At 37.4% G+C, this 144179-nt stretch overlaps 1 protein-coding gene across 1 annotated transcript; it reads left to right on the top strand.

Moving 5' to 3' along the window:
- Nucleotides 1–136139: 136139 nt before the first annotated feature.
- Nucleotides 136140–136744, top strand: LOC143559557 (pathogenesis-related protein PR-1-like). The gene has a single exon (XM_077048093.1). It carries the CDS (start codon nucleotides 136229–136231, stop codon nucleotides 136742–136744), a length of 516 nt encoding a protein of 171 aa, XP_076904208.1. The 5' UTR covers nucleotides 136140–136228.
- Nucleotides 136745–144179: the final 7435 nt, after the last annotated feature.

The raw sequence follows: 144179 nt of genomic DNA, 5'->3' as shown, positions 1-144179 counted from the left end.
TAACAAATCAAACTCGCTCGCATGTAGCGGCGTACGAAACAGAAAACAGAAACATAAGAAATAAACATATTTTTGTGTTTTTGAATTATTTTTTTTTTATTTTTTATTAAATATTTATTTTTTTTTGTATTTTTATGTTTTTATAAAAATAAAAAAAATAATAACAGATAATAAAAAGAATCATAATACAAACTCTACAACTCGGGCTGTCTCCCGAGTGATGCATCCATCACGCCTATTTCTCGGTGAATGTTCAAGGTAGAACACCTCGACTGTCTGATCAGTTATCGGCTCTCCTATGTAGTGCTTCAATCTATGGCCGTTCACTTTAAACTTCCCGCTTCGATCTTGTATCTCAATCGTGCCATACGGGAAAACTTCAGTAACCGTGAACGGTCCCGACCATCGGGATTTCAACTTTCCCGGGAATAACCTCAATCGTGAGTTATACAGTAAAACCTTATCCCCACACTTGAACTGCTTATTACCCTTCAATTTCCTGTCATGCAGTTCCTTCGTATGCTCCTTATACCGAAATGATTGTGCATATGCGAGATCCCGGAGCTCCTCTAATTCATGTAATTGATGGAAACGATTACCCTCTGCGGCGGGTAAATCAAGATTAACCCTTTGAAGGGCCCATGAAGCGCGGTGTTCCAATTCAACAGGAAGATGACAGGCCTTCCCATAAATCATCCGAAATGGTGTGGAACCAGCCGGAGTCTTGTAGGCTGTACGGAAGGCCCACAGAGCGTCATCTAATTTGTCGGACCAATCCCGACGATTTGAACCAACCGTTTTCTCGAGAATACGTTTGATTCCCCGATTACTCACTTCCACTTGCCCACTAGTCTGTGGGTGGTAGGCGGTCGCAAGCCGATGGGTGACCCCATAACGCTTCAACGCCTTATCCATCTGCGAGTTGCAAAAGTGAGTACCTCGATCACTGATCAAGGCTTTCGGGACTCCAAAACGAGCAAATAGACTTTTCAGAAAACGGACTACCACTCGGGCATCATTGGTGGGTAGAGCTTTGGCCTCAACCCACTTAGATACGTAATCGACGGCCATGAGTATGTATTTGTTTCCACGCGAAGATGGAAACGGTCCCATGAAATCAATACCCCAAATATCAAAAACCTCACAAACGAATGGCATTCTGGTGCATTTCGTTTCGCGAAGAAATGTTGCCGACACGCTGGCAACGATCGTAACTCTTAACGAACAGGTGAGCATCCTTAAAGATAGACGGCCAGTAAAAACCAGAATCAAAGACTTTCTTTGCCGTAGAACTCACACCGTGGTGACCTCCAGTCGGTCCCACATGACAATGGCTCAGAATTTGCCATCCTTCCTTGACATCCACACACCTTCTAATAAGCTGATCAGCACCAATACGGAAAAGATATGGATCGTCCCAAAGGTAAAATTTGATGTCAGCAAAGAATTTTTCTTTTGCTGGTAAGGCATCTTTGGGAGGTATCCGTCAGCGAGATAATTCGCGAAATCAGCAAACCATGGAAAACCTTCCTCTTGTGCAGTAACGAACATCAGACTCTCCGTTGGAAAACGATCGTCGATCCTAACTCCCGAATCTCCTGAATCAACTCCCTCTAGTCGTGAAAGATGATCAGCCGCCACATTCTCGGCCCCCTTTTTATCACGGATCTCTATTTCGAACTCTTGCAGCAACAGGATCCATCGGATAAGACGAGGCTTAGCATCCTGCTTACTGAAAAGATATCTAATAGCGGCATGATCCGTATAAACAATTGTTTTGGACAAAACTAGATAAGACCTAAATTTGTCGAAAGCGAATACCACAGCTAAAAGCTCTTTTTCGGTGGTGGTATAGCTTTCCTGTGCGCCATTAAAGGTCCGGCTTGGATAGTAGATCGGATGGAAATGCTTATCCTTCCATTTTCCAAGAACCGCTCCGACTGCGAAGTTGCTCGCGTCACACATCAACTCGAATGGTAACGACCAGTCGGGAGCAACCATGATTGGGGCGTTAACTAGTTTGTCTTTTAGAAGATCAAACGCCTCGATACACTGCTCAGAAAAAACAAATGGAGCATCCTTCTCCAAAAGTTTGGTCATGGGTCTCGCGATTTTAGAAAAATCTTTGATGAACTGGCGGTAGAACCCAACATGACCTAGAAAGCTACGAATTGATCTCATAGAAGTAGGCGGGGGAAGATTAGAAATGGTCTCGACCTTTGCCCGGTCAACCTCTATCCCCGCACTTGAGATTCGATGACCTAGAACAATGCCCTCGCGAACCATGAAATGACATTTTTCCCAGTTAAGGACTAGGTTGGTGTCAACGCAGCGGGACATCATCCTCTCGAGATTTGATAAACAATGATCGAAGGAACTCACAAATACGGAAAAATCGTCCATGAACACCTCCATGGAGTCCTCGATCATATCATGGAAAATGGCCACCATACACCTCTGGAATGTGGCCGGAGCGTTACAAAGTCTGAACGGCATCCGTTTGTAAGCAAATGTTCCGTAAGGGCAGGTTAAAGTTGTTTTCTCCTGGTCGTTGGGAGCTATCGGAACCTGGAAGTACCCGGAGAAACCATCTAGGAAGCAGTAGTACTGCTGACCTGCTAAACGCTCTAACATCTGATCAATGAATGGGAGAGGAAAGTGGTCTTTCCTGGTGGCATCATTCAGTCGGCGATAGTCGATGCAGACTCGCCACCTGTCACAGTCCTCGTGGGAATAAGCTCGTTCCTCTCGTTGGTGACGACAGTCATGCCACCCTTTTTAGGAACCACTAGGACTGGACTCACCCAAGCACTATCAGAAATGGGGAAAATGCTCCCCGCATCAAGGAGTTTAATGATCTCCTTCTTTACGACCTCTTGCATTTTCGGATTAAGCCGCCGTTGCGGCTGGACGACAGTTTTGAAATTTTCCTCCATGAGGATTTTATGAGTGCAGAACGAAGGGTTGATACCCTTGATGTCGATAATCTTCCAAGCAATAGCCTCCTTGTGCTCTCGTAGCACCCTCAACAACTTCTCCTTCTCGGCCTCGGTCAACGCAGATGCAATGATAACTGGAAGCTTCCTCTCTTCATCTAAAAAAGCATACTCAAGGTGGGAAGGTAAATCCTTAAGCTCTAAGGAAAGAGGAGGACTCTCGACTGAAAGTCAGTCCATCGGATCGTCTCGTACGATCTCAGCAGACACGCCAGATTCAGGGGTATGCGACTCGGTGTCGTCATTTAAGGACTGATTGGTTACGGCAACCATTTCAATCTCCGGGATCTCCCTATCGAGAATCTGGGTGTCGGAGGCAGATCCTCCACAAATTTCACTGAAAAACTCCCCGACATGCTCCATGATGGTATCAATGAAGTATAAGGAGTCATCAGCAGACTTGGGGTGTTTCAGTGACTGTCGAACGTCAAAGGTGACGTTCTCATCCCCAACTCTTAATATTAATTTACCCTCGCAGACATCGATCAATGCCTGTGCAGTGGCAAGGAATGGTCGGCCCAAGATGAGTGGAACACTATCGTCATCGTTCATGTCCAGGATGACAAAGTCCACCGGGAAGATGAACTTGTCGACACGAACAAGGATGTTCTCGACCACCCCTCGGGGTTATTTCACAGAACGATCAGCATACTCATACGGGTAGGCCTCGGTTCGCCTAGTCCCAACTTGCGATACACGGAATACGGCATGAGATTAATACTGGCACCAAGATCTACCAGCGCATGGACGATCGTATTATCACTCAAGATGCAGGGAATTGTGAAACTCCCAGGATCGAACATCTTTTCTGGTAACTTTCTCTGCAAGACAGCAGAGCAACCAGCACTCAGGGGAATGTAAGAGACATCGGTTAACTTCTCTTTGTTCGAAAGAATATCCTTAAGAAACTTTGCGTATTTGGGCATTTGCGTAAGTGCCTCAAGGAAAGAAATATTAATATGAAGTTGCTTTAGAAGATCAAGAAATTTGGAGTTCTGCTCCTCGTCTCTATCCCTACGGACTCTCCCGGGAAATGGGATTCTAGGTTTGTAGACTCTCGGTGGTGTGCTGGGTGATGGCTGGTTCTCGGCCAGTGCTGAACCTCCTGGGCTGTGCCTTTGATGCACCCTGGCCGGTGGAGACTCCAACTGAATCTCCTCGTCTACCTGCTCCTCTACATCTACCGCAGGCTCGTTAACGACTCCTCTCGTCGCCTCTTGAATCACGGGCTCGCTACGTGCCCCCGCACCGCTCCTTGTCGTCACAGCCTTCGCGAACGCCTTCGGATTTTGTTCAGTGTTACTTGGAAGTGTACCTGGCGACCTTTCATTTATACGACTTGCTATCTCTCCCATCTGACGCTCATGATTTTGAATTGACGCTCCTTGATTTCTCATGAATGACTCGTGCTCCCGGAATTTCTCTTGAGTTTCTTTGTGACGGGAGTCCTCTCGAGTCATGAGTTGCGACAGCATCTGTGTCTGCTGTGCCATCATCTCCTCTAACGTGGGCTTCTTCTCCCCATTACTCGGTCCCTCACCGGAATCCTGGAATAGGCTCTGACGTTGCTGGAAGCCGGACTGATTTCCGTTCCTCCAGTTGGAATTTTGGTTACCTCTCCACCCCGAATTATAAGAATTGAAAGAATGTTGATTTCGGTTTGGATTATTAACGAAGTCGACTGCCTCCTCCTGGAAACCTACGGGGCATTGAACGGTATCGTGTCCCCCTCTACAGATCTCGCATAACTTACTTTTCACCTGCAAGTCCTTCACGATCTTTGTTAACGCTTCAACTTGTGCCGCAAGTGCGGTGCTCGTGTCAACCGAATGCATGCCGCGTGATAGGGAATCAACAGTTTTGGTACTCTTAACTGGTGGTCGCTGTTATCCACTCATGGCTAAACCGTTAAACAAGGCAATGCACTCATCCGTATCCTTCGTTGTCAGTAGGTTACCTCCGGCGGCTGTGTCGAGCATACTCTGAGTTGCGTACGTCACTCTGTTGTAGAACTTCTCAACAACCACCCAGTCTTGTAGGCCGTGGTTCGGACATAAAGCAAGTAGATTTTTGAACCTTTCCCACGCCTCGTAGAAGCTCTCGGTGTCCTTCATCTGGAAAGAATGAATTTGATTACGCAAACGAGCGGCCTTAGCCGGAGGATCGTATTTTTTAAGAAATTGGGTCTGCATGGCAGCCCAAGTAGCAATGGACCCCTGTGGGAGGGGCTCAAGCCACAGACTCGCATGATCAACGAGTGAGAATGGAAAGATTCGGAGTTTTATGGCGTCTTCGGATACGCCGGCAAGATGAAACATGTCGCAGATACGTGTAATACGAGTGAGATGAGAATGCGGGTTCTCGTGGAGCAACCCGTGAAATTGAGCAGAATGAGCAATCGTGTTCAGAACATTAGATGGAATCTGCCAAGTTATTTGAACTCCTATAGCTGGTGGAGCAATGCTGGATCTTGCGCCAGCATCGACCGGACGGGCCCGGTCTGCAACTGTCCTCCTCGGTGGTGGATTCGCGTCGCCCATAATCCTATCCCTAATGACGGGTTCAGAAAAAGTAGGAGAAGAGAACGTATTACCGACGGATGTAGATGAACTGGAAGACGGTTTTGTACGACGTCTCTCAAGAAGCTCTCTCTCTGGTTCGGGAAATCCTTCAAATTCTGGTGGTCCTAGAGATCGAGTACGTCGCATACAACTATTAAAATAAATAAAAGAAATTATAATTAGCCAAACTATTTTAAACTAACAAACAAAACAAATAAGAAAGACAAGTAGTAAACAAGGCAAGTCCTAACTCGAGTCGTTCTTAATACGCCTCAAACCGTATCCCCGGCAACGGCGCCAAAAACTTGATGTGCGAAAATATATATATATAAAACACAAGTCGCAACTAAGCTTTAAAAACCAAACAATCTATCCTAGTTCACACAAACGGCAAGTGTACCGATCCCGTATAGCACAGATAAGGAAAGTCCAGATATCGAACTCGAAGACACGTGAAAACGTTTTTAATTACGAAACTCTAACCAAGACTCACCAAAATATTTAATTGATTTATTTTAAATGTAATTTAACTACTTAACTTAACTGAATGAAAACTTTTAACAAAACTTTGACTGCAGTGATAAAAACGTCTACCTAGGAATGAATCATGTTGATAGAAATAACAAGACAACGGATTGAAAATATTCACGACACCGGTTATAAAAGATGACACAACTAAAACTTGTTTTAGAAAGTCAAATTACCTCTCAGTCTCTCTAACAAACTTTAACTTATTTTAGTTGATTTTAAAGAATAAACCGGAAAAACAATTATTAACGTGTTCAAATGTCGACTCTCCTCTCGGTCTCATCGACACACTATCCTAATGGAGACAAATACTATGTCACCAAGGATAGAGGAACAATTTAACTTAACCCAAATTAAACCAACTAATTGCACATAAACACTCAAACTTGACAAGACAAAAACCCGCTCTCGCGCGGTCTTAATTCTAACAAGTAAAAGCAACGAGACAATATTACTTCTTATCACCTCTCGGTCTCAAAGAAGGTGTATTTTAACTGATTTAAGATGATATATATTACCCACTTATCCCTACGGTTGTACACCCCGCAAATAAACCCGAAACACCAAGTCAAGAGTCTAACAAGCAATCAATTAATCAAAACCAGTTCAATTAACTAATGCAAGAGGATTATAAGTAATAACAAATAAAACACAGCCCATCACACACAATCTAATTTATGGTTTAGTTAAACTTTACATCAATAATTCAAGTCTTGAACATTAACAATCCATTAAACAAGTCTAAACTACTCAACAATCATCTATCCTAGGTAGAACAAACAAGTTTAGCCTAACATTGATTTTGGACAGCCATGCATACTAAGAAAAACATCACAAACATCATCATAAACATAATCAAACTCATTCAAGATCCAAACAATATCAATAACAAGTCAAACTATCAATCAATTGCAAAACAATTCAAAGCAAAAGACCAAATCAACAAAGTTAGGGTTCTTGAACGAAAAGTAAAGTTTATAGATGAATTACTATCAAGTATGGCTGAGATCTATGATGTATAAAGTTCCTAGCAGCTGCACAAGATCCTCTATGATGTTCCTCTTCCTCTCCAGCCGCCAAAGACACCTCAGCCGCCGCCTTTCTTTCTTTTTTTCTTTCTTCTTTTTCCGGCTGCTGGTTCCGATCGGACTAGCTGTTAAGGTTTTAGGTTTTTTTTTGATTTCGGATTTCTCTTGTGGATAATGGCTGAATTCTTTTGTTATTAACTTAATATAATATTATAAAAGGCTTTTAAGATATGGGCTTGGGTCGGGCCTTGACTTGTAAGTTTGAAAGATGAACAATTAAGCCCCTAAACTCTTCCAATTAAACTCTTTTTTCCACCAAACCTCATAACCTACAAATAAACAATCATCTTTGTAACATTAAGCATAAACAAACCATAAAACTTAATAATTAAACTAAAAAGTAATTAAAACATGATAAAAATGATATGGAAAGTAAATGTGTTTTACAACACATCAACAAACTCCTCCCAGTAGACTCAAGGATAGTCTTTAAAGCAAATTTCCAAACCATCTTAACATGATGAGGCTCGGATGGTTCAACAAAATTTACTTCATCATCAACTTCATCCATGTATACTGGCATAGGAGTTTTGGGAAACAGTTTATCCAAGATCAATTGTACAAATCTTGGATACATCATTCGTTTATTCTTGGCAAGTGCATCAAGTTGCGTGTACTTGAAGAACAACCTTGAGTAGTTGTACTTCCTATTGTGTGTCAAGAATAACATTACCCCCACCCAGTCAGCATTCAACTTGTCAAAACCATCTTTCTGTGATGATAAACTGTTTGCAATGATGTGAAAGAGAAGCTTCCAGTAAATGGGAATATGCTTTTCTTCACAAGTGCTCCATTTCACATCATAGCCAATCTCGCGAAAATATCCTGCAATGTCCTCCTTTGAAAATGTTGTAAACGGATCAGCCGCATCATCCTTGATCTTCAATGCTCTATGGATGACATCCTAATTCACCACAATATCTTGTCCATCCACCTTTGAAGTAATCTCCTTACCCATCTTTACAGTCTTAGCTTTGGCCCAAAACCGCTAAATCCAAGAAATAAACAACTTGTACTTTCTTTTCTTTGGAATCTCCAAGGGACATGTGTTGTTGTGATTCTAGAAGCCATACAATAGAAACATAAGTTTTGATAATTGAGTATTAAGAGATATAAAATTTAATACCAAGTAGATTAAATAACTAAATATAAAAGAAAATGTAAAATTAAAGAAAAAAATTAAACTTTACAAAGAAAATTATGTTTGAAGATAGATTATTAAAATTGTTTAATTCTAAAGTAATCTAATTGAATGCCATAAAAAATTCAACTTGGTATAATAAGGCATCTAAAATTTTTCTTAAGGCACATGTAATCGAATCGAATAAGTTAGCTGTGAGATGCTTAAAGATTTTACAAATAAAAGCTAATCTAATCGAGTTTTAATGAAAACGAATCTAGTTATAATTTAATCTAATCGAATATTCATTCGATTAGGATGATATATAGCTTAGATTAGATTAGGTTAAATTTCAATCAGTTTAATTTTTACAAGTCTCATTTGGTCTAATCGAATGCAAGTTTTAATCTAATCGAATCGAATGGTCATTTGATTAGATTAGATATTCTATTCGATTCGATTAGAATTTTCTTGTCATTTTTTCTGCCTCATGATTCTTTTAATCGAATGATGATTTGATTACTTATGAAGTAACATTTCTTGTGAATCTTTCTTCTCTAATCGAATGAGCATTCGATTACTAGTCACATGAAATTTTTTTATGAATAACTGTTTTCTAATCGAATGGGCATTCGATCACTTTATACTTTTCAATATTTCATAGTAGGCTAATCGAATGGACATTCGATTACTTAGCACATGATACATTTTAAGTCCAAAACCTTTCTAATCGAATATTCATTCGATTACATGACCTTTTAAACCAACTTTTGTAATCGAATCAATACTCGATTACACTTTCAATCGATTTCATAACCCTTTAACCAATCATTTCATCCAACTCATATTCATATCGAATCCACATTCGCTTACCCGACCATTCGATCATACCATACTTAAGTCAATTTTATTTCCCATCAAGTTCTAATCAAATGTTTATTCGATTATCAACCTGAAAATTTTCAAACTTTTCACATTCAAATCCTTTTTCCTTTTCTAGGTTCAAAACTACTCGTTCAGACTTTTTGGGTAAATATAACCCATATTCAAACACCTTTTCCGGGTTAAATAACCCCAATTAGGTCCTATAAACCCTAAAAATTTAAAAACTTTACAAAACCTAATAAAAACTCAATTAAATTAACAGATAAGCTTCGAATGATGTCGCTAGTAGAGACATAACATTAAAAGAATCAAATAACAATGATTATAACTTCATGAGACATGAACAGTTCTGACGGGAACTGTTTACAAACCCAGAAAGAAGAAACGAGATGATGAACATCATAAAGATGATTTACCACAGGAGGAGGATTCATTTTGATGATGTTCAAGTATAATTAGAGGAGCAGATTTGCAGTTTGTTGTGTTTGGATCTAAGGTTTTGATAAACGCGGCGGTAGAAAGAAAAACGTAGAGAGAGAGAGTGAAAATGTAAATGGATAATTTTGAAAGTGAAGGATATTTTGGTTTGACCTATCTATAGGGTCAGCCTATCTCGCGATAGGGTCAAAACATCTCGAGTTTTAAACAATTTTACACTATCGACACCCGAACTCTGAAAAATATTTACAAATTTAAACCCGCAAAAAAATATTTACCTACTGAATCCGAACACTTTAAGTATATGTAAGACATATTTTGTTGGGCCGATACTTAACAAACTTTGCAATAAGGACCTTGTTATAAAAACATTAACCCTTACACTAATTAAAAGATAAAATAAGTAAACAAAATTAAAAATAAAAATTAAATTAAAATAAAATTAAAACTAGAGAAAATAAAATTAAAAGTTAATACACACTAAAAAATAGTTTTAAGGAATAAGCAAAACAAAAGAAACTAAAAGTAAAATTGTTAGTGCAAAGTGTCTAATGCTAGCTCTTGTATTGATAAACAAGCTGAGAATGTTAGATCTGATGTCACACCCCAGACCGCGGCCTAGGCGTATGACACATATGTTGGTACCACAATTGTAATTAAATCAGAGTTACGTTTTAATAGTGGAAGACTTGTAAACAAGTGGATTAAAAATGTAATATTTACATACACATAAGACGGGAATTAAAAGTTTCTCGTTTGATGTTTAAGGATTACTTGTTTTACTTTACAAAACCACCATTAACATTATATTAAGTTTTAAACAAAAGATCCGAGCCATCGCATATCTATAGCACTTTGCCACTCCAAGCGCTAACCTTGATCACTTGCAAAATGTAAGAAAATACGTCAACAACGAATGCCGATAAATATGCTGACGCTAAAAATATTTTTTTTTACTTAATCACCCCTCGAGACTACGTAGGTCTCGGCCCAACGTGGCTTAGGAATAATCAAGTTAAAGCAACACAATTCATAAACTCACGTCTCTATACTCGGTTCCCCCAGCAAAACACCGCAGCGTTCGACTAGTTGAGTGCCTATACGTATACACAAGGTCATACTCCCCGCAGGCGAGCATAATTGTGACTAGGTGTGATGTGCCCACCACATATGAAAGGATCCAGACAAACGTTCACGATAGCCTGAGGCCAGTATTTATACTCTTGTTTATAAATGTTTTAGAGACACATAGTCTCATGTAAAGTTTTTCATATAACACGTTGACTCGTTTTAAAAAAAGTTTGTAAAAGTTGGGGCGTATTCACCTTTTGATTTGGATCGGATTCAAACACCGTCTGAGGGTCTTTCCCGTTGCTATCTCACACCTAATGTACGAGTATATCCAATTGTTAGTCGGATATACAATCCGGCTTAAGACCTTTAGTCTTATTTTATAAACTTTACCTCGATAAACCTTTAGTTCAAAATATCTTTTTACTTTAAAACCTTTAGTTAAAAAGTGAAATTATAAACCTTTAGTTTATTTATAAAACCCATCGTATCTTCTTCTCTAAGAAACGTATTCTTTTTTTTCTTTATTATTTAAGAATAGTTAACATTACTTAATAATATTTTCATAACAAAGAATATATATACTTAAACACACATATATATATGTATATATCTATAAATATTCACAATCTTATCTTTTATTCTGTCTTTTTTATGTTTTCTTTTATTTTATCGAGGTATCGAGTATAACCTCGACTTAAGGTTTAAGCCTTTTATAATATTTTATTATTATTTTCATTGGCGTTACGCCTACCTTTGTTGGCTTATGGAAACCCTAATTCTCGTTAGGGGTGCAAACGAGCCGAGCCGAGCCCGAGCTCGACTAGGCTCGAGCTCGGCTCGTTTAACTTGCACAGAGCTCGAGCTCGGCTCGTTTAACTTGCACAGAGCTCGAGCTCGAGCTCGGCTCGTTTCGAGCTCTATTTTCATAGCTCGAGCTCGGCTCGTGAATGGATTTTGAAGCTCGAGCTCGGCTCGTTTACTATTTATTAATTTTTTTATATAGTTATAATTATTTTATATATTTTTTCTATTATAATTTTATGTATAAAAGAATATATATTATTCAGTTATTTTTATTTATTTTTTCATCCCGTTATATTTCTCGTTCAACCCTTTCTCTCGTTATCCTTTCCTTGGTACGCCAAACGACAAACACCAATCTTTCACCACTTGTCGGCACTCCTTACGAGACTCACCATCTTGACGTCGAGATATAATAAACACCTTCTTGGTTAATCCGTCAGTGGATAATGGCACGAACTTCGATGAAACGATCACGGAAAACGGGGAATCGGGGCACACATTTCGAGGTGGATTGATAATATGGATTTGAGATTCTAGTGAGATGTTAGAGAGAGATTGGATGGCTGGATTTGGGATGAGAAAATGTGAACCCCGGACTTGCTATTTATAGGTCAAACCTGGAAGCCCTTCGCGATACGTGAAGGCCTTCTGGTCACCCGTCGCGTATCGCGATGTAGCCCAGGCTAGTCACCATATAGGTTTGCCACGTGTCGCCACGTGGCAGACGGTATGCCACATGTTGACACGTGGCGGACGACGTGCTACGTGTGGCCACGTGGCAAACGGTATGCCACGTGTGGACATGTGACAGAACTTGTGTTAGAAGTGCCAGGCCACGTCACTGCGATATGCGATGACGTAGCTGCCACAACGATCGCGTATCGCCGTTGACTTGTTTCTAAAAGGTTTGAGTAAGCCCTTCGCGAGTATCGCTATGGGACAGAAAATCATAATTTTATTTTTAAACCATAAGGTTTTGAATTTTGACATTTTTGGTCCCTAGACTTTGGAAAGTTGACATTTTGAACTCGAAATTTTCACGATGTTACATCCTCCCACCTTGAAATAAATATCATCCTCGAGATTGCATTCTTTAGAATAAATGGGGGTATTTCTTTCTCATTTCGGATTCGAGTTCCCATGTATTCTCGGGCCCTGTTCGTTAGTCCCATTTGACTTTCACAATTTTCAATGTTCGTCTTTTCAATTTCTTTGATTTCGAATCTTCTATTTGAATTGGTTTTTCAACAAATTTTAAATTTTCGTTTATTTCGACATCTTTTAAAGGCATGGATAGAGATTCGTCGGCCAAACATTTCGAAGATTTGAGACATGGAATACGTCGTGTATCCCTTGCATTTCCTCAGGCAATCGCAAACGGTATGCAACAGTACCAATTCGTTCAAGTACCTCGAAGGGTCCAACGAATCGAGGACTTAGATTTCCTTTCTAACCGAAGCGAACGACGCCTCTCCATGGCGAGTCTTTCAAAAGGACTTTGTCACCAACATTAAATTCCAGCGGCTTACGACGGACATCGGCATAACTCTTTTGGTGATTACGTGCCGTCTTAAGTCGTTCTCGGATTTGAAGAATTTTCTCAGTGGTTTCTTGGACTATCTGGGGTCCAGATAATTGATTGTCTCCGGTTTCAGACCAACACACGAGCGTTCTACATTTACGTCCATATAACGCCTCGAATGGTGCGGCTTGAATACGTGTGTGATAGCTATTGTTATACGAGAATTCCATTAGGGGTAAGTGGTCATCCCAACTTCCACCTAAGTCAATCACACAAGTGTAGAGCATATCTTACAATGTTTGAATTGTCCTTTCGCTTTGCCCATCAGTTTGTGGATGATAGGCGGTGCTAAGGTTTAGCTTTGTGCCTAACGCTTGTTGGAAACTATTCCAGTAGTGAGATGTAAAACGACTGTCTCGATCAGAGATTATAGATAGCGGTACTCCATGCAAAGCAATGATGTTGTCTACATAAATACGCGCTAGTCTATCCATTGAGTATGATTCATTGATGGGTATGAAATGTGCAGATTTTGTTAATCGATCCACAATAATCCATATAGAATTATGTTGTCGAGTCGTTTTCGGGAGTTTAGTAATGAAATACATAGTGATCAATTCGGGAAGTTCGGGTTGCTGGAGCAATCCCGAAGGCTTTTGGTGTTCAGCCTTGACCTTCAAACATGTTAGACATTTCTACACATGCGAAGCGATGTCATTTTTCATCCCATTCCACCAGTAGTTTGATCTAAGATTTTGGTACATTTTGTCATTACCGGGGTGCATTATGCACTTGGACTTATGAGCTTCATTCATAATTTTCTCACGCAAGTCTCCAATGATTGGTACCCAAATCCTATTACCGAGTCTAAGGATACCATCGTCACCCTTGACTAGCGAGTCAATGGTGCCGTTGCGTTTTTCGTTGGAGATCTTGATTTCATTGATCGCTTGAGTTTGGGCAGATTTGATTTGTTCGAAAAGATCGACTTGAAGTTCTAGCCACAACGTTGGCTTTGCCTTCATGGTAAACGATCTCGCAGTCGTAGTCGTTAAGAGTTTCCATCCAGCGTCGTTGGCGCATATTAAGCTCTTTTTGATCGAAGATATGTTTTAAACTTTTATGAACAGTGTACACGGTAAATCTTACTCCATAGAGATAGTGCCTCCATATCTTAAGTGCAAAGATTATGGCGCCTAACTCTAGATCGTGAGTTGTATAGTTCTTTTCGTGCACCTTGAGTTGACGATAGGCATAAGCGATCACTTTCTTTCGTTGCATTAGTACGCATCCCAAACCGGAATGAGACGCGTCACTAAATACAACAAAGTCCTCAGTACCTTCTGGCAAGGCCAATATAGGTGCTTGGGTAATCTTTTGTTTGAGTATATCGAACGCCTCTTGTTGTTTTGTTTCCCATTGGTACTTGATGTTTTTACGAGTTAAAGAAGTTAGGGGGACGGTTATACGAGAAAAATTTTCAATGAACCTTCAATAATAGCCAGCCAATCCCAAGAAACTTCGGATCTCAGTTGGCGACTTTGGAACTTCCCACTTCAAGATGGCTTCGATTTTTGCGGGATCAACTTGAATGCCATTCACATTTATCACATGCCCAAGAAATTGCACTTCGTGCAACCAGAACTCGCATTTTGAGAACTTGGCGTACAGTTTCTCGGTTCTAAATAATTCAAGTAAGCTTCAAAGATGGATTTCATGATCGGCCTTAGACTTAGAATAAATAAGTATGTCGTCAATGAATACGATAACAAATTTATCCAAGTAAGGCTTGCAAATTCGATTCATCATATCCATGAACGAGCTGGCGCATTAGTAAGTCCAAACGGCATAACGGTGAACTCATAATGTCCATACCTTGTTCGGAAGGTGGTTTTCGGAATATCTTCGGATTGAACTGTAACACCCTTGGCAAACACAACATCGTCCCACTCTTAAGCAAATCCCACATCGACCGTGGACAAGAGAGATCCTTGGTTCATAGGTAAATGTCCTGCCTCTTCAATCACCAACGCGTTTTAAGCTTAGTTGGCTGTGGAGCACGTGAAAACTCCATGGTTAAGCGTGCTTAGGTGGAAGTAGTACTAGGATGGGTGACCTCCTGGAAAGTCTCCATCTGGGCAACCAAAAACAAATCCGTGAGCTCTTCGTGGGCAGAGCGGACAATATTGGTGGTGCGAGGGCCCGGATGTTACGTGAACTTTGAGTTGGTGATAACCACAACGAAGATCAATTTTGGAAAAAAAACTAGCACCTTGAAGTTGGTCAAAAAAATCATCGATTCGAGTAAGTGGATATCGGTTTTTTATTGTGACTTTGTTTAACGCATGATAATCGATACACATACGCATAGATCCATCCTTCTTCTTGACGAATAAGATTGGCGCTCCCCATGGGGATGAACTTGGTCGAATGAAGCCTTTCTCAAGAAGCTCATTGAGTTGTTTCTTCAGCTCTTTCATTTCAGTTGGAGCGAGACGGTATGGTGTCTTTGCAATTGGAGCAGTACCGGGAATAAGATTGATCCTATACTCTACTTCGCGATCGGGAGGGATTCCAGGAAGTTCGTCGGGAAAGACATCAGAAAATTTGGAGACTATATGTACGTCTTTTATCTCCTTCGGTTTGGATTCTTCAGTGACATAGGCCATGAATGCTAAGCATCCTTGATTCAAACATTTGTTAGCCCTAATCATGGAAATTATGCTAACTTGGCTAGGGTCTTTGTCCCCTTCGATTCGAATGGTTCGTTTATCGGGGGCTTGAAGTCGACGGTTTTGCTATTGCAAATGACACGAGCATGGTTGCCGGATAACCAATCCATACCAAGTACAATATCAAAACCAGTAAGAGTTATCAGCAACAATTGAATAGGCAGAATATAACCAGCTAAGAGAATTTTTCCGTTTTCAAGGGCTTCGGAGATTTTAACGATTTCGCCACTAGCAGTCTCGACGCTTAGAGTTTTATTTAACTTTGTTAACGGTTCGTTTAATAGACTACAAAAGCTATAATCTATAAAACTTAAATTGACACCCGAATCTAATAAAACTATAGCATAGGTGTCGTTGACTAAAAATGTACCGGTAATGGTTTCCGGCATGTCAGCGGCCTTTTTCGTGTCGAGTAAAAAGACTCTTGCGTTTCCTTTCTTGTTTTGGTCACTTCCACCTGCACCACCAGTCGCGGGTTTTTTCTTTGGGCACTCGAAACTTAGATGCCCCATCTCCTTGCATTCATAACATGTCATCTTCTTCTTCCAACAGTCAGCAGCAGCATGGCCCGGTCTTTGGCATGATTCACACACGGTTGTTGAGGCATGTCTGCATTGCCCTCGGTGGCGCTTTCGACGAATCTTACAAAATGGAGCGTTTGAGTTGAACCCAGATCGTCTTTGGTTTGCGCCTTTGCCCTTGTAGTTGGTGCTTTCTCCTGTTCTCCCTTGAGTGTTTGTTGTTGACATCTTCTTATCTTCTTCTTTGTTTCGGATCATTCCGCCCATCAGGTAACTAGCCAACTCCATTGCGGAATTAGTAGTTTGAGGTAGATGAGACCTCACCATCTCGCGGATTTCCCGCGGCAATCCCTATATGTATCTTGTGACTTTGCTGGATTCCGGACTAACCAGCTAGGGAACCAGGCGACAGTACTCATGAAACTTTGTGTTGTACTCTCGGAGGTTTGTCCCAATAACCTTATGATTAAGAAACTTAGTTTGATCTGATCGGTTTTGTGCATTGGACAGAATTTCGCCATCAGCATCGCCTTGAATTCCTCCCAAGAAAGATTGTATAAAACTTGACGTCCCTTGCTCAAAATCAGCGTGTTCCACCACTCTAACGCCTCGCCTTTGAACATCTGGGCAGAGTGTTGTATCATTTCTTGATCTGAACCTTTGCTTATGATGACGATCGATTCCATTTCCTCAAGCCATCTAACGGTTGTGATAGCTCCTTTATCTCCATAAAATTCCTTTGGGCTGAAATACTTGAAATCTTTGAAAGAACATCCTCCAATATTCAACTTCTTGAACTCTTGACGAATTCCACCATCTGCATTCGATTCATGAACACTCTCCTCAACATGGGAGGGTTTCGAACGGGACTTAACAGACTTATGGGAGAGATTAACAGATTGGGAATGTTTAGAGTGTTTTGATTGAGATCTAGCCATAGATTCTTCTCTAACCACATCCTTTATCATTCTTTGTATTTGAATCATATATTTTTCGGGAATTGGTTCATCTTGTTTATTTTCAAGGTTTTTCCCTTTTTCTTTTCTTATTTATTCTTCTTTTCAAGCATTCTCTATCTTGTTACTTTGTTGAGACATTATCTTTATCTTTTCAATATTTCTTTATATTTAAAATTTTACAAATTTCTTTTCTTAATATAACAATTTATTTCATAAAGATATGTATACCATGAAATGATATACATATTTATTTTACAACATGTATATATATATATATATCATTTAATTGATATGTATATATATATATATATATTGATAAACCTATTCTCACCTAAGAACGTCTCAACGTTCTTTATTTCACTTTTTACACATCACACATAAGATTACATTACACACACAACTACCGCTTCCCATCCTTCATCAACGTCTCTTCAATCTCTCATAAATTTTCTCACCACCTTGGTTAGCTTGTTACATTTGCGAAGAAGCATCTCTCCTATCTTCTTCTTTTTCTTCCCATCAACAGCAATCTTCTTCCGCAAATCGTCCGTCTCATGCAAGGCGCGGTCCACGTGTTCCTCCTGTGACTGCGGGACTTCGTTGGGGTATACGTATCTTGGAGGTAGGTCGCGGTAACCCATCATCACCATGTCATAATGATTCTTCGGTTCTGGATACGGAGATGTGGTCACGTCGGATGAGTAGTGGAAGAAAGCTTCAGCAGCTTCGTTTTGTTCTCTAATTTCATTGTCTTGCTCTTCTTCCGTCGGAATCATGCCTTGAAAAGGTGGAAAACTTGATGTAGCTTGGTTCTTGAGTTTCTCGAGATATTTCACATAAGGATCCATAGAACCATAGCTTGGAAATTGAGGAGAAATTGATTCTTCCATTAGAATTGACATCTCGTTGGGATTATCAGGGTACTCTTCTTCCGGGACTTCCTCATATTCTTCCTCCGGATCTTCTTCCTCTTCTTCAGGTTCTTCTTCCTATTCTTGAATGGTCTCCTTCAAAACTAAGGGCATTCTGAAACTTTCATACGGCATCATTATTCTCATCTTGGGTTTGCGGGATGGTTCTACACCATTGTTGGGATGAGAATCAACAGAATTGAAGGCAGAACTTTCGATATGCCATATTCGTTGGTCAGAGTGGCATTACATCCAGTCAGATGAGGGAGATCTTGGTTCTTCCTTGATTGGTCGATTGGAGAGGAAAGGATAGGATGGGTGAGGATTTGGTGGTAGGTAAGTTGGAACTCCAGTTAAGTAATAAGGTGGTATCTCTGATAGTTGATATGTGGGGATCTCTGATGGGTGATATGTGGGAACCTCATATGGGTGGTACATGGGTATTGTTGGTGGGTGCTAGCTTGAGTGCCTTGGAGGTTCATTTCTTGTCATGGGCGGACTATCGGGTAGGTTAATTGGATAGTGTTCAGTGTCGGGGAAATGAAATGGTTTGGTTAGGTCATGCTCCACGTCTTGATCGAAGAATGCTTCATAATAATCTTCACTCATATTATCCTTGAGTATTGTTTCGGCAATTCCAGCCTCCTTAGCCTTGCGTACATAGATCTCCATCATGCTCTTGAATGACATCTAACATTTTGGGTGGTTCAGAATGAGGTGGGAAAGAAGATGTTTACCAGCCTATCTTATCCCTATTTCAAATAAACAAGTAATTCCTATACTTGGATCTAAGCTTAGGTATTATCTTGTAATACCTAATTCGCTAAGATCGATGGCTCTGATACCAACACTTGTCACACCCCAGACTGCGGCCTAGGCGTATGACACATATGTTGGTACCACAATTGTAATTAAATCAGAGTTAGGTTTTAATAACGGAAGACTTGTAAACATGTGGATTAAATATGTAATATTTACATATACTAAAGACGGGATTTAAAACATTCTCGTTTGATGTTTAAGGATTACTTGTTTTACTTTAAAAAACCACCATTAACACTATATTAAGTTTTAAACAAAAGATCCGAGCCATCGGATATCTATAACACATCGCCACTCTAAGCGCTAACCTTGATCACCTGCAAAATGTAAGAAAATACGTCAGCAACGAATGCTTGTGAATATGCTGACGCTAAAAATATTTTCTTTACTTAATCACCCCTTGAGACTACGTAGGTCTCGGCCCAACGTGGCTTAGGAATAGTTAAGTAAAAACAACACAATTCATAAACTCAGGTCTCTATACTCGGTTCCCCTAGAGAAACATCGCAGCGTTCGACTAGTTGAGTGCCTATACGTATACACAAGGTCATACTCTCCGCAGGCGAGCGTAATTGTGACCAGGTGTGATGTGCCCACCACATATGAAAGGATCCAGAAAAACGTACACGATAGCCTGAGGCCATTATTTATACCCTTGTTTATAAATGTTTTAGAAACACATAGTTTCATGTAAAGTTTTTCATATAACACGTTGACTCGTTTTGAAAACAAGTTTATAAAATTTGGGGCGTATTCACCTTTTGATTTGGATCGGCTTCAAACACCGTCCGATGGTCTTTCCCGTTGCTATCTCGCACCTATAGTACTAGTATAACCAATTGTTAGTCTTATTTTATAAACTTTACCTCGATGAACCTTTAGTTCAAAATCTCTTTTTTACTTTAAAACCTTTAGTTAAAAAGTAAAATTATAAACCTTTAGTTTATTTATAAAACCCACCGTTTCTTCTTCTCTAAGAAACGTATTCTTTTCTTTTCTTTATTATTTTAGAATAGTTATTATTACTTAAATAATATTTTCATAACAAAGAATATATATACTTACACACATATATATGTATATATCTATCAATATTCACAATCTTATCTTTTATTCTTTTTTTGTTATGTTTTCTTTTATTTTATCGAGGTATCGAGTATAACCTCGACTTAAGGTTTAAGCCTTTTATAATATTTTATTATTATTTTCATTGGTGTTACGCCTACCTTTGTTGGCTTATGGAAACCCTAATTACTCGAGCAGCACTCCAACGCCGCTTCACCTTCTTCTCGTTCAACCCTTTCTCTCGTTATCCTTTCCTTGGTACGCCAAACGACAAACACCAATCTTTCACCACTTATCGGCATGCCTTACGAGACTCACCATCTTGACGTCGAGATATAATAAAAACCTTCTCGGTTGATACGTCGGTGGATAGTGGCATGAACTTCGAGGAAACGATCACGGAGAACGGGGAATCGTGGCACGCTTTTCGAGGTGGATTGATAATATGGATATGAGATTCTAGTGAGATGTTAGAGAGAGATTGGATGGCTGGATTTGGGATGAGAAAATGTGAATCCCGGACATGCTATTTATAGGCAAAACCTGGAAGCCCTTCGCGATACGCGATGGCCTTCTAGTCACCCGTTGCGTATAGCGACGTAGCCCAGGCCAGTCACCATATAGGTCTGCCACGTGTCGCCACGTGGCAGACGGTGTGCCACGTGTTGACACGTGGCGGATGACGTGCCACGTGTGGCCACATGTCCAGACACGAGGCAAACGGTATGACACGTGTGGACACGTGGCAGAACTTGTACCAGAAGTGTCAGGCCATGTCATCGTGATACGCGATGACGAAGCTGCCACAACGATCGCGTATCGCCGTTGACTTGCTTCTAGAAGGTTTGACTAAGCCCTTCGCGATACGCGATGGGCCTGTCCTTTGTCCCGTCACGTATCGCTATGGGACAGAAAATCAGAATTTTCGTTTTAAACCCTAAGGTTTGTAATTTTGACATTTTTGGTCCCTAGACTTTGGAAAGTTGACATTTTGAACTCGAAATTTTCATGATGTTACATCTGATTTTAAGAGCGTATAAGTGTTAGCAAAGTATAAGACTTGTACGTGGCCTATAAGTCTTGTACGCCATACAACTTATACGGCTAATAGGAATGTGTATAAATAGCTTGTTAATTGTCATATTTTATAACAGTTTTGTAATCTTTGGAAATCACTTGTACTAAATTTGTCATATGTATATAGTGATTGTTATAGTGAGTTATCATGTGTCTAGTTCCTTTGTTATGTGTTTCCGTAATTTAACATAGTATAGTAAATGCAACGTTATCGATCTGTATCATATAGTATCTACACGTATATGATGACATATTATGATCGGGCATCAGGGCTTTCAAGTGGTATCAGAGCATATGGCTCGTGTTTACTACTGAATTGAACACATCAACTCACTTCAATTTGAAGATTTGAATATTTGCAAAGTCAAAGTTTATCAACGATAGTTATTCTTCAATCACACACTCATTTAAGATCAAATTCATCTAAGAATCATGTTCGTAATCACTTGTTAATCGTTTCTGCAAGAGTTATTTCATCAAATTCTATCAGATTGTTCAAATTTTAGATCATGATCAAGTTCACATTTCCTTACAGCGTATAAGTGTTCTAATGACCGTATAAGTTGCTTCTATGTATAAGTAGGTGATACGTATAAGTGTTGCTGCCGTATAAGTCACATTACCATATAAGTATGATTGTGCTACGTATAAGTGTTGGTTTAAGGGTACAAGTTTGAAACGTATAAGTCACTTATTCTCCATATAAAACTTACACAGTTAGCATACTTATACGCTGTGATTGCTGATTTTCTTGATTTTCGTGCAACGATGGAGGAAATGGATGCTTTCGTGTCACAACCATCGACAATACTTCAAAACATCAATATTGAAAATGAGATGGACACGTCTACTAAGCCACTGAAGCTTTTGAGAATGGAAGACTATCCGAGTTGGGCGGATAACTTTGAGACATATGTGCAAGCTGTTAATTACAATGCATGAGAAGCGGTTGAAGTGGAATACATCATTCCACGTAATGAAAATGGAAAAAGCTATTGTTTATCCCAAATTCCTGAGGGTGATAGAGAAATATTTCTTCGAGAGAAGAAAATGATGAATCTTTTCCAACAAGCTATTAGATATTTTCCAACTATTACAGCACAACGGTTCATGTCACTTGATCTGGGAAGCTTTACTTAACAATGATAAAGGGAATCCATATATGAGGAAGTCAAAAATAGCTCTGTTGAATAAGTAATTTGATATCTTCACCATGGTCAAAGGAGAACCAATGGCACAATTAATCTAGAGGTACTGTCATCTGGTGAATGAAATGAAGAGATTGGGAATTTATAAGCAAGAGTATGAGTATATTAACAAAGTTGCTGATTCTCTACCTGACGAATGGGAGACATTCATAATGATTCAACAGTCAAAACCGATTGCATACGCTAGATTGACTTTAGCTCGATTCATTGAAAAATCGGAAGCACGAGAGCTCGAAGTTCGCAAGAATCATAAAATGAAGAGTACCGCGGTAACTCAAGACATTGGGTTATACTTCAATTAATCACAATATGTGGTGGAACCTAGACCGAAAATCCAAACTACTTTTGTCACTAATAGTAGCCGTGGTGGGAGTTCACAACCAAGTTCATTTCAACCAACTAACATACCACACTACACAAGCACCTATACTGGAACCAACTCTGCTCCTGATCAATCCTCAAAACACACGAGTCCATCATCTATTGTTATGCAATGCAATATAGCGGGTAACATCAAGAACATCAATGCACTTACTGTTGAGAATGTTCAAGAACATATGGCTTTTATAGGATCTGTCCTCGAGTCATATGAATGTTTAATAGCAGGACAAATTGGGAACTATAACATGACTAAGGAGGATTATGATCAATTCGATCCAAAGGAGATGGAGACGTTGGATATTCGTTGGTGCATGGAAAGTGTTGTCAGAAGAGCTCAAAGATTTAGAGAAATTACTGGAAAGAATTGTCTTGATGGGACGACTTCAAATCTAGGATTTGATAAATCAAAGGTTTGATGTTTTTGATGCAAAGAGAAAGGACATTTCAAGAGGGAATGCACGAATCCAGAAGTTGGAGATAATAGTCCTAATATGTTTAGTAGGGACTACAATAGGCGGGACTTTTATCATCAAAGCTCTCCTGCACTAGATGAACCATAAAAGAAGCCCGAGGCCTCGTCATCAAAAGCTTGTCACGCACAACTGGATGAAGGTTTCAACTGGAACTCTATCGTTCATAGGTAAAATGTGGTTGAGGTAATGGGTGAAGATCAACAAGCTGGAGAACAGGTAAATTTTGTGAATGTAGGCAAAGTTGTGGAAGATGTGGAAAATGATGATGTTGTAAAGGATGAGATCAAAGCAGCTAATTTCACTGATGCTGAAAAGACTGATTTTGATGATCAAGAGGAGAACAACACTGAGGTAATGTCAAGTGATCCTGAGGAGACAGAATCTCCAAAGAGTTTTGATTCAATTCCAAATGAATTTTTAAATCATTTTTGCCACCTGATGTGTTTGAAAGTTTTGCAGGTTGTTTTAATGGAGAGGAAGTGCCTCATTGAAAGATTGATTTTGGAGTTGATGAAGAAGATGAGATTGAGACAGCTGATGCAATTTCAGCAGCAGTAAAGATTGAAGAAATGAGTGATGCAATTGTGCCAGCTGATGAAGTTCTAGCGATAGTTGATGAAGTGAGTAATGAAAATGTTGAAGAAGAGTCCATTCATAATGCTTACATGGTTGGGCAGGTAACATTTTCTACTCAAAAAGGTAAAACATGTTTGTGAGTCGTGTGTTGAAAAAGATTTTATAATTGATTCATTAAAAACTGACTACAATTATGTGTTTCTTTATTATAAGAGTATTAAAGAAGCTTATTGCAAGCTTCAAACGTGTGAGAAAAACTAGTGGGTGAATATCCTACAAGATGAGAAAACAATTTCTATTCTTAAACACACGGTTGAGGATAAACAGATTGCATTAATACCGGAACTTAAAAAGGAGCTTTAACTGATTAAAATTGAAACTAAAAGATTTGACACTAAACTTAAAATCCATTCCGCCTCATTATATGTCTTTGATCATATTGTCTCAAAATCATCTGTTGATATTTCAAGGGACAGAAAGGAAGATCCAAAATATCATGTTGTACCACCTCCTATTTGGAGCTCCTATGTTCCAAAATAACCAGAAGGGTTCTTCAAGGAGATGAATGTGGTGACTGGTTAACCACATAATTATATTACATCATCTCTTTTGTATGGAGAGCAACCTGTTAAGTCCTTCAACAGCTCTGAGTGTGAGAGCGAGGTGGGTAAGTAAGCTGCAGAACATGTGTTGTCTGAAGTTAAAATGAAAACTCAATCAAGTGATAAAACTGGTAATAAAAAATTTAAATATGCTAAAACTAGTTTTTATCGCAAAAGACAAAGTATTGGTTTAAAAGAGGTTAAAACAAATGGTTTTAACAAAGAGTCTGTAAAACCGAAAAATGGTTTTCAAAAAGTTGTTTTTGTTAAAGGTGAGACCCCTGAGAAAGAGAAAGAGGACATCGTTAGAAAACAATCTAATGATGAGTTTTATAGACTTAAGGCTGAGAGAGATAATGAAGAGAATCAAGTTCTTCCAGTTAACAAGTTTGTTGACCGGACGAAATGTTTATGTTGTAATAAGGAAGGACATGTGTTTTAGTCATATCCAAAATGATTCTCTCATTCCCAAGAGAAAAAGCATGTGGCAAACAAGAAACCACATGTGAAAGTTTCATTTGTGAGACCTACTTCTCCACCCATAAAGATTTTAAAACGGGTTGTGGAGAAGGAATTGTTCAAAGACCATTTTGAATTCGGTGATTCTTCAAAGATAAAGGAGACTAATGATGGTTTTTATAAGAAAAGAATTTCTGTTGGGCAGAACTGGGTGGTAAAGGAAAAAAAATAGATAAACCTATTAATTCAACCATTGAGAAAGATAAACATGTTAATTCAATAAATGAAAAAGATGTTGTGTCTAAATTTGAGCCTTGTAATTCTAGTTCGTTTAAATCATGCTCATCAGTTGAATCGTTGTTTGATTGTGAACATGATAACTTTGAGGATTGTTTTTATGATAAACTAAAACAACCCAAGACCAAGAAGGCCTGGGTTTCCTTGTTTCACTAACCTCATACTTTTGTAGGAGCTTTCAAGATCCAATGACTCACGTTGGATTCTGGATAGTGGAGCCTCTCAACACATAGTTGGAACTCTCCATTTACTGAAGAATGTTAAATCTATTCGGGGAGGTTATGTGGGATTTGAGGGAAATCAAGGAGGTCAAATTGTTGGTGAGGGTACTTTATCAAATGGGAAGGTGATGTTTGATAATGTGAACTACATCACTGAGTTGGATAATATTTCGCAAATATGTGACAAAGGCTTTTCTACTCACTTTACTAGTCAAGAATGTTTGATTCCGAAGCCAAGATTCAAGATATCGGATGAATGGGAATTGATGAAGGCACCACAAGAGAATGATCTATATATTCTAAAATATGGTTGTAGCATCATCTACTCAAGGCATTGTTCAGTGCTTTGTCCCCAAGGCATCAGAAAAGAAATCTATGTTATGGCATTGACGGATGGGTCACATCAACATTCGTAAGATGAACTATCTTGTTCAAAACCAACTTGTTGAAGGGGTAAACTTCAAAGGTTTTCATTTGAGTACTGATTGTTTGAGTTGTAAGAAGGGAAAACAAAAGAAGAAGTCTCACCTTACGAAGTCTATCAACTCCATCAGCTTACCTTTCAAGAGGCTACACATGGATTTATTTAGTCACGTGAATGTCAAAAGTATCATTGGGGAACTCTACTGTTTGGTGGTTACTGATGATTACCCACGCTTCTCGTGGGTGATGTTTCTTGAGTCAAAAGATGAGACCTTCGACAACTTAATGATCTTGTTCAAGAAACTTGAGATGTTATATAATCTGCAGATCAGAAGAATCAGAAGCGACAATGGTGCCGAGTTCAGGAACAACTGAATGCTTCAATACTGTGATGAGCGTGGTTTTCTTCATGAATTCAGTGCTCCTTATACTCCACAAAAGAATGGAGCCGCTGAACGAAAGATTCGAACTTTGATTGAGACAGCAAGGGCTATGTTGGCTGATTCTAAACTTCTGGTTAGCTTTTAGTCAGTAGTTGTCTCGACTTGTTAAACTCTGAACCACGTTTTAACAGAAAAGAAGTACGACAAAACTTGTTTCGAGTTGCTTAATCATCGAAAGCCGAATTTGAAGTGGCTTGAACCGCTTGGATCACAATGTACCGTTCTTGATTCTAATGGTAAATTTGGTGCTAAGTCAGTTGAAGGATTCTTTGTTGGTTATGCTATTCCATTATGACGAGTATTCTACCTAGAATTAACCGGATTGTGCACGTGAAACATGTTGACTGTCAACGTTATGCTACTCCAATTCAACGAAAGGGCGATTCGTGGATGTTTGATTATGAAAGCTTGTGGAGTTGTTTCTCATTTCCTGAAGAGAAAATCACTGATGAAATGGCTGCACTGTTATTTCAATAACATTTGGGTGATGGAATTAGTGAAGAAAATGCAACACAAGAAGTTCCAATTTTTACTAGATGACCCGACACCAAATGTTGATGATCCATTTGAAGATGCACCAGCTACACCACCCTTTGATGATGATAGTGAAGATCATGATGATGTGATTGAATCTTTGGTTCAACCAACACCTGTTTCTAATGAAGCGGTTGGAGAAGAAAATGTCACTAATCTTCCAACTAACGTGGTGGTTCCCGTTGAAGTTACTCCTTGAACACTGTCTTATCATCCTGAGGAGAACATAATTGGTGAAATTAATACTTGAGTACAAACTGGGAGTCAAATTGACCAGAGCCTTCGTTGTTATTGTACTCAATTTTCTCCTCTTTAAAATCGGTTCCCGTTCAAGTGTTTTTTCTTCACAAATCGAATAGAGGACATATAGACAAGCGTTGACAAAAGAAAGTTGGGTTAATGTGATGCAAGAGGAGTTATTACAATTTGAAAAGTTGGGTGTATAGAAACTTGTTGATCTACCTGAAAAAAAAAGTGTATAAATACCATGTGGGTTTTCAAGTGTAAAAGGAACGAAAATGGAATCATTGTCAGAAACAAAGCTCGATTGGTGGCTCTTGGTTTTAATCAAAGGGAAAGAATAGACTACAATGAAGTCTATGCTTCTATGGCTAGACTTGAAACAATTAGAATTTTCTTGGCCTTTGCATCTTGGAAAGGATTCAAGGTTTATCAGCTAGATGTAAAGTTTGCTTTCCTCAATGGAAAATTGGGTGAAGAAGTTTATGTGGGACAACCACCGGGAGTATGTCGATCCAATCCACAAAGACAAGGTGTACTTGCTTGACAAAGCTCTTTACGGATTACATCAAGCCCCGAGAGCTTGGTATGAAACATTGTCTCAACACCTGTTAGACAATAGCTTTGTTCTTGGCACCGTCGATTGTACATTCTTCACAAGGGAAGTAGATGGTCATTTAGTGATAGTCCAGGTATACGTTGACGATATCATCTTTGGGTCGACAAATGATGTTCTGTACAAGGAATTTGAGGAAGTAATGAAATCGAAGTTTGAGATGAGCACAATGAGAGAAATGAATTTTTTCTTGGGTTTGCAAGTCGAACAGATGTGTGATGGTATCTTTATACACCAGATAAAGTATGTCAAAGATATCATAGAGAAGTTCAATATGGCTGACTCAACACCGATCAGCACTCCTATACCTCTTAATCATGGAATCGGTCCTGATCCCACCGGGAAGAAGGTTGACAAGACGCTTTACCATTCTATGATTAGTTCTATCATCTATCTCACAACATCAAAGCCAGACATCATGTATCCTACCTGTTTATGCACCCGATATCAATCAAATCCAAAAGTCTCTCACTTAACGTTAGTGAAGCGGATACTTAAGTATCAAAAGAGATGTCTAGGGGTCAGTCTTTGATATCCAAGAGACGATGTTTTTGAGCTGGGTGCTTATTCTGATTCTGATTATGGAAGCTGCAAGCTGAATGCTAAGTCTACCACCGCTGGTTGGCAATTTTTTGGTAGCAGGTTGGTGACATGGCAGTGTAAGAAGTAGACGACTGTATCGCTCTCTACCTGTGGAACTGAGTACGTGGCTGCATGCAGTTGTTGTTCTCAGGTTTTATGGATACAACAGCAGATGCGCGATTACGGTTTGAAATTTCTTACTACTCCTATTTTTGTAGATAACACTGTTGCTATCTCCATAACAAAAAATCTGGTAAATCACTCTAAAACTAAACATATTGAAATACGGTACCACTTCATTCATGATTACTACGAAAAGAAGTTGATAACCGTAGACAAAGTCACACCGACGAACAAAATGTTGTTCTTTTTACTAAATCTTAGATAAAACGGATTTTCGTATTGTTGGGGGTTAATGTTATTAATAATTTGGGATGTGGGAGAGTGATTGATCCCGAGGTTATGGATTCCGACCTAGAATAGCCATTCATCGAGGTCATATTTCTTTGTAAATATTCTTTCTTTAAATAGTTTTTTATTTTAAGGGGATAAATGGTTTGGGAAAATCCAAAAACATTAAACTATCTTAAAATACAAAAACATTTGAAAAAGTATAAAATCCAAAAACATTGAAAAAGCATGAAAAATACATAAACAATAGAAAATGATCATCTAAATGAGTTTTGAAGCATAAAAGGAAAATGATAGTACATTGATCATTTTGTTCCAAGTACCAGTAAAATGAAGTATAAAAGTCTATTGCTTAATGTTCAGTGAATTGGTAGGCTTTTAAACAAACAAGTAAGGGAATAAGTGATATAAACTTAACTAATCAAATTGAAAGATGAGTTAGAATTCTAGCAAAAGTCTTGGTAATGAAGGCAGGAATGTAGTAGCCTGTCATACTCAAGACTTATGTTTCAGTAGATCACCAAAAAATAAAGTGTTAATAAAAGTGTTTTAAGCATCTAGTATATAATCTACACTTCGAAAGTGTATGGTTTTATGGGCTTAAATCCTGTATTGATGGGATGCTTTAGGTTTCTGGAATCATTGGGTCTTATGCGGTTAATCATCTGGGTATTCATTTTGGTGAATATTTAAAAACTTTTTCAAAGAGTGAACCCTGAAAAGTCATTAGACTTGATCACTTTGTACTTTATACAACTTTCACTACTGACTTGATCAAACACACTGTTAGTCATACATTGTTCCTCCCTTGCGCGCGTCTTAATACCAATAAGAAACGGACCCTAGTGGATACAATGCCTGCAAGCCGACATATGAAATCGTGCATACTCATCCTTGGTAAAGGAAACTTAGGGTATTGCTTGATAACGGGGGTATGCCTTGTTGTGGAAAATTGTTGCTATGATTGCCAAATTAAAATTTTTAAACGTTTTAATCTGATGGTTCTAAGGTTTAAGTAAAGTTGGGGTGACATGGTAAAAATCAAATTAAGCCTGAATGAATATTAGAATCTGATCATTTTCTGATATTGTGTGCTTAATTGAACCTTAATCGTATCACTGATGTCTCTGAATCTTTTGTTTAAGAGTTTAAGTGGATAACAATACCCATGACTAACTTAACTTCAGACATAATAAAGCTGAAATATAAAACCATGATGGAAGAACAGATCAATCAATATGATTTCTTGCTCAACTCACAAAAATATGTTTCTTTCTGTTCATATATTAGTGCTTGTAAATAGTTAATTTTGAAAAAAAATATTGTTTTAATTACAACTTTCGTTTATAAACTAGAAACATTTTACATTTTTGTAGTATTTTCGATTTTGGTAAATGGTTAATCGGGTTTGGATATCCGAGAATCTGAATCGAGTGGTTGTTTTGGTCAAACATTTTCAAAATTGGGTTTAAATTTCAAGTGAATTTATCAAGGTCATTAATTTGGACTTGATTGGGGTCGAAAGTGTGAAATTTGTCGTTTAAACGTTGTTTGAGATGTTCAAACGTATAAGTTTTCAAATTATACGGCGTATATGTCTCATTGACTTATACGGCGTATAAGTCCAAAACTTATACGAATGTATAAGTGTATGGTATTTATATTGATGTTATACGCTTGATTGTTCATTTTCAACTTATACGTGCTTTCATATACATACACGCCATTCATTATCACTTGATCTTTTTTCCTTATATCTTGTTCTTTACTTCGTGTAATTGAGATATTTATTCTTGTGATTGATTTGCACACCACTTGAGTTATTGAAGGTATTAATCGCTCTAACTTGTTGGATTTGATTAATTTTATATATGATGTCGGTCCCCTCGATTTCAGCTGGATCTTAATTAATCATGTCATAACTCACATAGATTAACGTGTTGACAAGAGAGTTAATGACGGGTTGCTGTATTTAGAAAGATATCCGTTTGTTAAAGGCGGAATCAATAACAAACATACGGTTGCAATGAGTATTCAAAGATCAAAGGCACACACAGAATTCACTCAAAAGATTTCCATTTATATAACGTTAATCATACAAAAGGAGTAATCGATTTAGGGTTTATAAGGAATCCTCGGACAGCTGTTACACATACAAAATATTCTCAATTAATGTGTCGTGTGTTATCCGTATTGTGTCCCCTGGCGGCGTGCCCTAAACATTCTATTTATAGGCCTGCCAACCTAGGACAGCTGTCATTCCTTCTAGAAACCCTATCCGATAGTACATATTCAAATTACATATTCAAAAATAAAACTAAGTGTAAAACAAGTCTTCCGGGTAGGCTTTTCATTAAACTTCACTCTCCGAGTACGCAGTGTACTCGGCTTTCCTTCAGACTTGGTAAACATAGAAGTGTACTCGGGATCAGTTTCCGGGTAGACTTTACTTAAAGAATATTTTACCAAGTAAAATATTCACCGAGTAGACTTCAATCTTCTTGGACTTATCAAACTTTGCTCGACAAATCCTTACGAGCAACCTTGTTCTTCTATGGTCCTGTTCGGCTCATTGTCAGTTGAACAACTTATTGATAAGGCGTACTCGAGAGTACATACCTTACTTGAGCAGAACCTTACTCGAAATAACTTAGAGATATTCTATTAACTCATCAAGTATACTCGGACCATAATTATTAAAGAATACCTTGCCCGGTCTTCCAATCACTTGGCTTCATGGACTTGGTTGACCAAACCTTACTCGGAAGAGTAAAATACTTGGTCTTGAAGAACAACCCTGCTTGACAAAGTGAACCTTACTCGGATATGCTAAATTAATGATCCTTACTCGGAAATCACTAAAAAGCATACCTTGCTCGGATATCCACTTAAGAAGACTATTTGAAGTAAACCTTGCTCGGGAGGCAAAATCTCGTACTCGGCTAAGTAAAAGCTTACTCGAAGGTCCAAGGTGTGCTCGGATTCAATACTTAGCAGTTTCTGAGGAGGTTGAGAAGATTCCAATCTTCTATATTCTTCGTTTAGGTCAAATCTCCTCATTTGGGTCAAATTCTTGACCCAACATATGACGAATAGTGCCGGACATATTTGAACATAATTGGACTTGTTTATGAACTTTTGACATAGAGTTTTTTTTTCTAAAAATGACATTGATGTTTAAACAAAATTTATTGTCCTTGTTTGATAGTGTGTTGTAGCCTGATTTTGTCCAAATCAATTATAACCTAAGTCAGGTTGTTGAAACGTATAAGTTGTTAGGGGTTTATACGGCATATAAGTCTCATTGACTTATACATCGTATAAGTTTCTAAAACTTATAAGTTTCAAATCTTATATGTTGTTATCGGAATTATCCATTAATAAACTTACACATTGATAATTAGTCTTACACGTTGTAATAGACTTACACGTTTAAAGGGCTTATCCGTTGTGAAGAACTTACACGTTTTAGTGGACTTACACGTTGACTTACACTTACACAGACCTTGTGGCTTATACGTTAATCAATGCATATACGGTCCTTATACTTAGAAAATTTTTAAAATTGTTAAATTTTTATAAAAATTTCTAACATGTTGATTATTTGTTTGTATGTGCAGTTAATCATAACATTTGTGCATTTTTGAATGGAACAAATGGCATGATGGAATCCTTTAGACCTATGTTGTCATTCTTTCAACGTTCGAGAATTTTAAAGGCAACTACGGCTAACACGGTTGTTATAGAGTAGGTCGTAGAGGAATTTTGGAAGAATGCAAAGCTGGAAAAGGAATGTATCAAGTCTGTGGTGCAAAAGAAAGAGATTACCGTGTCAGAACAAGTGGTACATGATGTGTTGGAGATAGGTGATGAGTCGACTGATCCGACTGCTTTGGACGAAAGGATGGTCAAGGTATGCTTAGTGAGGATGGGTTACCAGAATGATATGAACAAGGTTTCTAATCTAAATACTGGATTATCAAGGCCATTAAAGTTCTTAGTCAATGTGATTGTACATTTCTTGGGACATCACAAAGGAGGGTACGAGGAGATACTAGATTACCATATGTGTATGATGACCGCTCTGTGCTTAAACTTAAAATATAACTTTTCTAAAGTTATATTTGAGCATATGAAGATGTATTTCGAGAGCAAATGGTTGATGTATTCGCGTTTCATCCAGCTTATTATAGAGCATCAATTCCTAGAGGTAGTTAAGGTAGGAGAAAAAATGAAGCTGGCTCATATGTCTTTGAATGGGTGTGCCAAGTTGAAGTCGTATAGGAAAACGTCAGAGGAGGATATTCATGTTTTTAGAGCTATATTTGTATATCTACGTGATCCAGATTATATTGCACCGACTGATAACAAGTGGAGAAAAAATCGAAGTGACTCTCATAGGGAGAATGAGCTTATTCATTTACAGAAATTTGTGTCAATTGGGTGAAGTACATGGTTTGTTAATACTGAGGCCGAACTAGCTGATGAAGCTGAGGGATCTCAGAAATCAATGAAGAAGCATAAGCGTATGGTTAAAGTTGAACATGTGACACTTCCTGCGCCTGTTGCACACAAACCTGTTGTTGGTGCTAAACAGACTGTTGATCCAGATGGAGAGGAAACAAAATTTAACCCTGAGATTTAAAGAAATATTTGGCTGATCCTCGTGCACTTCATTATTTGAAAAAAGAGAGCCGTAAAAAGAAGAAGTTTGATAAAGATGAAACTTATGTGCCTGAGTCTAGCCAACCAAAGAAGAGATGTTAAATAATATGGCTAAAAAGCCTAAATCTGGTTTAAGTTTGGTTGATGAACCAGAGGATTTGAATGTGAGAGTTGCTCACGATCAGGAAATGAACATTGAAAAGACTCCTGAACCATCTAAGTCTAATGTTGAATTTGAAAAGACGCATGTATTTAAATTGTGTTTGAAAAGACTCCAACTGCTCAAAAGTTTCGATCTACACCAGCAGTTCAAGAACCAGTACACAAAGAGAATCCTAAAACTGATCCTAATATTTCACAACAATCTGTTGGTAGTTTTTCTGATGCTTATGTGTTATTGGATGGACCTTCAAGAATGGAATTCAATATGTTGAAAGACAAGGTTGATAATCAAAAGGTTTGGATTACAATTCTGGCTGAAGAGAACGACAGATTGAGAAATGAGAATGTGGAAATTAAGAAGAGGTTGGACGGAAGTGATAGAAAGAGAAATCTATCTAATGATTTGTTGAATGAACATATGAAATATTTTGTGATCATCGAGAAGAAGTTGGGTATTAGACTTAATTCTGAGGTAGATCGTGTTGAAGCTAGTGACACGGTATTTGAAAGAGTATATGAAGGTGATATTGGTGTTGCTGAAGGATTATTTCGTTTTGAGTATGATGTTGAGAAAGCTGCTAATAAAGGAAAGTCTAAAATTGAATATTCTATCTTTGTAGATGATTACGTTAATGAACATTCCTCTGTGCATGTTGGGGGATCTAGTGATATGGTTATGCAGGTGGATGAACTTGTGGTCGATATTGCTCCAACTATGATTTTACCTGTTGAACAGAATGTTGAAAAATCCAAGGTTGTTTATGAAGAGAATGAAGAAGAAGAGGAAAAGGAGGATGAGAAAAAGTTGTATTTTGGTGATTATGATGATAATTATGATGATCTAGATAATGGTGATGATACACAAGGTGGAACTGGTGCTGTGTCTGGAAAGGCTGAGAAGAAGTTTGACACTGTTGGTGGTAATGTTCAAATTGATAAACCACAACAGGAGTTTGAAACTAAAGATACTTCTAATGGGAAACCATTAGAGGAATTAGAATATCTTGATGCTTCGAAATTCAGAATATCAAAATATGGTGGAAGAGTTGGAAGAAGGGGAGATACCATTGGATAGAACTGAGATAGCAAAGATGTTAGACGTAAATCGTGGATGATCTAACGTTTGATTTTGAAAAGGATATCTCCGAGGAAAGTATTCATGAATACTGGTTGAATCAAGATTTTATATTTGATGAGAGACTAGAGTCGATTAAATGTGGGTGAATTGGAAGAGTTTGATGCTTTTGATGAACTTTTTGACGAAGAGATTATAATGGAGCCGGATCCTTCTAAAAAAGGCTAAAAATTCAAAGGAGGAGATGAAGGTTGGTATTCTGATCGAATTGTTGAGCCTAAAAAAGTTTATTTGAATCTGGTGAAGTATTATAAGAAAACTCAAAAGGATGTGGCATTGGGAAAGTGTATAAGCATAGCTTACTTACATAAGATTAGGAAGATTGTTATTCGAAGACTATTTGTAGTTCAATACTTCAATAGTTTGATGGATCTTAAATCGTTGCCATGGTTCGATGTGTATGACATCTGTACACATTATGATCTATTATACAAGCCGAAGAGTGGTCATGTTAAAGATATTTGGGAGTTCATTGTGAATGAAGAAAAAAATGGGATTCAATAAGTGGACACCTCAGGTTCCTCGAGTGTTTATGTCAAGGAACGGAAAGAATCCAGAAGGTGAGCTGATTCGTACTTGAGATATATTCGACCAGATTCGCTATGTGTTATACCGTTTATACCCAATGGAACAGGATTTTTATTCTTATAATTTCTTTTGCTTGTCATACTTGGTGTTAACTGGTAAAGCGAGTAATTATTTGGATCGTGGTGAGAAGTATAATGTGATAAGGGTGTATGATCCTATGTGGTTGGTAAATTGCTCTCAGAAGACATAGAAGTGTTACAAACTAGAAAGATACAATGTTCAGATGACAAAGTGAAGACTCAAGCTAACTAGTTCCAGAAAGTCGTTGACTTATGTTTTGAAAAGAATATTCATTCTGGACGTGTTTGGGAAACTAATTGGAGAGAAGTTAGTGCTGAGCAAGAACGAATTGAGGCAGATTTTGAGGCAAAACGTCAGGAGAGGATTACTCAGGCTTCATGGAATCAGTTTCAATATATGCCAAGCCGAGTACATCGTCCAAATTCACAACAAAGATTAACGAAGCCGTCATTTGAAGAGGCCATGAAAGCTTATCGTAAGAAGCATTTTGGGATTGATTGAAGGTATGAGTACCTAGCACTATCCAAGGGGGAGTTTGTTAGTGCAAAATGTCTAATTCTAGGTCTTGTATAGATAAACGAGCTGAGATTGTTAAAGGTGATGTTAAGAGCGTATAAGTGTTAGCAACGTATAAGTCTTATACGCCATACAACTTTTACGGCTCATAGGAATGTGTATAAATAGCTTGCTTATTGTCATATTTTGTAACAGTTTTGTAGTCTTTGGAAATCACTTGTACTGGATTTATCATATGAATATGGTGATTGCTACAGCGAGTTATCATGTGTTTAGTTCATTTGCTACGTGTTTCCGCCATTCAGCATAGTATATTAAACGCAACCTTATCGATCCGTATCATATAGTATCTACATGTATATGATGACGTATTATGATCGGGCATCAGGTCTTCAAAAATTAAAATAAATTTGAAGTAAAGATGAAATAATACTATATTAATTACATTAATTTTAAAAACAAATATTTTACATATTACAGGAAATGCATATTTTTGCTGACAAAGATCTTGACATTGAATCACATTGTCGATAACGTCCTAGATCACACTTTTATTTGGATATTATTATGACAAGAACTCAAAGTCAGTTGTAGATATATTTGTCCACTTTAAACTTAACAAGTATTTTGATGTCAATGTGATACGTTAAGGTATGAATTAGACATTGTACTTATGTGGTACCCTATTAATCCGACAAATTGTAAACTCCATCATACCTCAGGCGTAATTTGTGTTTATCAGTATCACCCCGAATTGACTCCGACCCCCTAATGATTGATCAAAACATTTTGAGTTTAATTTAAAACTTTGTGCAAATTTTCTTTTCAAACAATTTTAAAGGTTGAACGAAGGACTTACTTGTTATACTGAATTACATGCGTTCATATAAAGTGTTTAGGACTTACTTGTTTGCCCCACGTTACGTGGTTCTAAAATTCCCAATTTTGTTTGGCAATTTTTCAACGTTTTTTATGTTTATTTTAAATCCTTTTGAGCATTTTGCAGCTAGTCTGCTTTAATAATTTTAATTTTGAATGTCTGTATCTAAAGCAAGTTATGGTGATCAATTACTAACGGGCTCATGTATGAATGACTAATAACATTTTTTCCTTCATCGATATGACTTATACTAGAGTCGGCAACCTCTTCATGAGAGTGTAACCACTAGTATAGGCTGGTATTTAAGTTTATATCATTATGACACTTACTTGTTTGTCAAGCCAATCTACACATCAAGCAATGATCTTATTGACTTTTGATCTATTCTTTTCATTTGCTAGGATCATTAGAAATAATTTCTTATCATTTTCCAAAAGTCAGATCAATTTCTCAAAATTTTGGAATTTTTAGTTATCCGACTCCCTCAAAGCAGGAGCTCCCTCTAAATGAGAGGATACTTCTTTGAAGCTTACTATGGTTTTCTAGACAAAATATAATATAAAATATTTTTAACGAGTCAAGTGACTCAACTTTTGTTTTTCTTGAATGAAATAAAATATAAAAATCTTTTTGGTGAGTTAAGTAACTCATTTTCTAATATAAAAATATAAAATATTGGTGAGTTAAGTAACTCATTTTCTAGTATAAAAATCTTTTTGATGAGTTAAGTAACTCATTTCTCCCCTCTAAAATTGTGACATATTTGAAAAATATTTATAGAGTTATATACAAAAAGATAAAATTAATTTAAAATTAATTTTGAACAAACGAGATCATGCCCAATGACTCAACAAGTCACAAAAATCGAGCACGATCAAAGGCTTTGGTAAACAGGTCTGGAAAGTTGTAATCCATGTCGACTCGATCAATAGTGACAAGTTTCCGGTCATAACAATCACGAATGAAATGCATTCGGATATCAATGTGTTTTGTCTTTTAGTGTTGGACAGGGTTTTTAACAATACATATTGATGCCTCATTATCACACTTAATGGGAGTGTTAAAAAAATTGAAACCATAATCCAGTAGTTGATGCTGGATCCATATAACTTGTGAACAACAAGCAGAGCCGAGAATGTATTATGCTTCAGCAGTGGAGGTGGACATGGTGACTTGCTTCTTACATTGCCAAGAGATCAATCTATCACCCAGGAAGTGAAATCCACCTGATGTTGACTTTCGATCAAGATTTCATCCCCCATAATCACTATCGGTGTAAGCAAGCAATACCATAGGGGAGTCTTTGGGATACCAAAGACCTAAGAAAGGCTTTCCCTTTAGATATCGAAAATACGCTTTACAACAATCAAGTGGGATTCTATTGGATTACATTGATATCTGGCACACTGACTTACAGGGAACATGATGTCCAGTCTTCTGGCAGAGAGATACATCAAGGATCCAATCATTAATCGATAAAGATGTTAATCGACTGGAATTCCCGATGGATCTGGAGCTAGCACCGGTCTGGTAGCAATCGGAGTACGAAATGGAGAAGAGTCTTTGAATCTAAATTTCTGGACAATGTCACGAATATATTCTCTTGATGTATTAAAATTGCATTCGTCTTTTGTTTAGCTTGGAAACCCAGGAAAAAGTCATCTGCCCCAATGAGCTCATCTCAAACCGGCTTTGCATGACCTTGGCGAACTCTCTACACAGTTTATCGGATGTAGATCCAAATATAATGTCGTCAGCATACATTTGAACCAGAATCTGATCATCCTTCACCTTCTTGATAAGAGCGTTTGATCGATAACTCCTCTTCTATAGCAATTCTTTAAAAGATGTTCTTCTAGTGTAGCATACCAAGCACGAGGTGGCTGAAGGCAATAAAGAGTTGTATCAAGACGGTAAACATAATTCGGACGATCAAGATCCTCAAAATCTGGCGGTTACTTGACATAAAACTCTTCTTTCACTTTTCCATACAAGAAAGCGATATTCACCTCCATTTGATGTACTTTAAATTCATGTATGAAGCACGGGCCAGAAAGTGACGAAGTGCCTCAAGCCTAGCGACAGTTGCATAAGTTTAATCATAATCAAGACCTTCACGTTGAGAGAAACCTTGAATGACCAATCTTGCTTTGTTTCTAATAATCACCCCCTTATAATCTTTCTTGTTTCGTAATACCCACTTCGTCCCAATAGGTCTCTTGTTCTCTGGCATCTTGACTAGCCTCCAAACATGAAGCTTCTTGAACTGCAACAACTCATCTTGCATAGCTTCAACCCACGAGTTTTCCTTCAAGGCCACTCTGCAGTCCTTCGATTCAACCTATGAAATGAAACAAGCAAAAGACATCTATTAATGGTACCGGACTTGCTCTTTGTTTGAATGCCAGCAGATGGAGAACCAACGATGTTCTCTGTGGGATGACTTCGATGGATAGGCAATTGAGGAATATCATCAATAATGGCGACATTTAGGCCCCTTATATCTTAGCTATCCATAGCATATTGAAGGAATATACGCTGCGTATAGGTCTATACGCGGTGTATAGGTTTTTTATTTATTTTAATTTTTTTAGTATAAACATGACTATGGGTATCTCTCTCTCTCTTAATACACACACACACACACACACACAAATACGATCATCGGGTTAAATCAATATGAGAGTGTAACATGCCAAGTTTCACTTACTCTAATATATTCGCTTATACGATCTTCTAACATAACCCTCCATTGTTGTGCCACTGGATTTGCGTATCTTTCAAAGGATATACATTGGTCAACATTTGGTATTTCAATTATAAAGTGAGCCAATATATATCGTTAATATTAACAATGGCTATAACTGGATACTAAGAAAATGACTCAGGACTCTCTCTCTCTCTCTCTCTCTCTCTATTTCTCAATGGCACTGGGTAATTTCCTTTCAATTATACAGAACTAACTGATATGTCTGAACAACTACGAGTCCATGGGTGGGTAATGAAAAACAACGTTTCATGGGTGCTCGTTCAATCGTGTCAAACCAGTCTAAACGGTCACGAACCAAATCAAAATATCTTGGAAAATGTGTACTCAGCCTTGTCTGCCACCGGCCTTCGTTTGTGTCCATCTCAATCAGCATTCTTCGCCTAAGCCCCATTTCCTCCCCCCGCGCCATTTTTTGATTCATGCCTAGACCCCCACAGCGAAGTCTGAAACCCCCAGTTACCTTATGGCTTTACATATGTGATTCTTATTATGTACAGGTGCCACCAGGAGGGATTGTAAGACTTGAACCTTTTTATTGGGGGCGCCCTTTTCATCTAACATTAACAGAAAACCGATTTCAACCCCGCCTTTTTTTCTTAGAAGAACGTTTGATGGTTTAGGAAATGTTGGGCATCTTAATCTATGAGTGCGACTATGAAAAGAAACGTGACAAGATAGGGGTTTCACGTGTGTTCACTGACGAATTATACGAGTTGCGTCTCAGAGACTTGGGTTTATATGGTTGCTAATTTAGATTTGGACGGCCCCGATGGTCCTAATGTTTCTCATGCTTTTTTTCTTTGATTTTTTTATGGAAAAACCGACTCTTGCTTCGATAACAAACTTATTATTTATTTTCGGTTGGATCGTGATAAAAATGTTTGTTTAATCTGGTCTAGTTATGCTTCAAATTCGCTTTCTTCATTCTAAGAGAACACCCGATTGAAATCAAGATTCCTCCAGCAGGGTTGTATCGCTTCTAATGGAATAGTTTTGACTATATATATGTAATTCTCAAGCCGACAAGCACACGACAAGCCCATGGATGTTAATAATTGGCGTCTGCATGAATCTCATGTTTCAACCGTCTTTTCTTGCGTACCAGTTAATTATCATGAATGTCAAGAGCCTCAACTGACACCTTATAACTTAGTTGGGTAAAACGTTGCAACATATGGGCTTTCTTTATCTTAATATGGGAGGATTCAAAAGCTCTGTTGATTTCAACTTCCTAGGATTTTACAACTTCTATCGCATAGTCTGTAATTATGTCTAGCATATTGTTCGTCCCATCAAGGTGTCTTTTGAAGTTGGTATGCTGCCTCTTGACTCTGATTGTTGTATGTTTGGCAAAAGTTTAGTCGATCGTCACTTCAACAAGTAATAAACTATTTTTGTAGGGCACCAACCAATTGTCACACATATACTCCCAAACCCTTGAAAAAATAATAAATTTATGAAACGTAGAATTAAACTATTATTACATATATATTTATGCAAAACTTACTATGCTTCCCGTGTTTAGTTAGTTTTTCTTCAATTTTGTATAGATTGATTGTGGGGGACTGGCACAGTACTTCCACCGGTATGAGAAATCCTTCCTGATATCTTTGTGAAACAGACTTTTCTACTCTCTTTATATTCTCGCGGATGTGCCACGTACATAGGTTTTTTATCGCATGAGGGAAGACTATGTAAGGCAACTTCATCAGAGCCAGGTCCATGTTTGTGATGATCATACGTGGCTTCATACAATCCTGGAGCATTCCCTTGACTTTGTTTAAGGCCCATGTGTAAATTTATTTTCGCTCCCTATATATAACCGTGTGAGCAATACATAACAACTTATATGTTGACGTCACACCAATACACTGAACAAACGACCACATGTTGTAAGATTCGACGTTTTTAAAAATAATAATAGAATAATAAAAAATGATGGTGGGATTAAAATAGATGGACTTGGAATAAAAATCATGGACTTAGTGAGATTATGGGCCTAAGGTCTATGTGCTTAGGGTATAAATACCCTTAAAACAATATAACTCCTTCATTTCCATTAATTCTTCAGCATAGTCTACACACTCAAAAACACACACTTAAGCCAAACGCTCAGTCTTCCGAACTGAGATCAACCCAATGTAGAATATTATTTATCTCAGCTATCCTAGTTCCATAGAACCCGACACCGCAGCCCTGGGGCGTCGCTTGAGCCATTTGAATCTAGATTTAGAACGAATCGGTTGATTAAACAAGCTTAAGGGTAACCTTAGCTTGGATATAGATCAATCAACTCTACGTGGATCAAATTTAATCAAATTCCGGCCAAAAGCGGCTGACGGCACCAGAAACGCAGAAAACCCTAAAAACGCACTAAAGATTACAAATTTTGCAGTTGGAATGTATATGCATATGCGGCGCATATGTTTGAAACATATACGACGCATATGTTGGACAACATATATGACGCATATGTCGCATATATGTGGTGTATATGTTATACAACATATACGGAGCATATGTAGACTTATATGTTGGAAACATATACGAGGATTTGAATTTCAGTTTTCTGATGAGGTTTTAGTAAGGAATCATTAATTAAAATACAATTTTTCCAAGCTGACTTGGAAACTTAACCCCAGCAAGGGGCCCTGCCCTTGGACACTTCTAGGGGTTTCTCCAGAACTCGATTCAAACATGGTTTTCCGTGTCTTTTATTCCTAATCACGTCGGTACATACTGTTATACCCGTTTTAATGATAAAACGTGTTTTGGGCCATAACGACTTCATTTACTCGTTCTAACATGGTCCAAACATCACCCATTCTTCCCGTCTCATCCCAAAAATCTTTTTAATGTTCAAGTTTACATTTTTTTTACATAATAAGACCCTCCTAGGGCAAACCGACCAAAGAAACTTAACCTTTACATCTAAACGTACCCTTTAGCTTTCATTTTACTTCAGCTTGGATTCAACACGTGAATGTGGACGTGTTTCTTTTGTTGTTTGATGATATTGAACACGAAACCCAACCTTTCTTCAGTACGGATCTAGGTCTGAAATGATAATAGTGTTTGTGTGTGTGTGTTTAGTGTTATGGAGGTTGGAAGATGGAGATTGTAAGGCCCCGTTCACAGTGCCCTACTTTGGCGTTGGATTTACTCATAAATACAGTTCTAAATATCAGAGTTAAATTAAACTTTCGTGGAATAAATAAAACTTCAAACAATCATTACAAAACATTCATAACTTGTCTTTAAAACATAATTTAAATATCCTATTTAAACATCATGACATATCTTCAGATGTCAGTCTCTTCAATTCATGCTATGTCTCTCCCTCATGCTAGCTACTTCAGTCTGTTTACCTGCGTGCATACTAAAAGTCAGCTACGCTGAGTGAGTTATAGTTAAAGAAGGTAACATACAATACATACTTACATATACGTATCCGAAAATAAATATTACTTACTTAACCAGTTTATCGTTCTTTTATACATACATTCCTTCATACTTTCTTTATTTAACATACACATTACGTTTATAACGATTCTTACATTATAAAGAGCATTTCGCCCTACATACATCGGATATTATTAGGGTCCGGCACCCATCATCCACGGATATTATTAGGGTCCGGTTCCCTTCGTCCTCGGATATTATTAGGGTCTGGTTCCCTTCATCCTCGGATATTATTAGGGCCCGGTGCCCTTCATTCCATGAAACCATACCATCATGCTTTCCTTTCATATTTACGTAATTTCATCCATACTCATACATTTGTATATCATTCATACATTATATCATACTATGCATACTACACATTACCTTCCCTGCCGATACGTGCAATATCTGAATATCGTTCACGCACCGACAAGCATTCATTCGTAACATCAATATAATATCTATCACATCAATCATATATGGCATACACTTACCACTTAAGGTAAGTGTATTAAGTATCACATCGAGTATGCACACAACCCCGAAAACATAACAAGGAAATGGGGCTAGAAACTCACCTGGATCCTGTTACGTTCTCCGTTAACTGTTATTCCTTTCTTTAACTGAGCTCTGCTAACTGTATATTAATTACATGTGTCAATACTCATCCTAATCACATTATTCAAGTTCAGCCAAAATGCCTAAGTCTAGTATATTCTAATGGTCTTGTTTTAGAATATAATGTACTTAAAATATACTTTTACCCTCAAACCTAATGTACATGAATATACTGTTTTCAATTACTTTAATATTTCTCTTTCTTCTGTAGTCATGTGCTTGGTTTGAATTACATCTTACTTTGAATCCAGTTTGTATTCAATCCACATACATTGGTGTATTTGAATGTGTATGCATGTATTCGATTCTTGTTGCATTCGCATCCATTTTGAAATCAAGATACTCATTGTATTAGAGTTCTATGATATATGCAAATTCTCAACTTCTATCCAGGTTTAGTATTGTAATCGATTTATATAATTGTGTTCGAGTCACATTTTAATTGATTATCTTAATGTATGAGTGTGGCCTCATGTAGTTGAATTGTATGTATGTATGCGACCCTTGTAAGGTATTCAGCCATATATAAGTATGCGAGTGCAAGCATTGTATTCGAAGGTATGTATTGTAATCGAATCACTAGTTGTATTCGAAGTAGGTCGATGTATGCGAGTCCTCAGTGTAATCGAATGCAAGTAATGTATTCGAACGTGTTGATGTAATCGAATCTATCAATGTATTCGATTAGCATGATGTATTCGAATAGCTGCTACTGTATTCAAGTTCTATCCATGTATTCGATTAGGTCCATGTATTCAATTATGAGTATGTACTCGAACCATGCTTTGTAAGAGACTATAAGCATGTATTCGAGTTTCTCCCATGTAATCGAATGACTTCAAGGTAATCGAACGAGCCGCATGTTTATGGCCATTTTATCACTGTTTACATCACAACCCGTAACCTTAACACCCTATTATTGTCCAATATCATCCCAAAAATGTTTCTCTAACTATTTTCGACCAAAACTTAACTCGTGCAACCATAAAGTTTGGACCTTTATGAGGTAAAACGTTCAAGGGCTAGATCTAGGGTTTCTTTATGAGCCGTAAATATCCATAAGTTCGTTAAGTCAATTATAAACATCAATTTTGCAACTTTATTACATAATAAGGTCTGATTTACTATCCTACAAAGTTTCAGGCAAAACCGACTTCGTTTACCCATTCTTTTCTCAAACCGAACGCTACTCGTTTTACCCGAAACGAACCAAATAACCCGTTTACTATCAATTTCATTACTTTATCAATAATCATGACCCGATCTATCATCCTACCAAGTTTCATGCAAATCCGTGCACAAAAAGTAAGCTTTTTTGGCAAAAAACGTACCATTGAGGTTTTTGTCTGAAATCACCCGAGAAGCCCAAAACCATATGAAACGAACTTTGATTTGAGTGATTCAAGCGGCCATGGAACCATCTTGCCACGATCTACAAACTCATCAGCTCTTGCCGGAAACCACCGCTACAGTCGCCGGAATCTTCACTTTGAGCTCCTATGGTTTTGCTGATAAAAACTGGACTTCCCGACCTCTGATCGAATATCTAATTTGTGGAAATCTTCATTTATATACCATGAACACCCAGTTCAAATTTGAGACCGATCCGACGGTTAGATCTCCGGAAATCTTTGTGTCTTTGTGGGTGGTTATCTCAAAAACGGGAATTGGAGAAGTGTGTGTTTTTGATGGTGTAGGCTATGGTGTAGAGATGTATGAAAATGAAAAGGATTAGGGTTCTAAGGGGTATTTATACTCTCTTAAGCCCATGGACCTTAGGCTCATCTTTATTTGTTGGTCCATAATTAATTACATCTAATTAGCCTACTTATCCTTCCATCTTTATTATTTTATTATTTCTCTACTAACTCAAGTAAACTTTTTCACCAAAATTAAATATTATATAAAATATTATTCTTAGATATTCGGGATGTTACAAGTCTACTCACCTTATAAGAGGTTTCATCCTCGAAACCTGCTTAGTCCTTGTAAAAGGAATACTTCCTGTATTTACATCCTTTCTTGAACCGGCTTAGCTTCCTAACTTACCGGTTTATCATTTGTCTCACAATCATTGAGTGATGTTCATTAGTTTTAGCTGTCCTGGGTAGCTTGTCCATGAAGTCCTCGATGACACGTTTCCTTATCCAGACTTTGCAATTGCATATCACTCCCACAAGCATGCTTCATTTTTTTGTCCTTTAAATAGAAAACATTGTTGTCTATCATGAAGTCCATGCTGATACTTCTTTCTTCCCTTGACTTAATCAAATCATGTCTTGTCCTCTGAATATCGTTGTCTATCGCTCCATATCAGGTTGCCCTATATATCATAACTATTTATCCTGATCAACTTTTCTTCAAGGCATGTTTTGACCTTCATATGGACATTTATAATACCATTATGTCTTTATCGTTCTAGAGGACTTCCCATCCATGATCACATGATTATCAGTTATACACTAATCATTCATGTCAAGACTCAATACAAGTAGACATAAGTCTAAACCATATATACGCTTTCCTTGCATGTCTATCCATCTTTTGTCCTTGGTTTCTAGCATCCTCTTGCGGTGTGACTTTAGGCTCTACATTCACAACACTTGTGATTGTTCTTATCCGTGTAGGCAAAGTATCATGTCTATCCACAGCTGTCACATACCATGAACTCATCTTCGTTTGACTTCTATATAATGGTTTCACTTTAATCAGTATCTACCTTCATTATAATCAACTTGTTTCCTTTCAAAACCTTGATGTAAACCGAGAATCTAGTCTTATGAGCATCATCTAGGAATTGGTCTCGAAGATCTCCATGACGTGGAATCCTTAGGAGACCAAATCTGATTTTTACATCATAAGTATTCTCTTTCAAATCTCGGTGTAACCCAAAAAATTTATTCCTTTTTCATCTTGCTATGATCCTTTATAACTCCTACTGCGCCTCGCAGATCTCGCTCAAGAAATCCGAAGTGCTATCTACTTAATACGACTTAACTGTCGAGATAACCTCTTCACATTTACGGCCTGGTGTGTCAGCGACCACATTATCCTCACTAGGATAATACTCGATTTCACAATCATAATCCTTTATCATTCTTAACCATCTTCTTGTCTCATATTCCGTTCTTTCTGCTCGAAGATATATCCAAGCTCTTATGACATGTATCAATGGTACACCTTGAAAACCTATCATACAGTTACTCTTTCTTCAGAGTTTCCAACACTTCTCTTAAGTGTTCAGTGTGGTTGGACTTATCCCTTGAATAAATCAAAACTATCATCAATAAAGGCAATAACATATTTATCCAACATCCGATGACATGCCCTATTCATCATAACCATAAATGCTGCAGGAGCATTCTTCAATCCAAACGATATCACGAGAACTCTTAGTGTTCATATCGTGTCTGAAATGTTGTCTTAGGGATGTCTGCCTCTTTCACTTTCAACTAATGATATCCTGCTCTGAGGTGTATTCGCGAGAACCAACTAGCACCTTTCCGATTGAAAAAATCATCAATTCGTTGAATATATATCTATCCTTCACCGTAAGCTCGTTCAACTTTTGGTAATCTATACACATTCTCATACTTTCATCTTTCTTCTTCATGAACAACACTGGTACACCCCATAGGAAAACACTCGGCATTAATACACCTTTGTCGAGGAGTTCTTGCAGTTTAGACATTAACTAATTCATCTCGGACGACGCCATGCAGTAATGTGCTTTCGTGACGGGTTGTGCTCCTGGTATTAACTCTATATGGAATTCTACCTCTCGTTCCAGTAGTAACCTCGGAAGATCCTCTAGGAACACTTATGGATAGTTACACACCATAGGAACATCTTTCACTTCTTTCGTCTCGGACGTAGCTTTAACAGCATACGTCGGGTTGGCACTACACCCTCGTCTTAACAAACCTTTAGCTTTTATCATCGGAATGACTTTAAGCCCTGAAATTTCCTTAATACTATAAATCATCATTGTACCGCCATCCAAATACATAAACCTTATCAACTTGATCTTACATGTTATATGATCCTTAGGCTCAAACAACAAATCCATTCACAAACGACATCGAACTCTCTTAAGTTTGAACATAAAGAGTATCAAGGAACTCACGTCCCTCTAGTTCTACCTTACAATTCTTAACCAGTCTCATACTTTAACGAAAGTATCACTAGTGGTCTCTTCCATAAAGGATCAGGTACACACTATATTCTTCTTAGCGTCTTCTTTCATATTCGCTACACTATGTAGTCTCGTCCTTTCATTCATTTTCAATTAGGATGCCTCGACATTCACCCGTCCCTCTCGATCATCTATGCTTTTGTCATCATTCGCTTTGTTACTCACGATCCCAGCAAGTTCCTTTATGGAGTTAACCATTGTAGGCATACTACATCCTAGACTCATTCTAGTTGGCTTATCTCCGTTTCTTTCATGTTACTTCCACTTGGACTTCCCAGTTCGGGCTGCCTTTGATGCTTCAGCGAACATTGTTGGCATTGTAGTGCGAAACAATTTAGCAATTCAATTAATATTTTACTACAAGCTCCAAGTGTGGTCCTTCTTCATTACTTCCTAAAGTTGGAGTCCTGCTTCTTTCGTATATCGCTTTGTCACCTTTTCCAAAAAGGGTGTCTGGTTGGAACGTGTCTTACCACAGCGTCCAGTACGACCTCCTTTGTATCGGTCATCTATCTTATCTCTAAGGAAACAAAAATGTTATCAATCTAGGAATTATTTAGCACATGATTCGTAAGGTAAGTAGTTAATTACAGTGGCCAAGTGTAATTAACTCTTTACATTACTCCTCAGGTTCTACATACTTCCCTTTATGATTTCACTTTTGCTAGTTCCTACTTCTCACACAATCACGTAAACATACATATAACCTACATTCTTATCCCTAGCAATTAAGCTAGTATACACACATTATTTCTTTAGCAATTAAGCTAACATTAATATATTCTTCCACTTTCATTTAACATGCATGTACATATATATCTTTACATGAACTTAATCAAGCAACTTACTGTTACCGAGCTTGCTTGAGAGACACATGGATTTCTTAAACTGGCATCTTCTTTCTTTTCTTACTTAAGTCTCATTCTTTGTTCGAGTCTAAGCATGTAGGATGCTTAATTCTCTCGAACTTATGCTCTGATACAAACTTGTAAGGCCCCGTTCACGGTGCCCTACTTTGGCGTTGGATTTAATCATAAACACAGTTCTAAATATCAGAGTTAAATTAAACTTTCGCGGAATATATAAAACTTCAAACAATCATTACAAAACATTCATAACTTGTCTTTAAAACATTATTTATAATATCCTATTTAAACATCATGACAGATCTTCAGATGGAAGTCTCTTCAATTCCTGCCATGTGTCTCCCTCAAGCTAGCTACTTCAGTCTATTTACCTGCGTACATACTAAAAGTCAGCTACGCTAAGTGAGTTCTAGTTAAAGAAGGTAACATACAATACATACTTAGATATATGTATCCGAAGATATATGTTACTTACTTAACCTGTTTATCGTTCTTTCATACCTACATTCCTTCATACTTTATTTCTTTAACATACACATTACGTTCATAACTATTCTTACATTATAAAGAGCATTTCTCCCTACATACCTCGGATATTATTAGGGTCCGGCACCCATCATCCTCGGATATTATTAGGGTCCCGTTCCCTTTATCCTCAAATATTATTAGGGTCCGGTGCCCTTCATCCTCGGATATTATTAGGGTCCGGTTCCCTTCATCCTCAGATATTATTAGGGTCCGGTGCCCTTCATTCCATGAAACCATACCATCATGCTTTCCTTTCATAGTTACATAATTTCGTACATACTCATACATTCGTATGTCATTCATACATTATATCATACTATGCATCATTACCTTCCCTCCCGATACGTTCAATATCCGAAGATCGTTCACGCACCGACAAGCATTCATTCATAACATCAATATAATATCTATCACATCAATCATATATGGCATACACTTACCACTTAAGGTAAGTGTATTAAGTATCACATCGAGTAAGCACACAACCCCGAAAACATAACAAAGAAATGGGGCTAGAAACTCACCTGGATCATGTTACGTTCTTCTTTCACTATTATTCCTTTCTTTAACTGAGCTCTGCTAACTGTATATTAATTACATGTGTCAATACGCGTCCTAATCACATTATTCAAGTTCAGCCAAAATGGCTAAGTCTGGTATATTCTAATGGTCTTGTATTAGAATACAGTACTTAGAATATACTTTTACTCTCAACCCTAATGTACTTAATATAGGGGTTTTCAATTACTTTAATATTTCTCTTTCTTGTGTATTCATATGCATGGTTTGAATTACATTTTACTTAGAATCCAGTTTGTATTCAATCCACATACATTGGTGTATTCGAGTGTGCACACATGTATTCGATTCTTGTTGCATTCGAATCCATTTTGAAATCAAGATATTCCTTGTATTAGAGTTCTATGATATTTGCAAATTCTCAACTTGTATTCGGATTTAGTATTGTAATCGATTTATATAATTTTGTTCGAGTCACATTGTAATTGATTATCATAATGTATGCGAGTGGCCTCATGTAATCGAATTGTATACATGTATGAGACCCTTGTAATGTATTCGACCATCTATAAGTATGCGAGTACAAGCAATGTATTCGAAGGTCTGTATTGTAATCGAATCACTAGTTGTATTCGAACTGGGTCGATGTATGCGAGTCCTCAGTGTAATTGAATGCAAGTAATGTATTCAAACGTGTTGATGTAATTGAATCTATCAATGTATTCGATTAGCACGATGTATGCGAATAGCTGCTACTGTATTCGAGTTCTTTCCATGTATTCGATTAGGTCCATGTATTCGATTATGAGTAAGTACTCGAACCATGCTTTGTAAGCGACTATAAGCATTTATTCAAGTTTCTCCCATGTAATCGAATTACTGCAAGGTAATCGAACGAGCTGCATGTTTATGGCCCTTTTATCACCATTTTACATCACAACTCGTACCCTTAACACCCTATTATGGCCCAATATCATCCCATAAATGTTTCCTAACTGTTTTCGACCAAAACTTAACCCGTGCAACCATAAAGTTTGGACCTTTACGAGTTAAAACGTTCAAGGGCTTGATCTAGGGTTTCTTTATGAGCAGTATTTATCCATGAGTTCGTTAAGTCCATTTTTTAAACACAAAGTTTGCAACTTTATTACATAATAAGGTCCGATTTACTATCCTACTAAGTATCACGCAAAACCGACTTCGTTTACCCGTTCTTTTCTCAAACCGAACGTTACTCGTTTTACCCAAAACGAACCAAATAACCCGTTTACTATCAAGTTCATTACTTTATCAATAATCATGACCCGATCTATCATCCTACCAAGTTTCATGCAAATTCGTGCACAAAAAGTAAGCTTTTTTGGCAAAAACGTACCTTTGAGGTTTTTGTCTGAAATCAATTGAAAAGCCCAAAACCATAACAAACGAACTCCGATTTGAGTGATTCAAGCGGCCACGGAACTGTCTCGGCCCTATCTACAAACCCATCAGCTCGCATTCGCCAGAAACCACCGCTACAGTCGCCCGAATCTTCACTTTTGAGCTGCTGTGGTTTTGCTGATAAAAACCGGACTTCCCGACCTCTGATCGAATATCTAATAGGTTGAAATCTTCATTTATATAACATGAACACTCAGTTAAATTTTGAGACCGATCCAACGGTTAAATCTCCGGAAATCTTTGCGTCTTTGTGGGTGGTTTCTCAAAAACGGGAATTGGAGAAATGTTTGTTTTTTATGGTGTAGGCTATGGTGTAGAGATGTATGAAAATAGAAATGATTAGGGTTTTAAGAGGCATTTACACTCCCTTAAACCCATGGACCTTATGCCCATCTTTCCTTTTTTGTCCATAATTAATTACATCTGATTAGCCTACGTAGCCTTCCATCTTTATTATTTTATTATTTCTCTACTAACTCAAGTAAACTTATCCACCAAAATTAAATAATATATTAAATATTATTCTTAGAAATTTCAGGATGTTACAGAGATAAGGGTTTTATGGTTTTAGCAAGGTTTAGGGGTGTTTATATACCCTTAAGCTCATGGACCTAAGGCCCATCATCATCCTTTATTACATATTTTTTTTGTCTAATTCCACACTCTATCAATTTTATTTAGCTTAATTAAATAATAACACACCATAAAGTAAACGAAATTATTTTATTTATTATTATCAAAAGTAGGTTGTTACACACCGTTGGTACTTTCTGGTCACCACGTGTATATTGACCTCACCATGCAGTTAGACAGATACCCCACTTTCAATGCATGCAACATGTATTCCCGATCATGTCGGGTAAACCATATTCCCTTTCATGCACCGAGTAAATCCGTTGTAGGTGGTGCCAAGTGGATCTTCTAAGATAACGTTCACCGTATATTTGTATTATGCCTGTATTAGAATTATTAAATAAAAAATATTAAAAATAAACGCAATGTAATGTTTTTAAAAGTTTAATATACGCAATATAAAGTTTAATAAATACCTTGGCAAAAATACTCCAAGGTGTCTCGTTTCCTTTTTTCCACCATTTTAAGTACTCGTCGTTGATGTCGGTCGTGGTTCCGTAGGCGAGCACGCGTAACGCTGACGTATACTTCTGGATATTGGTGAATCTTAACAACCTCGTGCGTCCTGTTTTTGCTTAAAGTAATCATACTCGCGTTCCAAATCATTGGAAATGCGCAAAAATAAATGTTTAGACATCCGAAAGCGATGTCTAAAAGTCTTCTGGTTCTTGTTTGTCGGCGAGTCAACAAAATAGTTGTCCATCAAACGCTTGTTGGCGCCCTCACAGTCTCGTTCAACATATTCTCTTCTCAAAACCGGTTGAGGAGGAGAATAAATAGGTTGAATATACCTTGCCGCAAGCGTAACTGCACTTATAGCTGTCACCTCTATGCCTCGTCTTCGGCCGTGTGCTCGTTATTTTGCAAATATTGATCAATGTCAGGCGAGGATGGAGAATTCATTTTGTTGGTGTTTTGAATAGAAAGTTTGTAGAGAGAGTATAAAAATGTAAGGAATTTATAAATATTGTTTTAGAAAGTTTAGAATGTTTGTTTATATATATAGAAATATAATTGAATTTTTTTTATATATAATTGAGCCGTTGAACAACGGCTAGATTTGACCCAAGGTGGAATTCAAGACAAAAAAACAAAGGGTCACCAGCGCTATGTGGAGACCGCCACCCCCCCCCCCCCCCTCAAAGCGTCCAAGGCGCCCGAGGGCGGTGATTCTGGGCGCTTTGAGAGTGGGAAGCGCCTCACTACGGCAGGTCTTAAGCCGTAATCTCTTTATCCCGCCAACCTCTAAACTTGTGAAGTTTTTGTGAGTTTGTGAGTTCAAATTGTTTTATTTCTTCGAAATAAGTTCTAGCTTTTGTGTGTTAACTAGTTAGCTTTGTAGTTGTTTGTTTATCAGTTTACGTTAATATTATTTGTATTATTTGTTTATTTACATTAAATTATATTCAACGGTTTAATGTTATTATATGATAATTTTATTTTTACCCGGCACAATTTTGTTTGACTCGTATTGTTTCTAGTAAATAATTTATATAAATTATAGTACTATGTAAGAGAAAACTTTTTCTAATTTTTGACAAGTTAATGGTATTACGATTGAGATATACATATTTATGTTATTTTATTCAACTGTTACATTTAAAATGTTATAAAATTAAAAACAAATGTAATGTAAAAGCCATTAAACACAAAATGTATAATGTAAAAGTCGATCTTTAATATAGAAGATGTACAAGGCAGTATATATTTACATAAATATTACAAAAAATAAAAAATAAAAAAAATAAAACCCCAACCTAGCCTCATATCACTTCACTAGTCCGTGCAAGCCCTTTCACGAGAGCGAAACCCTACGGTCATGCAACTTCAGCCACACACTTCCGAAGGAGATGTTTACGTTGATAGTGGTGCCCTTTAGGGACATACGACTATCAAATGAATCTCATCCCTCCACTTTTACGTACTTACTCATACATTAAAGATCAAATTGATCTACCAGACATTTCTTCAGATTTGTTAAGGATTAAACCCATTAAACATCATCTATTTACATATATGTAAAGTTTAGATTTTGATCATCGATTTTCATACTAATAGTCTGGAACATCAAAAAATTTTGAATTATTATCCCCAAAATATTTATTAAATGGCCTGTATACAATTTTATGTTGATATAAATCTTATAAAACTTTGGTTGAAAACTGAAATCTTATCAAAATTAGAGGGTCCAATTTGTTATATCATAAAACTTAATTTAGGGGAAACAGGTGTTAGAAATTGAACTTAGTCAAAATGAAAAGGAAAAAAAAACATTTTATTCGTCGATTATGGGAAAACATCAATTAGTTGGGTTTGAATATATATATATATATATATATATATGTATATAAGGAAATGTTAAGAAAAAAGTAAAAAATAAAAAGTGTGAGAAGAACTTGTGATCATATAAAAAAACCTCTTAAAAAAAATTCAAAAAAAATGATAACTCAAAATATAAATAAAAACAAAAAAAAATTAGAAACTTAATGTTTTCTCCATCATTCTCGTTTCAAAAAAGAATGAAACGACGAAAAGACGCAGTGTCGAGATTAAAGACACGATAACATAAATGAACAAAAGAGACAATTATAACTAAAAAAGACACAATTGATCGCAAAATATAGCACAATGTCGTACAAAATATAACAAATGTTAAGTAATATAAAACAATATCAAGAAATAAAAAAAAACACTATGTAAAAGAAAAATACGGAATCAATGACGAAAGTAAACACAACATGATAAACAAAAAGACACAATAATTTTTTCCCTCAATATTGTGTCTTTTTTTTTAAAACGAGGAAGACGGTGAAAACATTTTTTGTGTTTTTATTTTTTTCTTTTTTTAATAAATTTTGAGATATGATTTTTTTTATTAAGGATTTTGGGTATAGATGTAAATCTTTTTTAGTTTTTTTCATTTTTGCCCTCATTTATAGAATAGCTTAACATATTTGAAGATAATAATCAATATACAAGACTTAACAATCATGCTATTGATTAAAAAAACAAGCTTGGCTATAAAGTTCGTAAGAGGTCTTTATTTTAACGGTTTTAGGTGTATACTTTTAAGGAATATGAATACAATATGAGAACCTTGTTAATATGAGTTGAATAAGTTTACTCCACACTTAAAATATGGTGTCATCAATCATCATGTAAACCCCGTTGTTGATGATGAACTAAGTGTAAATTTCTATGAATTTTGGTTTCATAGGTGTTCTTGATTTTAAACTGAGGGTCAAATTATTCTATAAATGGATAAAAATGAGAAAATTTATAGAAAAAAAATATTCAAAATATATAATAAAAACTTAACAAAAAAATCAAACTCAAAATAAAAAAAAAACAAAAATATTAACCCTCGTCTTCCTCATTCTTAAAAAAAAACAATGTTGAGGAAAAAAGATCATTGTTTCTTTTATTTATCATTGTTTTTTTTAATCATTGATTGTATCTTTTTTCTTTAACATTTTGTTATATTCTCAACATTGTGTTAAATTTTGCCATCTATTATGTCTTTTTTTATTTATCGTTGTGTTTTTTGTTTTTTCGTCATTGTATATTTTTTCTCAATATTGTGTGTTTTTAGAGATTTTTTTGAAAGAGAAAGATGTGGGATCTTGCTTCGTTAGACGTGTTGCTCCACCTGTGTATCCCTTTTTATCACCGTGAAATGCTCTCAATCCCTGTATTTTTGTTTCCTCGATTTTTGTCTAAATCAATTCTATAATCGACAGTCATAGTTGTTCGTAGAATCAACCATCCATAACTTCTTCAAAACACCTAATAATTGACGCTAACATTTTGCTTAGGCACAACGATGAAGGGCCGTCATGGAGAACGCGAGGTATACGTTTTTGTAACCCAAATCACATTAAAATTTTAGGTGTTTCTTCAATTTCAGGTTGAGGATCGATTCTAGGCTACAAGAGAGTGGTGTTCATATTCGAAATTGAAAGGATTTCCAACTGAGAAAAGCACGTGAAGTAAGCTGTTTAAAGCACATTTATGAAATGAAACATGCACACAAATTCATATATGCGTTGAATTTCAATTTAGAGCACATGCTAATCGATCCCTAAAAGTTATCCAACCCAAACCCCCACGAAAGCATGAATCATCCGTTTATATCAAAGTTTTGATTTTATTATTATTTTTTTCTGATTACAGGATGCCTCCAAATCAATCAAAGGTATTAGTTTTCCTAAGATTCTTGATTCATCAATTGGTAGTTTTGTTTCGAGTTTTTGTGTTTTGCATAGCTTACTGTTGTGTTCTTTGTTTTGTAGGATTCGACTGTTGAATAGTGTTACTTTCCGGCATCTGTCTTTTCCTTTCATGCTTTAGTTGAAGGCATGAATTTCATTTGTGTTAATTAAATTTCTGGATGATAATTTGACTTCAGTCTATTGACTATTGTTGATAGGTGTAATGTGCCTTTGGTATTTGTGGTAATTTGAGTTTGATAATGTGCTAGTGGTAAAAAAGAACTGACCTTTAATTTGGGTAAACCTTAATCTTTTGTTGTCATGTGCAGAATCGTTAATTTGTTTTGTATAGTTGGTTAATTTGATTGTTTTAACTGTGCTTATAAGGTGTTCAATGAAATGCTTATAGGATGTTTTGAAGAGATTTTGTTAATTTCTTGCTATAAACTTGAACTAAATGCACGTGTTTAGATTATATGAACTATGTACTTAGTCAATGATGTTTTTAAATTATTGTGTTAATTCCTTGCTATAAATAATATAGTTAGTAAGATAAATGTTATATCTTAAAAGTACCAACAAGGTGTAAATATATTATACTAGATGATTCTCAAAATTTTAAACTCTAAATTGCAATTCCATTTATAGGTATGGTGAAATAATAAACCAACATTATACATAAGAAAATGTCAGTCTTCAAAATGTACCGAATGTTATCTAGAATATAGATGAGTTATCAAGTATATGCACACCATTAATTTCGATTGTTGATATGACTGTAGAATACGCTACATGAATACCTTGGAGTGATATTAGCTATAAAAATGCGTATGTAGTTCGGTCAAATGCTTTGTTGACTGTGCAGAATCTTCTATGTGAGTTGGAAAATTTGAATTCTAAGATTGAAAGGTTTGAAGCGGATGCATCTAAAATATTTGGTCGTGACATATCTAGAGTAATGAAAATTGAAGAGTGCAAAGAAATAAACTGAGAGTTACTGGTGAATCTAAAAACTGTGCAGTTAGAGAATATGAAAGCATTAAGGTAACACGATTATGTTTTTCTAGCCATCAAATTTCAACAATTATAGATGATTTTATTATTGTCTGCATTTATTTTTTATGTACAACATTTTGGATCCACTTTAATATTTGAGAAATATATGACAAAGAATTAGAACGAGCTTGAGAGATTGGACAAAGGAAGACATGATTTTTCTTTGCCATGTTGAGAGGATTTGTTATTAACCAGGTACATTTTTCTCATCTTCGCTAATAATGTGTTACATTTTAATTTTTCCATGCTTAATCGAGCGCAAGGGATTTTTTGTGTTTAAGTACACTGTGCTTTTGATTACAGGTGGGATATGCGCAGAGAAAGTGGCGGGTGTGTGGGAAAGGGTTGCAAGGGAAACAAGTGGATATGCTGAAAAAAGCTCTGAGCTTTTGTGAACGATGTTAGGGGTAAAATTCGTTTATCAGGTAATTGTTTGACTATATCGAATTTATTTTGTTTGAAGTTTGTAGTCATGTATTATTTAATTTGGGGGCGTTTGGAAATCCAATTTTTATTTTGTTTTTAAACGAATTAAAGGGAATTCATCTTCTCTGTAGTTTAATGATATTACAACCTATCTTCTTAATCATCTTTCATGCATACTAAAGTGTAATAAAACTCACAATAACATTTATTATAGGTTTAACTTTTTAGTTTTGTTGCTTGCAACTTATTATTAATGAGAACAAATGGTATTTACAGCTACAACTGTTTGACCTAACAATGAAAGCGGGCGGGTCAATCATTGTCGATTGGGCTACAAATATCATGGACGGACAGCAGGTTATGACACAAAGAGAAATCGAACAACCTTGGCAATTACACCAAAACCACCTGATCAAAAAAATAATACTCACAAAGACACAGCCACAACCCTGATACACCAGGTAATACTATATCTCCCTTCTAAAAAACATGTTCGTTATATCTACTAATAACCTTCAAGACAGGATTCTAAGACCAATTGTATTACCCTAATGAGTTCTTCTGATGAGTCTAGATCAAAAAAACAAATGACTACCACAGGAAGGAAGCAGAGGTAATTAGTCTAGCTAGGCAATGATCGCGTCAAAGACACGCCACACACACATGACATTTTGTAAGATGTTGAAGTGGGTAAAGCAAAATACAACAGCATGTTTTGTAAATGATGTTACAGAAAGAAGAAGAGAGGCTAGGTAGATTCTTACTTGACTGAACACAATCACCATATTTTGTAAATGACCAAAGTTGTCAATTTTTGTGAACTTAGACATTATAACTACCACATATATTATGACTTACGATGATTTTTTTATATCGCTCTACAATACCCTTTTCAGAACCCAGCGTGTTTCCTTTTCAGAACCCAGCGCAACGCGCGGGTATTGAAAAGTAGTTGTATATATTTAGAGTTAAGTGTCATTTTAGTACCTGTGGTTTGTCCATCTACGCAACTTTGGTACCTATCCTTTATTTTGTGCAGATGGCTATCCCAGTTTCAAAAACTTGCAATTTTAGTACTTTTTTCTAACACCGTTTATTTTATCCGTTGAGTCCAGGGTATATATGTAAGTTCATTATTTAAATGAGGGTATTTGGGTAATTTCACTATTATATTTATTTTCTTCTCTTTTTTCTTCTTACTTTTACAACAAACAATTTCTCACCACATATCTCAAACACACCACCCAAACACCACATTCATCACAATCAACCATCTCCTCCCCATCATCAAAATCAAGACCGCAAAGACAATCCACAACCCACAACTCATCTCCCAGTCATTCGTCCTGTCGGATATCGTCGGGAGACGATGCGATCGGCTTTTCATAGGAAAAACCTTAAATCTAAACAAACCCTAAAATACTATAATCCAAACCCACTAAGCAGACCTAAATACTAATCAAAACCCACTAACCCATAACCCGATTCATCAATTACAGTAAACCCGGATACAATTTCGTTGATTGTTGCACCAAGCAAGTGAGTTTATATGAAATTAGGGTTTCAAGAAAGATGAAATAAGGAGGAACCGAGGAATTGAAGAATTTGCACCTTGAGATGAGCAGTTGAAGGATGTTGAGGAAGTAGTGAAGGATTGTTTGTTTATCTGAAGGTCGGTGTCTCTGTGGACATGAAACTAGCCAGAATGAAAGAAATGATGAGAATTTTGAGATAAATTGGTTAATCAGATTGATAAATTGAAGGAACTATCGATTAGGATTTTGATTATGTGTTTTGAGAATTATGGCTAAACCAAAATACTGGTTAAAGGTCATAGAATGGGAGAGAAAAATAAAAGAATAAAATAATTAATAATGAAATTACGTAAATACCAAGGGCTTAACAGATGAAAATTGACGGAGTTAAAAAAAGTAATAAATTGCAAGTTTTTTGAAATTGAGGTAACCATCTGCACAAAATAAAGAATAGGTACCAAAGTTACGTAGTTGAACAAACCACAGGTACTAAAATGGCATTTAACTCATATATTTAATAGAAGTTGCTAAAAGTTCCATACATGTAAAGTCACACGGTTGTTAATAAAATCATAAGTTGTCTTGTTATCCATCTTATTGTCAAACAAGTCAAGGATGTTGTTGAATGAGACATTAGATGGATATTGATTAGTTTTTGATTATTCTTTTTTTTAGAAAACTGTAAGGTGAATGTTATCAATGGTTATAAACCCATATTTAACAAAATATCTCATTTTTGGTATCGAGTTGTATCTAATGAAGATGAGTTGTAGAATGAGTCTAATGGGAATTTATACTTAATTAGGTAATTGGTGGCTAATAGAAATGATCATCAATAGCAACTATCATTCGTAGTAACTATATCGTATGTAGTAATTGCATCAAAGGTACGTATGATACTAGTAGTAACTTGCCTTTTTCAATAGTCACTAAGCATCAACAACTTAAGCGATAAGAGTAACTTAGTTACTCCGAAAGGAATTCTAGTTAAAATATGTTACTGTTGATAGTAAAAGAACAACTGCCTGTTGGAAATTTTTGGACAAATAATATTTATTAGTATTTGTTACTAATAAATAAATTATTAACGTGTCCAAGGAGTAGAGATGAATGCGATATCGATACTCTAAGGTGTGTAGTTGAGAACTTGAACATTGGTAAAAAGGAAATTGAGTTTGTCCCATATTGGTAGAACGCTTGAGAGCCGCCATAGTATTTTTGTGTGGTTGGACGGGTAGTGTAAAAAGTGTCGTCATGTGGCAGTGCCATGTGTGTGAGCGTGACAAGTGTTGGTAGATACGATGAGTCACCACGCCATGTGTCAGCACATGAACCCACTAGCCTTGCATACTTTACACCTCGTGAGACATGTGTCGTGTGTGTATAACTCTTGTTGACAAGTGTCATGTGTGTATGTCATATGTTGGCATGTGTCCCACTGACTCATCACGTAACCCACTATATATAGAAAGATCGGGTGAGTATTTTTTGACACAACGACTGACCGACACACCGACAAACTTGCGACCTGAATACACGGACGGTCTAACCAGCTCGTTACCATACACATAAAACCAAACGGCTCCCTGCCGATAATACGTGTTCTTAGTTCCAACTCTCTCTCGATCTCGATCCCGATCTCTCGTTACAAATGCAGTTCGGGTGCTAGGGTAATCCCGGTAGTACATACTGATTCGGCTTTTGTACCCCGGGAAGCAGACGGGCTTGCGGAAGTGGCTCAAAATCTGTTTTAAGGGACCTTTGTTTAATAGAATTCATCAGCCACAACAAGGAACCATAGTTTGTTCAGTTTTTTATGCAGCGGTATAAACAAAAACGAAAATCGAATCATGTTGATTCAGTGAATACCCGTGATGAACTTCCAAAACCCCCAAATCCTACCCAAAGGTCAAGGAAAATGAAAAGAAAAATGATTATTAATAAAATTCAAGTCTAACTTTTCAGATTACATCAACATCATATAAAAAGACTTCCAAATACGAAATGGCCCTAAAAAGGCCATGAGCAAAAAACAAACCCAAAATGAAAAATGCAAAAATTGACAAAAAAAAAAACATAAAAAGGCCCAAAACTTTATTTAGGAGGCGTTTTTGGGCTTCGGACAGAGGCCAAACCGCCGTAGGATATTTTTCACAATGTGCTCCTCGTCTCAAGCTTCGATTTGACTAGTAATGGGCTTGAAACGGAGCTTCGTGGGCCAAGTTATGCCCATTTTCGTGGGCCACCTTTGGAAGCACGATCTTGGGCATCCAAATATAACATGGCACGTTCTTCAATGCTTGGGCCTCCATCAGTTTTGCAGCTAGATGGGTTTCAGGTGATCAAGACGGGTTCACCAAGCATAGGGGCATACAAGAAGACATGACTCGAAGGTGATGCTCGGGTCTAGATGAACACGAGCTAGACGATGTGAGTGTGGTTCCGGTGAAGTTTCAACGTGATGATCAACTCGACTCCGGTCTGATTTCAACTCGTCAAAAAAAATTCGGCGTTCGAGTACAAGTTAAGATTTTGGTATGAATCAAGTCACATGTATGTATATGTTGTATTTTGTTATTTTTAGTTTCAATATGTATACGGTATATGTACTACAATTTTCCAAATTGTATATAGACATTATTAATTTATTTTATTAATCTTATTTAATAAAATCGTGACTCATGTCCTACAATCATAAAATAGATTTTAAACTTTCGCAAGATTGTTGTGACAATCTTAAAACCTTTATAAAGGATATTGGGTTCACGAAAGTTTAAAATTATTAATTGGATTTTTATAAATATTTGTTTTGGGAAATGTTCTTGGTAGTACAATTGAGTAAGGATTTATAATTGGATTACAATACATAATCCAAATACCATGATACAAAATGAGTAATTTGACTCAACCGATTGGAAACGATTTTTGTAATCGTATGTGCTCTAACTATAGGTTAGAACCGGTTTTGTAAAGTCGTGGGGTTTAAGAATTAAACCACTTTTATGATCGTTCATGTCTAAAATAGTGTAGAACGATTCATGAAAAACCGTACATTCTAAAATGTTTTGAAGTGGTTTTAAGTAAACCATTTGTTCATGCAAATGTTAACGCTAACGATCGGGTTTAATTTATAATCAATACGTTTTTTTGTAAACGTTTAATCTCCTAACATGTTGGTTATAAAATGATTATAAAATATTTTGGACTAAACGACTGGTTTCCTAACAAGAGTGTTAGAAACAATTATTTTGTAAATAATTTAAAATGTTTTTTTAAAATGCACGAGTTGGACGATATAAACAAAAAGGCTATGACGCCTTTGTAAGAAATCAATGTTGTGTAAAAGAATAAGGTTCGTTTCCTAGAACCCGTATCGGAAATTATTCTTTTATAAAAGGATTTTTCACGAACATTAATTTATCTAACATGTGTTAGATAAACCAAAGGTGGTTTCAAAACGTTTTTTTCGAAACCAGGTCACTTCTAGCATGGATATTTCAAGTTATTATTTTGTATAATAATATGGCTAGAATTTGTCTAATATTCTAACAAACGTGTTAGAATTTTTGTTTTGATAAATAATAAGTTTTAGACATTTAATTTTCTAATGAGCGCTAGAAAATTTCGGGTTTATAAACCTATCGAGAAACCCATGTGAACGTTTAAGTTTTCTAACGAGAGTGTAAGAAATTATTATTTTGGTAAAATAATAATAGTAAATGTTGTTTATATATAAATAAAGGTTATAAATATTTGTCCGTAAATGTTTAGACTTCTAACGAGTGTGTTAGAATGGTTTATTGTTATAAACCACAATGATTTAAAAATGATATATGATCATTTATTATCTAATGAGCGGTTAGAAATGAGTTATTTTATAAACTAAGTAACATGAAGTTGATAATCTTTTACCGAGTAACTTGGACATGTGTTGTCTCTAATTAGGTAAATGATTATTTCTAATAACCAAGTTAGAAATGTGGTTTGTTGCAAACCATAATCGATAAAGCGTTTTGTAGCCATTAGTTTTCTAATATGTGTATTAGAAATAAAATAGTTTATTGTGAAACCATTTATAAAGTTTTGCATACATAGAGATATTTGAAAGGAATAAAATATGTGTTTGTAAATATAAATGGTTCGTTGCTTATAAGAGAAGTGACAATAAACTATTTTATTTTGCAAATAAAAATGCCAGGTAGACTATTGATGGGAAAACAACTTCTTGTCGTTATGAACAGATGTATTTGTCCAAATATTGCTACTAGCGTGTCGAATATTATTTAACATGTTATTGTGGTTGGACAGATTTTGATTGTTCAAGAATAAAGTCTCGGTATGAAATGAGATCATGATGATATAACTTCATTGAGAAAGTGCCTCAAGACAAACCAAAAGAAGATATCAGTGCGATGATCTTGATCGAACGATAAAAGTGTTGAAGATAATAACACTTTGAGAATTGGTGTCTAGCTGTTATCAATTTATCACTTTGAACTGTTGTCAAAAGACTTGTGTTTTGGTCAAAAATCGGCTAAGGATCGAATAACCAAATTTGTAATGTGAGTTTTAGTGCTACGATGACAATAATGATTATATAAACGAAATAAGGATGAACACCGTGATTTGTTGCGAGGAAAAATCCTTGATCTCGTTAAGATCAAGGGAAAAAACCTCGGGTGATGACAAATCGTCTATCACCAATTTATTAATAAAAAATCGGGTTATAATTATGGAGTTTATGATCAATTACAATGAAGCTAAGTGTGTGTGATTACAGAGAGTTCTCAGCTATTGTGTACGAACGTGAGCTAGTAAGTGAGTGTTAAACCTAGTTGATCCAACTCGTTATAAACAAAGAAATAACAACTAACTACATCTCCTTTAATCACGCCACTCTTCCCACTAGCCGTTCCATCTCTTTTGACCACGTGCGGGAGTCGTCCAGTAGCACAAAAATAGGATGACCAAGTCGTCCAGCCGTTATATCTATCAAACACAACACCACTCAAATACAATATTTAGTAGATAGATAATACCAAGGATCCTTGATCCTTTATAACCTGGAGCATATCCCAAGAATAATTGATCCATAAATTATTCAAGTATAGAGGATTCTCAGCATAAATTCTATGCCCTAACAATTGCCCCCAAAATGGCGGGTGTTTATGCAATACAGCTATCATTATGAAATTTGAAATCCCTGCAAAAGATAAATCGATTAGACGGTTGTCAGCAATAATTATCATCAATAAACCCAAGGTTATCCGCCGCCTGTATATGTTATTGTCTATAACCCTTTTATAACCACATGTTCCAGACGTCAATCAGGTATCCTTCTCTTTCTCATTGTTCTTATAATATTCTTAAGATATGTCTGTCGCTTCTTCTTCTTCTTCTTCTTCTTCTTCTTCTTTTTCTTCTCCCACTAAACATTCCGACCAGTCCAATGGCTCCGAGTTATCAGAGATTCAACCTCAGAACGTTATCATCAATCCGTCCATGGAAATCTGTAAGTTTACCGACCCTGATATTGACGAATTCCGACCACTATTCCCACCGGAAACCGTTTTCCGACCATATGACTCTTTGATCCGATGCGATGTTTACTCACAGACTTGGGTCTGCTTTCCGGCCTGCCCTTTTCTTATTGGCTATACGTATCCGTTCGCTTCCTTTACCCATATTTTCTTTGAATCCACCGGGATGTCTTATATCCAGGCTATGCCCATGATTTGGAGGGTTTTAGGCACTATCGAAAGAATAATAGATGTGGAGAAGATCGATTTTGGCGTCCAAGAGTTGTCACATCTCTATACCCTAACTACCCATGGTTCGAACCGGTTTTTGTTGAATTCTATACCTCGACAGCCCAATACAATTTCGAAAGTAACGATGAATGATTCCTTATGGAGGAATCAGTTTTTCTTTGTGAATCATGTCTCCATACCTGGTGGGGCTGATTTACCTATAACTTGGGTTAAAAAGGGTATGATCCCAGATCCTTGATAGAGAAACAATCCATGATAACTGATCTAACTTTTAATCTTTCTTCTTGTTTACTGTATTGTATAGTTGAAAACTTTGCTTCCTTGGCTAAGCTACCTGGAACAGAAGAAAAGGCTAAAAAGTTTCTTTCCCTGGATCCCGAAGTCAGGACCTTCCAAGCCAGATTTGTTGAGGCTTTTTGTGAAATCTCTTCAAATTCCAACATGTAAAGTAATATTTGTATTTATATAATAAATAAAATAAAGTAGAATACTTATCTATTACTTGGTTCTCACATGTTCTCAGAAATCTCACAAATCCGGCGGCAAGTTTTCTCCAAAGGACATTGATAGTCTGATCACTCCTCAAACTGTCAAGAAGGAGGCTTTGAAGGAAGCCACCATTTCCGAGCCAAGGACCTCAACTACCAGGGCCAAATTGCCATCTTCCAAGAGAAAAAAAATCCTCAGAGCCTGAGACTCATTTCGATATGATCATAGCTGTAAGAATCCTTTATCCTGTTATCTTTAATTTGATGATCCTGTATTCTTCTAACTTTCGCATAATTGCTGGGTATAGGCTGTGAATTCTTGCAAAGATCATTACGACAAGGTTGTGAGCCACATGAGTGATAGCCTCTCAGGAATGGGAAGTGCAACGGTCACCAAAGATAAAGCCATAGTCCAGCTCACCAAAGAGAAGAAGCGTTTGGAGGATCTGTTATCCACCACATAAGCCCAACACCAAGAGGAAGTGAAGCAAGCCACTGAAGAAGGAAAGATGTGGGCTGCAAGATCGGTGTTGCAGGCTAGGATGAAGATGGAAACAGAAGCCGGTTATTCTACCTTCGATAAGGCTTCTTGGGATGTAGAGAAATGGAAGGTGGCTCTGGTGGCTCTTGGCGGTGAAGACGATGTGGTGATGACGGACGGGAATGAAGCTGGAACAAGCGGAGAAAAGGAGGTGGTAGGGACTGAGGAAGGAAAGGGTTCAGCAGAAGGTGAGGAAGCTGCTTGAACGGGCAATGAAGGACATCAAAGAAAAGGCCAGAGCCCGTTTTTTATTTTATTTGGTTATGTTATTACAAATAACGGTTTTTAATGGATAATAGTAATTAGGGTGAAGGATCAGTGAGCCTTAAGACAATATCAAGGGGTAGCAAAGGTGAATGGATCATCTGTATGTGGGGAATAAGCCTTTGATGCCCCTGACTTTTATTTTCATGCACTTGGTTAGACTGTTAGTAACAACTTACTTTAACCAGGACGGATGTTCCATGTTTAAATGGTGAAGTCTGGGTTAGCTTTTGATGATTTTAAGTAAGGTTTTAATGAACAATATCTTTTGAATAATTAGTCGTTATTATCCGTTATTCTGAAAATAAGTTTAATATTATCTTATTCTTATTGAAAATTCTAAGAAATATCTTTGAGTAAAAATTTTAGGATAGAATATCCTTGCAAACATGTCATATCCTTAAATAATAAAGTTTACAAAGATCTCAACCAAGTAAATGTAAATTGATAGGTAGAAGTCATACCATAAGGTCTGATTAGACCTAAGTTACCATAAGTAGTGGTCCTTCCGTGATCCTTGTAAAAATAAGTTAAGGATCTTGAATCCATAAGTGTTGATCCTAATAGTTGAACTTAGGACATCTGTTGCAAATGACTTATAAGATCAATTGGGATTAGACCCATCAAACTGGGGACAAGCCCATAAGACAAACTAGGGACAAGCCCGTGTGACTGGGGACAAGCCCGAGAACTGGGAACAAGCCCAATAATACAGATATTAACTGGGGACTCACCCTAACCGGGATTTAGCGCAAACGTGAGATAACATGAAAATGTTATAAACCGGTGGTATGGTACGTCTACCATAAATCATAGGATCCTCCATATAGCCGAAGACAACGAAATTGTCAGCCACTAAGCGTGTACTGCTCCTGCTGCCCACACTATACGTTGGATTGTGTGAGCTCCAGGATAGAGTATAGAAACTCTAATTTATTAGAAAGGTGAAAACCTTTAAACCTTGGAAGATATGAACATCGGGGGTCATATCTTAATCGTGGGCTTTTCTCAAGACCAAATCTCCTTCTTGAAATCTTTTGATCCTTATACTCTTGTTGTATGCCATAGCTACCCTTTGTTGATATGTTGCCATCCTGATCTTGGCTAGATCACTCAGTTCTTCAAAGGTATCCAAATCTTCGAGAAGGATTTTGTTTATTGACCTCAGGATCACTGATGCTTGTTCTGGCTTTAGGAACCACCATCTCTATAGGGAAAACTGCTTCTGATCCAAACACCAGTGAGAAGGGTGTTTGGCTTGTTGCATTCTTGGGTGTCGTCCTGTCAGCCCAAAGAAAATAAGGTAGCTCCTCGGCCCACTTTCCTTTCTTGGATCCAAGTTTCTTCTTCATATTGTTTATGATTATTTTGTTGCTTGGCTTTGTTTAGCCGTTAGCTTAATAATGAACCAGTGTGGAAGTAATCATCTTGATGCCCCAACTGTCACAAAAGTTAGTAGTTCTTTTCCCAATAAACTGGGATCCATTATCACAAAAAATTTTAGATGTGATACCAAATCTAGTTATAATGTTTCTTTTAATGAAGGATATAACTTCCCTTTCTTGGACTTGTACGAATGCTTCTGCTTCAATCCATTTAGAGAAGTAGTCTGTCATAGCGAGCATAAAGACTTTTCCGCCTGGTGCCTTTGGTAGCTTGCCAACAATATCCATTCCTCATTTCATGAAAGGCCATGAAGAAGGTATATGATACATTGGTTCTGCTAGCTGATGAAGGATGTTTGCATGCTTTTGACAAGCATCACACTTATTTGAGTATTTCATTAAATCCTTCTTCATTGTTGGCCAGAAGTACCCAGTCCTAAGTATCCTGGAGAATAATGCTCTTCCCCCTGTGTGGTTGCCGCAGTCACCTTCGTGGAAGTCTTGGAGTACTTCTTGTATTTCAGGATTTTCTATGCATCTCAAATAGGGACCTGCAAGAGATTTTCTGTATACAATATCATGTAAAATGATGAATTGCGATACCTTCAATCTGAAAGCTTTAGGATTTTCCCCTGTAGGTATTTCTCCATCTTGAAGGAACTTCTTGATTGGAATGATCCAAGATCCTGATTTTTGAAAGGATGAAGGATCCTTAAGTTTTTCGGTACAATCCACGGTTTCCTCCACAGCTTCCTGTTCTCCAATTGCCGGAGACAATATATGAATGATAGGTATCTTTACATCTTCCAAGATCTTCAATGATGATGCTAAGTTCGCTAAGGCATCGGCCCCGACATTTTCTTCTCTTGGTACCTGTATGATACAAAACAACTCGAAGGATTTTGCTAATTCCTTCACAATTTCTAAATACTTGATCATATTCTCACCTTTCACGGTATAAGAGCCGTTAAAGTGGTTAGTTATAAGTAAAGAATATATATAAACTTGAAGATACCTGATTCTCATCTGTTTGGCTAAAAGAAAACCTGCGATAAGTGCTTCGTATTCTGCCTCATTGTTGGTGGTTTGAAATGCACAAGCAATGGACTGGGGACATTGTCCCCCATGTGGCGATTTCAGTAGGATACCTAATCATGTTCCTCTTACGTTGGATTGCTCCATCTGTGAAGAGGATCCAAGGGTGCTTGGTCTCTTCTAGTTGTTGAACCTCCAAGTCAGCCTCTTTTTGCATGTCACTGCTGAAATCAGCCGCAAAGTCTGCTAGTGCTTGGGTTTTGATGGCTGTTCTATGCTCATACTGAACATCATATGCACTCAGCTTCACAGCCCACTTGGCCATCCTTCCTGACAATTATGGTTTTCTAAGCACATTCTTAACAAGATAATTAGTTCTCAAAATAATAGTATGTGTTTCAAAGTATTGTCTCAGTTTAGTTGAAGCCATAATAAGTGCAAGAATTAATTTTTCTAAATGAGAATACCTGGCTTCCGCATCTAAAAGACTTTTACTTACATAATAAACGAGATGTTGTTCACCTTCGTGATCCTTCACGAGGATAGAACTTACTGCATTTCCTGAAACAGCTAGGTACATATATAAGGATTCTCCATCCACAGGCTTCATCAAAGCTGCTGATGAGGATAAGTAATCCTTTAAGGCTTTAAGTGCAACTTCATGCTTCTCCGTCCACTCGAACTTCTTATTTTTCCTAAGGATGTCATAGAAGTCTTTGCACTTCTCCGAGGACCTGGAAATGAATCTGTTGAGAGCAGCTATTCTTCCCATCAATCTTTGGACATCCTTAGTGTTCACAGGAGACTTCAAGTTAATGATGGCTTCTATCTGCTCGGGGCTCGCTTCTATTCCTCTCTTGGTTACCATGTATCCTATAAATTTCCCGGCCTTAACACCAAAATGGAATTTTGACGGGTTTATTTTCATATTGTATTGATCTAGGATATTGAATGCTTCTTCAAGATCTCTGAGGTGATCCTCAACTCTCTTCGACTTCACCACCATATCATCTATTTAGACTTCCTTGGTCTTGCCTAACTGATCCTTGAACATCATGTTGACAAATCTTTGATATGTTGCCCCTGCATTTCTTAGTCCGAACGGTATATCAATATAACAGTATACGCTAGTAGGAGTCATGAATTTTGTATCCTCTTGATCAGATGGTTCCATCTGAATTTGTTGAAATCCAGAGGAAGCATCCATAAAGGTGAGCATCTCATGTCCTGTCGTTGCATCCACCATGGAGTCTATATGTGGTAACGGGAAAGGATCCTTAGGGCATGCCATGTTTAAATTAGTAAAATTGACACACACACTTCACGTTCCATTCTTTTTAGAAACAACAACCACATTAGCTAACCATCGAGGATACTTAACCTCTCTGACCATACCGGCCTTAAGAAGTTTTTCAACTTCTTCTTGTATGATCGTGTTCCTCTCATGAGTGAATTTCCTTCGCTTCTGATGGTTGGGTTTAACAGATAAATTAAGGCCTAACATGTGAGTAATTACCTCCTTAGAAATACCTGTCATGTTTGAATGTCTGAAGGCAAACGTGGACTTTCTTCGCTTTAGGAAGGATATTATATCCTCCTCAATCGCACTAGGAATACTGGATCCTAGGAACACTTTCAAATCTGGATCCTCGGGATCCAAGGATACTTCCCTTATGTCTCGCTCTCGAGCTTCCAGCACGTCCCTAGGATGCTGTTGTGGTTGCTATGCTATCGTCTGTTTGGTTGTCGGCTTCATAGATGAAGAATAATGGTTCTTGGCTTCCACCTGATCACCATCTATCCTTAATACTCCCCAAAGAGTCTGTAGTTTGATGCACTTACTACTCCCCAAGGAGTCTGTGGTTGCTATGATATCGTCTGTTTGGTTGTCGGCTTCATAGATGAAGGATAATAGTTCTTGGATTCCACCTGATCACCATCTATCCTTACTACTCCCTAAGGAGTCTGTAGTTTGATGCACTTATGGTAAGTAGAGGCTACTGCCTTCATCCCATGTAGCCAAGGCCTGCCCAAAATAACATTGCAACAAGATAGGTTATCAATTTCTGGTAAGAATTTAACCCTTCGATGTATATTGGGAGTTTAATGTCCCAAAATGTTTTCTTGGTTTCTCCACTGAAACCAACTAACACCGATGTCCTTCGGATGATCTCCGAGTCTTAGATATTCATCTTCTGAAGTATATCGTGTTAGATGATATTGACCGAGCTTTCACCATCGACTAGGATCATGCGTATATATAATGGTTAGAAATAAAAAAAGTGACAATCAAACCATCATGATGTGGATCCTGGATGTTTGCTTTATCTTCTTCATCGAAGAAGATCCTTTTGTCAGTTGTCAAAGTGGTGGACATGACTGGCCGTTCTCCATTCTCCAGCTTGGTTTCTTTGGCGTGCCTTTTTGCTGAAGAGAAAGAAGTGCCATATATATCTGAGCCTCCAGAGATGAATTAATCACTTGAGCATCTGATTGGGGCGGAGTTGCTTTTTGAGGAACTTCTTCAGGATCCTGGATCCTTGACCTTTTTCTTCCCAGCAGTTCCTTAAAATGGCCCTTGCTTAGTAGGTATCCAATTTCCATCCTCAAACAGATGCAATCGTTCGTCATATGGCCAAAATCCTCATGGAACGCTCACCATTTGGATTTGTCTCTGAAGGTTGTTGACTTCTCGTTCTTTCGAGGCCACATTTCCTTCTCTCCTAGATCCTTCATGGCATAAATCAAGCTAAGAGTATCCACAAAGAAGCAATACTCTGATATGCTTGGGTAATCTTCATCATCATCTCCTTCTTCAACTGCTCGAACGTGTTGGTTGTTGAATTTGGAGTACGACTTTGAGTTTTTGTTTCTGAATGAGGATCCTTTATTCTTGTCAAGGGATTCTTACTTCGTTTGAGCCCCTAATCGTTCTTGGATCATTTTGTCATCCTCCAGCCGTATGAACCTTAGTGCTCTGTTCCTTACTTAATCTAAAGACCTGCAAGGAGGCATCACAAGATCATCATAAAAGGGGGAGCCCCTATTTATCCCCATCTTGAAGGCTTCTACAGCCGTAGCCATGTCAAGATTAGGGATTTCTAGGGCCTCCCTGCCAAACCATGTGACCAAATCCCTAAGGGTTCATCATTGGGTTGGACAACTCTATATAAGTCACTAGTTAACTTCTCAAATTTCCTACTGCAAGAAAATTGGCTGTTGAACAAGTTAACTAAATGTGAAAAGGAAGTAACAGAAAAGGGAGGAAGACTTAGCAGCCATTTTAGTGTAGATCCTAACAGTGTAGATCCGAAACCCTTGCATAGACAAGCCTCCTTGAGCCTCTCAGGAATTGGATTGATCTCCATCCATTCCCTGTATTGGGCTACATGCTCTTCAGGATCAGTGGTCCCATCATAGACTTTCATGTTGGGGGTTTGAAAGCGTTTCGGGATCTTCGCGTCACAGATTGGTGGTGCAAATCTGGACAATTTGTGGCTTCCTTCTGGTATCTCAAGGATTGGACGGATTACTCATGGTACGCTGGATATCATATCCTTGAGTTTCTGCAGTTCCTTAGCCATAGCTTGGTTGATACCTGCATTCTGCATGGAACCACAGTTAGCATTTAAGGATATAGGATCATGCATGTTACCTCCTTGTTGTGTGAAGGTTGGCATTCCAGAAGAGTAGCTGAGGTAAGAAGTGTCTGCTACAGGAGTTGGTCCACCAGAAGCGATAGTTTGCATGGGGATAATATCTCCTTCATAGACCTCCGAAAACCTCTGATGCTGAATTCCGGAGGATTCTTGATTCTGGAGGAAGGATCCTTGATTCTGGATGAAAGATCCTAGATGTTGGGAGTTGAAGGATCCTTGATGATATAATCTGGACGATCCTAGTTTAAGGATTGATGATCCTTGCTGAAAAATTGAGGATCCTTGAGCTTGCTGACCCATGGACCCCTGGTGAAGGATAGGTGATCCTTGCTAAAAAACAACCCCTGAGTTTGTTGACTCACGGATCCCAGTTGGAGGATAAATGATCCTTGCGTATGTTGAGCCAAGGATCCTGGAGTGGTAAAATCCAGCATCCTAGGAATTAGAGGAGTCTGATCCTCTGTAGGCATGCTTAGTCCTCTTGAGTTCTTCTATCTCCCGAAGGATCCTCTGGTTAGTCTTGTTCTGCTGCTCCATGTATGCTTTAACCTGTGAAAACATAGCAGAAACATCATTGTTAGTATTAACCACCGAAGTGGTAGCAGTAGTTTTCGAGCTCTGGAAGACTGGTACTTGTGTCTTGTTTCCAGCAGTAGTAGCCCTTGGTGCTCCCATCAATGGAGGAGGCATCAGTGGCAAAGTTCTTGATGAGTGAGAAACGGATGAGGGTGTGGTTGATGAAGCAGAAGATTGTTGAGAGGCCATTGATGGTGATATGGGTATGTAAGGTTGAATATTGATAAGGTATTTTCTGGATTATAGCACCAATTTCCCCACGGTGGGCGTCAAATTGTTTTGGTCAAAATTCGGCAAAGGATCGAATAACCAAATTTGTAATGTGAGGTTTAGTGCTACGATGACAATAATGATTATATGAACGAAATAAGGATGAACACCGTGATTTTTTGCGAGGAAAAAAAATTGATCTCTAGGTGATTACAAATCTTCTATCACCAATTTATTAATCAAAAATCAGGTTACAATTATGGAGTTTATGATCAACGAATACAATGAAGCTAAGTGTGTGTGATTACATAGAGTTCTCAGCTATTGTTTAAGAATGTGAGCTAGTAAGTGAGTGTTAAACCTAGTTGATCACAACTCGTTACAAACAAAGAAATAACAAGTAAATACATCTCCTATAATCACGCCACTCTTCCCACTAGCCGGTCCATCTCTTTTGACCACGTGCGGGAGTCGTCCAGTAGCACAAAAATAGGATGACCAAGTCGTCCAGCCGTTATATCTGTCAAACACAACACCACTCAAATAAAATCATTAGTTAACAGATAATACCAAGGATCATTGATCCTTTATAACCTGGAGCATATCCCAAGGATAATTGATCCATAAATTATTCAAGGATAGAGGATCCTCAACATAAATTCTATGCCCTAACAACTTGTGCACATTATGTTGTAATTTTTGGTTGTATTATTTTGTGTTCAAAATATTTGGATAACACATGCAATTTTACAACAACATTAATCAATGTGTATTGTGACTTACAAAATTTTATTTTGTATATTTCATTTAATGGATAGTGCAAAAATAAATTTGCAGAATAAACAACTTGAGAGTTGTTCCATTGACAATAAGTCTGTGACAAGACATCAGATTTCTAATTATGCCAAGTGCAAATGTGGTGACTATATTAAGATGAATACACAAGAGCGATATAAGCCATTTAATGTTGAATGCATCAACATTAAAATGCACAAGTGCGTTTTGATTAATGTAAACATATGAAAGGAATATATGTTATTATTTTAAATTACTATAATAAATATTGTGGTATTTATTATAAAAGAATTATAATAGTGATGAACTTGTTAGTACTTATGTCACTATTATTGTGTGAAATATGTGGAGGATTTGTTCTCGATTTGGGTATATGTAATTGCCTTTTTGTTCAGTTTCAATCTAAGTGATTCCATTTCATCCATAATTGTGATTATAGACGAGTGCCATTTATCAAGTTGTGATAAATATGTTCATCAACGTGACTTAGATTATAGACTTATGTTTGAGTCTCTATAAGTCAATGGTTAAGGCCTTGGATGTTAAAGGGAAACGAGTTTTAACCTTAGCAAATAAGATTAACTTTGGGGTTAAGGCGTTCTAAAAGTGAGGTTTCGGAACGGTAAATGAAATTAGATTATTTTTGTCTAAAACTAAGAAATGAATTTTGGGAAGAGATAATGTGTTATCTATTAAGGTTATGAAGAATCAAAATGATGCATCTTCTGTTCATAGGCCTAAGTACTGTAGTCTAAGCATGCTAAACTAGTATGTGCTAATTATGGTTCTTGACGAAGACTAATTAACGTTGAACATTCATAACATACACAAGAATGACTATGTGTATAGACAAGTTAAAAGAGATTTCATTTAATCTAAGGTAATAATATAACTCTTGAGGATTTTGAGTATATCTCAACTTTTCAAGTTCCCTTAGATACGACTAAGTTTGTGATGGCTTGTTAACTGCCATATGATAAGGTTGAGCTTATATGTTAGCAAGCGGACGAAACTTTTGACAATGCATGAGTTGCTTTATTTTTAACATCAATGCACTCACTGATACAATGGCGTGGTATTTGTTAGGCCACGAATTTTATACTGAGGATCCTTTATCCTTAACTGTCTTATGGATAGGTTATCCTTGAAATATGTATCAGGATATAAAGGATCGACGATCCTCGGTATTACTTGTTTACTAATGATTGCGTTTAGTATGGTGATGTGTTAGACAGGTGTGGCAGCTTTAAGACGTATTTTTATCAACTATCTTCATAGGGCAATCTCTAGCTGGAGCATGGATCCAGGATCCTACCCCAACATAGCTGATTATGGATGAATTCTCAAGAAGAATGATGTTTAGATAACAACAACGGTTTTTAGATTTGGTCTACCGCTTATATCGCTGCTGGATGGCTATTGGCACGTGGTCAAAGGTCATGGAGCGTCTAAGTGGAAGACTTCCGGATAATTAGGAGATATTGTTAATGTTATTATTTTATTTAAACGAGCTATGATCCAGTAGAAACACATGTAATATCACACACACTAGAGCTGAAACAAACATTCTCTCTACACTAGCATACTTTGTAATCTCGATCATAGACTCCACCACATTTGTAACCACCTTTTGTTTATTAATAGAATCGACGGTGATAGTTTTCACTGTCCGGGGGTTTTTTGTGCCGGAGATCACGATAATCATATACTCATCGACCAAAGGTTACCTTGTTGATCATTGACTAAAGTAATTCGACCAAAGATTATCTTATTAATCCTTGACCGAAGTTATTTACCAAGGATTGCCTTGATAAGTTTTGACCGAAGTAAGACTATATTGGTTAAGGGCTTTTTCCCTCGTAATCAAACCTTGGTGTTCACCAATATTACGATTACACACTTGTCATTATCGAGTTAGCACCTTACCTCACTTAACAGATTTGGATACTTGATCCTTTCAGATTTTTATCCAAAACAATTTGGCGCCCACCGTGGGGCAATTGGTGCTATAATCCATATTATCCTTATCATTCTCAACTTCTTCATACCCATATCACTATCAATGGCCTCTCAACCAACCTCTGCTTCGTCAACCATGCCATCAACGGTTCCTCTCTCATCAAGGACGTTGCCGGCGATGCCTCCACCAATAACGGGAGCACCTCGGCCTACTGCTGCTGGGAGTAAGACGCAACTACCAGTCTTCCAGAGCACAAAAACCGCTGCTGCTACCCCGGTGGTTAATACTAACAGTGATGTTTCATTTATGTTTTCGAAGGTTAAAGCATATATGGAGCAACAGAACAAGACCAACCAGAGGATCATCCGTTAGATAGAAGATCTCAAGAAGAACAAGAGGCCAGCAGAGGATCTCACCCCCCTGATGCCAAGGATGCTGGATTTCACCAATCCAGAATCCATGGCTCAGTTCTCACAAGGATCATCTATCCTTCAACAGGGGTCCATGGGTCAACAGACTCAAGGATCCTCGCTATTTCAGCAAGGATCATCTATCATTCAACAGGGGTCCATGGGACAACAGACTCAAGGATCCTCACTATTTCAGCCAGGATCATCTATCCTTCAACAGGGGTCCATGGGTCAGGAGAATCAAGGATCCTCATATTATCGGCAAGGATCAGTCATCCTTCCACAAGGATCCTATGGTACCCAACATCAAGGATCCTTCTTTCCGAATCAAGGATCCTCAGGCGTCCAACATCAATGATCCTCCGAAGTCCATGAAGGAGACATAATCCCCATGCAGACTATAGCCTCTGGAGGACCAACTCTTATTGCAGACTCCTCCTATCCCATCTACTCATACGAGATGCCAACCTTTACTCAGCAAAGAGGTAACTTGTACGATCCTTTATCCTTAAATGCTAACCGTGGTTCCATGCAGGATGCATGTATCAACCAAGCTATAGCCAAGGAGCTGCAGAAGCTCAAGGATATGATATCCAGTGTTCCCGAGGTCATAAGACCAATTCCTGAGATACCTGAGGGAAGCCACAGAGTATCCAGATTCGCTCCACCTATCTGTGATGCTGAAATCCCGAAGCGGTTCCAGACTCTGAATATGAAGACTTATGACGGGACCACGATCCTGAAGAACATGTAGCACATTATAGGGAAAGGATGGAGATCAATCCTATTTCGGAGAGACTCAAAGAAGCTTGCCTATGCAAGGGCTTTGGATCCACCCTAACGGGAGCCGCTCTGAAATGGCTGCTAAGTCTTCCTCCCTTTTCAATTACTTCTTTCTCTCACTTAGTTAACTTGTTTAACACTCAATTTTCCTGTAGTCGGAAATTTGATAGGTTAACCAGTGATTTACATCGTGTTGTCCAACCTATTGATGAATCCCTTAGGGATTTCATCACCAGATTTGGCAAGGAAGCTCTAGAAATCCCAAATCTTGACATGACTACTGCTGTTGAAGCATTCAAGATGGGAATTCAGAAGAGCTCCCCATTTTATGATGATTTAGTGATGACTCCATGCTGGACATTAGATGATGTCAGAAACAGGGCATTAAGATACATCTGATCAGAAGAAGGTAAAAGGATCCAGGATCGTCTTGGAGGACAAACGAAACAAGAAACTCCTGAGAAGAACAAAGGATCCTGGAATAGGAACAACAACTCAAAGCCGTACTCCAGGCCCAATAATCACAACGTTCGGGCAGTTGAAGAAGGAGATAACGATGAAGACTATCCTTGCATCTCCGATTATTGTTTCTCTGTGGATACTCATGGCTTGATCTGCGCCATGAAGGATCTGGGAGAAAAAGAAAAATAGCCCCGATAAAATGAGAAGGTTGTCGGCTTCAATGACAATTCTAAGTGGTGCGCTTTCCATGAAGATTTTGGCTACGCAACAGAAGAATGCATTGGATTAAGGAGGGAAATTGGTTACCTCCTGAGAAATGGTCACTTTAAAGAATCTTGGGAAGGAAGAAATCTAAGATCCAGGATCCTGAAGATCTTCCACAGAAAGCAACACCGCCACCGCCAGATGCTCATGTGATCAACTTTGTCTCCAGAAACTACGAATTATTTCAAGATTCTTGTGCCATAAGAGAAGATCCCGTAGTAGAATTTGAACTGAACGACGAGAGAAGATCGCTCATCTCCACTACTCGTGTGACTGATCAGAGAATCTTCTTTAATTCAAGGATCCGGGATCCTCACCAGGAAAAGCTGGATGTACGAATGGTCAATTTCATGTCAGGTGGTTCAGACATATGTGGAACTTCTTTCTCTGCAGCAAAAAGACTCGCTAAAGAGATAAAGATGGATAACGGAGATCAACCAATAGTGACCACCACCCTAACAACAGACAAAAGAATCTTCTTCGATGAAGAAGATAAAATGAGCATACAGGATCCTCATCATGACGGTTTGATTATTAATTTATTTATCTCTAACCATTATGTACGCAGGATCCTTGTAGACGGAGGCAGCTCGGTCAACATTATCCAACATGACGTCCTTAAGAAAATGAACATCCCGGATTCAGAAATCATTCCTAGAACTTCAGTGCTGGTTGGTTTCAGTGGTGAAATCAAGAAGACACTGGGGGACATCAACCTCCCAATTTATATCGAAGGGTTAAATTCGTACCAAAAATTTTGTGTTATAGATAACCTTTCTTGTTGCAATGTTATTTTAGGAAGGTCATGGCTCCATAGAATGAAGGCTGTAGCCTCAACTTATCACCAGTGCATCAAGCTACCTACTCCTTGGGGAGTTGTAAAGATAGTAGGTGACCAAGCGGAGGCCAAGAACTATTATTCATTTTCAATGAAGCCAACAGCCAAGCCAACCATAGCATAGCAACTACAGCAACATCCTAGGGACGTGCTGGAAGCTTGGGAGAAAGACCTTAAAGAAGTATCATTGGACCCCGAGGATCCAGAAATAAAGGTGTTCTTAGGATCCAGTATCCCCAGTAAGATTGAGGAGGATATAATATCCTTCTTAGGGCGAAGGAGATCTACTTTTGCCTTCAAGCACTCGGACATGACAGGTATTTCAAAAGAGGTAATCACTCACAAACTCGGCCTTGATTTATCTGTTAAACCCGTCCACCAGAAGCGAAGAAAATTCACTCCTGAGAGGAACAAGATCATATAAGAAGAAGTTGAAAAACTTCTAAAGGCCGGTATGATCAGAGAGGTTCAGTATCCTCGATGGCTAGCTAATGTGGTCGTTGTTTCAAAAAAGAATGGAAAGTGGAGGGTGTGTGTCGATTTTACTGATTTAAACAAGGCATGCCCCAAGGATCCTTTCCCATTACCACATATAGATTCCATGGTGGATGCAACGGCAGGACATGAAATGCTTACCTTTATGGATGCTTCCTCTAGATTTCAACAAATTCATATGGAACCATATGATCAAGAGGATACAACATTCATGACTCCTACCGGCATATACTGTTATGCTGCTATGCCGTTTGGACTTAGAAATGCAGGGGCAACATACCAAAGATTAGCCAACATGATGTTCAAGGATCAGTTGGGTAAGACTATGGAGGTCTACATAGATGATATGTTGGTAAAATCAAAGAAAGCTGAGGATCACCTTAGAGACCTCGAGGAAGCATTCAACATCCTCGACCAATATAACATAAAATTGAATCCGTCAAAATGCCACTTTGGTGTTAAGGCTGGAAAATTTCTGGGATATATGGTGACGAAGAGAGGAATTGAAGCAAGCCCCGAGCAGATTGAAGCCATCCTTAATTTGAAATCTCCTACAAATACAAAGGATGTCCAAAGGCTCACAGGATGAATAGCTGCCCTCAATAGATTCATCTCAAGATCCTCCGAGAAGTGCAAGGACTTCTACGACATTCTTAGGAAGAATAAAAAGCTTGAATGGACGGAAAGGCATGAGGCTGCGCTTACAGCCATGAAGGGTTACTTATCCTCAGCTCCAGACCTAATGAAACCTGTGGATGGTGAATCCTTATACCTGTATGTAGCCGTCTCATGTAACGCAGTAAGTGCCGTCTTGGTGAAGGATCATGAAGGTGAACAGCATCCCGTTTACTATGTAAGTAAAAGTCTTCTAGATGCGGAGGCCAGGTATTCTCATTTAGAAAAATTAATTCTTGAACTTATTATGGCTTCTACTAAATTAAGACATTATTTTGAAACTCATCCTATTATTTTGAGAACTAATTATCCTGTGAAGAATGTTCGTAGAAAACCAGAGTTATCCGGTAGAATGGCCAAGTGGGCTGTAAAATTAAGTACATATGATATCCAATATGAGCCAAGAACAGCAATCAAGTCTCAAGCACTAGCGGACTTTGTGGCTGATTTCACTAGTGATCTACAAAAAGAAGCTGACTTGGAAGTCCAGAAACTAGAGAAGACCAAGGATCCTTGGATACTCTTCACCGATGGTGCTTCCAATGTGAGACGAACCGGATTGGGGATCCTACTGAAATCGCCACAGGGGGACATAATACCCCAGTCCATTGCATGTGAATTCCAAGCTACCAACAATGAAGCAGAATACGAAGCACTCATAGCAGGTTTACTTTTAGCCAAAAGTATGAGGATCAGGTATCTTCAAGTTTATATGGATTCTCTACTCATTACTAACCACTTTAACGGTTCTTATACCGTAAAAGGTGAAAAAATGATCAAATATTTAGAAATTGTGAAGGAGTTAGCAAAATCCTTCGAAGTGTTTAGTATAGTACAGGTACCAAGAGAGGAAAATGCTGGGGCAGACGCCTTAACAAATTTAGCCTCATCCCTAAAAATGCCAGAAAATATGAAGATCCCAATTATTCACATACTATCGCCAACAATGGGAGAGCAAGAAGTTTGGGAAATAACAAGTGATAAGAAAATTGTACTTTGGGATCTATTATCCTAGGATTATCAAGGATCCTGGATCCTCCCGATCAAAAAATACATTCATACTGGAGAGATCCCAGCTACGGAGAAACCAAGATCCTTCAGACTCAAGGTATCGCAATATATTTTATTAGATGATATGCTATTCAGAAAATCTCTCGCAGATCCATACTTGAGGTGCATCGAGGATCCTGAAATCCAGGAAGTACTTAAAGGCTTTCACGAAGGAGATTGTGGCAACCACACAGATGGAAGAGCATTATTTTCCTGGATTCTTAGAACTGGATACTTCTGGCCAACAATGAACAAGGATGCAGTGCAATATTCCAGAAAATGTGATGCTTGTCAAAGACACGCAAACATCCTTCATCAACCGGCAGAGCTTTTATATCCTATATCCTCCTCATGGCCTTTCATGAAATGGGGTATGGTTATTGTAGGCAAGCTACCAAAAGCACCAGGTGGAAAGGTCTTTATGCTTGATATGACTGACTACTTCTCCAAATGGATTGAGGCAGAAGCATCCGTACAAGTCCGAGAAAGGGAAGTGATATCTTTTATTAAACGAAATATTATAACTAGATTTGGTGTTCCTGCCGAAATTGTTTGTGACAATGGCTCCCAATTTATCGGGAGTAGAACTACTAACTTTTGTGACAGCTGGGGCATCAAAATGATTACTTCCACTCCGGTTCATCCTCAAGAAAATGGCCAAGCAGAGTCTAGCAACAAGATCATCATCAACAATCTAAAGAAGAAGCTAGGATCCAAGAAGGGAAAATGGCGTGAAGAACTTCCTTATGTTCTTTGGACTGACAGGACTATGCCTAAAAATGCAACAGGCCAAACACCCTTCTCATTGGTGTTTCGATAAGAAGCTGTGATCCCTACAAAAATGATGGTTCCCACGGCAAGAACGAGCATCCGTGATCCTAAAGCCAATAAAGAAATCCTTCTTGAAGATTTGGATACTATAGAAGAACTCAGAGACCTAGCCAAGATCAGGATGGCATCATATCAACAAAGGGTAGCTGGGGCATACAACAAAAATATCAGAATCAGAAGATTTCAAGAAGGAGATCTAGTGTTAAGGAAAGCCTTTCAAAACACAACAAATCCGGCTGATGGGAAACTAGCGCCCAAATGGGAATGACCTTATCAAATTGAGTCGGAAGCAGGAAAGGAGGCATATCATTTGCTCACAATGGAAGGCAGTAGACTACCGAGAGCATGGAATGTTATCCACCTAAAGAAGTATTTTTTCTAATCAGGATCCAGTATCCTGAGAGGATATATTATCCTCAAAGGATCAAGGATCCTAAAATCGGTAATATCTATCTAATTACTTATCTACTTTTTATTCTTATTATTCTAAGGATAATATATTCTTAACATTTATCTTTTCCAAGTTTTTAAGTAACAATGCAGATTTCGATAAGAGGTTCAAAGTCTAAGAGGTTGGCCACCTCTCCTTTACATATAGGGTACTTTACTATTTCCCTGGCCTTGCCCACGATTGGATAAGACCCCCGATGGTCATATTCCCTACGGTTAAAAGGTTTTCACCTTTCTCACGATCGCCAGTTGCGCACGCTATCCGATGTATAGTCCGGGGCAACGGGACTAGTACACTTTTAGTGGCTGACAATTTCGTTGTTTCCGGCTATATGGAGGATCCTACGATTTATGGTTGTTAGTGCATGGTTTTGCGTCTAGAGTGTTTGTGTTTATCGTTAACGTTTTATTTATGTTTATTGTAATAAATAGTTTATTTATTAATCAGTTCGCTAAGTTAAAGGCTAGTTCGCTAGGGGATGTTAGCGAACTAGCCAATTAATGTATTCCCTCCTGATTCGTTAGGGAAAGTTAACGAATCAGGGGGTGCTTCGCTAAGATTTTTTATGTAACGAAGGGGAAGTTGGTTCGCTAGGGGATGCTAGCGAACCAGATTACCCTCTATATATAGTGAACTACTGTTCACTTTTAATGTAAGTTTTTGAGCTAATTAAAAGTATTTTTCAGTCCAGATCTCTCTTAAAGCTTCACCTAATATTATACAACAATTACAGATAATATATTGATAATATATACACATACATAACACTGAATCAAAGTTAATTATGAGCTAGATCCTTAATCGTATTAATAGTATAAACACAGATCTGAGATCTGATTGTGATAATTGTTATTGATAACGAATTGGGATCCAACAAGTGGTATCAGAGCTGTTGGTGCTCATTACACTTGATTTGGTGTTTTAATTATTTCGATATTGTTAAGTTTTCTGTTTAAGAGGTTTTTGAATCAATTTGTGTTTATTTTGGTTGATTTGTGGACGGATTGGATGGAATTTGTGTTGGTTAAGGTATTGGTTAGGTTCGGATTAGAGGAATTGAGGTGTGGTTTGAATTTGTGTTGTTTAATTGTGATTTCGGTTTAAGTCCGAAACAGAGGTTTTGTTTTGGTCAAAATTGGTTAGGCAATTGGTGTGAATTGGTTACGAGATGGTGTGTATTGGATTCGGAATTTGATTAGGAGAAGGTTGATAGGTTATTTGTGCGTTTTGGTTGAGAAACAAGATAGTATTACGGATTTGGTAAATCTGGGTTTCTGGGTTGATCTTCATAATTTCTGGAAAAATGGTTTGAAGATTTGAAGATTTGATGATGAACATGATTCGTTATTATCCTTTTGATGATTCGTTATCTGTTTACTCATGATTCGTTATCAGATTGGTTACTTCGCTACCTTGTTCGTTAGCCAGTTCGTGTGAGTTATTGGTTCGTGTTATCTAGTTCGCTATCTAGATTAACCGATTCGTGTGACACGTGTTCTTCTTGGAATTTGTGTCCTAACAACCTTTGCCACGTGGCATAAGGTGTCAGAGTTTGTTACAAACGGTTGTAACAACCTGATTCGCTATAGTGTGATTCGCTAATCCACTGTAGCTGATTCGCTAAGCATTCCTTAGTGATTCGCTAAGTTTATTTTGGCGATTCGTTACTGATTATCATCTGATTCGCTAAACTAATCCTTTGTGATTCGTTTGGTCAATTCGTTAAGTTGACTTGTGATTCGCTAAACCTTCATCTCATTCGTTATCTGTTTTGCCATTTGGTTGATTCGTTAACCTTATTTGTGATTCGTTAAATTTCAATCTTAACTTTCTTAAGACTTGATTCGCTACACTATTCACAGTTCGCTATAACTGTTCATTGATTCGTTAATCTAATTCACTAGTTGATTCGTTAAACACTGTTAACAGTTCGCTATAACTGTTCTCAGTTCGCTATAATAGTTCACAATTCGCTACCCAGTTCGATAAACCTAGTTCTTTAAACTTGTTTAATTTTCAAATATGGCCGGTATGTATGCATTAGCTTCTCAAAACATGTTAATGCAACAGATGTTGCAACTTGATACCGAGATAGGTTCGCATTCTAAATGCCCAAGACTGATGAAGTTCAGTGACTTTGCCATGTGGGAACCTCGGTTTCGTGCACATTTGGGATCTGTTCATCCTGATTGCTTTTACTGTCTTGATGAAGTTTATGTGGCACTAATGATTGGTGATGATACTATTGTATACTCCTAAAGCTGTTTCTCAATACTCACAAGAAGAGAAGAAAGCTTTAGAAATCGAGATAAAAGCCTATTCTACTCTGACTATGGCATTACCAGAAAATATCTTTCATCAAGTTGGTAGTATCAAGAGATGTGCGTCTTTATTTCAACATCTGCGTATGAGAAGTATGGGAAACACAGCTGAGAGTAAGAAAGTGATGCTCAAGTTTCAGTTTCGAAACTTTAATCTATTGAAGGGAGAAACAGTTGAAGAGATGACTACAAGATTTAGTCATTTAATTGCTGAAATGGACAAGAAAATGGAAATTTCTGAAAGGGATAAAATTGACACTATTAAAAGTGTGCTTCCAAGTTCTAACTAAACATTTCTAATGGTTTTGAAAGAGAATGACTATTTTTTGAATGAAGACTTGACGGCACTTGAATTTCTACAAAAGATCGAAGCTAGAGAATACGATCTTAAGTGTCAAAAATCCTCCAAAGAAAATCAAGATCCAGCTTTCTATGGTGGAAGTATGCCTCTTAGTTCAACGATCTCTCCAATCACTGCTTTTCTTACTCATGCTGCAAGTGAACAAGAATCAACTATGGTTAATAATCCAAAAGTTTGTTTCTACTATGCTGGTAATTCGTGTGGTTCTGGAAGTTCAACTAATACAAATCCATTTGCTACACTACCTAGTGTTAATATGAAGGAAGTTGAGCAAAACTTTGCTTTTCTGACGGCTTTTATGTCTTCATATGAAAACTTAGTGAGTAGTAAGATTGCCACAAGTGATTTAACAGATGAGGACTATGATCAGATAGATCCAGATGATCTAGAAATCATGGATTTAAAATCAAACATGGCTATGATCGTCCGTAAAGTTAAAAGATTCATGCAGAGAACTGGAAAAGATCTTCCAGCTTTAAACAAGAAGTTGGGTTTTGACAAATTAAAAGTAAAGTGTTATAATTGTCAAGAATTTGGGCATTTCGAGAAGGAATGTGACAAACCAAGGAAAGAATACACTGGTCCTCGTGGTCAAAATCAAAATGCTTCTACACCACGAGGAAGTGATGCTGAAAAGAAACCATCTTCTTCTACAACACAAGCAATGTTAGCAGATGGAACCGACTGGTCACAACGGTTACTATGCAATGATGTTCAAGAAAATTTGGCTATGTTTGGGTTACATAAAGATTGTCAAGATGCAACTGGTAGTGAGATGCCTTCCGATAATGATTTTGTATCTGATTCTGACGACTCTCGCGACAAGTCTTCCAAATCAATATTTGCTTGCATGGCCAAAATCAATGAGGTTAGTAACTCTATTTCTGCTACTTCATCTGTTAAGGTATCATGTGTTGACTGTGAATCTAACAAATCTAAGTTAGAAGCTTTGAAAAATCAAAATGATAGTCTAATAAGAGAAATTGCTTCTCTTAAGGATACTTATCGACAATCTCTTGAGTCTCAAATGAGATCTCGAGAAAAGATTGAAGCATTGTCGACAAGTAACCACGATCTCAAGGATGAGTTATCTGTGAAGATGACAATTAATGAACAAAAATTTCAAGAGATTTTGAAACATCATTCAAAGATAACTGAGCTTGAGAATGAGGTTCTTGAGTTGAAAAACAAGTTGGGTAAATTTCGAAATTCTTTGTTTTTGTTAAATGAAATTATCAAAGTTTCTGGAAAAAAGAAGGACTCCAAGAAAGGTATTGGTTTTGTTGAAATTCCACCACCTTTTCATAATGATTAGAAAATTAATCCTTTTGCAAGAGAAGAAGAGGATTTGATTCAAAAAGAATCTGTGATTTCTAAAAAACCTAAATTGGTTAAACCTGAAATTGTCAAACCCCAAATTGCTCCTCAAAAACCTAATGTGGAAAGTAAAAAGGTCTTTGTTGAAAATGTTGACAAAGTGATTATTGAAGATGTGTTTGAACCTGAGATAATACACAAGAATAAGAACATTCCTAGTGCTAATCATATTCTTTGCGAACCTCAAGAGTTTGAGGAAGCTGTGTATGGTTCATTCAAATCTCAAGTGAACAAGGAAGAAACTGTGAAAACCAAACCAGTGAGGGCAAAGAAGTCAGTAAAACTAAAGATTTCTGACTAGGACTTAATGCGTTTCATTAATCCTCTGAGTTCTAAGTCTTCATCAACTAGAGTTTTTAAGTTAAAGGGAATGGATACGATGTTCACTGAAAAAGATATTCCAATAAGTATTATCAAACCTGAACTTATTGAGAGTGTTTTTGTCAATGAAACTTCAAAAATTCAAGAACTTGAACGTGTGTATGCTCAAGCAAAAACATCAGTTCAATCTGACCCATTGACTAAGGCAAAACAACTTTTAAAACAAGCTAAGAAAATTAACTTTGTGAAGTCAACTGGGACAGATACACTAAAAAGTTTTTCGAACTGTTCTAATTTAGATTTTTACTTATAGAAGAAATCTGAATTATCTGATGAGTTTGCTAAGAGCATGACTAAAAATGTGAGTCATCATCAAACTTCTGGGTTATTCATTCCAAATACCTCGCAACAACATTGTGTAGACATGCGAACTTGTTTCTTATGCGGTCAACTTGGTCATGTTGTGAGGGATTGTAGTCAGAAGTATCAGCAGAATCTTCATCCTTTTATCAAGGACCATTCCAAACCGGTTCCTGTGGTAAAGGAGATTTTGAAACGACCTGTGTCGTATGCTGATGATACTCATATTTTGTTCTCTAATGTGAATCCTCGGAAGGTTCTTCATGTCAATGAGACACATGGTCAAGTGAAACCAAAATTCGTTCCAACTGAACCCATATGTCAGAATAAGAATTCAAACATTGTTCAGGCAGCTTACTTAAGACGAAAGTCTAGGAAGCCGGTAACTTATTCACAAGTGGCTGAACAACAGTTGAAATCTGTTCAAGTTAATGATCAAAGAGAAAACCAAAAGGTGCCCAAGACTGAGGCCTGGGCTGCCTTTTTGAACTAATCATTTTCTTTTGTGTATAGGGTTCATCCAAGACCATTTCTGGTGAAAATTGGATTATGGACAGCGGATGTTCTCGTCATATCACTGGGAATCTCGACCTATTAACAAACGTAAGAAATATTCAAGGGGGTTATGTAGCGTTTGCTGGGAATTCTGGGGGGTATGATCACACAAGAGGGTGAAGTTTCAAATGGTCACATTACGTTTGAGAAAGTGAATTATTGGGATAAAGTTGATCATAACTTATTGATTGTATCGCAGATTTGTGATAAAAAGTACACTACAATATTTACTGACAAAGAATGTCTTATCTTGAAACCGGGTTATGTTATTCCCGAGGACATGGTTGTCATGCAATCACCACGATCAAATGATATTTATGTCTTGAATATGAGTTCTAAGGTATCCACATCGATCGAAACATGCTTTGTCTCGAAAGAAACCGAGAAAGACTTGATTCTTTGGCATCGAAGAATGGGTCACATACACGTTAGAAAGATGAATTATTTAGTGACAAATGACTTAGTTGAGGGTGTCTCGTTAAAGAATTTTAAGTTATCCGATCACTGCGTTGCATGCAAAAAGGGCAAGCAGAAGAAGAAGACACATCCTTCTAAGTTATTGTATTCCATTGATACTCCTCTTGAACGACTTCATATGGATTTGTTTGGTCCAGTGAATCGTGCGAGTATTTCTGGAGACTGGTATTGTCTTGTCGTGACTGATGATTATTCGAGATATTCGTGGGTTTTATTTATGAGCTCGAAAGATCAAACGCCTGTTTTGGTACAAAACCTTATCACGAAAATCGAATCACTTTACAAACAAAAGGTGAGGAGAATTCGGATTGAAAATGGAACAGAATTCAAGAACACTATGTTGGATTTCTTTTGTATCCAAAAGGGAATTCACTGAGAATATAGTGCACCCTATGTACCTAAACAAAATGGCATTGCTGAAAGAAAGAACAGATGCTTGATTGAAGCTGCAAGAACCATGCTCGTTGATTCTAAGCATCCTGTGCAATTCTGGAATGAGGCTGTGAATACGGCTTGCTATACTTTTAATCGAGTTCTGTCGGTTAAACGACTAAAGAAGACCAGTTATTAATTATTGAATAATCGTAAGCCTAACTTAAAGTATTTGGAACCTTTTGGGTGTCCATGTACTATGCTGAAGAGGGATGCGGGTAAATTTAAAGAGAAGGCCATTGAGGGTTATTTCTTAGGGTATGCGTCACCTAAGAAACGGGTTTTTAATTTTACGTCCGGTTGTGTCGAAGAGTGGTACCATGTTGATTGTCAGAAGTACACTACTCCTTCACAAGGGAAAGGTCCCGAATGGATGTTTGATTATAATGTCCTATTTAATTCTTTCACCCCATCAACTGATCATCCAGATGAAGATGTAGTTCGGGCGTATTTTGAAGAACATTTGGAAATTCCACGATTTGCAAGTTCAAATGATGTTGAAGCTCCAATTGTTGCTCCAACTGAAGAACCTGAAAACGAAGCTCCTGTTCATTATGATACTGCTTCTACTTCATCTGATGATAATGCTTCAGTAATTGGGAATAATGTTTCATCTCATGAATTGGGTGAACATTATACTAACTTATTTGAAAATGTTACTGTTTCTGAAAATCCTACTCTCAGAATTCATAATTATCATCCACAAGAAAAAAATATTGGAGACCTTGATGTAGGGGTTCAGACACGACATCAAATCACCTCTTCAAGTGACAATAATGCTCTCTGTGTTCATGCTGACTTACATGCATCTGAAATTGCACTTGCTAAGTTTTCCTGTTTTCTATCTCAAGTCGAGCCAACAACTCCTCATGTGGCTTTACAAGATCCTTCTTGGGTAGAAGCTATGCAAGAATAACTACAACAATTTGCTCGTTTAGGTGTTTGGGATCTTATTGATAAACCTGCTAGAGTCAAGAAGGCAATTCCGACTAAGTGGTTATATAAGTGTAAGAAGGATGATCGTGGGGTAATTGTGAGAAACAAGGCACGTTTAGTGGTGCAGGGATTTCATCAGCAAGAGGGTATTGATTACACTGAGGTTTATGCGCCAGTGGCAAGATTAGAGTCGATTCGAATCTTCCTGGCTTATGCTGCTTACAAGAAAATCAAAGTGTATCAAATGGATGTTAAAAGTGCTTTTCTCAATGGTGAACTACACGAAGAAGTGTTTGTCCAACAACCTCCAGGTTTTGCGGATCCTGATTATCCTGACTATGTTTACCGTTTAAACAAGGCATTATATGGTCTTCATCAAGCCCCGAGAGCTTGGTATGGCACGCTCGCCGACCATTTGACTAATAATGGCTTCAAACGAGGGACTGTCGACTGCACTTTATTTCATAAAACTGTTGGGGACGATCTTCTCCTAGTCCAGATTTATGTCGACGATATTATTTTTGGGTCTACAAACGACACATTGTGTAAGGAGTTCGAGAAGTCCATGCAAACAAAGTTCGAGATGAGCTCGATGGGAGAGATGAATTTCTTTTTAGGGTTGCAGGTTCACCAGTCTGCTCAAAGAATTTTTATTCACCAGACTAAGTATGTGAATGACGTCTTGAGCCGATTCAAGATTTCTGCCGGAAAAATCCCTTCTACTCCTCTTCCAGTAGGGCACAATTTATCACCGGATGAATTGGAGGATTCCGTTGATCCTACCCTTTATCGTGCTATGATCAGTTCTTTAATGTATTTAACTGCTTCTCGCCCTGATATTATGTTTGTTGTTTGTCTTTGTGCTAGGTATCAAGCATGTCCACGAGTGACTCACCTAGCTGCAGTCATGAGAATTCTTCAGTATTTGAGGGGAAATCCAGACATCGGGTTGTGGTACCCCAAGGATGATACTTTTGATCTTACTGCCTACTCAGACTCAGATTATGGAGGATGCAAGATCAATTTCAAGTCTACTACTGCAGGATGTCAATTTTTAGGAAACCGGCTTGTTTCCTGACAGTGTAAGAAGCAGACAACGGTCTTCACTTCAACCGCCGAAGCTGAGTATGTTGCAGCCTCGAGTTGTTGTTCCCAGGTTTTGTGGATACAACAACATCTTCGCGACTACGGTTTGAAGTTTCTTACTACTCCCATTTTAATTGATAATTCTGCTGCTATTAGTATCACCAAGAATCCCGTACAACATTCTAAAACGAAACATATCGAAATTCGATATCATTTTATACGGGATTGCTATGAAAAGAAATTAATCGATCTTGAGAAAGTGCACACTGATTTTCAGAAAGCCGATCTGTTTATTAAAGCTTTTGACAAAACGCATTTTAAATTTTTGCTTGATTTAAACGGATTGAAGACCCTCGCTGATATCCTTAAACAAGGATGACTATCTTTATTTTCTGTTATATTTTTCTTTTAAAATTTATTTTGGTTTTAGGGGGTGAAAATCTAGAAAATACAAAAAGAGTGTGTTTTTCGTTTGTATAGATAAAATCCAAAAACAATAAAAATTTCAAAATTCAAAAATATTGTGATTTCTGTTCTTTAATGTTTTTCTTTTAAATATTTAGAAAAACCAAAAACATTTTAAATTTTGAAAAACCAAAAGAATGTGATTTATGTTTGTACAGAAAAATCCGAAAAATCCAAAAAGATTGTGAAGTTTATTTTGTTTATAAGAAAATTGAAAAAGATAAAAATATTGTGTTTTTAAAGTTTATATAGAGAAAAACCAAAAAGATTTTTGCAGGCGTTTTTAGAGTATTTTCTCGCTGAAAATTATGTCGGTTATTTAAGTTTGTGAAGCATGCTTGCATGTTTTGGTCCTATTATTCACTTGTGAATTGATGGTTAGCCATTTATTTATAAACTTAAGTTAACTGGGGCGATTAAATTTATCTTTTCTTTATTTTATGCTCCTCAAAATTTTGAGTTTTTGAAGCAAAAAGAGAACATGATATTACATTGATTATCTTGACCCCAAATCTAGCAAAAAGTAAGCTTAAAAGACTGTGTGCTTAATTGCATTGGTGCATTGGTAGGTCTTAAAACAACCCAGTAGAGTAAAGTATGTGATATAAACATAAAGAAACGCCAAATTGAAAGGGGTGTTAGTCTCTAGCAAAAGTCTCGGTGAGGATGGCAGAAATGTAATAACCAGTCATACTCAAGCCTTATATTTGTTGATCACCCAAAAATAAAATAAAGCAAATAACAAGCGTTAGGATTCTGGACACTGTGAGTCTTTATGCGGCTTAATCATCTGGGTATTCATAAGCATGAATATTTCACTCGCTTTCAAGAAGAAAACCCAAAGTCATTAAACTTGATCACCACTGTACTTCGTACAATTTAAATTACTGACTTGATCAAAATCCGCTGTTAGTCATACAATTGTTCCTCCCTTGCGTGCGTCTTAATACCAATAAGAAACGGACCCCAGGGGATACAATGTATGTAAGCCAACAGATGGACTCGTGCATACTCAGTCACATTAAAGGAAACTTGATGCATTACTCAAAATTTCAAAATTTGGTATCAAAAATTTTGATCAACAATATAATGGTTTAAGTCAAGTTGGGGTGATTTGATAAAAATCAAATTAAGCTTGAACCGAGATTAGAGGCTGATAGTTTCTGATATTCTGTGCTTTAATTGAACAAATTAATCATATCACAAAAATACTTGAATGTGTGTTATTAGATTTATGTGGATAACAATACCAATTACCGACTTATCTCCAGTCATAATATCGTTAAAATATAAAACTGTGATGGAAGGGCAATTTGGTTAATATGATTCTCTGCTCAAACTCAACAAAAAATACAAAAATATGTTCTGTTTTTGAAAAATTAACGAAAACACAAAAAGATTGTCTATTTTTAGTTGTTCGGATATTCTTTTGTAAATACATTCTTTATTCTTTATTTGTTCAAAATACCAAAAATATTTTCGTTTTTCTTTGTACATATTAATTTTAAGTTATGTTTCAGAAAAATAAAACGTTTTTAAGGTATTTGGTTGTCGGGATAAAAGGATTCTCGATAACCTAATTTATTTAATTAATTTAAATATTTAATTCATTTAATTATTTAATTTAAAATTAAATAAAAGATTTTTTAATTAGAATCTAATTCGTTATTTATGGATAACGAACTAGGTGATTCTTTAGCGAACTAGCTTCTGGTTCGCTAACCTAATTCGCTTCCGCACTCTGTAACGAATCATCCCTTCGTTATGCATATTTAACGAATCAAGCCACGAATCATATCTTAATTCGCTAACTTAATGAAACGAATCAGGAAGTGATTCGCTAATCTAAGGTAACGAATTGAGTTAGCGAATGGGCTAATTCGTTAATTTAATTTAAACGAAACGTCTGATTCGTACAAGTTATACCTCGAGTTGCGTGCAAGGTTATAAAAGACAAGAATAATGAACAGTCCTCCACTGTTCGTCTTCTTCCTTCACCATAAAGTAACCTTATTCAAAATTTTCTCTGAAAATTCAACCTTCACGTTTTGATATTTATAGGATATTTTTGGATTTCTAAGGTATAGACGATTACTGCGATCTAATTTTCGTCAAAAATGGTTGTGAATTGTTAGCTAAATTATTGATTTTTAAGGATTTAAGGGTTTCCGAGTTTTTAAACCTATTTATGTATAATTTATGTTAATAACTTGATGATTTAGATGTCATTGTGATCGGAATGTCATTCCGATACCCTTGGTGGACTTTAATCACTATTTGATTGTTGTTTGATGGGTTAATTATGTATCTGTGTTTTCGGTGGTTATGGTCTATTCGTTTAACCTAAGTATCTCGTGATGCTGAGTCTCAATCTCATCCATCTTAGTTTACGAGTAGCATTCCGGGTTCAATGAGATCATTATTTTGATTATTCGACGATGGTTATGGCCTAATTGGATCTGTGATTATACTGTTGACTATTGTTGTTCATCTTAATTTTGACCTTGACTTTGTGAAGTCAAAGAACAAGTCTGAATTATTGGACCATTCGTTAATCTTAGCGAATTGGAACTGTTTCGTGTCCAATTCGTTAAGATCGTATACGAACTAGCTAAGCGAATAAGATGTTACACGAATCAGATATGGATTCGCTTAAAATATAATGAACTAGAGTTTAGTTCGTCCAAAATTAAATAGTAATTCGCTATGTACAGTTCGTTAAAGTATTTACTTGATAGCGAATCGCCTGATTCGTTATCTTATTGTAACGAATCAGTGTGATTCCCAACGAATGACATTTATTAATTAACTTAATTTCAATATTCAATTAATTTAATTAAAGGATTTAAAACGTCTAATAAGCGTAAATATATTAATTATACATTGACTTTGATTACGTATATACACCATCTATAGATATGTTGATATATTTTGATATCTCTTCTCATATTCAATTTTCTTTATGCAGTAAAACATGGCTGATCAAGAACAACAAAATCAACCACCACCAGAACAACCTCCACAGGATCAACAAGATCAACAAGCTGAAGTGATCTTATTGTCGTTTGACAAAAAGCACAACATTTGTGCTTATGTTGATCAAGATGTACCTGATTTGGAAATATTTGGAGATTTGTTGACTTTCTTACGACGATTAAAGATACACTATGCTATCACTGCTAGACCAAAGGTGTATCTAAGTATTATCAGACAATTTTGGAACACGGCTGCATATGTTGCAAAAAAATCAGATCATCAGGGCTACAATCAATCAAACTCCAATTAAAATTGATGTTGCTGTGATTCGCCGAGTACTTCAATTCGATGATAATGACGATTACCCGAGTGAATTTGACAGGTCATTAGTTAGAGGACTATTCACCCGTTTGCACTATAATGGAAATATTCTTAAGTCCATGTTGAATAAGAATGGGGTGTGTGCACCATACAAGTATCTGCTACACGTTTTACTTCATTGTATGAGTGGCCGTCGAGGTGGTTTTGATGAGTGTAGACTGAATTTGCAGTCGGCCGTTGTTGCCTTGATTCTGAACAAGCCGTATAATTATTCAGAGTTAGTATTTGATCATTTGAAGGAACAGGTTCAGCAAACTCTTTAGTCAAAGAAATTCTTGATGTATCCTCACTTTTTATAGCTAATTATTCAAGATTTGATTCCGAATTTGGTGATTGATCGGACGTTGGTGAACGATGTTCTTGATATGGAACATATGACAACTGAGACAGTGCATCGTATGTTAATTTATAGAAAGGAGAAACCACAGGATAAACGGATGATTGGTTATATAATCAATCCGAATTATGTATGTCCTCCTAATGAGCGCTGGATCCACGATGATTCGGATTCTGAGCGTGAAGGGGGAGAATGTGGGAACAATGATGATGGTTATAGTGATGGGAATGATGGTGATGGTGGAGCTGGTGAACGAGCTCTTAAAGAACAACAAGATGCAGTCGATGCTGCTCTAGCTGCCACCATGAAAGCTCAGCTGGAAAGAAAAAGAAAGGGTAAAGATGTAGCTACCGATGAACCATTAAAGAAGCCCCGTGTGTCTGCTGGGGCTGGGGTAATCATTGGAACCCCACCACCACGTCATACAACATCTCAAAGCTCGGAGGTGCCGCCCACTACTAGCACTCCGATGCTTACTTTGACGACGACGTTGGTGTCACACGAGAGGCTCAGTCTTGTTCCTCATATGGCGTTAACCGAGATACCGAGACCTCCTGCTGCATTGTCTACAGTATCTCCTACTACATCAATGAGACCTCCTCCTCCGCCAACAACTACTCCTCCTCCACCTCCGCCTAGTGATGTCTCATTTATGAGAATTACTCGGCCTCAAGGACCAGTTCAACCTGTTCATCCGTCCGTATACAACTTGCCGCCAGGTCGTCAAACTGAAATGCTGCTAAATCTGCTACATCTTTATGAAAATCATATGGCAGATGACCATCAAACTCAAGAACGACTCATGGAGAATCAACGACGAATGATGAGTTATATTTCTTTCTGTCAGAAGGAGACTAAGTCGTTGCGTACGATTGTTGAGTCTCAGGGGGTGAAGTTAAAAGAACAAGAAGAGTTAATTTTACAATTAACTTGTAAAGAAGATGCCCTAAAGAAACTCAAGAACGACGATGAAGATCGTGATGAATCCGGTGCAGGAGGTGAGCCTAAACAATCGCATGGTTCATCCTCTGGTGTTGGTGTTAGTGGTGGTGATGATTCGAGCAAGCAGATAATAATTTATCAAGATCCAACAGATGCCAAGCCAATTGAAATGATTGCAGCTAACACAGTGATATTTGTTGATAGATCAGGGGTGGTTCGTAGTGTGGTAAACAGAGATGAGATAGAGGTTGGTGAGTTTGTAGAAAGAACCTTGACACGGGAGCAGATTTCAATACTGCTTGGGCTGAATGACGATCAATTAAATGTGTTAGAGGCTGAGCCCGATGTTGAGGTTGTGAATGAAGAAGATTTGGAAGTTGATCCGTTGTTTATGAATACGGATTTTATTTATGAGAATGAGGACATTGAGATGGAGGATGTGACTGCTGATGAGTACCCGGACTTGTATCAACACACGAACGTTGATCAAGGTGCTCTGGTATTTCAAGAAGAGGTGTTTAAAGTGACTGAGGATGAATTGGAAAAGGTTGTGCAGCGAACAGTACCCTCACTCAAAGAAGTGACTGATGAGGACGTATAAAGATGGTTCAAACGTCTTAAAGTGGGTAAAATTATCAGTGCTTATCGTTATGTAGATCAATAAATAAAAGATACTGCTGCTGCTTGGGTTAAGGCTAATCAGGTGAGTACCTTCAAGACCATGGTGATATTGTCTCCTGGCTCTATGATTCTGACCTTAATGTATGTATAGTCAAGTGGGAAAAGGGTGTCCAGTATTACGAGAAGATAATGGATGTTCTTACATTGCCGCGGTGGGATGTTCGTACCCTCGCGAGACGTCCATTTATCAATCGTGGGGGTTACCGAACAGCTGAGTGGTTTCACCAACAGTTACTGTTCGAGGTCAATCATGGCTTCAAATTCTTCAAGCCCCAGGTCCCAAGACGTAAGCGCATTGACGAGATTGATCCAAGGACCGGCTGGAAGAAACTTGTCTTGAAAGTGAAGCCGCCAAAGACGATGAAAAAGGTTTCTGTGAAGACAATGCCTCAAGATATTTATCTGTCTTTCAACCGTTGGTACTATGACAATCGTACTGGCGAGGCCGTTATTGTTCGTGGTCGAGGACTACAGACCGAGCTCATCAAGATAATCGACCCGATGTGGTTGGTTAATTTATCAGAGACCGACAATGACGTGCTCTTCAGGAAGATTTTGTTCGAGCGCTGTGAAGATTACGACCTGGCTATGCAATTCCAACGAGTCGTTGGTGTGTGTCATGAACATGGAATTCATAGTTGCAAAGACTGGCAGTCAAAGAGCTTCAAATAAGTTAAAGACAAAGAGCTCAAGACGAGGGGGTGTCTGTTAGTGGACGGTTTTGCGTCTAGAGTCTTTGTATTTATCGTTAACGTTTTATTTATGTTTAATGTAATAAATAGTTTATTTATTAATCAGTTCGCTAAGTTAAAGGCTAGTTCGCTAGGGGATGTTAGCGAACTAGCCAATTAATGTATTCCCTCCTGATTCGTTAGGGAAAGTTAACGAATCAGGGGGTGCTTCGCTATGATTATTTATGTAACGAAGGGGAAGCTGGTTCGCTAGGGGATGTTAGCGAACCAGATTACCCTCTATATACAGTGAACTACTGTTCACTTTTAATGTAAGTTTTTGAGCTAATTAAAAGTATTTTTCAGTCCAGATCTCTCTCAAAGCTTCACCTAATATTATACAACACTTACAGATAATATATTGTTAATATATACACATACATAACACTAAATCAAAGTTAATTATGAGCTAGATCCTTAATCGTATTAATAGTATAAACACAGATCTGAGATCTGATTGTGATAATTGTTATTGATACGAATCGAATTGGGATCCAACAAGAGTTGCTCACTTTGAGAGGGAGATCTGATATGAGAAGCTACATGTTATTAGTTTGCTGAAAAAGATTTAAAGATTGTTTGTCTGCACAAGCCCGAAAATCATATGGATTTCTTTTGTTCAGTAAATCGTGCGAGTATTTCTGGAGACTGGTATTGTCTTGTCGTGACTGATGATTATTCGAGATATTCGTAGGTTTTATTTATGAGCTCGAAAGATCAAACACCTGTTTTGGTACAAAACCTTATCATGAAAATCGAATCACTTTACAAACAAAAGGTGAGGAGAATTCGGAGTGATAATGGAACAGAATTCAAGAACACTATGTTGGATTTCTTTTGTATCCAAAAGGGAATTCACCGAGAATATAGTGCACCCTATGTACCTCAACAAAATTGCGTTGCTGAAAGAAAGAACAGAACCTTGATTGAAGCTGCAAGAACCATGCTCGCTGATTCTAAGCTTCATGTGCAATTCTGGAATGAGGCTGTGAATACGGCTTGCTATACTCTTAATCGAGTTCTGACGGTTAAACGACTAAAGAAGACCAGTTATGAATTATTGAATAATCTTAAGCCTAACTTAAAGTATTTGGAACCTTTTGGGTGTCCTTGTACTATGCTGAAGAGGGATACGGGTAAATTTGAAGAGAAGGCCATTGAGGGTTATTTCTTGGGTATGCGTCACCTAAGAAACGGGTTTTTAATTTTACGTCCGGTTGTGTCAAAGAGTGGTACCATGTTGATTGTCAGAAGTACACTACTCCTTCACAAGGGAAAGGTCCCGAATGGATGTTTGATTATAATGGCCTATTTAATTCTTTAACTCCATCAACTGATCATCCAGATGAAGATGTAGTTTGGGCGTATTTTGAAGAACATTTGGAAATTCCACGATTTGCAAGTTAAAATGATGTTGAAGCTCCAATTGTTGCTCCAACTGAAGAACCTGAAAACGAAGCTCCTTTTCATAATGATACTGCTTCTACTTCATCTGATGATAATGCTTCAGTAATTGGGAATAATGTTTCGTCTCATGAATTGGGTGAACATTATACTAACTTGTTTGAAAATGTTACTGTTTTTGAAAATCCTACTCTCCGAATTCATAATTATCATCCACAAGAAAACATTATTGGAGACCTTGATGGAGGGGTTCAGACACGACATCAAATCGTCTCTTCAAGTGACAATAATGCTCTTTGTGTTCATGCTGACTTACATGCATCTGAAATTGCAGCTGTTGCTAAGTTTTCCTGTTTTCTATCTCAAGTCGAGCCAACAACTCCTCGCGTGGCTTTACAAGATCTAGCCGCTAATACGATACATCAACACGAAATCGATACTTTAAATATAATACTTTATTGATAATTATGGAGTAAATACATTATGGTGGAGATAAGTTATGGAGAGAATAACTTAAACTATGTATAAGTTCTCTACTAAATTATGAGCATGAGCTCCCTATTTATAGGCTATTTACAATATACGTTAAATACAAAGACTAAACCGCCTATAACTTATTCGATCGCTACGGACACCAAAACCGTGCACTAACAGACTCCCCCTTTTCCGTAGCTATCGAATACTTTATCCTTGAATACTTTAACTGCAAATCACCAGTCACAAACCGTGCACTAACAGACTCCCCCTTGACTGATGATTTTCGGGCTTGTGCAGACAAACAATCTTTAAATCTTTTTCAGCAAACTAATAACATGTAGCTTCTCATATCAGATCTCCCCCTCAAAGTGAGCAACTCTTGGAGATCATTCCGATCATCCACTGGCGTATGATATGGTTAAATCTTTCAAAAATCAGCATCAAGTCATCAGCTATATGTCAGCACCGGTAAAGAAAACATATCTTTACGTTTAACCTCGTCACACATCTTCATGAACAACTCGATCATTCAACATCTTTCACTTCGGTTTTCCCTCTCTTGATAACGTGTATCCAAATATACTCTTTGAAGCTCTTCCACATCTTGTTCGCAAAGATGCATTAATGTTTAGGCATAAGATTCAGAGTTCCAACCTTTATTAATAAACCTCAAATGATCAAATTCTTCACTCCAATGACAAGACTCGTATATTCTTCAATAAGATCAACTCGTTCGAGAATCGTCCCCCTCAACAGAAGTAATCCGCCATTTACTCGTAGCCAACATAGTCAGGATCAAGTCCCTCAGAAAGAAGTAAACGAACAGACACTCGTATCCCACATAGTCAGGTTTCAATCTTTGAACAAATCAATCACCAATCGAAGAACAACTGCAGTCTTGAACTTAGTTAAACGCAACTTTTCAAACACGAATTACCACCCGAATTGCAGTAATTTTTCAAGAAACCTTGCAAATGTAGGAAGATACAAGCCAAATAATCTCAAATGAAAGTTTTATCTCCCCCTTTTCTTGACAAATTCGGCAAGGTCTTAAATAATCTTCAAGATTCTCAAACTAACACACTCCTCCTTATATTACACGAAATCTCCCCCTCGACCAGTCGAAACGCATAAACAGTCAGCCGGAAAATATATTACCAAAATTTGCAAGAAGAGTCTCCAATACATTAGGAACATCCTAGAAAAATTTCGATTAAGAAATTTTTTCCGATTTTCCCGCCAAAAATTCATCGAAATTTTCGAAAAATAAATATTAACGCCAAAATTTTCAAAAATGAAATCTCACTTACGAGGAGTATTCTGGAAAAAATTCGCGCAAGAAAATATTTCCCGCCATTTTATTTATTTATTTATTTATTTATTTATTTTTAACGAATTGCCTCTCTAATTCGTTATAAATATACACTTCATTCGTTAACTTAGTTTGTCATCTCCATTCGTTAACTTAATCACCATTCGTCAACCAGTCACTCATTCGTTATACATTTAACGAATCAACTCAATTCGTTATAAATTACCAAATCCAATTCGTTATAACAGTTACACGAATGGCCTCCCATTCGTTAAGATTTCACTTCGTTATAACAGTTAACGAATCACCTTAATTCGTTTCGAATCACCTTGAAGAATTAACTTAATTCGTTATCTTTAACTTAACGAATTAACTTAACGAATCTCCTTAATTCGTTACATTTAACTTAACGAATCATCTTCACGAATTACCTTAATTCGTTTTGTTTACCTTAACGAATTAACTCTTAATTCGTTAAATATGCCTTAACGAATTAACATAACGAATTGCCTTAATTCGTTATAATTACCTTAACGAATTGCCTTCAAATTCGTTAAAGAATTTCATAACGAATTGCCTCCTAATTCGTTAAACTTCCTTAACGAATCAGGTGGATAGATCTGAACATCTCGCCGGAAAAACGTGATTCGCCAGAAAATACTGTTACATCGCCGGAAAAACTAGATCTGGCCGGAATCTGGATTTTTGAACTTCATCCATGGTGAAATCATCAAAACACCATAAATTACCATGAAAATCACACCGAACCCTCAATTTTTCACCACGATTCCGAATCCAACAACAATTTACCTTAACAATTACTTATTCATCTCCAAATAACTTAACCCATAACATGCTCTTCAATGGTGAAAACTTCAATTCACTATAATTAACCACCAAAATTCACAGGAACATGTATATTTCAATTCTAAACACGAATCCATCATCCAATTAACTTAACAATCACTAAATCATCATAAACAGATTCAAAAGTTAACATACTCTTCCATGGTGAATCACTCAATACACCATAAATTAACACCAAATTACACAAGAAGTTCCCTCTTCCATCAATAAACACGAATTCACCAACAAATCCACCAATAACACACTAAATTACTCTAGATCTGACCAAAACCCGAAGAACATGAAAAACACGAAAACTCAGATTTACCTTATTGATGCATCGAGAGTAGCTCCTGCTCTGATACTAGTTGAGAGAACGTCATAGAGACCAAGATCTAGCCGCTAATACGATACATCAACACGAAATCGATACTTTAAATATAGTACTTTATTGATAATTATGGAGTAAATACATTATGGTGGGGATAAGTTATGGAGAGAATAACTTAAACTATGTACAAGTTCTCAACTAAATTATGAGCATGAGCTCCCTATAAATAGACTATTTACAATATACGTTAAATACAAAGACTAAACCGCATATAACTTATTCGATCGCTACGGACACCAAAACCGTGCACTAACAATGGTAGACGTACCATACCACCGGTTTATAACGTTTTCATGTTATCTTATGTTTGGGCTAAATCCCGGTTTGGGCGAGTCCCCAGTTAACATCCGTATTTGGGCTTGTCCCCAGTTTGGGCTTGTCCCCAGATTACACGGGCTTGTCCCCTGTCACACCCCGACTAGGTAGTTGCGGAAGCGTAATACGGGAATGTAACAGATAACACTGGTATCAATCACATTGTTTATAAAGAAATTCAACAAACTAATTTACATCATAATACATGGTTCGGTACTAAGTTTACAAACTATATAAAAATCACATAACCGGTTTGCGTGACTGCTAATTCTTTAATATATATGCTAGCGTCTATGTACAGCGATTCACTTCCGTTCTAGCACCGAGCACATAAGCAAATTATTCCAACTTCGGCTTACCTGAAAAGCATGTTAAAACGGGTTAACTATGTCTAGTTGGTGAGTTTCAAGTTTCACGAGTACGAACAAAATCAGTATATGAGTTCGTAAAGTTCACAGTACATATGTATATAAGTATGTGTATGATGTATTATACTAAGCCATAAGTGAAACCGAAGCAAGCTAAAACACATGGCCACCCCTGCCCATGCACTCCCGTTGTCATTTAACAGCCACTTTTCCCCAAGTATGTACTATGTCTAACACCACATAGCAGAATGTAATAAGTATAAATAACAATGTGCAACTGGGTTAACATGTTCCGGCATACCCCACCGGCCCTGTCAGTTGGGTTTGTCAAACCGATAGTACTATCTACACGTCACCGGCACGAAGTTAATCACTTGTGTTTGTGGGGACTTTCAAGTGTTAGTACTTAGATAATTCACATCATCACACGTTTTCAATTATATAAGTATATGTAGACATGCTTTCCACCCCAAAAGTTCGTAAAACAGTTTAGAAAGTGGGGTCGTGAAACTCACCTTATCGTAGTAGTGATTGATCTCACTCGTACTAGGTATAATGTCTTGACTATAGCTCGTATCCTATAATCGTTATAGTACGGTTAACACTAGTACAGTCTTTAAACTAAATCGGGCTGTATAACTAGTCTGGGTATAGCTGTTACGCCCAGATGATGCTAATAGTCTTAGATTGTGACGTTGTATACTATGAAATGTTCAAAACCCGATTTGGCTCATTTTCACCGTTTTCCGAGCCTAGCCAAGTTGATCGTTAATGCGTTTCGGGATTAGGTAAGATCACATAAACTTAAGTAAACATATTGATTGATAAAATTATTGAATTTGTATAAGAATTTTAAGGTTTCGGTATCTGGATTGATCGCAGGGTTCGTCTCCGTTTTCACACGGGTTTGATTATAGAACACGTGTACAATCCACCCGAATTGTCCGGAATTCTCATAGAAAGTTCGTTTTTATCAAATTCATCCAAAAATACGATTTTTGACCACTTTTGACATTTTGACATACCAATCAGTCCGTTAAACACAAAACTGTCGATTTCGTTAAAACAATTATAGTTTAAATCTTTGATTAATCATAACTAAATATGTACTTATATATAAATTATGGAAATTTTTTTAAAAATAAATTTAAATATGGAAAGTTTATTAAAATTATTTTCAGAAATTTTATGATTAGTTATCTAATTATAAAAATTCATTTAATGTGTTATAATTAAGTAATAAATAGCCCGTTTATACCAAACGACATCCAAAAAATCCGATAATTTTTCCAAGTGGTATCAATATCATCACATAGCCCCTGCAAAATATCCAGAATCTAAATCTTTGGCTAAGATGTCTTTTTGCGCGTTTTTCGGCTATTACAACTCGATTATAAAATAATTGCACAAAATTTCTTACACATCTCCAAATGTTCTAAACCTTTTCCAGTGATCTTAACATAATATTTCCAGGTTCCAAACAAAATTTCATAATTTTTCATGAAGATTACCTATTTTTCCCGAATAAACGGTAATAAATTCGCCAAAAATTCTCCGTTTATCGAAAAATTATCAAATTTGAACAGGGACTCATTTACATTTTCCCTAATGTCCCTGAAAAGTTTCATACCATAAAAACAAGCACGTCACAATCGAAGCACAAACAGCCCCTAAACGAGTAATACGGTATTACCTTGTCGGTTTTCGGTGATTTTCGATAGTTTAAACGACTCTCTAGGTGTTGGGTTGCAAACTCAGTATATCTACAAATCATATAATATCAAATCAAGTATAAATCATCTATTGAACAGCCTTGTTAACTAGGGTTTCGGTTTTGGTTTCAAACCGAACTTTCAAACCGTAAAAACGTTATATTCATGTTCTAATCCGAGTTTTTGACCAAAAATCTATATGATACTGCTTTGTAGACATGTTTAACATCAAAACATAATTTTACTTGATTTTTATGGTTTTTGAATGGTTAAACATGTTTAACCTAATCAAGACCAAATTTTTCATGTTTAAACTTGGTTAATCAAGCAAAAATTTCATGAAATAAGATGGTTACCTTGGTGTTTTTTGGCAGGAAATATGAAGAACACAGCAGAGAATTTAGTTTTGTTGATTTTAGTGCTAAATATATCTTTTTTGTTTAATATATACATCATACCTGAAAGGGTGGGGGGTTTCCCCTTTTGCGTACGGAAGAAAGAAGGGGCCCAATGGGCCTCTTTTTGGCCCATTGGTTCCTTGGTTTTCGTGCCACGCGTAATTTTCGGTCCAAAATTTAATTCGGGTTTGGTTTTTCGCACGAAAATTAATTTGGGTGCGAGAAATAGCGCGAAAACGGTCGTTTTCGACTCATATTTACAAAATTAGATAAACGTACTGACTCGTTGTAAAAATCCAAAATATTTTTACAGATTGCTTAGAACATGTCATATAAGTGTTTTATAAATGTTACTCAGCTTAACGGATGCTACAATGCTCGTTTTGATGTTAACGATTGCGTTTAAACTTATAGCGTAACAATAAACGAAACTTTTTTCGTTTAAATGGTTTTAAACGTACTGGAGCCTAAATATCGATATGTTAGCCACTATAATATATATATATATATATATATATATATATATAACTCGTATATGACCCCTCAGTATATATACGGGTCATAATCAGTATCGGTCGGTTACTCGTTTAAGCACTACGAATTAACCGATATATCATTTACTTGCTACGTAGTGAATACAGTATACCTCGTTTTGTCACGAATGTCACATTCTTCCCCCGTTAAGAAATTTCATCCTTGAAATTTCATGTGTCATCGTTTTTCTTTTTAGGGAACAGGTGTCGGTATTTCTTTCGGAATTTGTCCTTTCGTTCCCAAGTATATTTGGGTCCTTGTTTTAAGTTCCACCGAACTTTTACCAATGAAATTTTGTTGTGTCGTAACTGTTTAGTTTTACCACCCACAGTCTCTACCGGTTCCTCTACGAAGTTGAGCTTTTCATCAATCTGAACATCTTCAAGTGGTACCATTGCCGTTTCATCAATCAAACACTTTTTCAGATTCGATACATGAAACACATCGTGAATAGTGCTCAGTTCTAAGGGTAGTTTTAATCGGTAGGTTACGGGACCAATTTTTGCAACAATCTCAAAAGGTCCAATGTATCTCAGGGCTAATTTACCGGTCTTTCCAAACCTTATAACACCTTTCCACGACGATACTTTCAAAAACACCTTGTCGCCTATTTCAAAAGATTAACGGTTTTCTACGAATATCGGCATAGCTTTTCTGTCGGTCACGGGCGGCTTTCAACTTTCGTTTAATCTTATGAATCTTATAGGTTGTTTCTTGAATCAAATCAGATCTTGAAATTTGAGTATCACCCTCTTCTGTCCAACAAAGTGGTGATCTACATTTTCGCCCGTATAAGGCTTCATAAGGTGCTGCTTGTATACTGCTATGGTAACTATTATTGTAAGAGAATTCAATGAGCGGGAGGTGTTGATCCCAATTCCCTTTAAAGTCCAGTACACAAGCACAAAGTAAATATTCTAAGGTTTGGATAGTTCGTTCGGATTGACCATCTGTTTGGGGATGGTAAGCGATACTCAGGTCTATCCGGGTTCCTAGAGCTTCTTGAACTGCTTGCCAAAAATATGAAGTAAAGTGACTGTCTCGATCTGAAATGATCGAAAGAGGTACTCCGTGTCGAGATACAATTTCATCGATGTAAATTTGAGCGAGTTTTTCGGTAGGGTAATTGTTACGGATAGGAATAAAGTGTGCGGATTTGGTTAATCGGTCCACAATTACCCAAATTGCATTATGTCCTCGGGAGGTTTTGGGAAGATGTGTCACGAAATCCATGGTAATTTGTTCCCATTTCCATTGTGGAATTTCGGGTTGTTGTAACATTCCCGAATGTTTTTGGTATTCTGCCTTAACCCTTGCACACGTTGCACACTTACTTACATACAAGGCTACATCATTTTTCATGCCAGGCCACCAGTAAAATTCCTTAACATCTTTATACATCTTATCAGTACCTAGATGAATAGAGTATTTGGATTTGTGTGCTTCATCAAGAATAAGTTCGCGGAGTTTATGAAGTGTTGGAATCTAGACCCGGTTTTTATAATAGAATATTTCATCAATTTTCTTCTCAAAATTCTTTTCGTTCCCGTGTAGTTCTTCCTTTTCTAACTGGTCTGCTTTTAAGGCTTCGTCTTGTGCAACACGAACTTGTTCGGTTAGGCTACTTTGGACAATCATTCCGAGTGCTCGTACCCTCAACGGTTTAACTCTGTCTTTTCAGCTTAAAGCATCAGCTACTATATTGGCCTTACCCGGATGGTATTTAATTTCACAATCATAATCTTTTAACAGTTCTACCCATCTTCTTTGTCTCATGTTCAATTCCTTCTGATCAAATATGTGTTGTAGGCTTTTGTGATCAGTATAGATGGTACATTTGGTGCCATACAAGTAATGTCTCCAAATTTTCAATGCAAAAATAACTGCTCCCAGTTCCAGGTCGTGGGTTGTGTAATTCTTCTCGTTTACCTTTAATTGTCGGGAGGCATACGCTATTACTTTCTTTCGTTGCATCAGTACGCATCCCAAACCATTACGAGACGCGTCACAATAGATCACCAATTCATCAGTTCCATCTGGGAGACTTAATATTGGAGCTTCACATAACTTTTGTTTTAACGTTTGGAAGGCCATTTCTTGTTCTTATCTCCAATTATACGTTCGATCCTTCTGAGTTAGGAGGGTTAAAGGTTGAGCAATACTTGAAAAGTTTTCAATAAATCGCCGGTAATACCCGGCTAATCCCAAAAATTGGCGAATTTCTTTCGGCGATTTAGGTACTTGCCAATTTTTAATGGCCTCAATTTTACCGGGGTCGACTTGGATTCCTTGTTGATTCACAATATGTCCTAAAAATTGTACTTCTGGTAACCAGAATCCACATTTGGACAACTTGGCATATAACTTTTCTTGCCTCAATAGTTCCAAGATTAACCGCAGATGTTGTTCGTGTTCTTCTTTACTTTTCGAGTATATCAAAATGTCGTCGATAAACACTATCACGAATTTATCAAGGTAAGGTTTGCAAACCCGGTTCATTAGATCCATAAATACTGCAGGCGCATTGGTCAACCCAAACGGCATAGCCAAAAATTCATAGTGACCATACCAAGTTCGGAATGCTGTTTTTGGGATATCTTCTTCCTGAATTCTTACTTGATGATAACCAGATCTGAGATCAATTTTCGAGAAATATTTCGCACCCTGAAGCTGATCAAACAAGTCATCAATTCGAGGTAAGGGGTATCTATTCTTTATAGTCACTTTATTCAATTCCCGGTAATCAATACACATCCGAAAACTTCCGTCTTTCTTTTTCACAAATAACACTGGTGCTCCCCATGGTGAATAACCAGGTCGAATAAAACCCCTCTCCAGTAACTCTTGTAACTGGTTGGACAGTTCTTGCATTTCAGAAGGTGCAAGTCGATAAGGTGCCTTAGAAATAGGTGCTGCTCCTGGTATCAAGTCAATATGGAATTCAACTTGTCGGGTCGGTGGTAAACCAGGAAACTCATCGGGAAATACATCTGAATACTCGTTTACCACTGGGATGTCTTCTATTCGCTTTTCATCGGGTTCCCTAACTGTTACGCTTGCCAAGTATAATGTACAATCTTGGCGCAAATACTTTAATGCCTTAAGTTGGGATACGAGAGGCAGTATAGTACCAGATTTCTCACCTTGAACAATCATCGCCTCATCCTTCGGAAGAGGTATCCTAACCGTCTTATCCTTACAAACAATTTCAGCTTTATACTTAGACAGCCAGTCCATACCGACTATAACATCGAAACTTCCTAATTCCACTGGAAGTAAATCAATAAGGAATGGGTGGTCGTTTAGGATGAGAGAACAGTTTTGGACTATTCGGTTAACAAGTATAGACTTACCGTTAGCGAGTTCTATAGTATATGGTTTTGTTAGCTCACTAACCGGCATATTTTCTAAGGGTAAAAAGTTAACAGATACGAAACTTCTATCGGCGCCCGTATCAAACAAAACTGAAGCATACTGATCGGAAACTAAGAATGTACCTGTCACCACGTTCGGATCATGACGCGCTTCACCCGATCCTATTACAAACGCGCGTCCCCTAGCTGCGTTGGAGGTTGATGTTTGTGCTTGATTCTGCCTTCTCACTGCACCCTGGTTCAGCTTGGGGCAGTATCTCCGAAAATGATCCGTACTACCACATTCGTAGCAGGTACGGAGGTTCATGGTGGGTGGGGTTTGTTGATTGAGTTGTGGTCGGGTTGGTTGAGGTTGAGGTAGTTGGGTTGGTTGTTGTGGTCGGTTTACATTATTGGTGGGGGTTCTACAATTGGGGGCATAGTGTCCAGTTCTTCCACACTTGTGACAAACTACTGACTTACAATCACCCGTATGATGAAGATTACATTTCCCACACTTTGGTAAAGTCCCCTTATAAGCCTATTGTTTCACATTTGAACTGGTCATGGCATAATTTCGGGTATTCGGACGGGCACGTTTATTTTGAGGGTTCTCTTGCATCCTTGTCTCATAATCAGATCGTTTCAAACTCGATATTTCCCCCGGCATCCTTATCACACCACTTCTCATAAGATCAAAAGTAACAACACCCGCTTGAGATACAGCACTTTCCAATGTTGGGTGGGCTACTGAATTAACTATACTCCTCACGGCAGGAGTCAATCCCCAGATGTAGCTTTCGATACGTTTAGCTTCCGGAGTCACTAACCCCGGTACTAAGCGAGACAGTTCGTTAAAATGATTTGTATATCCTACATGGTCAGCACCCTTCATTTCCAAATTCCACAACTCATGTTCCAGTCTTTGAATCTCACTTTTCGGGAAAAAATGCTCTAGCATAAGGGTTTTAAGTTCGGTCCATGACATACGGTTTATAGCATCTTGCCCCCTTATTTGGACCACTGTGTTCCACCAAATCAAATCATGATCCAGAAACATACTCGTAGCAAATTTGACTATACGGTCTGGTGGACATTCACTAATATTAACTACGGATTCGGTCTTTTCAATCCATTTGATCAAACCGTTCGGTCCCTCAATACCTTTGAATTCAGTCGGTTTACACGATGTGAACTGTTTATACGTGTAATCCTGACGTGGGGGTTCGGGATTATTACGATTATTACCGGTATTTAGTTGGGTGTTATTATTAGCGGTTGTGTTGATAACCGGTACGGGGTTTGGATTCGTGACATTATCAGTGTTCAAAACGGTTTCAGGGTTCCCAACGACATTAACAGTCGGGTGAGCATTATTAGTATTTATAACATTATCAGTATTCAACGGGGTAGTAACACCCGGGGCTACATTAGTGTCCGGTGAAGGTATATTAGCAGTGACCGTAGTGGTGCTCGTAGGTTGATTAACAGTATTGTTGGCACGTATGTCTGCAGTGACTTGTTCTACAATTGCTGGTATCACTGCTTGCAGTTGATGAGCAATCATTGCGGCCACTTCAGCCTCTGACAAAGTGTTTGCTTTCTACGGGGCCATTCTATAAAATAATAAATTAGATAATAATTATTATCGTTCCACTATAACCAGCACAACATTACGATATTACAATTCACAAACACACAACTATGCCAAAGAAAACACATTTGTATTAACCATAATCATTACTGTACATATGCATTTCAAAATTAGCGCATGGGCTTAACCTAGTATAGGCCAGCGCTTGTATATGCGTATCAAAACTTGTCACTAAGTGACATATAGACTTAACCCGATAAGGGCTAGTGCTTGTAATATTTCTAAACTATAAACAACTCCCAAGCCAGCTCAACATGTTGTTACAAAATTGCTGCATGGGAAGTCAAAAGACTATGTACAACCAACTATATTTTTCTATTCTATTTATCCATACGTACAAGATAAACCAACCAAGCAAGAACATCTATCACAGCTACCAAGATTGCCCTATCGATCCAAAGATGAGATTCAATCTGCTCCATTCTCCATCGGTGTCCAGCATTCATTCTCCTCACATCCCTCATATTTTGGTGTAGATACCAAACATCTTCCTGAGCTTCATGTCTGAATTGATTAAGGTTATTTATCGAGTGTGATTGTTCTACGATCTAATCAGTCGCTAAACCCAACCATGCGGAATCAGACAAAAGAGGTGGCTCTGGTATCGGTGTAGGTAGACCCCAAGTAGGAATAGGTATCTCAGTGACCTGGACACGTGATGTTTCTCCCATATGGTACGTAGATCGAGGTGGGGGAGATGTGTGCTCAGGTGGGCGCACTGAAATACGAGCGGTCTGACGGTTTCTAATAGTGGGTGGGGAAACATGGGGTGCTAGAGGTGTAGGGTCTCTCACCGGGGTCCGGTAGGCACTAGTGGCTCCCTGTCCTACATCATTCCTAGAGAATTCCCTAAGGGAATAGGTGTCACAACGGTAACATGATAAATCGGGTTGATCTGTGGGTTCCTGATGGGGGACCACCGCGTCTCCTAGACTTTCGCTCATCTCCTCTTCTGGTTCCTCCCCAGTTTCCTCTTCTGGGTCTTCCTCCTCTCCAGATAAGGTTGGTACCGCAATAGGTAAACGATCCATAGACCTCGACATGTTCCTGCACAATGGTTAGTAATAAGAATAATATCCTTCGATTATATTAACCATAAATTAATACATGCAGGTATTTATACACATAAGCACAGATACTCGTGTATATACATATATAATTATTTATCATTATATTTTATACACATATGTTGTTGTTTTTACCTATTGGATCGTTTAACGACTTTTTCTCGAATTCCCTCGTACAAACAAGTCCGTTATTACGTTCCGGACCATAATAACCCACTTGTCCATTCGAGTTCATCACGAGAATCGTCAGTATATATTATTTAATATTATTTTATTCCCAGAGCTAATCGAGCCTAAGGTTATCTTAGGGTATCCTAAGGGACATCCTAATTCTTTATAACCAATGGCTCTGATTCCAACTTCTGTCACACCCCGACTAGGTAGTTGCGGAAGCGTAATACGGGAATGTAACAGATAACACTGGTATCAATCACATTGTTTATAAAGAAATTCAACAAACTAATTTACATCATAATACATGGTTCGGTACTAAGTTTACAAACTAGATGAAAATCACATAACCGGTTTGCGTGACTACTAATTCTTTGATATATATGCTAGCGTCTATGTACAGCGATTCACTTCCGTTCTAGCACCGAGCACGTAAGCAAATTATTCCAACTTCGGCTTACCTGAAAAGTATGTTAAAACGGGTTAACTATGTCTAGTTGGTGAGTTTCAAGTTTCACGAGTACGAACAAAATCAGTATATGAGTTCGTAAAGTTCACAGTACATATGTATATAAGTATGTGTATGATGTATTATACTAAGCCATAAGTGAAACCGAAGCAAGCTAAAACACATGGCCACCCCTGCCCATGCACTCCCGTTGTCATTTAACAGCCACTTTTCCCCAAGTATGTACTATGTCTAACACCACATAGCAGAATGTAATAAGTATAAATAACAATGTGCAACTGGGTTAACATGTTCCGGCATACCCCACCGGCCCTGTCAGTTGGGTTTGTCAAACCGATAGTACTATCTACACGTCACCGGCACGAAGTTAATCACTTGTGTTTGTGAGGACTTTCAAGTGTTAGTACTTAGATAATTCACATCATCACACGTTTTCAATTATATAAGTATATGCAGACATGCTTTCCACCCAAAAAGTTCGTAAAACAGTTTAGAAAGTGGGGTCGTGAAACTCACCTTATCGTAGTAGTGATTGATCTCACTCGTACTAGGTATAATGTCTTGACTATAGCTCGTATCCTATAATCGTTATAGTACGGTTAACACTAGTACAGTCTTTAAACTAAATCGGGCTGTATAACTAGTCTGGGTATAGCTGTTACGCCCAGATGATGCTAATAGTCTTAGATTGTGACGTTGTATACTATGAAATGTTCAAAACCCGATTTGGCTCATTTTCACCGTTTTCCGAGCCTAGCCAAGTTGATCGTTTATGCGTTTCGGGATTAGGTAAGATCACATAAACTTATGTAAACATATTGATTGATAAAATTATTGAATTTGTATAAGAATTTTAAGGTTTCGGTATCTGGATTGATCGCAGTGTTCGTTTCCGTTTTCACACGGGTTTGATTATACAACATGTGTACAATCCACCCGAATTGTCCAGAATTCTCGTAGAAAGTTCGTTTTTATCAAATTCATCAAAAAATACAATTTTTGACCACTTTTGACATTTTGACATACCAATCAGCCCGTTAAACACAAAACTGTCGATTTCGTTAAAACAATTATAGTTTAAATCTTTGATTAATCATAACTAATTATGTACTTATATATAAATTATGGAAATTTTTTTAAAAATAAATTAAAATATGTATAATTTATTAAAAATATTTTCAGAAATTTCATGATTAGTTATCTAATTATAAAAATTCATTTAATGTGTTATAATTAAGTAATAATTAGCCCTTTTATACCAAACGACATCCAAAAAATCCGATAATTTTTCCAAGTGGTATCAATATCATCACATAGTCCCTGCAAAATATCCAGAATCTAAATTTTTGGCTAAGATGTCTTTTTACGTGTTTTTCGGCTATTACAAATCGATTATAAAATAATTGCACAAAAATTCTTAGACATCTCCAAATGTTCTAAACCTTTTCCAGTGATCTTAACATAATATTTCCAGGTTCCACACAAAATTTCATAATTTTTCATGAAGATTACCTATTTTTCCCGAATAAACGCCAATAAACGGTAATAAATTCGCCAAAAATTCTCCGTTTATCGAAAAATTATCAAATTTGAATAGGGACTCATTTACATTTTCCCTAATGTCCCTGAAAAGTTTCATAACCTAAAAACAAGCACGTCACAATCGAAGCACAAACAGCCCCTAAACGAGTAATACGGTATTACCTTGTCGGTTTTCGGTGATTTTCGATAGTTTAAACGACTCTCTAGGTATTGGGTTGCAAACTCAGTATATCTACATATCATATAACATCAAACCAAGTATAAATCATCCATTAAACAGCCTTTTTAACTAGGGTTTCGGTTTTGGTTTCAAACCGAACTTTCAAACCGTAAAAACGTTATATTCATGTTCTAATCCGCGTTTTTGACCAAAAATCTATATGATACAGCTTTGTAGACATGTTTAACATCAAAACATAATTTTACTTGATTTTTATGGTTTTTGAATGGTTAAACATGTTTAAACCTAATGAAGACTTAATTTTTCATGTTTAAACTTGGTTAATCAACCAAAAAATTCATGAAATAAGATGGTTACCTTGGTGTTTTTTGGCAGGAAATATGAAGAACACAGCAGAGAATTTAGTTTTGTTGATTTTAGTGCTAAATATCTCTTTTTTGTTTAATATATACATCATACTAGAAAGAGTGGGGGGTATCCCCTTTTGCGTACGGAAGAAAGAAGGGGCCCAATGGGCCTCTTTTTGGCCCATTGGTTCCTTGGTTTTCGTGCCACGCGTAATTTTTGGTCCAAAATTTAATTCTGGTTGGTTTTTTGCACGAAAATTAATTTGGGTGCGAGAAATAGCGCGAAAACGGTCGTTTTCGACTCATTTTTACAAAATAAGAAAAACGTACTGACTCGTTGTAAAAATCCAAAATATTTTCACGAATTGCTTAGAACATGTCATATAAGTGTTTTATAAATCTTTTTCGGCTTAACGGATGCTACAATGCTCGTTTTGATGTTAACGATTGCGTTTAAACTTATAGCGTAACAATAAACGAAACCTTTTTTGTTTAAATGGTTTTAAACGTACTGGAGCCTAAATATCGATATGTTAGCCACTATAATATATATATATATATAACTCATATATGACCCCTCAGTATATATACGGGTCATAATCAGTATCGGTCGGTTACTCGTTTAAGCACTACGAATTAACCGATATATCATTTACTTGCTACGTAGTGAATACAGTATACCTCGTTTTGTCACGAATGTCACATCCCCAGATTACACGGGCTTGTCCCCAGATTACACGGGCTTGTCCCCAATTGCACGGGCTTGTCCCCATTATATTATTTGGGCTTGTCCCCAGCTTAATGGGTTTGATCCCAGTTAACCTTATGAATTATTTGCAACAGACTTACTAAGTTCTTTGTGAAGATCAAAAATCTAAGAATCCCGGATCCTAAAGCTCTTCTTTCAAGGATCTTCTGGTAACTTAGGTCTATCTAGACCCTCTGGTATGATCTCTATCAGTTTATGTATCATATTTGTTGCAATAATTTTGAATATTTCAGTTTAGAAGATTATTCCCTTAAAGTTGTTTTATTGCTAAAGATATTTTACTCTATTTTCGGGATACTATATCATAAAAAAAACTTTTATCAACTTTCAAGGATATTCTATCCTAAGCAATTGTAATAAGGATATTTTATCCTAAAATCCTTTACTTAAGATTACTTTGCAAAACTATCAACAGTGTTAAGATTATATCTAATAAAATTTTGAAAAGAAATAACAAGTAAAAAGTCAAAGGATTTATATATTATTTAAAATAAGCCCCTAGGACTTATCCAAAATTCCTAACCCGGACTTCACCATGCGAAAAGATGGACCATCCATCCGGGTTAAGTGAAAGTTACTAATTGTTCATAAAGTGCAGGAAAATTAAAAACAGGGGCAACAAAGGCTTCATCCCCCACAACACAGAGGATCCCTCTACCTTTGTCACCCCCGCCGATTGTCTTAAGGATCATGGATCCTTTATCATAAATACTATTATTTATTACAAACCATGGAAATTGTCTCTAAAAACACCATAAAAGCAAAATAAAACGGGCTTGGGCCTTGTCTTTCGTATCCTTCATCGCCCATTCATACGATTGTCTTCACCCCCACCGGTGCCTCGTTTACACCCTCAGCTTCATCCAGATCCTTCACACCGCTTGTTCCTGCTTCGCCCACTTCAACCATTGTAGCTTCAGTCTCATCCTCGCCTCCATCCAAGTCGTTCAAGGCTTGTTTCCATTCTTTGATTTCCCAGGAAGACTTATCGAAAGATGGATCATTGGCTTCGGTAAACATTTTGATTCTGGCCTCGAGGACCGACTTGGCTGCCCATACTTTCGCTACTTCGGCAACCCGGTTGATCTCATCCTGCATCTGGACGGCCAAGGCAACAGCATGTGCCTCTATCTCTCTCTTTTTTTTGGTCATCTTCGAGAGGGATTTTTCCTTAGCAGCAGCCGTTGATCTCAGCACAGCGAGGGTCTTTTCATGTTCTGCGACAGTCTTCTCATAGTGGTGTCGGGCAGAATTAATGGCCTATAAGAGAAAGCGGAAGAAGCTTAGGAAAATGCTTGGAATAATAGGAATTGACAAAGATAAAGGATCCTTACAGTAGAAAGCATGTCCAGAATCCGCTTTTCGGCATCAAAGGGGTTATCCGTATCTGAACTCCTCTTCCTCTTGGATCCGGACTTTGTTCGAGTTGTGATCAGGCGAGGCTCGGACGTAGGGGTTGATTTTGGGGTCTTTTTCTTGGTAAGCATTCAATCAATATCCTTGAGGGAAAATTTAGAAGCAGATTTTCCTGATTTCGGAGTACCTATAAACAGCAATTGACAGATAAGTTTTCAAATTATTAATATTTTTTGTACTAAGAGTTATTATTCTTACTTGACATGACTGATTCTGAGTTTGATCTTTGAAAAGCTTCAACAAACTTTGCTTGAAAGGTTCTAATTGCAGGATCCAATAACAGAAACCTCTTCACTCTATCTTCAACTCCCGGAAGATCAGCCAACAATTCGAAATTTTCAACTGCACAAGTGATAAAAGTTATTAGCAGAAGAATAGAATATCCTGTCTTGGTAAACTAAGGATCCTAGATCCTACCCTTTGGTATCCACTTTTTGGGAAGATTAGTTCCACCCGGAATAGAATCTCGTCTTACGAAGAAAAATTGGTTTTTCCAAAGGGTACTATTAAGGGTGACTTTAGAAATGGGATTTTCTTGGTGAGGTTTCGATTTAAAAATAAAGCGTTGGGAACCGTGGGTAACAAGATTGTATTGATATGCTAATTCTGCTAAGCCGAACTCGATTCCTTCCTCTACGATTATCCTTTCTATGGTATGAAGGACTCTCCACAACATTGGTGTGGCCTGGATATAAAAAATTCCCGCTAAATTGAAAAACCTTTGAGTGAAACTGGGGAAAGGATACATATAACCAATGAGAAACGGTTGTGCCGGAAAGCAAACCCAGTTTTTCGAAATGTTGTCACTACGAGCTGCAAGATCGAAGGGTCGAAAAACTGTGTTGGCTGGAAAATATGATCAGGTTTCATCGATATCCGAATCTGTGAATTTACAGGTTTCGGAAGAGGGTGATTGAAGGAGATTTTGTGAATAAAGGTCATCAGGATGGAAAAAAGAAGAGGAGGAAGAAGTAGAAGCAGTTGACATGTTGAAAGAAGATTAACAAAAAGAAAAAAAGATACCTGAAAGACGCTTGGATATGTGATTAAAAGAATATTATAGTTATCATATATATTGGCGGCGCGTAATTATGGTTTGTAGATATTAAACCGCCTGACACACGTCTAATCACCTTCCGTTTTGCAGGATTTTGAATTTCAAAATGACAGCTGTGTTCCACTGTCACCTGCCATTTTGGGGGCAATTGTTAGGCCATGAATTTTATACTGAGGATCCTTTATCCTTAACCGTCTTATGGATAGGTTATCCTTGAAATATGTATCAGGATATAAAGGATCGACGATCCTCAGTATTACTTGTTTAATAATGATTGCGTTTAGTATGGTGATGTGTTAGACAGGTGTGGCAGCTTTAAGACGTATTTGTATCAACTATCTTCATAGGGCAACCTCTAGCTGGAGCATGGATCCAGGATCCTACCCCAACATAGCTGATTATGGATAAATTCTCTAGAAAAATGATGTTTAGATAACAACAACGGTATTTAGACTTGTTATACCGCTTATATCGCTGCTGGATGGCTATTGGCACGTGGTCAAAGGTCGTGGAGCGGCTAAGTGGAAGACTTCCGGATAATTAGGAGATATTGTTAATGTTATTATCTTATTTAAACGAGCTATGATCGAGTAGAAAAAACACATGTAATATCACACACACTAGAGCTGAAACAAACATTCTCTCTACACTAGCATACTTTGTAATCTCGATTATAGACTCCACCACATTTGTAACCACCTTTTGTTTATTAATAGAATCGACGGTGATAGTTTTCACCGTCCGGGGTTTTTTTGTGCCGGAGATCACGATAATCATATACTCATCGACCAAAGGTTACCTTGTTGATCATTGACTAAAGTAATTCGACCAAAGATTATCTTATTAATCCTTGACCGAAGTTATTTTACCAAGGATTGCCTTGATAAGTTTTGACCGAAGTAAGACTATCTTGGTTAAGGGATTTTTTCCTAGTAATCAAACCTTTGTGTTCACCAATATTACGATTACACACTTGTCATTATCGAGTTAGCACCTTACCTCACTTAACAGATTTGGATACTTGATCCTTTTCAGATTTTTATCCAAAACAGTATTGTTCAAATCTTGAGTGTCGATGTATAATCATAAGTAAAATTAAAAAAACTATATCAAAATGCAAGAAATGTGGGGGATGGTAATTAAGATGGTACCATTGAATTGATATCTCAAACCTATGATGAAAGCTAGATCTTTTCTTTAATTGAGATGATTAAAATTATATCTCAAACCTGTGTAGAAATGAAACAAAAAATACTTTATCTTGTCAATAAGAAAATAAAGAGCTTACTATGATAATTAAAAGAAAGAGATTTTCTTTATACCATCAAGAAGTTGGATGACGTTATCCAATAACACTTTAATGTGGGGGTGTCTTGCATTTGAACTTAGAATGTTTGGCAATATGGATTATTGCAAACATGTGACCAGGTGGAGTACACAATGGTCATAATGAGCTAATTTGTTGATTAGACTCTAATGCCAATTAGTTGAAATCAGAATCTAGCTAGATGTATGATATTGGCATAATGGAGATGTAAACGCCTAAAAAATGGGAACTTCAAAAGACATTTGTTATAACAAGATTCAGAGTGAATATGGAGGTTATGGTCTTAGAAGATATTAATAGGCAATATATACTTAGAACACATCATAACAACTCATCTTAATTGCGCAATTATCTAGTATTGACTTGACGAAGTCATAGATAATGATTTTGGATCCAACAACCTTGAGGATTAATGAAAGACGGAGTTGTGGAATAAGACTAAATCCCGTGAATAAAGTGAGTGCAAAGGAAAACCTAACCTATGAGATCGGAGATCCCATGATCTAGGTTCAATAGGACAACCTAACTGCATGAACTAAGGGCGGTCACTGTGGGGCATAGCTTATGTACAAGTTGAAGAATAATCTAATATCTATGTCCTCCTAAATTACAAAGGGTATTTAAATAAACATCCTAGTCCATTCCAAAGACAATCAGTGACAAAATGTTGGCTAAGCATAACATATGGTTAATGATATGGAGATCATGATAACTGTTTTGGTCAAAAATCGTTTAAGGATCAAGTAACCAAATTTGTAAGGTGAGGTCTAGTGCGATGATGATAATAACGATTATGAAATGGCTTCAAACACAAACACACGGATTTTTTACGTGGAAAATCCATTGATCTTGGTTGGATCGCCGACAAAAAGGATGTTTTGTGCTCATATTGAATATCATATGCACTCAGCTTCACAGCCCATTTGGCCATCCTTCCTGACAATTCTGGTTTTCTAAGCACATTCTTAACAGGATAATTAGTTCTTAAAATAATAGTATGTGTTTCAAAATAGTGTCTCAACTTGGTTGAGGCCATAATCAAAGCAAGAATTAATTTTTCAAGGTGAGAATACCTGACCTCTGCATCTAAGAGTATTTTACTTACATAATATACCGGGTGCTGTTGTGCTTCATGTTCCTTGGCCAGAACAGCACTGACTGCATTACCTGACACAACTAAGTACAGGGACAGAGGCTCTCCATCTATTGGTTTCATCAAAGCAGGCGCTGAGGATAGATAATCCGTAAGAGCCTTTAGTGAATCCTCATGTCTCTGAGTCCATTCAAACTTTTTATTTTTCCTCAGGATATCATAGAAGTCTTTGCACTTCTCCGAGGATCTAGAAATGAACCTGTTGAGAGCAGCTATTCTTCCCGTCAATCTTTGGACATCGTTAGCGTTCACAGGAGACATCATGTTAATGATGACTTCTATCTGCTCGAGGCTCGCTTCTATTCCTCTCTTGGTCACCATGTATCCTAGAAATTTCCCAGCCTTAACACCAAAATGGCATTTTGATGGGTTCAGTTTCATATTGTATTGATCTAGGATATTGAATGCTTCTTAAAGATGTCTGAGTTGATCCTCAGCTCTCTTCGACTTCACCACCATGTCATCTATGTACACTTCCATGGTCTTGCCTAACTGATCTTTAAACATTATGTTGACCAGTCTTTGATATGTTTTCCCTGTATTTCTTAGTCCAAATGGCATAGCAATATAACAGTATATGCCGGTAGGAGTCATGAATGCTGTATCCTCTTGATCAGATGTTTCCATCTGAATTTGTTGAAATCCAGAGGAAGCATCCATAAAGGTAAGCATCTCATGTCCTGCCGTTGCATCCACCATGGAGTCTATATGTGATAACAGGAAAGGATCTTTGGGGTATGCCTTGTTTAAATCAGTGAAATTGAAACACACCCTCCACTTTCCGTTCTTTTTAGAAACAACAACCACATTAGCCAACCATCGAGGATACTTAACCACTCTGATCATAACGGCCTTAAGAAGTTTTTCAACTTCTTCTTGTATGACGGTGTTCCTATCAGGAGCGAATTTCCTTTGCTTTTGATGGATAGGTTTAATAGAATGATCAAGGCCTAACTTTTAAGTAATTACCTCCTTAGAAATACCTGTCATGTCTGAATGTTTGAAGGCAAATGTGGATTTTCGTCGTTTTAACAAGGATACTATATCCTCCTCGATCTTATTTGGGATATTGAATCCTAGGAAAACTTTCACATCTGGATCCTCCGGATCTATGGATACTTCCTTTATATCTCGCTCTCGAACCTCCAACACGTTCCTAGGATGCTGTTGTGGTTGCTATGCTATCGCCTGTTTAGCTGTTGGCTTCATGGATGAAGAATAATAGTTCTTGGCTTCGACTTGGTCACCATCTATCCTTACTACTCCCTACTTCCCAAGGATTTGGTAGTTTGATGCATTGATGGTAAGTAGAGGCCACAGCCTTCATTCCGTGTAGCCAAGGACTGCCCAGAGTAACATTACAACAAGATAGGTTATCAATTGCACAAAATTTTTTGTAAGAGTTTAACCCTTCAATGTATATTGGAAGTTTGATATCCCCCAATGTTTTCTTGGTTTCGCCATTGAAACCAACTAGTACCGACATCCTTGGGGTGATCTACGAGTCTGGGATATTCATTTTCTGGAGTACATCATGTTGGATGATGTTGACCGAGCTTCCACCATCGACTAGGATCATGCACACATAATGGTTAGCAATAAACAAACTTACAATCAAACCGTCATGGTGAGGATCCTGGATGCTTGATTTATCTTCTTCATCAAAGATGATTCTTTTGTCAGTCGTCAAAGTGGTGGATATGACCGGTCGTTCCCCATTCTCCAGCTTGGTTTCTTTGGCATGCCTTTTTGCCGAAAAGAAAGAAGTGTTACATATATATCTGAGCCACCGGAGATGAAGTTGATCACTTGTGCATCTGGTGGGGGTGGATTCGCTTTTTGAGGGACCTCTTCAGGATCCTGGATCCTTGACACTTTTTCTCCCCAAGAGTTTCTTAAAATGGCCCTTGCTTAGGAGGTATCCAATTTCCCTCCTTAAACCAATGCAGTCATCCGTCGTGTTGGGTGCGGATTTTTATCCTCGGAATTGAGAATAACTTGAGGATGTTGACTTAAGCTGTTATTCTGAGGAAGGTACGTTGACTAATTCAATTGTTCTATATTATCTAATTGTTTTGCAGATAAGAGCACGTGTTAAATATGTTTATAAGAACGTGGATTGCAACGGAATACTGCTTGAACTTCGTCGACAAAGAACGTGGGCAGCAACGACTTGTTAAAGACTTAGTCTAGGGTTTCCGGAATAATCGGGATATCAGTTGTAAATATCTTATTATATATTGAGCTGATAATATCGATAGGTCACACACAACTCACTCATTTAGCTACTGTTAATCATTGTATCACTTAGCTCACGATCACTTATCAGCTCCAACCTTTGTAATCATCGGTTTTAATATTAATAATATTGACGGTGATAGTTTTCACCGTCCGGGGGTTTTTGTGTCGGGGGTCATAATAATCAAGCATAATTCGACCAAAAGTTAAGTTCATAATCTTTAACCGAAGAGATTCGACTAAAGATTACGTTGTAAACTCTTGACCGAAACGAAGATTATCATAATCAAGGGTTTTTTCCCTCGTAATCATATCCTCGTGTTCAATCTTTTTACCATTAAGCACCTCGCCTCACGCAGTAATATGATTATAGGTTAGTTTGTTAATTTTTTACCGAAACAATTTGACGCCCACCGTGGGGAAAACGGTGCTTTGATCATTATTCATTCTCAAACGAAACCCTACTCTCAATATCCACAACATGTCTTCACAGCCCAAGATTGTTTCATCTTCTGCCGCAGCCTCAGAATCCTCAGCGAAACCTTCCATGCCTCCTCCTCCTCCTTCTGTTGCTGTTATTCCAAAGATACCTGACAACATTCAGAAGAAAGATGCTACTCCAGTATTTTCGGGATCGAAACCATCCCCCCAGGATCCCGTTATGGTATCTAATATTGAATTTTTCTCTATTTATAAGCGGTTACAGGAACAGATGGACCGCCAGAACAAGACCAACCAGATGTTGGTGAAGGAACTAGAAGATATCAGAAAAGCCAAGAAGCCGGCGGAAGAATTCATGCCATTAATCCCGAGATCTCTGGATTTCACTCCTCCAGGATCCTCAGGATTGGTGCGTCCAGAGTCAACCGCGGCGTACAACCCTAGATCCTCGCTCTTCCAGCACTCAGGATCCTCAGGATTGTCACAGTCGGGGGGATCCTCAGGATTGTTTCAGCAATCTGGATCCTCAGGATTGTTTCAATAGTCCGGATCCTCAAGATTGTTCCATCAGGCTGGTCCTTATCAGCAGGCGTTATCCTCAGGATTGTCGCAGCAGGGAGGATCCTTAGGTCCTTATCAGCAGGCGTTATCCTCAGGATTGTCGCAGCAGGGAGGATCCTTAGGTCCTTATCAGCAGGTGGTATCCTCAGGATTTCCGCAACAAGCAGGATTCTCAGCATTACCTCCATCAGGGTCCTTCGATCCTCAACAGCCATATGCTCAGACTCAGCAGTTTGCAGGGTCCTCCGAGATACACCAAGGAGACTTCATCCCGATGCAGGCTAACACCTCGACCACTCCATTTGTCACTCCAGGAAATACTATGTTTGGGAATACGAGCTACATCGCCCAAGCCACTCCTCAGAATGTTAATCAGGGTAACTCTTTCAATACAATTCCATTTAATGCTAATCAAGGATTTTTGCAGGATGCGGGCATATATCCGGGCTTAGCCCGAGAATTGCAGAAGCTAAAGGACATGATATTGAATGTCCCTCGCATAATCCGTCCCATAGCTTACGTTCCCACTGATAGTCACAGGATATCCCGGTTCGTGCCATCAATTAGTGACGTGCAGATCCCAAAACGGTTTCAAACCCCAAATATGAAACTGTATGATGGCTCGACGGATCCTAAGGAACACGTCGCACAATATAGAGAACGTATGGAGATCAATCCAATCCCTATGGAAATCAAAGAAGCATGTCTCTGCAAAGGGTTTGGGTCTACCTTAACCGGAACAGCCATGAAATGGCTACTGAGTATTCCTCCTAACACTATCAATTATTTTTCTCATTTAGTTAACATGTTTAATAACCAGTTTTCTTTTAGTAGAACTTTTGAGAAAATGACAGGTGATCTTTATAGGGTTACCCAGAATCCTGGGGAATCCTTGAGAGATTTTATTACCAGGTTTAGTAAGGAGTCGCTGGAAATTCCGAACCAAAACCCAGCTTCAGCAGTGGAAGCTCTCAAGTTGGGGTTAGAAAAAGGCTCCTCTTTCTATGATGATCTCGTTATGACTCCATGCAGGTCATTAGACGAAGCAAGAAGCAGAGCTCTAAGGTTTATCAGGCTAGAAGACGACAAGAAAAACTCTAAGGTCGATATCCCAAAATATGATCAAACGAACAGGAAATTCGAATCCCCGAGAAAATCATATAGAGAAAAGCCTTACTACAAGCCTGATAACCCCAAGATTAATGCAGTAGATGAGGAAAATGATGAAGAATATCCTAAAATCTCTGAATATTATTTTTCTGTTGATATTGGTGGATTAATGTGTGCCATGCAGGATTTAGGTGAGAAATCCAGGTGGCCAAGGAAAGTGGAGAGACCAGGAGCATGGAAAGACAAATCAAAATAGTGTGCCTTCCACGATGACTTTGGGCACCTGACTGATGATTGCATTGCACTAAGAAGGGAGATCAGCTATCTTCTCAGCAAGGGCCACCATAAAGAGCTACTTGGCAAGAAGAAGGGAAGAGAGCAGGATCCCGGGAAAATTCCTAAAAAGCCGACTCCTCCACCAGCGGATGCAAGAACAATCATGTTCATATCCGGAGGATCCGACATTTGTGGAACCTCTTATTCTGCTGCTAAGAGAAATGCTGACCAAAGAAAGTTAGAAGTGGCTGACAGGCCAACAAAGACATTTATTCTCACTAAAGAGAGGATTATATCCTTCGATGAAAGCGATAGAGTCGATGTTCAGGACCCTCATCATGATAGTTTGGTAATAACTTTATATGTGGCTAACCATTATGTTCGCAGGATCCTCATAGATGACGGAAGCTCTGTCAACATTATTCAATTAGACGTGCTAAAAAAGATGAATATTCCTGGGATGAGATCATCCCCAGTTCCTCAGTATTGGTTGGATTCAGTGGAGAAACTAAAAATACTATTGGGGAGATTAAGCTCCCAATATATGTCGAAGGGGTAAATAAAATGCAAAAATTTTGTGTTATTGATTGTTTATCTTGTTGCAATATTACATTAGGAAGGGCCTGGATACACGAGATGAAAGCAGTCCCATCTACTTATCACCAATGTGTAAAACTCCCAAGTCCGTGGGGAGTTATCAAAATCATCAGTGACCAACAAGACGCCAAGAATTGCTACACCTCTTCCATGAAATGTACTGCCAAACCCCATCAGGCGTAGCAATTACAAAAGCCAGCATGAGGCGTAATGGAGGCCAGGGAAAAAAATTAAAGAAGTACCTCTTTATCCCTAGGATCCTGAAGTCAAAGTGCTGATAAGAACTAGCATTCCTGAGGATTTTGAGTCAAAATTGCTCGATTTCCTCAAGTCAAGGCGATCAACATTTTCCTAGAAACATGAAGATATGACAGGTATTTCCAAAGATATTATAACATATAAACTTGGAATGATAATTCTTTCAGGCCAATCCATCAAAAGAGAAGAAAGTTTGCACCTGAAAGAAACATAATCATTCAAGAGGAAGTAGAAAGACTCTTGAAGGAGAAAATGATTAGGGAAGTTCAATATCCCCGATGGTTAGCAAATGTGGTGGTTGTACAGAAAAAGAATTGCAAATGGAGAGTTTGCGTAGATTTCACAGACTTGAATAAGGCTTGTCCTAAAGATCCATTCCCTCTACCACACATCGATTCAATGGTGGATGCTACAGCTGGTCACGAGATGCTGACATTTATGGACGCATCCTCAGGATTTCAGAAAAATCCAGATGGAGCCTTCAGATCAAGAAGATACGGCCTTCATGACTCCCACAGGTATTTATTGTTATATTGCTATGCCCTTTGGACTTAGAAATGCAGGTGCAACCTATCAAAGGTTAGTTAACATGATGTTCAAAGAGCAACTGGGGGACACAATGGAGGTCTATATTGATGATATGGTGGTGAAGTCCAAGAAAGCTGAAGATCACCTTCAAGATCTCAAGACAACATTTGATATCCTCGACAAATACAACATGAAGTTGAATCCTTCGAAATGCCATTTCGGAGTTAAGGCTGGCAAATTCTTGGGATACATGGTCACCAAAAGGGGGATAGAGGCGAGTCCAGAACAGATACAAGCTATCCTAAATCTGAAATCCCCAGAATCGATCAAGGATGTTCAAAGGCTGACCGGCAGGATAGCAGCGCTCAACAGGTTCATATCCAAATCCTTAGAAAAATGCAAAGAATTTTATGATATCCTGAAGAAAAACAAAAGGTTCGAGTGGACCAGTAAGCATGAGGAAGCTTTAGCATCCTTAAAGGCTTATCTTTCTTCTGCTCCTCTACTGGTAAAACCAGAGGAAGGTGAATCTCTATCTCTATATCTTGCTGTATCAAATAATGCTATAAGTGCAGTTTTGACTAAGGATCTCGAAGGTCAGCAACACCCCATACATTATGTAAGTAAAAGTCTTTTGGATGCTGAAACCAGGTATTCTTATCTTGAGAAATTAATTTTAGCCCTTATTATGGCATCTACTAAACTTAGACATTATTTTGAAACTCACCCTATATGTGTTAAAACTAATTAACCTATTAAGTCTGTTTTGAGAAAACCAGAAATGTCAGGTAGAATGGCAAAATGGGCAGTAAAGCTAAGTGCATATGATATAACATATGAACCTAGGACTGCTATCAAATCCCAGGCATTAGCAGATTTTGTGGCTGATTTCACCAATGAGCTTAAAGAAAAGGCAGATTTGGAAGTCCAACAACTTGAAGAAACAAAAAATAAGTGGACTCTATACACTGATGGTGCTTCAAATGTTAGAGGAGCAGGTCTCGGGATTCTGCTGAAATTGCCACAGGGGGACATTATACCTCAATCCATATCCTGCGGATTTCAAGCCACAAATAATGAGGCAGAATATGAAGCTTTGATAGCAGGATTACAACTAGCAATCGACATGAAAATCAGGTTTATTCAAGTACATGTTGATTCATTATTATTAACTAATCTTTTTAATGGTTCATATACTGTTAGAGGAGAAAGACTAATGAAATATCTAAAGCAAGTAAAAAAACAAGCAAAGTGTTTCGAAATATTTGATATTTCGCAGGTACCTAGGGAAGAAAATGTTGAAGCAGACATCCTAGCATATTTAGCTTCATCCTTCAGGATACCAGAAGGTGTCAAGATCCCTATCGTACACATCTTGAGCCCAGCAATAGAAGAGCATGGTGTCAATGAAATATCAAAAGATGACGAAGACGTGGGAGTCAAGAATCCTGAGGATAATGAAGATTCTTGGATTATCCCAATCAGGAAATATATTCAGGATGGCGTTATCCCCAATGATGAAAACTCAAGAGCTTTTCGCACAAAGGTAATCCCATATACTATAATGAATGATATATTATACAGAAAATCTCTTGCAGGACCATATCTTAGGTGCTTGGAGAAGGCAGAAGCACAAGAAGTTCTTCAAGATATCTATGATGGGGATTGTGGAAACCACACTGGGCGCAGAGCACTATTCTCCAAAATCCTGAGGACGGGGTATTTCTGGCCAAGGATGAAGAGGGACGCTATGAATTATTCTCAGAAATGTGATGCATGCTAGAGACATAGCAACATTTTACACCAGCCAGCAGAACCATTATATCCTATTATATCCCCTTGGCCTTTTATGAAGTGGGGAATGTATATCGTGGGGAAATTACCAAGAGCTCTAGGAGGAAAAGTTTTTATGCTGGCTATGACAGATTATTTCTCGAAGTGGATCGATGCAGAAGCCTTTGTTCAAGTCAGAGAAAAAGAAGTTATCTCATTCATCAAGCGCAATATCCTAACAAGATTTGGGATTCCGGCAGAGATAGTATGTGACAATGGCTCGCAATTCATCGGCAAGAGAACAACTAACTTCTGTTCCAGTTGGGGAATCAAGATGATCACATCAACACCTGTCCATCCTCAAGCTAATGGACAGGCCGAATCGAGCAACAAAATCATCATCAATAACCTGAAGAAAAAGTTGGGGTCAAAGAAAGGAAAGTGGGCCGAGGAACTACCTTTCGTTCTTTGGGCAGATAGAACCACTTCAAAGAATGCTACTGGTCAGACTCCTTTCTCATTAGTATTTGGAGCTGAAACAGTTATCCCCACAGAAATGGTTATCCCAACGGCCAGAGTCACTCATCAAAATCCCGAAGATAACACTCGAAGATCTAGATGCGGTAGAAGAACTCCGGGATTTGGCAAAGATCAGAATGGCTTCTATACCAACAGAAGATAGCAAAGTCATACAACAAGAATATCAGAGTTCGAAGATTTCAAAAAGGGGATTTGGTTCTCCGAAAAGCTTTTAAAAATACTACCAATCCTACGGATGGGAAGCTCGCACCAAAGTGGGAAGGTCCTTACCTGATCGATTCAGAAGCAGGAAAGGGGGGCATACAAGTTGTCTACTTTGGATGGTGACTTACTACCAAGGGCTTGGAATGCTATACATCTCAAAAAATAATTCATGTAAGATTTCTATCCCCGAGGATAACTGTTATACTAAACAGTCAAGGTATGTACTCAAACCTATACTTTTATTTATATTTTAATATTATTATTCTTCAAACATGGTACTGACTTAAGCATCGGAGGGGTGTTAGCAAGGCTAACACCCACCCCTCACTTAAAGTTGACTGTTTTGTAGATATGAGGGATTCTCATATGGAATAAAATTAACAAGGCCTTCGTCGCCAGTTTCTAAGGGCCCTGTCGCCAGCTTACTCCTAAGGTATGAGAGGTTTTCACCTCTTCTAAGGTTAAGAGATCTTCATCTCTTCTTAAAAGCGCCTATAGAGCACGTTTATTCAGCCTTAGTTTGAGAGGCGGGGCCAATACATGAAATATAGTGACCTGTTACCTCGTTATCCTCGGCTATTGGTTTGGATCTTGAGGTTTAAGGGATCTTTGTCTCTTCTTAAGACACCTGTAACGCATGATTTATTCGGCCTTAGTTTGAGAGGCGGGGCCAGCACATGAAATATAGTGACTTGTTACCTCGTTATCCTCGGATATTGGTTTGAATCACAAGTTTATGGTAGACGTACCATAATCTAAGGTTAAAGAGATTTACATCTCTTCTAAAGGGCCTCATCGCCAGTCCATTCTTAAGGTTTAAGAGATTTACATCTCTTCTAAAAGGCCTAGTCGCAAGTTCGTTTCTAATGGTTTTAGAGATTTTTCATCTCTTCTCAAGGGCCTTGTTGCCAGTTTATCTAGGCCTTGTCGCCAGAATTTCAAAAAATATTTTCAGGATAATGCTAATGTCACAATTCTATTGATGTATCCTTAGGATTAGGAGAATATTCTAAACAGTGATCTTATTGCAAGAATAAGACGGTCTGGACAATTTCCAGACTAATCGATACACGGTTCTGGTATGATTTACTATTTGAAAGAATTTTATCTTTTATATTATTTAAAGTTTATGACTTAATATTGGTTCGCTGGTAAAACTTAAACTATTACTAAGAGATTTTTCATGAAACTTAGATTTTTCTAAAAATGGAAAAATGAAAGCATACCAATATAAGTCATAAAAAGTTGTACTAATATTATTATGCAGAAAAAGATAGTCCGGGTTTCACTCAAAACGGAGCCCATCCACCCGAACTATCATAATTGTTCTAGATGCAGAAAGTAAAAGACGGTTTGGGTTTCGTCCCGAAACCAGGATCCCTCCACCCAAACCATTATCCTGAGCCTACTACCTTGTCCTTACATAATCAAAATAAAAATTTTTCAAAATAACCATTGAAACACATAAAAACAACCTGGAAACCAGGTTCAAGCTTTTCCACCTTCAGCATCCTCACCTTCCTTCTTCTCTAAATTCGTCGCCTCCCCAGCCTCAGTCTCCTTCACTTCTTCACCAGCTCCAGCATCCTTGATCACCTCAGAAGTCCCAGCCATCTCATCCTCTTCAAGCTTCTCCCCCCTTAGCATCTTGAGCTTTTTCTTCCAAGCTATGGAATTCCAACACTCCATCACCTGACCCTTCGCTTGTACTTCCTCAGACATCTTGATCATCGACTCCAGAATACTGGCGGCTGCACACTTCTTAGCATCCTCAAGAAACTCAACTTTCTCTGAATCAAATGAGGCTCTGATATTCGAAATCTCTTTGTCCTTTTTGAGCAGCTTGTCCTTGGTGTTAACAGCTTGTAGAAGATCGGCGAGCTTGGCTTCAGCCTCTCTCTTGGACAGTTCAGCATCCTGGGATATCTGATGGTAATTTTCTGCTTTCTGTTATTCCCAAATCAATGTTAGTTTTTCTGCAGATTACTATGTTCAAGATAAGCAAGTACTTACTGTTCCAAGAAAGTTAGCAAGAGCTTGAAGCTTCTCTACAGCATCAGAGGTGGTCATATCAGCAAAGGGCTCGGTTTCAGCCGAAGTGGTGGCTTTCCTCTTCTTTTGTGTAGCACTTTTTTGGCGAGTAGTTGGAATTCTCACCGAAGGGGAAAGTGTCTTGGAATGTTCTTGCTTCACTACAGGCTTATCCTCAATAAGATCGTCCAAATCAACTAAGCAAAAAGACTTTGGCTTCAGCAATCCTACACAATGATTTATCAAGTTATTTTCAAGATAACAAAATCCCTAGAAAACCTAAAATCCCTATAATACTTACCAGAGGTCATACTCTCAGCAGGTTTTCCAGCAATCACACTTGTCTCTCCTGTTTCTTCCTCTAACCAAAAATCCCTTTCCTCTGCTGGAATCTTGAACAACGCTTTGAGCCTTTTATTCGTGTCCTTCCTAAGCTTTATCAAATCCTCAAACACCACTGTCAAAAAAAAAACAAACCATGATAGGATGAATTATTTATAAAAAGAAGTTTTATCCTACAGATTTCCTACCCTTATGAACCCATTTAATAGGCAAATTCATCCCATCAGGAATAGAATCCCGGCGAACGAAGAAGAAATGTTTTTTTCCAATCAGTGTCGCTACCGGACACCTTGGGAACCATATGAACACGGCTGGACTTAGATTGAAGACAATAGCGAAATGATCCGTGGGTTCGAAGGTTATAAGTCGCGGCAATCTCAGGCACACCTATGCACAATCGATGGGTTTGTTCAGACGATCTACTGTTGCCAAAACCCGCCACACCATTGGCATAACTTGTGAGTACGAGAATCCGGTCACATTAAAGAACTCTTGTACGAGCGGGGAAAACGGATATGAAAGGCCAATCGAAAAGGGGTAATAGAAAAAGCAGGTCCAGGTTTTAGAAGAAAAATCGGCCTTGAATCTGGGATCGTATGGCCTAATGACGGTTTCGGCAGGTAGTAAACCCGATTCTTTCATAAACCTAATATCTAAATCTTTAAATAGACATTGGTCTTCATCGGTCGCTGGAATGAGACCTTGGTCGACGAAATCATCTGAGGTTGCGAAGGAAAAAGGATTGGGTGCCCGAGGGTTCTATTTCTCATTATCGTTTAGTTGGAAGGAAAATTTCAAGAAAATAAAGAAGACAAAGAAGAAGGACTGACCTGGCTTTGAATCGATGGAAGAAGTATTTATTTGAGATTGGGAAATGGTTTAATTATAACCTGGAAGGGCGGTTATAGACTTTCCTCGATCCGCTTACACGTCCTTTCAGTTGACAGAAGATATTTTAGTTTTCAAATTTTGAAATTTTTCAGCTGTCCCGCCTTATCTGTAAAAATTGGGGGCAATTGTTGGGTGCGGATTTTTATCCTCGGAATTGAGCATAACTTGAGGATGTTGACTTAAGCTGTTATTCTGAGGAAGGTACGTTGACTAATTCAATTGTTCTATATTATCTAATTGTTTTGCAGATAAGAGCACGTGTTAAATATGTTTATAAGAACGTGGATTGAAACGGAATACTACTTGAACTTCGTCAACAAACAACGTGGGCAGCAACGGCTTGTTAAAGACTTAGTGTAGGGTTTCCGGAATAATCGGGATATCAGTTGTAAATCTCTTATTATATATTGAGCTGATAATATCGATAGGTCACACACAACTCACTCATTTAGCTACTGTTAATCATTGTATCACTTAGCTCATGATCACTTATCAGCTCCAACCTTTGTAATCACCGGTTTTATTATTAATAATATTGACGGTGATAGTTTTCACCGTCCAGGGGTTTTTTGTGCCGGAGATCATAATAATCAAGCGTAATTCGACCAAAAGTTAAGTTCATAATCTTTAACCGAAGAGATTAGACTAAATATTACGTTGTAAACTCTTGACCGAAGCGAAGATTATCATAATCAAGGGTTTTTTCCCTCGTAATTATATCCTCGTGTTCAATTTTTTTACCATTAAGCACCTCGCCTCACGCACTAATTTGATCAAAAGTTAGTTTGTTAATTTTTGACCGAATCACGTCGTATGACCAAAATCCTCATGAAATGCACACCATTTGGATTTGGCTCTGAAGGTCGTTGACTTCTCCTTCTTTCGAGGCCACCTTCATTTCTCTCCTAGATCCTTCATGGCACAAATCAATCCATGAGTATCCACAGAGAAGCAGTACTCTGAGATCATTGGGTAATCTGCATCATCCTTTCCTTGTTCAACTTCTCGGACGTTTTGGTTGTTGAATTTGGAGTAAGGCTTCGAGTTGTTGTTTCTGAAAGAGGATCCTTGTTTCTTGTCAGGAGATTCTTGCTTCGTTTGATCCCCTAACCATTCTTGGATCCTTTCCTTTTGTCATCCTCCAACCGTACAAATCTAAGTGTCCTGTTCCATACTTCATCTAAAGTCGCGCAAGGAGTCTTCACAAGATTGTCATAAAAGGGGGGCCCTATTTAGCCCCATCTTGAAGGCTTCCACAGCCATAGCCATGTCAAGATTAGGGATCTCTAGGGCTCCCTGCCAAACCTCGTGGCAAAATCCCTAAGGGATTCATCATTAGGTTGGATAACTCAATATAAGTCACTAGTTAACTTTTCAAATTTCCTAATGCAAGAAAATTGGTTGTTGAACAAGTTAACTAAATGTGAAAAAGAAGTAACGAAAAAGGGAGGAAGACTTAGCAGCCATTTTAGAGAAGATCCAGTTAGTGTGGATTCGAAACCCTTGCATAGACAAGCTTCCTTGAGTCTTTCAGGAATTGGATTGATCTCCATCCTCTCCCAAAATTGAGCCACATGCTTTATCCGGATTAATGGTCCCATCATACACTTTCATGTTGGGGGTTTGAAAGCGTTTTGGGATCTCCGCATCACAGATTGGTGGAGCGAATCTGGATAACTTATGGCTCCCTTCTGGTATTTCAGGGATTGGACGGGCCACCCCTGGTACGCTGGATATCATATCCTTAAGCTTCTGCAGTTCCTTAGCATAGCCTGGTTGATACCTGTATCCTGCATGGAACCAAGATTAGCATCTAAGGATATAGGATTATATGAGTTACCTATCTGTTGTGTGGATGTTGGCATCCCATAGGAATTGCTGAGGTAAGAAACGTCTGCTACGAGAGTTGGTCCACCAGAGGCAATGGTTTGCATGGGGATTATATCTCCTTCATGGACCTCTGAGGATCTTTGATGTTGAAATCCAAAGGATCCTTGATTCTGGATGAAGGATCCTTGAGGCTGGGAGTTGAAGGATCCTTGATGATACAATTCGGAGGATCCTGGCTGAAGGATTAATGATCCTTGCTGGAGGAGAGAGGATCTTTGAGCTTGAAAGCCCATGAACCTTGGATTAAGGATAGATGATCCTTGCTGAAAAACTGGGGATCCTTGAGCTTGCTGACCCATGGACCCATGGTGAAGGATAGATGATCCTTGCTGGAAAATTGAGGATCCCTGAGTTTGCTGACTCATGGATCCCGGTTGAAGGATAAATGATCCTTGCGCATGTTGAGCCAAGGATCCTGGAGTGGTAAAATCCAGCATCCTAAGCATTAGAGGAGTCTGTTCCTCTGCTGGCCTCTTGGTCCTTTTGAGATCTTCTATCTCCCGAATGATCCTCTGGTTAGTATTGCTCTGCTGCTCCATGCAAGTTTTAACATGTGAAAACATAGTAGAAACATCATTGTCAGAGTTAACCACCGAAGTGGCAACAGTGGTTTTTGAGTTGTGGAAGACTGGGATTTGTGTCTTGTTTCCAGCCACGGTGGTCCTTGGAGCTGCTGCTAGCGAAGGAGGCATCGGTGGTAAGGTTCTTGATAAGTGAGAAATAGATGAGGGCATGGTTATTGAAGCAGAAGATTATTGAGAGGCCACTAAGAGTGGTATTGACAGAAAAGGTTGAAAATTGATAGGGTATTTTCTGGATTATAGCACCAATTGTCCCACGGTGGGCGCCAAATTGTTTTGGTTAAAAATCGTTTAAGGATCAAGTAACCAAATTTGTAAGGTGATGTCTAGTGCTATAAGGATAATAACGATTATGAAATGGGTTCAAACACAAACACACGGATTTGTTTCGAGGAAAAGACCTTGATCTTGGTAGGATCGCCGACACAAAAACCCCGGGGGATGACAAATCGTCTATCACCACTTTATTAATGTAAAACTCGGGTTACAAGGGTGGAGTTTATGATCAAAGGTTACAAATAGCTAAGTGTTTGTATGAACTACTTAGAGAGTTCTTGAGAGAGTGAAATGTGTGCCGTAAGTAAGTGTCAAGTGACCTAATTTTGATCATAACTCGGTAGTTTACAATAATAACAACTAACTACTTTCTCCTACTAATCCGCCATCTTCCCACTCACTTCATCCGTGCCATTTGACCACGTGCTGAACAGGTCCAGTAGCGAAATAGCTGGTGGACTAGTTCTTGGAGCCGTTACACTTATTGAATATCAACCTACACACAAGAAACAATCGTGAAGAATACCAGATACCGAGGATCCTTAATCGTGACACAACTCCGGAGCTCTTCAGAATGATAAATGATCCAAACTTGTCTTCAAGAATAACATATACTCAGTACTCAATTATTTGTGGCATAACAATAACCATTATGCTTTTAATGATTTTAAGGTCAAATCAACCATGTGATGGTTAATGATTTGTGATCATGGTAACCATAATGATTTGAGTATCAAATCACCTATGTGAGAGAGAAGTGAGGTCGCTTCAAATAGAATTGGGGAGGGGGGGCACACATCCCAGAGCTCGCGCAGAACCAGGCTAGTGTTCCATGACCAGAACGGACACGACAATGAGGGGTTAATCAGACCAGGAAGAGTGTTGTGTGAAATGTAATAACGTCTACATCAAAAAGGGATTGGTTCAATGACATCGCGTCTACCAACCGCTAGGAGACTAAGTATGTTTCACAAAGGAAGGTTCAAGGCTAACGCTACCTATCCTGCAACGCTCGACCGTTGTACCTCTATTTTACACGTGAGTGTACGGATCGATCTCCATTCATGTGAGGGATTGTTGGAAATTTTTGGACAAATAATATTTATTAGTATTTGTTACTAATAAATAAATTATTAATGTGTCCAAGGAGTAGAGATGAATGCGATGTCGATACTCTAAAGTGTGTAGTTGAGAACTTGAACATTTGTAAAAAGGGAAATGGGTTTGTCCCATATTGGTAGAACGCTTGAGAGCCGCCATAATATTTTTGTGTGGTTGGACGGGTAGTGTAACAAGTTTCGTCATGTGGCAGTGCCATGTGTGTGAGCGTAACAAGTGTTGGTAGATGCGATGAGTCACCACGCCATGTGTCAGCACATGAACCCACTAGCCTTGCATGCTTTACACCTCGTGAGACATGTGTCGTGTGTGTATGACTCTTGTTGACAAGTGCCATGTGCGTATGTCATATGTTGACATGTGTCCTACTGACTCATCACGTAACCCACTATATATAGAAAGATCGGGTGAGCATTTTTGACACACCGACAAACTTGATCACTCACGACCCGAATACACACACGGCCTAACCAGCTCGTTACCGTACACATGAAACCAAACGGCTCCCTACCGATGATACGTGTTCTTAGTTCCAACTATCTCTCGATCTCGATCCCGATCTCTCGTTACAAATACAGCTCGAGTGCTAGGGTAATCCCAACAGTACATACTGCTTCGGCTGTTGTACCCTGGGAAGCAGACGGGCTTGCGGAAGTGGCCCGAAATCTGTTTTAAGGGACCTCTGTTTAACAGAAATCCTCAGCCACAACCGGAAACCATAGTTTGTTCAGTTTTGCAGCTAGATGGGTTTCGGGTGATTAAGACGGGTTAACCAAGCAAAGGGGCGTACAAGAATACATGAATCGAAGGTGATGCTCGGGTCTAGACGAACACGAGCTAGACAGTGTGAGTGTGGTTCTGGTGAAGTTTCAACGTGATGATCAACTCGACTCCGGTTCGATTTCAACTCGTCATAAAACATTCGGCGTTCGAGTACAAGTTAAGATTTTGGTATGAATCAAGTCACATGTGTATGTTGTATTTTGTTATTTTTAGTTTCAATATGTATACGGTATATATACTACAATTTCCCAAACTGTATAAAGAGATTATTTATTTTATTAATCTTATTTAATAAAATCGTGACCCATGTCCTACACTGCCAACAAATTTGCGGCAATGACATAACATCTCATGAAGTGTTGTATCATTTCAAATTAAACTTTGTGATGATTACATCCTATAAAAGAAAGGCTTGTTTCAACACTTTTTTACATATAAAATCATACTCTCTTTTTTTAACTTTCTAAATTATTCATCATCTGATTGAAATATCAACTAACACACTTGAAATACACTTAATAAAATATTACGATTTAGTTTTTTTTTTATGTTATTAGATTCTTTTATTAATTTTATAATAATAATACACCTTTCAATCAATCCATATCGATCTGTTAAAGAAAACCAATCATTATCACTTTATGATAAAATACGTATCCTTTGTCAAAGAATGAGAGCATCGTCAACTTTAACAACTGGCCACCGCAATTTGGGAAATTAAAAACTCATGTTTCAGTTATATATTAGAAATATCTTATTTATAATTTCTACTAATATATAGCTAATAAATAGAAGTTTTACATAAGAGTTTTCTAATTGAAAATGGTATTTGCTTGGCCTTTATAAAAGAGTAGAGTAGAAAGAAACTTAAATATTTTAAAATAAGTATAAACAAATCATATTGAATCAACCTTTCATGTTCTAGAAGAAAGCAATGTGACAATCATCATAGAACATGGATGACACCAAATTTTCGTTCTTCCCCTAATATTTTATGCAAAATAACATGCTACAAATCTAACAGTTTTCGTACTAAATTAAGAAATCCAAGGGTTCTGTCCCAATTAATGTGGTTTCCTAAAACTACTTCCATGATCTTGGTGTTCTTCCTTAGCATCCTCATGTCAGGGTCAAATGCCATCCCACACCCAAGAAGACACTCCCATCATCTTATCAAAGACTTCATGTCTCTTCAAAATCGTGCCCGAGCCGCAATACATATGCCGCCTCTAGTGTGGGACCGGCGTCTAGCGCGTTATGCAAACATGTATGCTAGGCAGAGGCGTCAAGATTGCTTGTTGAAGCATTCCAACGGACCGTATGGGGAGAACATTTTTTGGGGTAGTGGTAGTAGATGGAACCCGTCTCAAGCGGCTGCCACATGGGTGTCGGAGGGGCGTTGGTACAACCACCAATCGAATTCGTGCAATCAAGGGAGGGAATGTGGGCATTACACGCAAATTGTGTGGAAGTCGAGTAGACGAATTGGGTGTGCTAGAGTGACTTGCTTTGGAGGTAGGGGAGTGTTCATGATTTGTAACTATGATCCTCCTGGAAACTACGTAGGTGAGAAGCCTTATTAATTAATATATTAGTGTCTAATTTGTTGAGTTGTGACGAATGTGTGATTCTTTTAACAATGTATAAGTTAGTGTAATAAATATCTATCAATTACTAGTTAACTTCTACATTCTAGCTTGTTTACCATATGTGAACACGAGCATTCGCAGTATGACTAGAGGTATAGTCAATGGGGATATTCTTTATATCTTAAATCCGAAACAATATATAAACTGTGTTGCCCAAAAAAAACAAAGATTGTATTTTTGTCAGAATTAAAGAACAGTGTTCAAAAGTATATCGGTAAGTGAATCAATACTGAAATAACCGATTTAAACTAATAAGCGAATTAAGGTTCAGTTATGATTGTATGAAAACAGAAAATCTAGATTCTTTTCGAATATACCTCTTTTCAAAACCGAACTGCACCGAAAAGAACGGAACTTCACATGAAAACCTCATCGTACCTGGGAATTGAAGCGCACTGAGCTTGTTTGAATGTTTGTTATTGGATTTGTAGCTTATGTTCATTACGTTGAATAAAGTTTAATGCGCAAATTCATAAGTAGTTAACAAATGCTTGAAGTCAAAATTTTAATACACAAATTATTTATTTTGTGTCAACTTTTATTGACCCAAACATTTTAAGCTCAAATGTAAAACTGAAAATCTAATTATAACCAAACCGAACCCATACTTAAAATCGAAAGAAAAAGCGAAACCAATTAATTTTCTAAAACCAACTAGAAAATAAAAGTTTTGGTTTTGGTTCAGTTTGAACCTAAAAACCAAACTAAACTAGCGGATGCACTGATGCACATGCTTATTATAAACATTACACCTTATCTCGTAATATGCACTCTTATTAGAAACATCACACCTTATCTCATAACAGGGTAATGGTTCACTGGTTAAAAGAGTCTAAAATGACATAATTCGTATTCATAGGTCATATTATTACAAAAGATTGAAACAGCGTGTTTCTAACTTTCAAACTTGACTAGCTAAGTTAGTTTAATCTTTTCATGTCTTCATTATGCAATCCTTAAAACTTATCGTTAAAAATGCAATTTAGAGCCTAATTAATCATTTAATCTCCATGGAGGATAATAACAAAGATAAAAGTATGACATGTATATATAGTTAAACTTTGTAGTGGCCATACTTGATAGCCAACCACCTAAGGCCATCCGATTTGGATCATTCTGGGTCATTAGGGATGTTAATGTGGCATCAGTTAGACCAAAAGTTGATAATTGTGAATAATAAAAACAAATACATTAAAAAAAAACATTTCCTTTTGGTTTTCATATAATAAAATAAATGGAATGATGGAGAGTGAGTTATACCATGGGTTGAGTGGTTGGATTGAATGATAGAGAAAAAACTAAGTTGGCGCCGACATGGCACAAATGTGACGAATGATAAAGAATGACCCATAACACATGGCCTAACATATGAAATATCATTGGACAAATGTAAGCCTGTCGAAGTCTAATAACGATGCAAACGATGGCTTTCACGCAATTTGTGTCTCAACGATGTGCCTATATCTATATACATAAACCCACCTTGTTAGGGACATGTTTGTGTATCTGAATATACAGAAAACAAATATGTACTAATTAGGTACTCTTACAATAAGCATATAGTTCAATCTAATTGTAGTGATAATGTGTGATGACATATTGAGAACACACGATAATGAATACAAGAAACATATCTATCTCATACCAAAATAATACTAGAGTTCAAAAATATTTCATTTGTAAAAGATATGGCTAATTAAAGCAGTTCTTGGGCCTTCGTTGTTGATCAATTTCTCATAGTGATAATGAAAAACATGATAATATGATAAACTCATTTAATCATATGCGTACCTGTTATAACATGGAGAGTAGTAACCGCATCGGAGAAGGATGTAGACGACTTAGTTGTCAGCTTGATCGAGTTCCTCTTTAGGATGTATAGTTAAGGATGGTGTTAGGGTTCTTGAGAGGAACCCGGTTTAGGAGAGAGTAGGCACACAAAATTGTTATGTGTGTGAGATTAGGTTATGATGTTAATATTTATCTCTCTTTATATAAACATAAGGGGAAACCCTTTATTAGTTAATTAAAGGTAATATGGCCCATTAACAATTACCAAACTAATATATAATAAGGTAAATTAATATTTTGATCTAATATTATATAAATGATAATGATGGTCATATAAATAAATATATATTATATTTATTCTTACAGTCATTGAATTGAACATTGTAAGACCCTAACTCGTTAAACAAGGTATTTAAGCATAAACATACGCTTAATAGGACCCAAAAACCAGAGGTAATTAAAACTTTACAATTAACGAACATTACACACTAATACTATATTCAGTTATCAATTTATTTTGCGAAAGCTTGCTCGGTTCGGTTGTGTTCGGCTCTTCGGCAGCTTGATCTTCAATCCGTGACCCTTATTTAATTAAAAACTTTTCATGGGAAGAACCATAACAATTAGTCACATTTCACTTGACCTTTACTTATTCGATTAACACGAATGTATCCAACTCATTTGTTAATACTTCTGTTATCCTTTAATATCATTCAAGTAACTATATCTAATTCAAGACCTTCTTGTCATGGCTCGATCTTCATCTGGGTCTAAAGTGCATAATTACATATCATACAATTTTATTCAAACGATTAGAAATCAAAGCATTTGAACAAATATATATATATATATATATATATATATATATATATATATATATATAAGGTTGGTATCATTTAAGAACTCTAAAAGGTTAAGAACTCTTAAGAACCCTTAAAAACCAAACAAATTTTTAATTTTGTTTATACATTAACATTATTTAAGAGTAGTTTTATCATATTTTATATAAAAAAATTTGATTACATATATTAATCACAAGTTTACATATATGTAAATTTTATGTACTAACAAATTTACATAGGTGTAAAACAAAACATAGATCTATATAAAAACTAATTTTTAAAATTGTAATCGTAGACATAGATATAGAAAATGATAAAACTACTCTCAAAGAACATTAATATAAAATTTTTTTTATAAAAAACATTAGTTTTCAATGATTCCTTCAAGTTCTTAAATAATTTAATAGTTCTGTAATGATACTCATCCTATATATATGTGTGTGTGTGTGTATATATATTTTATTTGTTTATTTACTTTTATTTTTCTTCCTGACACCTTCTTCCTGACCCGGCCGTGTCAGTTTTCAACCCGGTCGGGTCACCTGGGCATGCTTTCTCTCAGAACCTTTACCCGGCCGTGTCAGTTTTCAACCCGGCCGGGATACATTGGCATGCTTTCTTTTCACCTAGTTTGCATACAAATCTATCCAAAACTCATCCAAACTCAATTTAATCACTAGAAAATCGTGTCTAACATATCTAAACCGCTTATTAATCTCGTGTTCCATGCTTCCGTTACCCGATTTGCGTTTACACTAATTGACCCGGTTTATGTTCAAGTACTTAAACTTGATTCATTCATATTCTTTTCAAGAAACTATTTTTTTCCAACTATAACCCATTATCCGGGTTAATTATTTTATGACTCACAATCTCATTACCCGGTTTGCGTTTATATTAATTACAACCCATTATCCGAGCTCATCGTCCTTATTAATTACGCTTCCGTTACCCAATTTTTGTGTACATCTCAACTATAACCCATTATCCGGGTTAATTATTTTATGACCCACACTCTCGTTACCCGGTTTGCGTTTATATTAATTACAACCCATTATCCGGGCTCATCGTTCTTATTAATTACGCTTCCATTACCCGGTTTGCGTGTACATCTCTTTGACCCCTTTGCTTTTGTGAATATTATCACTTATGAGCAAACCATTCACCCTTTTAAACATTTTTACGACAAATCCTTTGAATTAACAAGATTAAATACTTGAAATAAATAACGAAGCATATAGCCACGTACCTTAATCGCCGACCTTTGCGTGACTACCAGTTCCGCTTCCCGACGATTCATGTGATCTGTCTAAACACAATTCACATTATTATTAGCATATGCAAGCAATAAAGGCCCATTTTTCATACTAATCTATCAACCATTAGTATATCCCATTTTAGTAGGATTTTCGCTGTTTAACGAACCCGTGTTCGCTTAAGCAATCCTGTTAGTTATTAGTAGCCATTTCTTGCATATCTTATCGTTACTTGTTGAACTCGTCATTACCAACCGTTTTGGTTCGATCGAGTTTCATAACACACCATTTAATTAGTCTAGCAATAATCTTAACATTTAAAGCTAAACTAACCATGATTCATATGAGGATTGGACATGAGTTTTTCACTCATGTCTCTACCCACACCCCTCATATGGTTTTATCTCTAAACTTCAATTTCAGTTTAATTTGTTCACTACTCATGTTTTATATAGTGATTATAACACATAACCATGTTCAATTTCATGTTACATTCTTAACCCATCATCAATCATCCAACCTTAACTTTAAACATTAGGATTTTACACTAACCTTGTGTTTAGATGTTGTTAGGATCTAGGGATCGTCAATCCCGTAGCCGAGACACCTTGATTCTTCCTAGATTCGCCCAATTTAAAGGATTTAGGGTATGGGGAGGATTTCCCCTTTCCCTTTTCTCTGCCATCGACACACACACCTCTTGTGTGTGTGTGTTGATTATTATTATTAATATTATTCAAGTTCTCTAAATATCAATTATAGCCCCTCAAGTTTCGTTATTTGATACTTAGGTTTCATAAGTGCTACCAGTTAACTAACTAGGTTATCGTTATCCTAGTTACTTATTTCGGGTTTCATATCATAAACCGAAATATTATATTTTAATATTTTTGGTGTGTTACAAACATCAGCTCAAGACCCCCATTAATAATATTGTAGTCCTTATTTAAAACCTAAGTATTTATGATCAAAATTTTCAAGTAAGCCCTTTAGAACATTTGATTTGTATATTAATTTGTCTATATGTCATTATGCATGCAGAACATATTAAGAGACGTACAAAATCAAAACTGATGAGGAAATTTAATAGTTAATCATTTATAGTATGATATGTAGTTGCGCATAGTCATCAATAACTCGTCATTATTATAAGCGCTTTCATAATATTTATGGGCGAGACTTCTAGTTATCGGATCCTTAAGCATATCATGAATGTATTCGATACGAAAATTTAGATTCCTCAATTCATTCATAAACAAATAATTAGTTTCATATCGAAATTTAATGCATCACCTCCTAACTATTACTGTTTGAGAAAACATGTTAGCTGACTTTATCACAGTAAGTCTTCAATATATAATTTATATGGAGTTAATAAACTTATGAGTCCACTGATAAATTTTCAACAACATTTATTGCAAATTGCATTGTGATTAATCACATATTATGTCATTATAACTTAGATTGTTGTTATCAGTTTATTATGACTCCTCCATGAGACAAATTTATCTGCTGACATAAGAATATATCCCGATAATTACATTATGTTATCTTTAAATTTAACAAAGTTTAGGTTAATCAATCGTTTGAGTTCTCACTTCTTCATTTTAAATTATAGTCTCTCATTTCTTTCAAAGATATTTTAATACTCTTTTAGATGCTTCACATTAACCTAGACATATCTAGTGTGTTGCAATTTGAGTAATATCCGAACGAGTATAAACTTGAACCTACATAAGACTTCTACTTAATGAAGCATAAGGTAATAATCTCAATGATCCCATTATCCTCTAAAGGAGAGCAATATTGCTTGTTGCATGTGAAATGACCCATTTAAGGTAAACCTTATGGAACTAACTAACGTCCATTTGGGTCTATCTCAGAATATTATGATATCTATTGTGTAAGAGATATCTATGAGATCTATCATATCAAAGTATGTACGAACAATGTTTTGACTTATGTAACATATACTTGTCAGAAGTATGTCATCTATATAAGGACAAGTTTGTTTTTAGTTGCTCCCACTCATCTTGAGGTAGGTACATTAATCCACTTGGTTTTTGATAAAAAAATAATTGTAGAAAGATTTCATCACATTATGATGTCTGAATTAACCTATACATGGATTTTATTGACTTACATACTAAGTGTTCTTTGATCTTCATTTTAGAACTTTCAGATTGTTTTATGAACATGTAAATATGTAAGTAATTTGTTATGGAAAGTTGTTTTAATGTTCTTCTAACGTAGCTATTTAACTATTATAAGCTACTTTAACAATGATGATCCTCAAAGAAAACTTTTGTAATATAGGTTATAAGATTCTTTGATGATTTATTCCCCTTTGCATATAACCTTTAACAACCAATCGTGCTTCTTAGTGTCTTTACCGTTTATATTAAGATTTAGTTTAGTTATGAACACCCCTAGGTGTTTCAAAAAAATCTCAAAAATTATTTTGACTTATGAAGTTATTTGCTAATAATAGCTTAATTCCCATAGAAAATTTATTGAAGTTAATGGTTTAATTAGAAATGGTAGGATCATTAAACATTCCAACATCCATTTCAACTTAGTTAAATAGGTTACATAATCATCAAAGTTAATTGGCTATAAAACTTAGATGACCTTCTGGGTTGATTATTGGGTTTATTAGAAGGTTCCGTTTTATGAATTAGCTTTTGGTTAGGTTTCTATCATTTTCAAGATTCTAAGTGTGTAAGAGTTGGTGTAGTATGGTGTACAAGAGGTGTAATTGAAGTAAAATTTGGAGTAAAATTTAATGACTCTCTTCCCACTGCCTCTTGTAATTTTGTCAAGTTATTATAAGGACTTTTACTGCTCCTACTAACCTTAGAAACCTTTAGGAAATTAGCATGCTTAGAGTCAATATTTAAAGACCTATAAATTCTAATAGATAAACAAGTTAATAATATAAGTTGTTGCAGTTTCTCTTTGTGAGGATTAGTTTAGTAAGAAATTTGAATTTGCCCACGTTTAAGCAACAATGAAATTTTTGTAAGAGTAGTAGTAAACTCTAAAGAGATAAGTTTTGATGGAATAGTGTTGTGATGGAGTAGTGTCTTGTACAAGAGGTGTAATTGAGCTAATATCAAGTTTTCACTCCCCCACCTCTTGCAAGTTATGTAAGTTATGATTGAGACACTTAAGGCTCCCACTGATCTTTAATATCTCTAAAAAAACTACATAAGGAGTTTCAATGATGTACGTGATGTGGGAATTTCTCATATATATGTTAGGCTTGATATGATTTCATTAACGTCCGGATAAACTTAGGGACATATTTAGAAGAAATCGTACTAGGTATATATGAATTGATCTCTTTAAAACCATGGACCATAGAAGTCAGATTAGATACAAGTAAATAGCCTTTTAAATGATAAAAGAATTATGTCTGAATATTCAGTTTTGAATAAGTTCCATGAATGTCAGTAAAATATAACTTATGGTGGACCC

This window comes from Bidens hawaiensis, unplaced genomic scaffold (genome assembly GCF_021521415.1).
Source record: "Bidens hawaiensis isolate Kalapana, Puna unplaced genomic scaffold, B.hawaiensis_p1.1 tig00019935_1, whole genome shotgun sequence".
Lineage (NCBI taxonomy): Eukaryota > Viridiplantae > Streptophyta > Magnoliopsida > Asterales > Asteraceae > Bidens > Bidens hawaiensis.
Note: the sequence above shows the minus strand (reverse complement) of the source record. Positions and strands in the feature narration are given on the sequence as shown.

Bases quoted from the DNA above. Each gene is read 5' to 3' on its own strand.
- LOC143559557 (XM_077048093.1), top strand. From the start codon at position 136,229: ATGTGGTTTCCTAAAACTACTTCCATGATCTTGGTGTTCTTCCTTAGC.